The sequence below is a fragment of the Liolophura sinensis genome, chromosome 1 (genome assembly GCF_032854445.1).
Source record: "Liolophura sinensis isolate JHLJ2023 chromosome 1, CUHK_Ljap_v2, whole genome shotgun sequence".
Lineage (NCBI taxonomy): Eukaryota > Metazoa > Mollusca > Polyplacophora > Chitonida > Chitonidae > Liolophura > Liolophura sinensis.
The window spans coordinates 41,888,856-42,033,034 of record NC_088295.1 but is presented as its reverse complement, the minus strand read 5'-3'; the positions used below and the strand labels follow the sequence as shown (position 1 = coordinate 42,033,034).

At 37.8% G+C, this 144,179-nt stretch overlaps 5 protein-coding genes across 11 annotated transcripts in view; 2 read left to right on the top strand and 3 right to left on the bottom strand.

Annotated features, from left to right (window-relative positions):
- Nucleotides 1–8,287, top strand: part of LOC135481886 (transducin beta-like protein 3) — a 21,574-nt gene extending 13,287 nt beyond the window's left edge. The window contains 13 exon segments of the mRNA XM_064761649.1: nucleotides 1–70; nucleotides 601–690; nucleotides 1,138–1,206; nucleotides 1,788–1,818; nucleotides 1,821–1,857; nucleotides 2,173–2,329; nucleotides 2,527–2,585; nucleotides 3,214–3,317; nucleotides 3,803–3,874; nucleotides 5,402–5,560; nucleotides 5,778–5,868; nucleotides 6,490–6,661; nucleotides 7,871–8,287. The exon segment at nucleotides 1–70 is cut by the window's left edge and continues 132 nt beyond it. Coding sequence (XP_064617719.1) covers nucleotides 1–70; nucleotides 601–690; nucleotides 1,138–1,206; nucleotides 1,788–1,818; nucleotides 1,821–1,857; nucleotides 2,173–2,329; nucleotides 2,527–2,585; nucleotides 3,214–3,317; nucleotides 3,803–3,874; nucleotides 5,402–5,560; nucleotides 5,778–5,868; nucleotides 6,490–6,661; nucleotides 7,871–8,227 — 1,468 coding nt within the window. The 3' untranslated portion in view covers nucleotides 8,228–8,287.
- An 11,008-nt stretch (nucleotides 8,288–19,295) lies between these two features.
- On the bottom strand, nucleotides 19,296–23,528 carry LOC135482038 (uncharacterized). Of its 4 annotated transcripts, XM_064761862.1 has the most exons (3): nucleotides 23,341–23,522; nucleotides 22,104–22,199; nucleotides 19,296–21,293 (listed from the first exon to the last, which is right to left on the bottom strand). In XM_064761862.1, exon 3 carries the CDS (start codon nucleotides 21,238–21,240, stop codon nucleotides 20,206–20,208), a length of 1,035 nt encoding a protein of 344 aa, XP_064617932.1. In that variant the 5' UTR covers nucleotides 21,241–21,293; nucleotides 22,104–22,199; nucleotides 23,341–23,522; the 3' UTR covers nucleotides 19,296–20,205. The 4 variants fall into 4 exon arrangements, with proteins under 4 accessions (XP_064617932.1, XP_064617933.1, XP_064617931.1 ...); XM_064761863.1 differs by lacking the exon at nucleotides 22,104–22,199 and having other exon boundaries at nucleotides 23,456–23,528; XM_064761861.1 differs by lacking the exon at nucleotides 22,104–22,199.
- A 3,688-nt stretch (nucleotides 23,529–27,216) lies between these two features.
- On the bottom strand, nucleotides 27,217–54,892 carry LOC135470135 (serine/threonine-protein kinase/endoribonuclease IRE1-like). The gene is made up of 22 exons (XM_064748904.1): nucleotides 54,640–54,892; nucleotides 45,373–45,481; nucleotides 43,613–43,649; nucleotides 42,803–42,945; nucleotides 42,138–42,266; nucleotides 41,256–41,298; nucleotides 40,969–41,027; nucleotides 40,510–40,569; nucleotides 40,089–40,275; nucleotides 38,255–38,336; nucleotides 37,043–37,181; nucleotides 36,195–36,466; nucleotides 35,327–35,450; nucleotides 34,383–34,473; nucleotides 33,882–34,011; nucleotides 33,283–33,442; nucleotides 32,759–32,952; nucleotides 31,875–32,016; nucleotides 30,825–30,952; nucleotides 29,981–30,104; nucleotides 29,411–29,478; nucleotides 27,217–28,296 (listed from the first exon to the last, which is right to left on the bottom strand). The coding sequence occupies exons 1-22, from the start codon at nucleotides 54,742–54,744 to the stop codon at nucleotides 28,129–28,131; spliced, it is 2,694 nt and encodes an 897-aa protein (XP_064604974.1). The 5' UTR covers nucleotides 54,745–54,892; the 3' UTR covers nucleotides 27,217–28,128.
- Nucleotides 54,893–61,234: 6,342 nt separating this feature from the next.
- On the top strand, nucleotides 61,235–74,029 carry LOC135476062 (testis-expressed protein 2-like). The gene is given in 9 exon segments (XM_064755972.1): nucleotides 61,235–61,340; nucleotides 64,891–66,226; nucleotides 66,885–67,704; nucleotides 67,707–67,816; nucleotides 68,792–69,021; nucleotides 70,307–70,396; nucleotides 71,427–71,630; nucleotides 72,041–72,161; nucleotides 72,726–74,029. Coding segments are annotated over 8 exon segments (2,961 nt in total). The 5' UTR covers nucleotides 61,235–61,340; nucleotides 64,891–64,954; the 3' UTR covers nucleotides 72,840–74,029.
- An 8,997-nt stretch (nucleotides 74,030–83,026) lies between these two features.
- Nucleotides 83,027–137,242, bottom strand: LOC135462040 (trinucleotide repeat-containing gene 6C protein-like). Of its 4 annotated transcripts, none has more exons than XM_064739375.1 (24): nucleotides 137,128–137,242; nucleotides 135,625–135,719; nucleotides 105,709–105,770; nucleotides 105,321–105,381; nucleotides 103,295–103,325; nucleotides 102,500–102,542; nucleotides 101,058–101,096; nucleotides 100,349–100,449; nucleotides 100,068–100,099; nucleotides 99,783–99,852; nucleotides 99,414–99,452; nucleotides 99,092–99,166; nucleotides 98,479–98,534; nucleotides 98,176–98,231; nucleotides 97,758–97,883; nucleotides 95,614–95,733; nucleotides 90,950–92,994; nucleotides 90,360–90,479; nucleotides 89,744–89,884; nucleotides 89,488–89,571; nucleotides 89,007–89,064; nucleotides 86,981–88,612; nucleotides 86,564–86,640; nucleotides 83,027–86,059 (listed from the first exon to the last, which is right to left on the bottom strand). In XM_064739375.1, exons 15-24 carry the CDS (start codon nucleotides 97,765–97,767, stop codon nucleotides 85,571–85,573), a joined length of 4,776 nt encoding a protein of 1,591 aa, XP_064595445.1. In that variant the 5' UTR covers nucleotides 97,768–97,883; nucleotides 98,176–98,231; nucleotides 98,479–98,534; nucleotides 99,092–99,166; nucleotides 99,414–99,452; nucleotides 99,783–99,852; nucleotides 100,068–100,099; nucleotides 100,349–100,449; nucleotides 101,058–101,096; nucleotides 102,500–102,542; nucleotides 103,295–103,325; nucleotides 105,321–105,381; nucleotides 105,709–105,770; nucleotides 135,625–135,719; nucleotides 137,128–137,242; the 3' UTR covers nucleotides 83,027–85,570. The 4 variants fall into 4 exon arrangements, with proteins under 4 accessions (XP_064595445.1, XP_064595446.1, XP_064595447.1 ...); XM_064739376.1 differs by having other exon boundaries at nucleotides 137,047–137,179; XM_064739377.1 differs by lacking the exons at nucleotides 135,625–135,719; nucleotides 137,128–137,242 and adding an exon at nucleotides 108,798–109,001.
- Nucleotides 137,243–144,179: the final 6,937 nt, after the last annotated feature.

Here is a 144,179-nt window from a genome sequence, read left to right as displayed (position 1 = left end):
CATTAACTCTGTTGTTGTCGCTCCTAACGGTAAACTGATAGCATCTGGATCTCAAGACCGCACAGTCAAGGTATTTTGGTATTTGTGCTTTGCCTCATATTCTTACACTCCTCACTACTGAGTGGCCCGGCCAAAAAGATGCTGTGTGATGTGTCATGAAATCAACGCAGGAACTGAATCTGAAGTTTTATTTTAATAATTTTATATTTCACTGTTGTTGGTATATTAAGCCAACAAGTATTGGTATGAATTATTAGACTGGGTATAAAGAAGTTCGATTAAAGTTACAACTGGGAAGAACAATCACGGAAGAAATATTTATTAATTTCATGTAAATTTGACGAAAGTGCGATCAGAAATATCTGTGGACTGGGAATTGTGATTTGGAACCAATACCCTATTCATACAGTTGTGCATGTATGTTGTATGCTGTGACAGAACAGAAACCTGGCTAAACATTATGGGTCAAAATTCTAGGTGTCTGTTAGGTGTCTCACTGTATTGCTGTCAGAATGTAACGTCAGAACTATTAGGTGTTGCTTCTGTTACTCTAGCTGTGGTCAGCACTCACATTGTGGTTTTCTTTTCTGTATTCCATAGTTGTGGGAGGCCGACACTCTAAGCCTGCTGGGTGTCATGAGGGGTCACAAGCGCGGGGTGTGGTGTGTTCAGTTCTCACCCGTTGACCAGGTAAGTTATACTGCGTGCAAGTCATCTTAATGGTAAAGAACTGCAGACTATTAGTCAGTGAAATCCGTTGCATGGCATTCCAAATGAAATAAAAGCAGACAGCACAGTAAATAGCAGAAAAAATTTGTATTATCTCATGAACAGCACAAAATAAGTAAACCTTTGCACACATCAAATGTAAATTATATTTAATCTTCACTACATTGTTTTTTAGATAAACTAATATACTGTGATACTCAAGAAGATTAACATGTGTGCAACATTTGTTACAATAACATTTTGCAAGGACATCAGACAGAACTCTCTCATTCAGTGTAGTGTTTGGGAATAATTTTATCTGTATAAAATTGCCAATATCTGTTAATGTTTAAGAGGATGTAAGTGTCATCTTCAGCCAGACTTCAGATTTCCGAGCTATTACAATTTTTGTTTCTTTGTTTGCTTCAGTGCTTGGCATCCACATCTGGTGATGGAACCATCAAAATTTGGGCACTGTCTGACTTTTCCTGTGTAAAGGTACAGTCAACATAAGATCTGTTATTGAAACCTGAAATGTCTGCCATTTTTATCGTAAATGTATATTCCTAGGTATCCCCTAAGCATTGATCTGTTTCACAAAATTACCTAAATGCAGATGTCATAGTATTAAATGCAGTTCCCACTTTATTAAAGCCCCTTGGGTAGTTAATTGTAGGCATTGATGGATGTGCTCCTCAGGTGTTGTAGAATTTATTTTGATGAAAAATCTTTGTGCAATATATTTAAAAAAAAAGGTAAAGACTTGTAAGATATACGGTGAGATTCCATTGACTGGTAACACAGACAGTCACACAATCTACTTTCACCTCAGTGACTTTGTGATAAAAAAAACTTTTCTCCCAAATATATATATATATATATATATATATATATATATATATATATATATATATATATATATATGATATATATATATAGATTTGAAGAGGAATAAGCGTCATGTATTGGCAGTTGCTGTATGATATCATACATGTATAATGCGCTATGATTGTATTAAAATACATCAACATATGTAGATCTACACATTTTATAACAGTTCATCATCTTCCATTCCTCAGACTTTCGAAGGCCATGACAGCTCAGTACTGAAGGTTACTTTTTGTCTCGTGGAATGCAGCTATTGTCAAGGTAATAATGATATTAGCTTTTTCTTGTCATGGTTTACTTAGAACTTTAAATAAAAACACCAAGAAATCTTTACATAAAAATCCTTTGTTAAATACAGTATTGTATTATAAAAAAGGATTAGATGTATTCAGTTTGTCTAACAGTGTGTTGTACGGCTGTAATTTTTATAACCATTTATATCTACAGTCTTCCCTCACCCTGTTTAACTTTAAAATCTATTTCTACATTATATTGAAGTGCAATGTCAGGAGAGAGTGTTGTGTAGATTATTCGTCGTATTCTCACTGTGTTGTGTGTGTGTTTTATTTGTCACAGTGGTTCAGATGGACTGGTGAAACTATGGACGATAAAAAATAATGAGTGTGTGAAAACATTTGATGAACATGAAGATAAGGTGTGGGCTCTGGCATTGTCAAAAACTGAGACTGTGGCGGTGACCGGAGGAGCAGACTCCACCATTATTGTTTGGAAGGTGGGATTTCCTGGTTAAAAACCTCAAATAGTTTCTTGGATTAGATTGTATTGAATGGCCTTATATTCTATATTCTAACTTCATATGATAATGTTGTGTTTTAAAGCTCTGAAGGCATGATCCTCCTCTTTACCCACCACCTTCATGTTTTAGTCATGGTTTTTTGTTTTATCACTTTTTGTTTTTATAACTCATAGGATGTTACGCAGTCAGAATTGGAAGATAGGAAGAAATCCCAAGAAGAATTCATGAAGAAGTAAGTACTAGTTTTGGTGCATTATTTTATTCAGTTGGGGTCTGAGGTTTTAGGATGAATAGAGAGATGCAAACTATCTTAAATGTGAACCCAACTTCTTCTCAGAAATATTCCATTTTTCTTTTTAAGTTTTGAGAATTATATAGTGAAAGTTATGTCTTTATATTCAGAAGATTTATACAAGAGGACTGACCCTAATAGCTCAGTTAGTAGAGCGTCTGTTTCGGGGGTGGTAGATCCAGGGTCAATCAGGTCACACCTAAGATTTTAAGAGAGGAAGTTGTAGTTTCCTCACATGAAGTTCAGCATGAAGAGGATAGTGCAACCACTGGTTAACCGTATCAATATAATAGTTTGGGTGGGGCGGCTTACTTGCCTTTGGTATCTTGTTTCAGAGAGGTAGCACTAGATAAAAGAGCGGTGGAAATTCTTCCTGCAACAAAGAGGCACACTACATGCACTGTAAGGACTCTTTCATATGACTGAAAAATTGTTAAGTAGGACGTTTGACCCCAATCACTCACACACTCTCTCTTAGGAGGTCTTCAATGATAATAATACACATGTGCTGCAGTGTCTGCCCTTATGTCATTATGATAATTATTCTGTACATGTGCTTGGTTTTCAGAGAGCAAAAGTTGTGTAATCTTGTCCATAACAAGAAGTTTGTGAAGGCTGTCAGACTAGCTATAGTACTTGATCAACCATTCAGACTTCTCAATGTCCTCAAGGGTAAGTCTAGCTTAGCCGTATTCTACTATCTCCCAATCTCAGACTTGGGTGGGGGCACTAAAAACAAGAAGAGAAAATATAATTTCATTATGTAATATTGTTTCAAAAATTTTTCAAAATGAACTTGTTAACAGTGAATTTCATAGAAGGCCTTGCTGTTAAGTCTTACTAGCACTTTCTTGAAATTCATATTTTTTCTAAATTCTACTATCATTCTGCTAAATGACTGTCTCGTAATGACAGTTTTTACCGGAATGTCAGTTTCTAATTTGTTAGATATGAAGGGAATTTAGATAATTAGCATTAGCATAGCATTAGCATAACATTAGCATAGCATTAGCATGCTTGCTTCTACATTGTACTATTGTATTAAGTACTCAGTCATGTGCTTGAGCAGGGTAACGCTTGAATGATCAGATGACATGATGGTAATAAGGTCTGTGAATCTTACTTATTGCTTTTTCCCCATTGTTTTGTAATTGTAGCCATTTTGGAAACTGCCGATGGACAGCAGGAGTTAGAATCAACTTTGTCGAAGTTGAGAGCTGATCAAGTGGGTATGTTTGAAAAAAAGGTTTTACCTTGTGAAGTATTAGTAATATTTGAAGAATATATAGAAGATATTTTACAGTGAAGGTTGAATACCATAAATGATGTTATCATTTCTACTTTTCACGAGAACAATATTTATGGTATTCATCGTTCACTGTGTAACATTCTATTTATTATTTATATCTTGACATTTTCCCTACATGTATAGAAATGCATATCAGTTTGTCTGTTGCATCCGTAAGAAAATGAGCAATATGCCATCTTTGTCGTATTTCTGATTCTATTCATATGTGCTGCAATTTCGTTTGCGTCCGCGCTCACAAAACCTGTTTACAGTTTTAAACACTGTCTATGTAATTATGCATTCTACAGATGTGCTTAATGCTAATGCAGTATAGGTACTTAAGTAAGCACATGAAGAATTTCTGCCTCTTTTTTTGGCAACTATATATTGCGCTGAAGTACACGGTCATGTGATACGGTCCACAAAGATTTCACATCCCTGGGACGACACCTGCATGAAGTGACACTTTGAATGTAGCAGACGGCATGTACAAAAATAGTTCCGGCAAGGTCAGGTGTGGGTCATGTGTCAAGGCCTCCAGCAGTGTAATAGCAAAATGTAATAACAAAAGTGATATCTAACTATTGAAGATATCATTATTACCAGTGAAGGAAATACTGGGATTTCACTGATGTATAAATAATGAAGTTGTATAAATTTTGTCAGTTGTGTAAGAATTTTACAGTACAGGGTCACTACTGTCTTACACGTTATACCAGCTTTTTGCGTGGGAATAAGGCCTGGTATGTCTTCTAGAAGATGAATATTTTTCAAGACAAAACATCAGGATGTATACCTATGCAATGAGCTGGTGTAACAAATTTATCCCAATGAGGAGCATTATGGACAACTTCTCTTGAATTGATCCGGGTACGTAGGCAATGTACGTGGTTTTTTTGGTGAATGCTTTTCTGCTGTACTGAAGTAATCAGGACCTACATGTAAGGTTGTGGGACCTTTCTGCCTTGGTGATGACACTAAGTGAAAAATCTGGTAACATATTACACCATTTATTACAAGAGAACAGTATTACATTATTATTACATTTACAACATTTCAACTTAGACCAGAGTCACAACTGCACTGGAAAGGTTACCTCGTTTGTAATAGCATTGCTTTTGTGTTCATAGGTTGTTTCAGCATTGAACAGGGATTTCACCAAAAGTTTTGTACTAGATATACTATGCATAACCAGAAAGCGTGATGTTCTACAGGAAAGAACAAAAGAATGCACAGCTTCATACTGCTTTGTTAAACATGGGAAGGAGTTACATACAGTAATGTGTAATGTGAACCCAAGGACCAAACCAGTTACATCGTGTTTGATTCTAGTTTTTAAGTCAAGAGGTCTATCAGGGCATTCTGCTTTCAACCGCCTATTTAAATTCTTGAGTTTCAGTCAAAGAAATAAGTAGTGTTTCAATTCGACTTCACTTGCGTCTATTTAGTATTATTTCTGCTTTCACAGACACAGTGCTGCGGTTTCTCTCCAAGTGGAACACAAACAGTCGTCATTGTCACATAGCCCAGCTGGTGTTGTCCTTCATACTGAAGTCCGTCCCACTGGAAGAGTTATCTGCCCTTCCTAGTATGAAGTCTGTGGTAGAAGGCCTAATTCCTTACACAGGTCAGTCAAGAGTTGATTAATGTAGACAAAATCTCTGCACTGGTAAGATTTAAATGTAAGTCATTTTGTTGGTGATTTTGTCTGCCTTGAAATCAGAGAATTTTTTTTCTGTATTAGTGATTCAATAGGAAACTTTATTAGTCATTTTTAAATTTCCTTACTCAGAAGGCATGAATGTCTCATTAATATCCATGTGTGCATTTGTTTGTTTGTGTAGAGCGTCATTTTGAGCGGATAAAGAGGGTGACACAGCAGTCCACATTTGTGGAGTATACTTGGCAGAACATGAGAGTAGTGGCTGGCAGTAGGTGAGTTTGACTGTGCCGTATGTCAGTGTGCTTGTATTGAGCTTCTCCGCCGGGTTTCCTCCCACTGTAATGCTAGTCGCCGTCATATAAGTAAAATATTCTTGAGTATGGCATAAAACACCAATCAAAGAAGTATATAAATATATTGAGCTTGTCTGCCCAAGTATCTTCTAGGTTTGATAATATTCTATGCTGGTCAGGCAGATCAAAATGCTATCTCTTAGTAAGATTTTGATAGAGCTACATTGAAAATCAGAAGTTATTAATATATTTTTGGCCACGCGACCCCCATAGTCTCCAACAAAGAAGGTCATGTGCAAAAAAGGAAAGAAAAAATTTTCACCTAGTTTTACAAGTTTTATGAAACTTTGTTGAAATTAATATTTAGAAATGTAGAAATTTAAATACATGTACCTTGAAAACATGCACATTTCATGAAATCAGTGGTTTAAATTTCAACTTTCCTTGGCCATTGTGCAAGCTATGTTTTCTGAAAACACAAATGATACAAATACTGACTTTCATGAATAATTATGGTGGCTGCCGTCATACAAGTGAAATATTCTTGAGTAAGGCTTAAAACACCAATCAAGTAAAGCATGACTGCTTATCGTGTTTCAGCAGCCAGGAAGCAGAGGTGAGATCAGGGATGGCAGGGACAGGGGCAGTGTACATCCCTAACATCTCCCAGTCTAAGACCAGCAGCACTTTCACCCAGGCTGAGAAGAAACCAGAGCGCCCTGTGGACCTGGCCAGACTTATCAGAGATAGGGTGGAGGAGCTGGGCAATAAGGTAGGGGATTGTTCACTGATGGAGGCATGTCAGCAGTACCAGTATATCATATAGCATGTACTGTGTTTCACCGTCATTTGTCATGTGACGCATTTGATGGATTCTGATCGATTCATCCACATTATAATATCTCGTAAGAAAATTCTGATTTATTTTGTATCAAAAAACTTTAGCGCTGGCATCAAATGTATCATTTTAAGACCTGTATGTGCATTTTTACATTTAGTTGAGAATACGGTAAGTTGAAATACGGTAATCTGGGGATGGCATGTTGTATTCCTATATTTAAGATCTGATTTTTTTACAGGATTTATGTAATGTGTAGAAACAGGGTTAGATGACGACAGATAGCATAAATGCTGAGGCTGCTGTTGCACAAAATTAACTGCAAAATATTTCTGCATAATACGACCGGTGCCCTTCATTATGTGGGATGTCTGGTCCTTAAACTCAGTAAAATAAAGAAAAAAAGTGTAATGTACAATGTTTCACAATTTATTTTCATCTACATGTATTGCATCTAGCAGAAGTCATATTTATAGGCGATTGTTTGTTTATACATCACAGGTCATGCAAACAGTGCTTGTTAAAATCCACTGGTCAAAATTTGAATTTGTTTAATACCTTGAACACAGATTCCTGATCTTATTCTTGGGCTGCCATGGTGATTCAAGTATGAGAAGGTTTTATCCACCACTGCGGTAGACTGATCAGCCACTTGGCCTGGTCTTTTCTGCCTCATCTGTATTGTTTGTTGTGAGAATCCAGTTATCTGTTTATTTATATGATTGGTGTTTTACGCCGTAAAGAATATTTCACATATTTATGGTGGGAGGAAACCGGGCAGAGCTTGGAGGAAACTCATGAGCATCCGCAGGTTACTGGCAGACCTTCCCATTTAGGGCTAGAGAGGAAGCCAGCATGAGCTGGACTTGAACTCACAGCGACCGCACTGGTGAGAGACTCTGGATAATATGTAAGTTGGTGTTATAAAGCCAATTGTAAAGTGAATTCTCAAACTGTTCAGAGATTTGCATTTTAAGGGTATATTTATGTTTATATATATATATATATGTGTTTATTTTCTAAAGACAAAGACTTCTCAAAGAACGAAATGCTTCTAATGAAACTTCAAGTGAAACAAATTTCAATTTTGCTGGGAAATGGGTTATACAACTTATTCTTGTAATTCTCATTTCTTTATTTAAGTACCCAAAGCCAAACCAGAACGGTGAAATGATCCAAGACAGTGTGGATGAAAGCAGTGGAATGACAGGAACTGATAGTGCCAGTGATGAAGTTGACAAAGAGCAAGATAAGAGAACCATGGAAACAGAATCTGAAGATAACTCTTCTGATCATACACAGATATCATCTCCAAAGAAAGTTCAAGAAAAAAAACCAACAAAGAGATTCATTCAAAAAAGGAAGACAGAAATATCTGGTCAGAAAATGCTACAACTTGGAAGCGTGCCAAAATCAAAATTAAGACGTCTCACAAAAGGACGACATTTAAACTTGCTAGAAAGCCGACAGAAATTCAAATTACGAAAGAAAAATGGATAATAATTGCAGTCTTTCAGATGTTGATCTAAGTAACAAATCAGTAAAAGATATATTTACATATTTATTTTGTTGTTTCTTTAAATCTGTGAGGTGAAATCTGTTCCGGTTGTTAGGAGTGATTTCAGAAAATTGGTACAGCAAAACACTAAAGCTCCCCTCCTTGGTTAACATCGTGCCCCAGTCTAGACTGTCTTAGTTCTGTCCAGCCCTGGGGTCACGTGGTCAGATTCTGATTTAATTGACTAGTGGCCAAAGCTCTGTCCAGATACGTTGTAAGATGTGATGGTTTCATTCTGTCTCTGCCCAATTTCCTCCACAAACACGAAGAAAAACCTCATTTCCATCATGGGAAAGCGAGACTGTCACAAATTTAAATATCATATAAAATTGAGCTGTGTATGGTGATGTTTCAAAAGTTTCATACAAAGGTGAATACGCGAAAACATTCGTGTTACATGCAGTTGGTTAGAACGCAGTATCCAGTATTTTTGGCTTGTTACATGATAAATACCAGGCGTCATTATCAAAGACGACTTCCTTAGTTGAGATGACTCGTCAATGGTTTAAACAACCGAACACCAAAGAAAAGAATGTTGAACCAGCATGACGGTGGTGCTAGAGTTTACCATATTAGTGTAAATGTAGGAATACGTAGGTGCTGTAGATGTTTACAGGACGTTGCAAGAAGAGAAAAGGCAAAGTTAAACACGAGTGCTGGAAAGTTTCCTTGAACAGTATATCTTCAAAAAGCACAACGCTGGTTCGGAAGGCTAGTGAACAAAGTGTGTCTGTGTTCATGAACGATATGCATATTGTATAATGAACTGATCTAGCACGAGATTGTTCAGTTTCTCATGGTTGTTGACAGCCAACGGGCGTGGAAGACAAGTCCATGGTTAGAGACGCTTCTCGGCCAAGAATGTCCTCCAGAACAAGTGTAACTTTGGAGGTACGAGACAGGTCCACGTGGTACGTTCTGGTCTCAGAGTCGATTTCTGAGGCTAGAATCTTGTCGCCGTCTTTAATGGTGTACTTGAACTGTGGTGTTTCGTGTTCAGGCACGCGCCAAGTCAAGTGAGATCTGGACATGGACTCGATGATGAAGCGGATGGCGGGTTTTCCGGGCTCATTCTGGGAGTCGTCATCCGGGCCTCTGCAGGCCAAGTTCTCAGAGGACCCGAGATTACAGTCCGGGCACGTGGTATGGCCGACCTGCATGAAGTAATGGCCATCTCGGACGTGTGCATTGTAATTCTGGTCAAACTTACGAGTCTTCGCCGATTTATTCACAAAAAATCTGGCTTCGCGCAGACATTTCCAGATTCCGTTCTCAGTGCGCTTCCAGGTGTCTTTGAACCTCACATTGCGCATCATATGACCCGTTCCTCTCCAGTCTTCTATGAAGCTGGATGTCCTTCTGAAGTAGACGCCTGGCACTGGGTAATCCATCGTCACCAGATGCCTCCATTTTCTCGAGGTTTGGTCGTGGACCCAGAACCCAAACCGTGTGTGACGTTCATGGTCCCAGCGTCTGGTAACCACGGTATACCATTGATCCGGTTTCCAGCCAAAACCAAAGTTAACTGACTTTAAACCAGTTCCTTCTCCCGCAAATCGGCTGATAAGGGTGCCTTGACCGGTGAAAACCGGAACGATGGCGTCCTTTGTGCTGATTGGATCCCACAAGGAGAAGATGAAGACCTTCTCATTTGGACGGTCCTGTATACCGCAGTACCCGCCGCCTTCTTGCGCTACATTCCAACAGATGCAGCAGTAATAGGTGAATTTAGCGCAACCGTGACTCGGGACAAGCACATCCTGGGTGGCAATGTCGGCTTTATTATTGTCTTTGTGGTAGAGTATCAGAGAAGGTGCTCGATGTCCCTGGTGCTGAGCCATGTTCCTCCCTGACTTCCGGTCACAGGTCCTGTAAATTTAGACAAAAACTTTACTTCTAATTTGGCACTTTGCATGTGTTAAATCAGAAGCCTGTCAAATACTGTCTGACTGAAAAACTGAGGTAAACTTGTTTTCCTAACAAGAATTCTGGTTTAATGTTGCAAGCGTTAACGATTGCTAATAGTTGCATGACCATTATTTGGCATACTTTCATGCAACTATTAGAAGGGTTGGAAATAAAATGTTCGCATCTAGTACAGGAAGCTTGTTTCAAGAAAATAACGTAAATATGGATGCAATGAAGATGAACTCGTATGTACTGAAAAACCCACAGTAAGTCTAGATGCCCTTGGTAAGGTCAATGTTTGACGAAATGCGTTATTCATTCTTCATAGTTTCTGCTTGAGCCTATTTTTTAAAGAAGCAATGGGACCATTCATCGTACATGTACATATGCCACACCCACATATGGTTCCGGAGATTTTTCCAGAAATTAAGTACAGAAACAGCGAAAGTTTAACCTTACCTAAACTCTGAATTTGCAGTCGAGAAATGTTCTACTGTGTCAGACGTATAGACAAATGCTATGTATATGGTATAAAATTTAAAGCGGTATGGCATAAATTTCATTTTGCATCTTAAGTCCCGCGTTATCGACGTCTGAATAAATTGGCAACAGAAGTCTTCATTTTGCCAATTGTGCATGTGAAGGTACATTTCCCATATCGATCTACCATGTAAATGAAGTAGTATGTGTCCTTTACTGTTCACATGTATATACCGTGTAGATGGTACCCATAACACACATTAACACTGCCAAGTATAATGAGTGACGGTGACACCTGGTGGCATAGAGTTCATAAAAGTTAGCATAGGGTGCATCGCGATTGATGCTCTCGGCACCTCTACTAAACAAGTTTGGGAAATGCATGTTAAAATGTGCAAGGAAGCAAAACTTGGAAAATGACCAACAAAAAAAAAAATTACCAAAAATATTCCAGAGGTAATAAATATTAGCATCTAAATTAAATTAAACTGTACGTTTATTCTATGTATTTGATCATCTGATCGGTGTTTTACGCTGTAATAAACATTATAGGATTGATTACTTCAACGACCCCTCTCGCGTATGGGTTACAGAAAATCAATCGCGAACCACCGCGCATCATCACCTGTTAACTGGTATTCTTGTCACACGGTGGACGGACGCTGTGACAACTGTACGTGTATCGGTGTTGTGACTCTTTCAACAGCGTTTTCATACATCTCAGTAGCCCAGATGTTCAGGAAGTTTGGTGACACTATGAAGAAAGTCGTTATGCTGCTGATCATGAGCCATACATTATATGAGTTTAACAAGATAACCACGAAGTCTAACAACAATCCGTCATTTTTCCATGTCTATTAGAGAAACAAATTGCTACCAGTGTAAGTGCCTCATTATCGTCCAGTCTAAAGCATGGATTTTTGGTTTCTTAATGGGGCAATAAAACACTGTCTTCTTCTGTCAAGGCTAAAGTTTCATATTGAAGTCCTTTTGATCGACTAAGTAAGGGTGATCCACATCTCTCCCCTCCACGCTTTACTCATATTGGGCGAGGCGATATATTTACGTATCCTATCACTGAGCCACCGTATAAGCAATGCATCCTGCAAGGACCCATCAATTCAGTGCAGAAGATCGATGCATAGGTGAATCGCTTCAGTGCTGTGACTATTGTTGGGCCAATGCAAAGGGAGATAACCCACTCAGCAGACATTTACAAGATTCGGGGGAATATATCTGTACCCCCACGTGACCGCTGTTCAGTGAAAAGCGGAGTATTTTGTCTGATGCGGGAGAAATGTATACATAGATTTGTATTATTGGCAAACACATCTGGTCTATACACAAGTAGAAACGGGCTGTAGCAACAATAGAGTAAAGTCAAATGTTTTTTTTTTGTAATTATTTAGCCTACTGATGAGAGCAATTGAAACGATTAAGGCCCATTTTAGTAATGTGGCAATAAAAAATCTTTACTACTGATGACGTATGTTGAATTTTGTTGATGAAACATGTAGGGTAATTACTCACTGAGTACACCCTTATGAACACGGGGATATCACATAGCATGCAGGAAGCAGCAAAATAATTGTGGACCTTTTTCTTCCGGCCTCTCGCCAGATTTTTTTTGACTGCTGAGTGCAGCTTTGGCGAGAAATTCATGTAAGACATTGTTGGCGATGTCAGTGTTGTCTTCTTGATAAACAAGACAGTGTGACAGTTTCGATGTACCAAAAATATACTGAACAAGGGAATTTTTAGATGAAAATACTGTGGCGAATGGATCGATGTTTCGTGATCTATAATTGTACGTATATAATCATAGGTGAACTACTTAGTCGTGCTATTCACAAGTTATTTGTCATTTGTACATGTGTATTGTTTACGATACAATATACGTGAATATATCATTATCCATATTGTATAACTAGGTAGTCACACACGATGACGTCAATCACGCCTAACCGATGAATTTACAATGATATTCACTGCTAGTTACCGGCATCACTTTCTTCCTGAAAAGACGAAATGTGCTTATATCCTATACATGGCCATCTTCGTCACAACATAGTGTTGGAATCCTAACTGGCTTAGACTAAACTGAACCGATATGTCAATACAGGAAGTTTTATACATATATTTATGACGGTTTTAACGAGGTATGGCCTCGAATGTTTATACCTGCCTACGTGCCAAATGATGTTTCCTGGACGGATGACCTTACAACATATGGCGGATATCACAAGCTTAACCTGTGAGTCAAACGAAACGTTATAATCTTCTGTCCGTGCGAATCTGATGATAACATATTCAATTATTTTTATGTACACAATATGACAATCTTCATAGGCAACAAGTCTGGCAGCATCCTGCGGATGGTCATGGGTATTCTCCGGGCTATGCCTCGGTTTCTCCCACCATAACATTGCATGCCCGCTGTAGTATAAGTGAAATATTCTTGAGGAGGGCGTGAAACACCAATCAAGTAAGTAAGTAAGTGAATAAATAAATAAATCATAGGCAACATCAGCCAGGTTTGTTGGTTTACGAATAACACCTTTATCAAGTATGACACCGCGGTAACCTAGAGGTTATATATTGTCTGGATGAGAAAAATTATTAAAGAAAAGTTTACGTGGATGTTCAACCTACATGTTGTTCCGCATGACAGTCTATGTAGCCTTATCTATCGCTTTACATGTCTAACCAATTTCTAATGTATGCCTTTCAAAGAAATTATACTAATTTTCATCATAGTTAGTAATATATTCACTTGTTGAGAGAGACTACAGGAATTGCATGGCTGAGCATCTATATCCTATATTCATGTGCGTGGATCAAACCCTTGTCAGGTCGTACCAAAGACTTTAAAAATGGTACTTGTTGCTACTTCGTTAGGCGCTCAGCACTGAGAGATGAAAGGAAGGAATCAACACTGGTTGCCCCGGTGTCAGTATAATGTGACTGGTTGGGGTGTCATGCATGGCTGGTGTCTACGGCATAATACTTTAGTGTTGGCAGCACTTTGGCGACATGGACATGGACTCGCCCTGCCACAAGAAGACACAGTGTATGTACACACACCTAATGACTCATCGTCGTCATATGACTGAACATTGTTCAGTACGATGTAAAACTCAAAGTATACATACATAGGCCTACATATACCATTATGTTTAAACTGTGTTACAAAGTTTGTGTAGGCCTATATAATAGGATAATCAAGATGAATAGAAAAGAAAAGCAAGCTGATAATATATACATGTAATGAACTTAATATTGTAAATGCTATATTATTACTCTTACGTTTTACTTGTTCACATTTTACTTAATTCTACGAAAGTCAAGTATATGTCTTTATATAACTTTCACAGAGCTCAGCTGCATTCAGGTTTTTCGCCATGGGTGATATATCGGAGTCGGAAACGAGGGTGTACAGTCTGACGTCAGTCGCAGCGCCATCTATGTACCTGCGTTATCACGATGATTCTTCGTGTGACGTCATCATACAAGACGTATATGTGCCGGAGTTCAGTCTGGCTATGTGTACATACTACTGTTCCATGGCGTGGAGAGGCGATCATAATGGACACGGTTTCTGTGGTATTCAAAACCACGTTGACGGAAAATCCTACATCTTTTCCATTTGGAATTCCCAATCTAACTCTTGTGACTCCGTCACTCCCGTATATATGGGCTCGGTGACTCGAACGAAGCATGGTAATGGAGAAAGCAAGACTGGACTGAAGTCGATTCTCTTCGATCTTGGTTGGAAACCTGACCATTGGTACACAGTTGCTGTTCGACTATGGGACCACCATCAGGGCCATACACGACTGGGATTCTGGATCAAGGAGGAGGAGTCAAAATCATGGGCTCATGCAATAACGTTGGATTTTGCTGAGCATTGGGCCGACTACGACCTCATCGACAGCTTCTTCGAAGACTGGAATCTCAACGGTGACGCAACTCATCACGTTGAACACAGGAAAGGCATGAAGAGAAATCTGAACGGTTACTGGTGCAAATTTAAATCGGCTACTTTCCATGTGAATGAACAATATTCGGTGAAAAATTACAGCGAAGACTTCAAAACGGGTATTCGGACAGCATGCCTTTTCTTCCTGAAAGACAGTTGCAAAAATGACCACGAGCTTCAGTCTTTCTCAGACGAAATGCTGGGAACTCCGGAGGAACTAAACTCATCACGAATAGAGGTAACGGGATCGTTCGAAGAGCGCAACTCCTCACTGTCATTTGCGAAGTCGCTTAACTGCCCAACAAAGAAATTGACACCCTCAGGAGCGGAAGGTTTTGGATCGTGTGAAGTGGTCAGTGTTTCTCCAGAGAAAAGGACGGGTAGCTTGTTGAGAGCTTCATCAAAACAAGGAATGAGTCTACCTCAAAATTTGTCCTTGAATAAAAGCTCGAGATTTTCTGAAGAAGTAAACATTTTACCAAATTATAGATTAGGTAGTTCATTACCGAATGAGAGATTAACAACATCAAAGAGTTTTTCTGATTCACCCAAAGAAGACACGGGATCTTTTGAAGAATTACCCTATATTTCAGATAAAAGATTTTGGATGCATGATGAACCAGGAAGTTTACCAAAACAACGAACAAGATCTTATATAAACTTTCCCGCTAAGAGAAACGGGTCTTTTGAGGAACTGGACTCTTTTCCACCTAAAGAGGTAACATTGTCAAGGGAAGTATTTAAACAAGATTCGCGACATGAATGCTCAACACGACAGTTGGTTAAATCTCAGAAACGGTTCGCTGGTTTTCATGATCACTTCTCTCTTATCTTGCCTCCTCACCCAGCCATACGATTCACCATCGAGTCCCTGACCAGATCCCAGGTAGCTTGGCATGTCGCTGAACACGAAACTCCTCAGTTCAAGTTTACCATTAAAGATTGTGACACAGTCCTGGCTTCAGAGGTGGACCCAGAGGCAAGGGCGTGTGACGTGGACCTGTCCCATGCCTCCAAGGTTACAGTAATTCTAGAGGACATTTTTGGTCGAGAGTCTTCTTTGGCCATCAGCATGACACACAATCACTGCTGATTCTTCAAATTTGGGTAATTAAATGGTTTTATTCTATACTAGTATTTAGATTTGCCAGGAGTGGATTGGTCATAATAGGACAAAATGTTGGGGCTTACTTCCAAAATGGTATTGTTCAAAATAATAATCTGTTAAATTTAACGGAAAGTCTGTTGTCGGAGTGATGCTAGAACACGTTCTGTTATTGCAGCAGATTATTCTGATAAATCACAGCACATGTATTACGATATAATAACAAAATACATTCTAGAATTTTTATTAAAATTATTAATATTATTTTATTAAAATTAAGAAAGTGTTTTAGTGCGTGTTTCATGTATATGTGACAGTATTGCATCAAGGTTATTCACACTGTTCACATATTCAGGGGGATTTTGCTTTAAAGGTTGTGATCTTTGTGTGATTCGAATCTTAAGAAACCTAGCATTATATTTAATGACGTGTCATCTAGAGATCTCACAGCCATAACGCTGCTTACAATCCTCGCCCAATCAGACGAAGACGTCAGTGATCTTCCGATTTCCCAAGTACGAGATTTCTCACAGGAATGAAAATAGCCTAGAGATTTTACAATATCGTGAAATTAACATTTATACGATGTTACCACATACAGATGAATATATAGGCATAGCAATATCATTCCGGGAGTTTTTAAGAACTTGCAATGAACTGTTGCCATTATAAGTCATAGGACAGCGAGAAGGTTGGAGAAAATTTTTCGCGGCTTTTTCTTATCTTTTTTCGATAGTGTATTTTCTAGAAACATGAGCTCAGGTTGTATTTTGTTGTACAAAATTAAGTAGCCTCAAAATCTGATCTGTGGGATAAGGATGTATATGGCATATCGGTTCCACGGGCCTCTATGTTTCATGTGATTTTCATTTTCAAAATACAAAATTGCAGCTGTTGTCAGTCGAACTGTCCAATATGGTGGATGGTAGCGTCCATTTTTGATCACGGAACACCCGGAGTTTGCGCTTGAGGCCTCTGTCAGGTAGCGGTTTTATTACAGATTTCAGCTTGTTTAACCTAAAACTTTGGTTGTGAATTTTATGTTTTGAAAAGGAGTTTTACTCAAGACAAAATGTGGTAATGTGGAATTCAGTCAGGAAGTATGTTAAACATATTAACTATATAATAAACGCCTGTGTCCTGTGGGTTAAACAGTCTATTATTAGCTTGAATAACGTAATAGGACGTATAATAATAGCTTTGTTATTTGATAGGTGCAACCAATGGAAGCAATTTTAGAATGAATAAAATTGTGATAGATTTAAATACACTGGTCAGTTTACAATAAGCGTTTTCAACCCCAAAGTTAGCCAGGCATGGACGACACATGGTTTGGCATTCCTGAGAGAGCGTTTTGAACAAGATGTCCAAATTATATCATGTATTAATCATGGATTTGGAGTAAACTTTCTTTCCTCCATTTTCATGATCTGATTGGATACAGTGCTTTAAAGAACATTGCTCTATTAATTTGTATCACTTTTGTTACAGTTTGCACATATAATTGGAGTTGGCTTGTGTTTGTTGGATTGAATAACATATTGTGACTACGATATTAAAAAAAAAATTACAACCGTGCCATCTGGAACACACTTTTGTAACACGGTGTTGATAACCTGATTAGGTTATCACAAACATTGCTTTATTTGTTTTATGTACATTAGATTTTATAAAGTTTGGCAAATTATCCTCAGGATTGAGTGCATGTCACACTTGTGAGCATGTCAGAATACCCAGTGTGTTTCTAAATATTCCCCATAATTAAAACAATTGGAGAGGGACGGTGGGCACATAAAATGTATGTGTTTAATAAATCACACAGCAGCTTCAACAGATTGACGAGAAGAGAGGCCTGTTTACATGACGGTGATGTAAATTTTGTTCTTTATTCGCCAAGCAGTTGCATGTGTTATCTCATGTTATAGACATTAATTGTCTTTATTTATGGCAGAGATGATAGATTCAGAGAATTTGCATATCTGTAAAGTAATGTTGTTACGAAATTTATTGAATTTAACCACAACACTTCGTTTGCATAAATGTCACAGTAAGTACGTGATTGTATGACATCCGCATCATTTCATTATGCATACCGGTAAAGCTGTGCGCTGGTATAATGAAAAGTATACACGTAAAATGACCGAGGCATCTCTGAAGTGATGTGGACATTTTTTGTTGACATTTTGCGCCCAAATCTCCGGGATATAGTATCTCTAATGTAGAATATGGTGTCATCACATGCTTATATGCATGTGATAATGATGCATGCGTATCACCAACATATATCTTTCCACTCTAAAAATTAAAAAAAAAAATCGTGTTTCTGAAATGAATAAATCTCACCAATACTTATAGCGGTATATCTGAGTGACAACTGATACAACTGCTGTGTGTTGAAATAATTCGAGCTTATGTATCTGCCAGTTCCACACTGGCCTATGAATGGGCCCTAAACAGTATAGTTATGCAGGGAAATGCTTTCACTTCCGTGATTTTGGTCACGGTTATTATGGGATAATGGGGAAAAATCAACAGGGAAATAAATACTATAAGTGCTCGTTAAGTTGAACATTTATGGTATACTGTATTATATGAGGTAATTTTACGTTTTTGGCATGGCAGTCCCTATCGCCTAGGCCTGCATGGATAGGCTTAGACCTAACACACAAATCAAACTGAGGGGCTCACCGTGACCGAGGCAGTTAGCACGCTTGCACCCAGGAACCTCTCACCAATGCTGTGAGTTCAAGTCCAGCTCATGCTGGCCTCCCCTCCGGCCATAAGCGGAAAGGTCTGTTCAGCAACTTACGGATGGTGGTGGATTTCCCCCGGGCTCTGTCCGGTTTCTTCCCACAATAATGCTGACCGCCGTCGTGTATAGGTGAAATATTCTTGTATGCGGCGTAAAACACCAGTCAATCAATCAGTCAAATCAAACTGCTAATAAAGGAAGATCAAGTACGGCTGACTTTACTTTGACTTGTTGTTATGAGACATAGCTCCCATGTTCACACGGTCATGTTGATCATTAAGTGTATGTATGTGTGTTTGGTTTGTTTTTGGCAATTATTCTGTCATATGACAATTGATTGATTGGTTCTTTACGCCGTACTCAAGAACATTTCACTTATACGGCGGTGGCCAACTTTATGGTGGGAGGAAACCGGGGGAATCCAAGACCATCCACAGGTTGCTGGCAGACTTTCCCACGGTCATATGACGACCAGGAGACATTGGTTGCCTGTACATACATGTAAATTGTGTCCTCATGTGGCAGGGCCAATCCATGACGCAAAAGTACTGCCGGCACTGAAGTGTCAGGGCGAATACACCAGACAAGACATCATATACCCGGTCACATTATACTGACACCGGGTCTACCAGTCCTGTTTCCTTGCTTTAACCTCTCCGTGCTCAGCGCCAAGCGAGGCAGCAACAACTACAACTACGGACTTCGAGGTGAACACTCTAACAATGAGGTCGCCGAAGCTCAAATAAGGGAACGTCAAATAATTCTATATAATAAATGAACGCCTTCAAAGTTTATTCATACGAAAGGGTATATAAGTATAAGTGAAGAATCTGTTTTTTGGTTTGTTTGAAAACTCAGTAAATTGTATGATGAACTAATTTCACACATACATTCTGAACTGTATTACCACTAAACAGAAGTTACCGGTGGTCTCGTGTTAAACATACACAAAAGCATTTGAATTGGGATGGTAGGCCTACAACACATGCGTTATGTTCAGCAAAATCCAACTCAACCACGCGTTCCACGAGCGTGGACCAATCATGAAATGACCATCTTTGGTGACCACTAAAATGCTATGGAGAAATAAGAAGCTATAAAGAAATAAGAACAAGAACATATGGCCGGAAATGCATATTAACATGAACTGTGCTTCGTGTGAGCAGAACAGATTACGGTACAAGGCTATCTGTCCAAAACATTATTAATCCAAAACATTGTCTAACATTTTGTCAAAACTTATACAGATTTGGTATGTCCAACGTAGTATAGCCAAGGTGCACGATATACTCTGGATCAAATCATGTGACCCATTATATTTACATCTTTTTAACGAGTATACATGGTTTCTTCACAGGCCGTATGCGGGAATGTATGCCAGAATATTCACTATGTAGGAAAAAGTAGTGGGCGGAAGGTAGGGGAGGGGCAGATGAACTACACCGGTGGAGCGTTATAACCTTCAAAAACACCATTTAGTAGCACGTCAACCCACGTTGTGTAAATTATAAACGTGATCTTGGGATTAACCGTTGTTCAGGATGGCACATGCAGCCAGAGTTCAGACTATGTGGCCTAATGGTATAAAGATTCATTGGTGTGAATATATACGCAAATTCATTCAATGTGCAAATCCATATACCTGGCTCAAATTAATCAATTTCTGCTTTTATATCCTCATCAAGGACCTAAATTCTCACGACGTACATCCCTTGGGCTTGGAGGTCAAACCCATCGTTAAAGAGGTTTCTCGACCAAGAATGTCCTCCAGGGCAAGTGTAACGTTGGAGACATGCGATAAATCCACGTGGCACGTTCTTGCCTCCGAGTCCACGTCTGAAGCCAATATTTTGTCGCCGTCTTTAACGGTATATTTGAACTGCGGGGTTTCGCGTTGACGAACGTGCCAAGTTATCTGGGATCTAGTTAGTAATTCGATGGTGAACTGTGTAGTGGCTTGGGAAGGTGAAACGGTACAGGGTCCATCCTGACAGTCACAGAAAAGGTCTTTGGACGGGCCCAACCCTTCCTCTGGACAAGTCATGTAACCACTCTGTAAAAAGTAACACTCGGAGTTTACAGACGCGTTAAAATTATCATTGTAGTTTTTGCAGGCGTCCTCTTGATTTGCATAGAAGGATGCTGAACGAAGTCGACACCATGAGAAATCGCATTTTCTTTTTAACCCGTTCTTGTACTTCACGCATCGAATGGAATGGCCATTTCCATGCCAATCTTCAAGGAAACTACTGACATGGTTAAAAAAATAGCCAGCTTCGGGAAAGTCCATTGTAATTAGATGAGTCCATTTTTCTGAAGTTTGATCGTGAATCCAGAATCCAAACCTAGTGTGACCTTCGTGATCCCAACGTCGGATGACAGCAGTGTACCATTGATCAGTTTCCCATCCCAGGTCAAAGTTCATCGACTTCAGACCTGTGCCTTCTCCATCAAATCGCTGTGCCCACGTTCCAGGGCCTTTGTATACAGCTTTAATCGGCTCGCTGGAATTATGTGGATCCCAGATGGAGAAAATATAACATTTCCCATCGGGATGGTCCTGTATTCCACAGTAGCCGGATCCATTCTTACCGGCGTTCCAGCATATGCAGCAGTAATAAGTACATTTGACTGATCCACTTTGGGGTACACAGACTTCCTGGACGACTATGTCAGATGAGGACTTCTCATGATAATGCAAAATGAGAGATGGCGCTCTGTTTCCGGCCATAGCTAAAGAGAAACTTGGTCTTTCAAAAGATTCTTTGGGGAATCTTCACAAGTCTGAAAGATACAAAATAGAACACAGTGGCTATACTGTTAGACACACGCAAGCATGCACACGTATACAATATAAAATGTTCAGTATGTATTGGGAACATTTTTTTATATATATAAAACTAGGCAAATAAGGTTACCGGCGGTCACATACGCATTTCAGAAAGACTCTTGATCATTTGTCGAAGTTATTTATTGTGTTGCTGTCGTGCAGTCGGTGAATGTGTAGAAGAAGCCGAAAGGAGTCCATACATTAAGAAACTACCACACCGCCAACTCAGCGAGACCAGGATTCGAACTCGTGACAGCTAGTATTGGCATCATTCGACCAGCGCGCGCACAAAGAAATCCCTCTGGAATAAGAATTTCTGTAATAGTTTGTCGTTCACACCTCTCTCAGGTGTTCTTTCTAAAATGAAGATTCTCATCAGTAAAATGACGTCGTAGCAGCAACTAAAAACAACAAGAGCAACAACATAATCTTTACAGCTCTGCTTTCTTTTAATCGCTAGGTAGCAGGAGTCGTTGGTTCAGTCGTTGGGCAGAAAATTTTCGTTGGCACATTATTGTGTGGTCTTGCATGAAGATTGTCGGAGATTTTGTGCCTTTCACCACAGGTTTATGGTAACCTCTGGGCACTCAGGTTTCCTCCACATTTATACATAGATGCTATAGTACGAATTAAAAAGTATGACCTTGAATAAAAGTCAAACATATCAGTAAAGTACATCTGTTTGAATAATTGCTCTTCTTTTTCTTTGGTCTCTTGTAAACATGATCAAGAATATTTTATATATCCAAATAAGCATGACACACTTTAGGTCCCCGGAAACGCCCAGGAAAGTTTTCGGAGTCGCAAGAGCAGGAGGTATGACCTTGACTCGAGTACACGATCGATTACTTCCTGTGACACTGTAATGGATAAGTAGACTGAGTTTAACTTAGCACTGGGTGGGCTTGTGTCTTAGGACGTTTTCCTCGGCATATATGCTCATAAATATATGTGTAGTGCAAGCCAACGGCAATACACATACTTTCCACATACATATTTACATGTATTCATTTATTTGATTGATGTTTTACGCCGTAAATCAAGAATATTTCACTTCTCCGATGGCGGCCAGTATTATGTTAGGAGGATCTCTCACTCAGCATACAGAAGCATCAGATTTATTTATTTTGATTGGTGTTTTATGCGGTACTCAGGAATATTTCACTTCTACGACATCGACCAGTTTTGTGATGGGAGAAAACCTGGCTGAGCACGAGGGAAATCCACAACCATCCGCAGGTTGCTATCAGACTTTCCCACGCACGACCGGAGAGGAAGACAGCATCCCCTTCGGCCACGGATGCTCTGTGTTTACATGCAACATGCATATACTGATTGAAGACGGGAATTAAGGGTTTCCTGATGTCAGATTTGTTTGTGTCATAATCTGCGTCATTAGATTTAAAATTTAGAAAGTTCTGCTCATTCTTGTCCATGATGATTTATTTATTTGATTGGTGTTTTACGCCGTACTCAAGCATATTTCACTTATACGACGGCGGCCAGCATTATGGTGGGAGGAAACGGGGCAGAACCCGGGAAAAACCCACGATCATCTGCAGGTTGCTGGAAGCCCTTCCCACTTACGGCCGGAATGGAAGCCAGCATGAGCTGTTTGTCCATGATGCCTTTGCCTTGCAAGATAATGCCGTATAATTAGAGAGGATTTAATCAGTGTATAGTCTTGATATGATCTGTACTCTCTATTTTTTGATGGGGAGTATTTTGATGGGTTGTTTGTTGTGCTGTGTGAAATAGAGACAAAGATATAGTCAAATACAGATACATGTACGCACATTTTCTGACAAATGCCACATCAGAACACTCTTAACACGCAGGCTTATTGGCTTGCGTATAAGGATGTATCAGCTGCGTGGTATCTCACAAACTGGAATATCAGGAACATAAGCTGACATTTTTACTGAACAGACTGACGTACACAAGAGCCTATTCATACCCACTACCATACAACTGACCCAAATACACGTAGGCCACACTCACGTGTACGGGCTTGTGTTCGGCCGGACACTGACAACACGGATTTCTATACCGTCCATCGGTTTCATTTTCACGGACATTGTTCAGAATTTCTCCCAATGTGACTTACAACACACACCTACAGTGTAATTGATGTCTTGCGCTAGTGTAGGCTTTGGGACGATAGTCCTCAGCTCACCGCCATGTTTAACAAACCTCGAGACGTCATAACAAGATCGAAGGACGTGGCGACCTTAAAAAGTCTAACCGTATCGGTCTCAGCGGCTGGAGGCACTTTCACCGAAATATGTTATCTAACATGTGGTCTGCAGTAGAGTTTCACTTGATACGCATTACAACGAAATTTGACAACAAAGTTTAAAACATATCTGAACATGGTTAATAAGACACGCGCTCTTCCATCCCTATACTGAGACCTACAGATACACTTTCCGAACCTGGCTGATGAACTGCCATATGCAATTTACATAAGCCTATTTTGTTACATATAAAAAACGACAGGGTTGGGCTCCGCTTATATTGGGTCAGCAGAAGGCAGACAGCTCCAATATGAAACAACTGCACCTACCTGTAGGTCTATACGTACACATTTACTCGTCTATCGTACGTAATTTCTCAAAACCTTTTACGAGAGTGGAGCGACCACTGTTCAGCAGCAGGAATCGAACGCGTCATCTCACTGGTCCAAATACTGTTGTTTTTTTTTTTCTTTCTGTTTTTCTTAACACAGCTCTAACCATTTAGAATACCCTAACAGCAAAAATCTTTGCTACACGTCAAATTGATGCAGCTTAAGCAAGTTATAAAGCAGGGTCTTTAACGCAGCTTTGAATAGACAGACGGGACAACAGCTCCGATTGGCTTGTCAGTGGTTCCTAACACAATTATGCACTTTATATTTAGTCAAAGATAACAGCAAATGTCTTCCTTCAGTTAAAGTTAATAGACCTAATTAATTGGCTAATAACAATAATTCTTCATCAAGGGCATTTAGAAAATAAGTGCTGATATTATGTGGAAATTTCATTTTTTTTTTCGACTTCAAACTGAGGAAAAAATATTAAAAATACCCATGCACCTATAGATTGTATGTCATACAATATGCCCAATGAAAGGTTCACAGAGATAAGGTTCTCTCTCAAGGTTCTCTCAGAGATAAATGTAAAATCTAGACCAGGGAAACAACACTGTTTCCAGTTTCAGGGAAACAGTGGCTGACAGTTTATGGTGATGGATCTGACTCAGGGTCTTGCTATCATATCTGGAAATGCATGCTCAGCCGTTCTGCTCAGGTGATTATAAGATAACACATGTTGTTTTTCAGACAATGAGTTTTATTGTTTAAACAATATACTGAGATAAACTGTAATTTCCTGGGTTAATCATGGTTACAATGACAATGGATGAAAAAATGGGCCCACGACAAATTTGTTGGTAGTAGTTGTATTTTATATATAATATAAACATTTTAACAATATTCACATATGACTTCAGTTCACATGCATGCATGATACACATTATGATGTATTAAACAGTTTGCAACATTGTGCCTTTGTAAAGTGATCAAAAGCAACATTTTCCATCTTTCCACCCTTAATTCTTCTTAAATGCATTTCAAAAAAGTGCAGTTAAAATAAATGTACATGCATGGGGTGTGAAACAGGACTTACCTATATTTATATGTACCTAAATATACAGGTATTTGTCTGCAAGTCCAACTGTTTGAATCCTTGATCCTTGAAGTATTCATAGTATGTACACTGTATAATATTTAAGATAAGTCATATGTTGTGTAAATTTACAGTGTACAAAAAAAAAAACAAAACAAAAAAAAAAACATAAAATCAGAAACAGCTTTCACATTTATAATTTTTTTTTTTTTAGACAACTGGAGATCAAATTGAGCTTCAACAACTATAAAACATCTTTGATAAAACACCAAGGACTAAAGTTTTCAAATTTTTCATAGTTTCTGACGTGAGTAAAATGAAAACTACATTCATGACACATACATTAGAAACAACACAGTCAGAACGCTTCATAAAAGACAGGAGTGGTGGTAAAAGTAATGAACAGACTAAAAACATCAAATCCTTAATTACAAAACAAAAACTATATTTCTGTGAGAATCAGGGTCGATTCCACAATGCCATTTCTGTCAAAATGTAAAACCTTCAGGTTTGTATTACAAAAGGTCAAAAATGTCCAAAAATAAGAGCTGAAATCACATATCAAAGTTTCATTTAAAAAAAATTCCACAACTGGGTTTGTGGAACTGGCCCATGCAGTTCTCCTGTACTTATTTTTAGCATTGCTTGAAGTCACTCTCTTTACAAGAATTCATAACAGCATTTGACATGGACAGAAAACTGTGCTTGATTAATAAATAAAGAGAGCACCACCAGAATGAGATTGCCATATAATTTTGCTCCTTGCACTGTTGAGTTGCAAATGTATGAGTGGCAGATCTGCTCAGCAGTCTGAAATAATGACAAGTAAACAGGCATGATGAAACATTACAAATTATGTACCTATATAGTGCATGAACACTGCATGAGCAGGACCAAAAATGACTTGTTTTGTATATATGTATTGCAAGAAATTGCAGTCTAAAAAACTTTCACAAAGTTCTGTTCATGATCTGCTCAAGAGATTTTTAAGTTGTGATAGAAAAGACAATCAAGGTACATGTAAGTACGAGTTATATGAAAGTCAAGCAAAAGAAACTATTGAGACAGTGGTTTATGAAATCTTATTTTAGTGGCCCCAGTTCTATTTCTTTGTGTATTTTGCACAAGTAATTAGGTAAGGCACATAATCCATAGACTCTTGCATAACAGCTTTGTTAATCAACAAATACTATATGAGTCTACATCTTCGTACATACATAAACATACAAATTATCTTCTTATAATTTACAGAAAGATGGTTCATTATTCATAACATTCATACTAACATTTCCAACATATAATAATAAAATCTTATCTCACATTGTTAAATTTCCATCTGGGAATAAATAATTACATTATTTATATAGGATAACATATTAAATCTGTACACTGTCATGTTTTAACATATCAATCACCATACTTTACATATACTTTCACGTGACACCAAAAACATAACACATACTACAGGAATGGCAAAATGTAAACAAAATAATAATGAAAAAAAAAAATGCACCAAACTGTGTCGAACATTTAAACTTGGTTCTTGCTTTGATGGGAAAATCAGCTATTACAGAGCAGCTTGATACATGTCAAATATATGACATGATATCATAATTTTTCATGATTCAATGCAAATGAATTGAAATGAAATCACTAACACGTCATTTTACCCCTCAAAGATATGTCTAAAAAAACTAGGATGTTCATGGCCATAGTGACAAACAGAGCCCTTTCACTCAGGTAAATCTTAGAACTACTGAACTCATGGCTGTGATGTTATTAATGTACTATGACAAAATACCTGTATGCATTAATCAGACACAGTTTCATCTTTTTCCAGTTCCTGCTCCACAAGGTTAATAAATGCATGTACTAGATGTCCACACTAAAATTTCTGACTAAGCTTTACTAAAAGGGATCAAAAAAAATTGTACTTATTGTGCATTGTTGACACACGCAAAAAAATAAAATTCCGGGCAATATTTATCAAAACTCACAGATTTCTTGCCCAAAAGTTTAAAGAGAAATTAAAAAAGATAACCCTTACATAAATCTGTAACATGTACTTATTCAATGTTGTAAATATCCTAAAGATTTGTTGGCTATTTCATTTTTAACTCCGCTGGAAACCAGCTGGAGATAGCTATGTGACAAACCTGGGTATTCAGCATGTCATGCATTGAAACCCCCATCCCACCCCCACCCCCAAGCCATTGGAACCTATATTATAAAAGAGGTACAAAATCATGTTTAATGTTAACACCAGCGGCAACACCAATGTAGCAGTGTATAACTGCTTCACTGCAAAAAGTTCCACAAACCAATTCCCTTTTTTTTTCAGATCAAACATGAAGTAGACATGTTTTGGAGCACTTCTCCGAGCTACATACTAAAAGTGTGCATAGCTGAAGTTATAAGTCGGTGAGTTATAGTCGTGAAATGGTTTGTTCAGTTCAGTGAATTAAAAACAAAAAGCACTTCTCACCAGGGGCACCAGCATACAGACGTTGCAGGTAGGTTAGAGTACTTTCCAAAATTAACCTTTTAACAGACCTCTTAGTATATTGAGCTGGTCTTTTCTTCACGTTGTTTCAAAAGTATCCCAGCATACAGAGCTGTATGCCACATCTTGGAGAAAATCAGCGACCACAATTTGTTTCACAACAGAAGTAATTTGATAACAAATGAGAAAAAAGACCTACTGCACATCTTCATTATTAGAGTGTTAATCATATAAACACCTTGCCATACATCACTGCTGAGTCTGTAAGATTCAGCAAATGTCCATGAAGTAATATTTACACAACTTGTCACATATTTCACTTTCTTGTGTGCAAAATCTGTGAAATAAAGTTCAGCCATCTTGAAACACAACTTGAGAAAATCCATGGAACAATATTTACACATCCTGTGGCAGTTTAACTGAAGCATCTAAAAGATCCTATGATGTCATGTTCACTCATTCTGTCACACATCTCTGCAAATATCCATGAAGAAATATTAAAACCTTGCTTTCCAATCCACTTCTGTGTCTGCACGACTGTGAAGATTCCCACTGAGTGGTATTAAGTTATGGTTTAGTATACACCAGTACATCTGATGTTGCAGTCTTCTCTGCCCGTTAAGTGTAGTATTGATGAAATGTGCGCTCACTGCTGCAGCAGCGTAAAGCCTCATACACGTGTGTGAGCAGTGCGGGAAAACGCGACGTGAAATATTCCACAAACTGATCTGGAACTGAACCCAGTGACCTCTTCACATCTTCAGGCAACTCCCTATAGTGATGTTTCTGAAACAGCAAGTAGCAGCTATAAGACATACAAACATTGCCATGGATACAGACAAAAAGAAAGCCTATCGTAGTATTTCTGAAGCAGAAGGTAGACAATTTTAAGACATAAGAGTATTGCCATAGAAACAGGGAAAGAAGTTCTGAGTTCATAACCACATGGCCCAAACCAGCAACTACTATTTGACTGACGTGGTCGCAATAAGGTTTATGAGTGTAGAAAAATAGGTGATAAGAAGATGAAGGACACAGAAGTTTGATTTGAACTACCAACCTTCATAGTCCAGAACTAAAGGCTTGAGTGATTGAGTGAGTGATTGAGTGCATAGGGTTTAACACTGTACTTTTTTTTTAGTCATTTTTTTAGTCACGTGACCACGAGGGAATCCATAGGGTGCATGTACGTGTAATGTGCCTCCTTGTTGCAGGATGGATTTCCACCGCTCTTTTATCTAGTGCTGCTTCACTGAGACAATTTACTCTTAACTTTTACACAGTTAACTTCCTCTTAAGGTCTTAGGTATGAACCCACCCAGGATTGACCCTGGATCTATCACCTCAGGACACTCTACCAACTGAGTCATCAGGGCCGGTCTAAAGGCTTGAAGTGTGGTACTCTATACCTTTGGACTAGTGAGGGATTTTAAAGTGAACATGCCTCAAAAACACAACTGATCAACAACAATAAAATGTTTTATCATTCATGTTTCATAATGAACAAGTAAATGTAATTTGCTATTACAAATTAACCACTTCAAATATATGGATTTCTTCTGGTTTTACTTGGAATTTGACACAGAACCGTTTCATACAATTTTAAGCTTCACACACAATAAACTAAAAACTTCTCTGCTGCAGTCAAACTATGATAGCAATGTTATAAATGACAAATAATCATGCCAATTCTGATTCCAGTGGCCTTAGAAAGTACATGTATTATGAGGTTTGATTGAAAGGTGGGATGACATCCTACAGGAAAAATTATTGCACCAAAAGTAACATTTTACAAAAAATTATGTTTTGGGGCAAAGTTTGGTGATTCATTATATTGTGCCTTTGAAATGTTATTAAGGCTAAACATGATCAGCACTGCCAATCGGCTGTGTGGCTTTACCTTATTTCTCATCGCACGCAATAAATCACGGACTGAGTGCCCTCTGTATGTGCGAAACTTCCTCAGGTCTGAAGCATAGAAAAAAAGACATTTGACATGAGGGTACATACACGTGCATGGAAATTATTTTTTGTGCTTGAATTGAAGTTTCATCATGTTTTGTACACTCGTTAATTTCAACATGTTTGTATGTTTACAGAAATTCATGGAAACAAATATGCTGTTAGTAAGTTACCACCCATTGGCCAGAAATCTCTACTCATTAAACCAATCAAACTGCTTCAGTCCAAGCACCTATAACTGCAAACAGCTGATTTGGTTTGGAGTTAGGGTGATAGCAAAAACGTGCTGAACTGTGTTGAATTCTTTTGAAGTGGTCAGGTAATCCTTCACAAAAAGCCCTCACTCGTCTGTGCGATTGGTTGAATTTTATACATCCACAAATTCGTTTCGTACATCAAGCTTGGCTGGTTGATATTTACATATTATTGTTTTCAGAACCATCCAGAGCACTCATATAACAAAGTATGAAATGACCACAGGTTGAAAAGTAACAGCAATCTACTTTACCATTTTGTAGCTCTATTGATATGTGATCTTTCCAGTCATATTTCACAGCATTGGCTCCACCCCTATCCAATCTTTTTACGACTTCACAATCTTCTGGTTCTTTCTCTATTCTGTCACTCACATCCTGCAAATAATATTGTTTTCTGTTGGTAATTGCGTGTCAATCAGAAGTCCAGAAAACAATGATAAGCAATGCATTTATAAGCCACACATCACCACAATGTATGAATAAGGCTGACATATCACTTCAACCAAGATTTAAAATACTCCAGCATTTGACGACAGGGAATCCTTAGAATGCATTTAATGTGCCTCCTTGTTGCAGGATGGATTTCCACCGCTCTTTTATCTAGTGCTGCTTCACTGAGACGATTTACTGTAGACAAGTAAGCCGCCCCACCCGAGCCATTATACTGATATGGGTCAACCAGTTGTTGCACTATCCCCTTCATGCTGAACGCCAAGCGAGGAAGTTACAACTTCCTCTGTTAAGGTCTTAGGTGTGACTCGATTCAGGATTGACCCTGGATCTACCACTCCCATAGTGGGTGCTCTACCAACTGTGCTATCGGGGCCGGTGGAATAAATGTGAGAAGGTGTTGGGCTAACATAGACCAAAATGTAATAGCCTATTTTAGTTGTTCCACCATAATCCCACAGAGCAAAAAAAATTATATATATGTCAAGACAGATATAACACATAAACAGGGAACATCACAACTTTAGCTTCAGTTTTATGTTATGTTTCACAATTACATGTACATTCATCACAATTCACTTAAGCTCTGTGAACATTCAAAACACTATCAAACTAAATCCAGAGAAATCTCTCATGCCAACACACCTGAAAGAACATGAGCTGTTTCTCTTTACTCCAAAAAAATGGATGTTTGAGAATGACCTTGGCTGAAGGTCGTTTCAAAGGGTCAAATGACACCATCTGTTCAATGAGGGAGCGACTGACATATTCATCTGAAGAGAAAAGAAAAGAAAAGGTGATTATTTATAAATGCAACACATGTACAGGTCTACACATTCACTTCTTTTGTAAGTATTATGCACAACATGACTGCTGTCCACTGAACATTTGATGGAAACCTTAAACATTATCATTCGCCTCTCATCTAATTATTTACTTCTTGTTGTTTAATGCAAATTTTTACTTACATTATGACAGTCGGTTTATGGGTGGAGTTAACTGGAGTGCCCTGAGAAAACCACTGACATTTGGCAAGATACTAGGAAACTTTCCAATGTGTGATATACAGACATGCACACCATACTGGAGGAAAACAAGCCATCCTTAATGGATGACCAAGTTTTTTCAACTGCTTATTGTTAGCCACAAGCCCCACAAATACTGAAAGCTGGGAAATCCACAAATTCCATGCCAAGAGTCAGAATTTAAACCATACCTTGTATATCCTTCCATGCCTATTTTGGCCAAGGGCCATAACTGCTTTACTGTCTACTACCGAAAGACAAAATCTTGATAACTTGGCCAGAAGCTGTTCCATATTCACATTCTTCACCTTTTCAACACAATATGAACTAGTCAGCAAAACACTGTGATCAACTACAAACTCTCCACAACAATGCTACCAAGGGCAGTGACGTTGAGGTGACTGGTGTGAGGATTGCTCTAACGTTGAGGTGACTGGTGTGAGGATTGCTCTAATGCTGAGGTGACTGGTGTGAGGATTGCTCTAACGTTAAGGTGACTGGTGTGAGGATTGCTCTAACGCTGAGGTGACTTGTGTGAGGATTGCTCTAACGCTGAGGTGACTGGTGTGATGACTGCTCAAGACCTAACATAAGTACAATAATGTGAAGGCATAAAAAAGCTCAAAAGTGTGTTCAAATCTGACAACCAATCCAACATATGATCCCTTACCTGTTTTGGACAAGTGGTCCAAGTTGTATTCTCCACTAAGTATATTTGCTTGTCTCCTCAGTGAATCCCCAAAAGGATGTTTTCCTTTGGACAGCACGTAGTAAAACACACAACCCATGGAGAAAATATCAACGGCGCAAGTCTACAAAGAAAATGATACATAAAGCTTTAACATATTTACTACATTACTCCCTTTCTTAAAGCAGTTGTCAGTGTTCTGGACTTGCTAAGGGGTAGTGATGTTATGATAGAGAAAAAATGGCTGATTTCACACACACTATACACTATTGTGTGTAACTACAAGGTACTCTCTAGTCATTCATAGTAGTTCAGTCTAAGTCCAAAACTGTTCTTTGCAAACTGCCTAATTATGAGGAGTGACTGTATTCATGAAATGAAAATGTTAACTTCAAAAATTTATCACACTTTTGGAAATAAGCCTTTGGAAATAATTTTCCTCTGAAAAGCAAACAAACTGTAGAGTTGGAAAGTCTGGTAAAACTGAAAGGTTTTGATTATCTTATGTCTTCTGTTCTCCTACATACATGAATTTTAAGAAACTACTATTTGATCTCATGGCACAAACTGTCGCTAAATTTAATACCAATTAAGTCGACTTTATCCATCAACTGATCACACTTCATGTCACAAAATTGACTATTAGCAACAGTACAGGAGAAAGCGAGACAACAGGATTGATACAAATACTTTTGCATCCACATTTTCTGGTTGATATGCATACCATAGTGATGAAAGACACGAAGTCTTCAATCAACATCACACAACACAATCAGCATCATAAGCTTCACTTCATGTTGCCATTGCGCTCAATGACTTCAATAGACAGAGCTTAAAATCAATCAGAATTTCCCTCATACACCCACCGTCCTCTGCTCCTCATCTAGCATCTCTGGAGCGATCCATCCTTCTGTTCCAGCAGCCCCAGAGCGACGCGAGAAGGAACGTCGCCCAGCCACCAGCTTCTTACACAACCCGAAGTCTGATATCATCGCAGTTACCTCCCCTTTAGCATTGGGGTATGATATCAGGACATTATGAGGTTTGATATCTCTGTGTACTGCAAAGATAAGAGAATGATAAGAAAGGTGACAAGCATTGCAAAACCACTAAAGAATACAACCTCAATCTTCACAACTCAGCTTAATCCAGTTAATAAACAGAAAATCCTTTGTTCTTCTTTTCTACTTATTTTCAACCATATTTCAGTCGGATTAAAATTGGCTGAGTGGCAAGGAGCACATCTGGTTTAAGCATCATTCGGAAGCCACCACAGAAGAAACTCCTACGCCTACAATGTTCACAATAAAATATGTAAATCAAAAACTACTGGTGTTGACATGTCACCTGGGTCAAACTACATAAATATCCAAGTATGGCTTTTAAGTACCTATATCGAGTGAGTGGAGGTGGTTCAGCCCTGACATGGCCTGGTAGAGGAGCTTGAAGGGATCGAGGCCTGGAGGACAGATGGGTTTCTGCTCCACATAGTCCTGTATGGTCGCTGCACACAACTCCAGGGCTATGTAGCGGAACTGAGAGTCTGCCTCCTGAAATACACAACACACAGATGGGATGAGGATACAGAGGGCTGACAGCAGAAGAATATGGGCATCAGGGACACTTCAAACATGGAGCACCCTTGACCTGCCTCGGGATGGATGAATCAATGAACAAACGATTATGGCTAAAAGCCACATTAGCAATTTTTCAGCCATATCCTGACGAGAACAGGTTTTAAAGACGAGGCAATGAAGCTCGGGATGGAAGTAGGTCTGCTACGATGGTGGGGAGCACAATTGTAATTCATGTGGGACTACTTTCAACTGATGTCAAAAACTGAACTTCTGAAAGTTTTCATGTAGTTACTAGTTAGCTGAGCAGTTTAAATTATTGTGTGTGTGTACAGAAACTGACGTCATCTGTTATACATGACAACTGACAGCTGTTATACATGCTTAATACGGCTAACAGTAGTTTCTCACTCACCATACAGAAGTATCTGATAACATTAGCATGTTGATCAGATTCTCTCAACAACTCCACCTCTCTGTCAGCAAATCCAAAACATTCAGGCAGCAGTCTCTTCACAGCCACATCCCGATTGTCAAACTTTCCCCTGTAATGTGAGCCAATGTGTTCATGAAATTCATTTTATTTACTAAATTCTTCACTTACAAGATGGTGCCATTTATTGTGCAAAGCATTTATCACAATCCATTGCTTACATAACACAGGAGCTCACAAGCTCCTTATTGCAAACTAAAATGTTAAAGCTTGTCTAATAAGCAATTAAAACATCAGTCAATTACTCATTTACCGGTATGATATATGATTGATTTATGATCAATGATGTTTCTTCAACTTTTGAGTATTTAAATTTACAGAAGTTTGCTTTAAAAGGTTAACCTCACCCCCAACTTATCCTGTTTTAATATTTTGGGCTGAAAAAGTTAAAGGAAGAAGTTTTCTTCTCTTTTTTTTTTTTACCTGTAGACGAAGGTTCCTTCACAGCCATGGCCCAGAACATCTTTGGGGTCATACATGATTTTCCCCACCTGACAGAACCCAGGTGGTACTTCTAAAACACAAGAAATATGCAGCTCTAGTATGGCCCCTAGAAGGCAGTGGTAGATTCTGATCAAGCAATCTCCTCATGAAACAAACAAGACTACAGTACACGTACTTGGTATGCAAAACATCTTGAAAGGTACGTGAACTCCACATACATAAGATTCAAGTCGTAGCTAAATCTAGCCAAAAATATGCACCACGTTGATATAGGCCTTCTCAATCCAGGCACAAAGGCTGCACCCTCTACTAATACTCAGTTAATTAGGAGAGAGAGAGCGTTTGGAATATCATCATCTTTTATAGCGCCACAGGATACTGCACTGGCACAACAAACTGCTCAGCCACCTTGTTCAAAGTGTAATAAGATTCAAAACTGATACTAACTTCAGTTTTAAATGCTATGGATTAGCAGGATACTTGAGCCGTGCTGTGATAAGTCTAGCAGATTTTTGCTTTTTACACTCCTAAAGTCCTAGGAGCTATATCAATGGTTAGGAATATACTCTGATCACAGGAGAGGCAAATATATACTATTGTACATGTGCAACATGATGCCTGTCTTAAGAGTTTTACAACTGTTTTAATGTCTCCTTATTCCGTAAATGTAAGTTTAAATTATTTCCCTTTACCATGACCAAATTTAGCTTCTTCATGACAACCAAACTAGACTTACATGTACTTACCCAAGAAAAGTCTCCTGATACAGCCTTGCGACTGTTTTGTAAACAGACCCTGTCCCATAATAAACCTAAACCTGACTTTTACAGATCTGCTATGGGGTGTTTCCCCCCCAAGGCATTCTGTGTATCATCCCCTACACCCCAGAGACCGTAAAATTGAGCCATGCTCAGTGTTCTTACCGTCCATGCCAGAAGAAGCGCCTGTAATATAGCCATTAGCTGAGGTCTGCATGGACCTCTGCTGTTGCCTCTTGTTTTCTTCCAGCTGTTTCTCTAACAAGATCTTGATTGAGTGCTCTGTTCTCTTTGGATTTCAATACACAACATATATTATCAAACAGTGCCTGGCCAAACGACACCCATATATTCATGTGCTTGGTGTTCAATTCTGTACTCAGGAATATTTTCACCTACATGTAGAGGGCTGTAGTCAAGTTTATGGGTGAGAGACAGGAGTGGTTGGAGTACACCACCACACTTCACCAGGTACCTAACAAATCTCCTGACTTAAAGCTGTAGCTGAAGCAGTAAAATCTGGTTTCCAACCAGATGACATCTTTACACAGATAAATACAAAATTAAGGTTTATTGTCCAACAACACCAGTCCATAATAATAGTGCAATGATCTGCTGAAAGGAAGAAACATCGTATTCAAATTTATGTTAATAAATGAACAGCACATCTTGGGTTTTACACATCTTTCATACATTTACCTGTCGTTTGTTCAACATTACATTTAGATGACAAACTGTATCAAAAGATGATTTACTTAAGTCAAAGACACCAGAGAATATTATCTTTCAAGCCATAATGATATTACTCTGTGTTGAAACTGGGTCAATAAGACAAACAGTATATACATTTACTAACATCTACCTGCTGACAGTTTAAACTTTTTCTGAGTTCTCAGAATTGCCACGCCAAAACACTGCACAGGTACCACATAAGTATGAATATACCGAGCATACTACTGGCATGAGCTTTAAAGGGGACACTAGCATGAAGACTCACACTAGCATTCAACCTCACACTAGCGTTAAGACTCACCCTTGAGAACATGAACATGAAGGAGATGATAGTGATGATGAGAATGACGATGGTGATCGTGAATTTGGGGTCGGTCCCTAGGTCATGCATCAGTGTGCCAAGATAGTGACCATGTGGTTTGGCCAGGTTTCTTCGCACTACAGTCACATTCTCCGAGTCCTTCACAGATGAGGGCAGCTGGTTAGGTAGGATGACTTTCTCCGTCTTCTGAGAGTTGTCGGCCAGTCGCCGAGAGATCAATGCCTTAGATAACTCTGGAACTTCATGGTAACCTACAAAAAAATATTCAAATAGTTAAAAAAAAACCCCAAAAAACAAGAAAACAATCTAACTACAAATAAGATTTTCTGAAAACCGCTACAAAAACAGCTATTTAACCTACTAATGATGATAAAAGTGTGGCGGCCAGCTTTATGGTGGGAGGAAACCAGGATGATGGTAAGACATGAATTATTTAGTGACCTCTTAACACAAGCAATGATACAAAACTTCTCTCGGATTTCATCCAAAAGTCCCTCAGTTAAATTATTTGAAGACACTACATGTACATTAAACTTTTTGTCTTTCATTGTAACTTAAATTATGTCAAATACCCAAATGCACAACAACAAAGCTGTCAACATTTGTATGACTTCATCCTTGCTACATGTAAATACCCACTCACACAAAACGCAAGTTCATAGTTTACATCCAGGACAATCTTGTAATTTATTTCTACTGGTACTTTTGCACATTTGGAAATGTAACTTTGTTGCTGAACTACCTCAATACATACACCTATGTCCCAGTTGATCACACAATAATAGTGATACAGGGCTTTTCTGCACAGATGTTTAGGGGTGGGTTACCTAAGAGGAGTAGGTTGTTCTCCTGAGAGACTGTGGGTGTTGTGATGATGGTGCTTTGTCGAGGTTTTGTCTCTTCCTGAACTGTTTTATCACCAGTGGTTTTGGGGCCATCAATGAGCAGGGGGCCTGTCTGCCGGGGCTGACAACACAAATGAAATATGCAATGGAAGAATTAATTTCACTGATGTTTTATAACAACCTTAAGAATATTCAACTAATATGTACATTGCATAACACAAAAATCAAAACCTAATGATACACTTAAGCAGGGTTTAATCTAGCTGAATAATTTGGCTGTCAGTTTCAACACTTTTCTATATAGATGCAAAGAACACAAAAATATGATAATGTTATCCCTAACTTCTCAACCCCGAATCCTATAGACTGGTGCAAACACGCCCCTAGGTCAGGCCCTGGAAGGCAGTAAATTCAATTAGATGAATAGGTGGTCAGAAAAGTCAGCCAGAAATGACCACACACAGCGACATGTGCATGCACATTCTGAAACTGGTTTATCTTGTCCACATTTAGTTTTGCACCAATATCTCTTAGATACTCATTGTGACATCGGTAAGCATTAGTTAAACAATCAGCAGAATTCATTTCATCTTTTTGCAAAATTAAATCCAATCTGTCAGTTTAATGTGTGACAAGGGATTTCAGATTTAACATGTAAAAGAGAACTGGATAAATTCTACCGCTTCTAACAGCAATTTGGCTACCTGTCTGGCTATTGTACATATACTGTATTTCCCCTTAAGTTTAGCCTGCAAAAATGCACTTTGAAAAACACATAAAGGCTTTAAAAAGGAAACTTTTGATCTCAACACTTAAGTTTTCTGATAAGAAATTAATCAAACTTCATAAACAACTCTTAAATAATTATATGAGGTGGATGAATCAATTAGAATCAAGCAAAATGTGTCACTAGAAAACTGCTAAATTTTACGTGAAATACAGTACTGTAATTCTTCAAGCTTTTCCCATGTTTGCAAGTTGTTTATTCAAGCATATTTTGAAGGCACCATTCTGTTTTGACTGATAAAATTCTACTTTTTGTGAAGCCCTGAAACCAGCCACTCCAATCCCTGTAGTTTTGTCTCAAAAATCAAATTAAAAAAAAATGAATAAATTGCACTGAAAGTTGCTCTTTCATATGTGAAAAGGTTGAGGGATTAGGGTAGTCTGAGAGAGATAACCATGTAAACGTACAGCTACAGTGACTGTCTCTTCATCCACCAATGAGGCCAAGGCGTAGAAACCATACTTGTACTCTCCAACATATAGAGTGGGGCTGAAATAAATATCACAAAATTTTATTTTAATTCATTCTTCATCTGGTATACTAGTTGGTATACTAGTACCCTACATGAAACGGTGTATTCAGTTCTGTTTTAAAACTACTCCAAACTCTCTATCTGTCCAGGCTAAAATTTCTAATCACATGTTGACTTTAATATTTTTAACTGACAGATAAACAACCATAATTACGGTTTCTGGACACATCACATCTAGTGTGTATGTATGTATGTTTTTTTTACGTTCTCTTGTGGCAGTCCATGCCTCTACTGAAGTATCAATCATGCTGAAGACACCAGACATATATTTTGTATAATTTTGTTCTTTGCATTTTGGAAGGTCTGCCTGAGTACATACATGTACATATAATGGCATTATAGTTTCTGCCTGTGCATTAATAGAATTTCCATTTTCGTACTCAGAAAATGTTCTATCTCTGTACGCACTAGAATCTGTGTTCTTGTATAATTCTGTTCTTTGCATTTTGGAAGGTCTGTCTGAGTACATACATGTACATATAATGGAATTATAGTTTCTGCCTGTGCATTAATAGAATTTCCATTTTCGTACTCAGAAAATGTTCTATCTCTGTACTCACTAGAATCTGTGTTCTCGTATAATTCTGTTCTTTGCATTTTGGAAGGTCTGTCTGAGTACATATAATGGCATTATAGTTTCTGCCTGTGCATTAATAGAATTTCCATTTTCGTACTCAGAAAATGTTCTATCTCTGTACGCACTAGAATCTGTGTTCTCGTATAATTCTGTTCTTTGCATTATGGAAGGTCTGCCTGAGTACATACATGTACATATAATGGAATTATAGTTTCTGCCTGTGCATTAATAGAATTTCCATTTTCGTACTCAGAAAATGTTCTATCTCTGTACGCACTAGAATCTGTGTTCTCGTATAATTCTGTTCTTTGCATTTTGGAAGGTCTGCCTGAGTACATACATGTACATATAATGGCATTATAGTTTCTGCCTGTGCATTAATAGAATTTCAATTTTCGTACTCAGAAAATGTTCTATCTCTGTACTCACTAGAATTTGCGTTCTTGTATAATTCTGTTCTAGCATTTTGGAAGGTCTGCCTGAGTACATACATGTACATATAATGGAATTATAGTTTCTGCCTGTGCATTAATAGAATTTCCATTTTCGTACTCAGAAAATGTTCTATCTCTGTACTCACTAGAATTTGCGTTCTTGTATAATTCTGTTCTAGCATTTTGGAAGGTCTGCCTGAGTACATACATGTACATATAATGGAATTATAGTTTCTGCCTGTGCATTAATAGAATTTCCATTTTCGTACTCAGAAAATGTTCTATCTCTGTACTCACTAGAATTTGCGTTCTTGTATAATTCTGTTCTAGCATTTTGGAAGGTCTGCCTGAGTACATACATGTACATATAATGGCATTATAGTTTGTGCCTGTGCATTAATAGAATTTCCATTTTCGTACTCAGAAAATGTTCTATCTCTGTACTCACTAGAATTTGCGTTCTTGTATAATTCTGTTCTTTGCATTTTGGAAGGTCTGCCTGAGTACATACATGTACATATAATGGCACTATAGTTTGTGCCTGTGCATTAATAGAATTTCCGTTTTCGTACTCAGAAAATGTTCTATCTCTGTACGCACGAGAGTTTGTGTTTGCATTCTATAAAATCTGCCTAAGTAAATGCACTGCAGTTTCTCTGTGTGTATTAATAATCTCCATTTTCCATTGCTGTACTTACTAGAATTTCTGCTCTTTACCATGCTCCAGGAATCGCTGCCTCCAGGCCGTGGAGCAGAGTTGACCGGTCAGGTGCTCCAGAGTCTCAGGGGCAAAGCTGGTGAACGGCACCTTCTGTAGTCCGTCTGCCCCTAGAGAGTACATCGCTACCACAGGGGAGCCATAGGTCTGGTGCCACATAACCTCACCTACAATGAGACAAGATCTGTGTCTGAATCTGTGGAGCTTATGGTGCTGTCAAGAAACAGTGAACAGTTAAAAAGTATTTTCACATGTTCAAATATTCATGTCTAAGTAACATAGTCTTTAAAATATTCAAAGTTAACATTTAACAGAATTCATATACATGGAAGTACTGGTAGCAATATAAAAATTACTATATCTGAAAAGTAAAATAGTTCTGACTATGTAGAATGACTTACTAGTTTTTGTATCAAGAGTAACCGCTAATCCTGTAGAACTGGCTGTAAAATGTTTCAACCCTAGAAAACAAATTGGTTCATGAAGTAAGAATGATCAGCACAATTACAAACTATGCCAGTATTCCATTACTATTTGTGGAGACATTCTGTCTGTTCATATTAGTTTCTCTTTTATTTACAATTAAACTGTTCAGGAATCAGAAGCTGACAATTTTGTGCAACACATCAAAAAATAAATAAATTAAAATAAATAAATAAAAATTTCAAAAAAATGATGATAACAAAATTACCACTTTTGTTAAATGTCAAAATTATACCATTCATAAGTTAGCAGGTTTTAGGATGAAGTGTTCTTTATAAAATGGGAAATAAATTAAATTCCAGATGAATAACAATAAAAATTCTATTTATAATTACTGAAACAGTTAACTAAAATGTGTGTTGGTGTTTGATACATACTGTAATCAGCCACATCTGTTGCAACATGAGATGAGTAATCCATGAAAGTGGCATTCCACCTGCAACAAAAAAAAAAAAATATATTTCAATAAGCAACTATTATTATATATTACATCATATATATAAATGATATATGTGATTATATAAACCATCATAACACAAGCATATTTATACGGATACTTCCAATATATACAAGAAATTTATCTGACACAATCATCCCTGATGATTCTAATGACAAAACAACAATGTTATGACAAAAAAAAACCAAAAAAAAAAAAAAACTGTACCTTCTTTCCCTTGTCTTGCTGTCAAACATGACAATGGTATACTCTGGAAATAATACAATCACTTTTCAATGATGTTATATTACAGGAATATATGCACTGCAATACTACTAACATTAAAAAAATACATTCAGAAATGCTTCCCAGCACCCTCAGTGATTAGTTACTATATTTAAGCTTGTTGTCTTTATCATAAATAAACAGTTTTCATAACTCTAGCTCATCCAATTTCCTCAAAAAAAAATAACAAGGGAGTACCAGTAGCACGCCTTATTCAGCACTTTGTAAAACTGCATAATATTTAAGTCATGTGACCATAAAAAAGTAGAATGACTGCTAATGTCATTAAATCAACACGAAAGACCAAAGTTATTATATTGTCACAACTATGACTGTTTATCATATGCGTAAGGGCTTGCAAAGCAGTGCCTTCGTGTGTTATGGAGTTGAACATCATTGTGGTGGTAACAGATACTGTGTTCGTGCATGACTTAACTACAAAGGTCTTTGATACGCAAAATGAAAGTGCATTTGGCAATCCATGTACTATGGGAGGCAATTGCAACTCTGTGAATAGCCAAGCAAAATGTTGTGCTATGAGGTAAAGGACTTGATTGGTTTTTGATAAATTGCTACCGATGATTGATCATCTATGTACTATGGGTGGCCACTGCAATGCTACGACTGGCCAAAAATTTTAACTAAACTGGACACCAATACCAACATCGCCGCCAACAACATCTGACAACATCTCACAATACCTCTCCTTACTTCCTAAGGTGAGCTAAAAATTTAAACTGATTATGTTGGCAAAACTTTTGATTTGGATTGCAGAAGTCCCGTATACCATTATACCCATATGTTAATCATCAGTAACAGAGTTACCTGTCCTGCCAATATAGATGGCGTTGTCACTGGATGATGGGCAGACCTTCTGTGAGCCATCCCAGGTTAGTGTCTCCAGCTTGTCTCCTGTTACTGGGTCAACAGCAATCCACAAATCTTTCTTGTGGCCTGAGAGAAAAGGAAGAAAATGAATAACATGAAAATGTTATTCCACAGAAAATGAAGTACGGAATTTAGGGTTTCTCTAGAGATCACATATTATAATATTTTGGTTGAGCTTTCCACACTTCAGTTTAACCATTCCTATCATTACTTGCAAAAAATATATTTCACTTTACTCAAATCTTTGGAATATGTTTGTTCTGATGCTGTCTTGGATTACCTGTACATATCATTACCCAAGCTTATGAAACAAGGGTAATATGTAGACAATCTTCCCAGCTGCCTGCAACTTACAGGAAGTAAAAATAAGATAATTTTAGCTTAGGACAGTATGATTTCACAAAGGCATTTCTGATTTAAGTCAAAGTTTAAAAGCTCGTCACAATGTTTCCTTTTTGGTCCAGGAAGATGACAGTTTGATAACATCAATGAGGTGGTCAAAATCTTAATAACCCCAAATAATAAAGTCACATTTCAAATGTTGTATTGAGTCAGAAATCGCTTTGTTTAATCTGACCAAGTGTTGACCAACACAAACTTACCAGTGTAAAGAATGCCATCTGTGCTTTTACAAGGGGAGGCCGTCACCAGCTCTGGTATAGTGAACGGTAGTTTCTTTAGTCCTTCTACCCCAGTTCCCATAGCGTACAGACTTCCATCTTTGGGGTCAGGCAAAAATGTCAATCTGTAACAGATTAATATACAGTCAATGAAGGCTTTCTTTGGGAAAAACGTCTTAATATTATACATCACTGTGTAGTTACATGCATGTTTGCTTTATAATATTTTATAACAGCTGCAACTACATGTACATAAACAAAATCCTCAAAGGGACAACACACAGGATCTCACAAATAGAAAAAAAAAAACCCAAAAAAAACACATGTAAAAATTATATAGAGCAAGCAATTCAGAGAATTATCTTGTGTCCAACCCTAAATATGCAGAACTTGTGAAAGGATAAAGCTGGTTTTCAAGCTCTGTCTTCTGTTCCCTGAGATTCAAAAACAAGCTTTCCGTGCAAAATTTTACCAGTTCTGGATGATATTAGAAGCATTTATTGTGTTGACAGGAAAAACCTGTCAGAATTCATGAAAACATTACATATGCAAACCTTACATACAGATTGGGTTGGATTTCAAACCTATCTGAGAATTCACAAAGTGAATTCACGTGAAATTTGATCAGAATCAGACAACATTTGAGGCAGTTCCTGTCTGAAAACCAAAGCCGAACAGATGGACAGACCCAAATTAATATTTCTCTCTATTAGCTTAAGTGTGGGGTAACTAAAAAAAAGCTAGTAAAATGTCAGAATGGGTACAATAATCAGTCTTACACCAGACACTTACTTTGATGTGTGATCAATAGGGATCCGAATCACTGGTTCTGAAAATAGAAAATCACAATCGTTTCATCTGAAATAGAGTATTGATCACAGCATGATTGCAATTGTGCCACCAAATCTACCCAACATAAAACAGCAGTAGTAGCTTTCAAATGCAGCAAAGTCTTTGGTAAACACCTGAGGCCTTAAATGCATCTCTTAAAATACACCAGATCAAATGCATGTACACAATGATATCATATCCCACATAACGTTTAAAAGGCAAAACTTTTCATTCCTGTGGTTTTGCATAACCAAGATATCGTGCCTCAAAGTAAGCTCAAATGCACTCATTGATAAAATCAAAAGCGCCGCCATCTTATCAGATTTAGCCAACCAGGAGCAGCTTATTTCTATAACCCAGGAGCACAGTTATTTCCTATGACATTGCATGATCTCTGTTTAGTCTTTCAGCCATTTGTGCATAGAGTGCGAGTGCCGTGACATAGTGTTTCTGGTTTCTGTAATATTCCGGATTCAATGGCTTCACAACAATTTCAGGCTAAAAGTTTATTTATAGAGTAACAAAGCATGGCTGGTGTTGGTTAGGTCTATTTCCACCATCTTCCAAAACATCTAAGGTTGTATTATTTGTTGTTGTTGTTTTTTTATCATCAAAGCAACACCAGACATAAAATATACAAACATTATACACATACAAATAATTTATCAAAAATGATGGCTACAATGTACTTATGAACACTTGAGTCATGACTTCAATCACCTCTAACCCATAATATGAACAGAATTGAAAAAAAAAAAAAAAATTAGGAAGTTCTCCAAGGGGGTAACTGAATGTTGCTGGACACAATATTCAATAAGTTTGTCACGGACATGTACGCCATATCAGTGGAAGAGAAGCGGTCTTTAAAAAATGTCACACACCAGACACAGACAGCCCTAGGGGCACTTTATATCACTTGTTGTCACCTAGGCCCAAGGGTCCCATTCTACAAAAGCACATTTAACATACCCTAATTCTTCACCTTTTCAACCACCTCTGCAACCAATATTCTGAAACATTCTGAGAGAACAATGAGGTGAAGGGAAACAACTGACACAGTTTTATGAAGCTCACATCATTAATGAAACAAACAAATCATCTTTAGCATCATTTTCAAATAACTTGTTTGCATAAATTCAACAGAAAAAAGTGCTTCAGTGGTTGAAAAGGTTGAAGATTTACAGTAATGACATATCTCTTTATTATGCGTTGTCATGGAAGTTACGCCTGGCGTAATTTACGACTGCTTCAAAGAACAAATGCGTGAAGAGTGAGGGTAGTGGATTGTTCTCTATGAATGGATTAAAAATTCTACAGTTGTGCTTGGACTTTAATGACACAAATAAACTGAACTGAAACCTGGCAGCCTTATTCCCTCGAGGATCATCACATAAACAGTGAATGTCAACAAAACTATCCACACCTAACCCACAGTCTATATCTGACCAGAAATGACAACGCAAATAATGGATAAACTTGCTGGAGTTACACGTACATGTGTGAGCCACCAACTGACACTTTGTCATATTACGTATCAATAATCCTTCCAAGTTAGGTCTACATAAGGAACATACATCAGGTACATGTTTTTTAATTTATTCATTTTTTATTTTATTTATTTGACTCGAGAATATTTCACTAGGTACATGTTTAAAACTAACAGCAGGCAAACGAGTGATGAGTACATGTATTTTAACATTTAGTTTGATATGCCATCTCACCTTCGTCTAGTGACCAGACTATCTTGCCCGTGTTTTTGCTGACAGCATGGAATGATCCCCCCAGAGTGGATACAAACAGCAGGGAGTCATAGACTGTCAGGGGGTTGATCTGAAATGACAAGGATATAATATAATATAGATGTAATTTATTCAACTGTGTATGTGTCTGCCAATTGTATCCCCCTGCAATTATGCTTCTCACAATTTCTGGCAAAGAGTAACTTCAGATGAAACATACAGAACATCCAACTGAAAATAAATCCCAATATTTGTCCTAGGTTTAGCAAGAGAGATGTGTTTCAGACACCCTTTATGAATCTACATTCTCGACAATGCAATTTGTCGTATCGACTCGTGAATATGACTTGTGGAATAAAAATTGGAAAAAAAATGTCTTTATCACAAGCCGTCTTTCAGACAATGTGATCTGTCAAATGCTACCATCGCACGAAATGGCGCATGCCCTGAAGTCATTCGATCTGTCAAATTTGATGGGTTGACTCGACGTTAAAACATGTAAACACAGCTTAAAAAGCAGGACATACACGTAAATTGTCCATAAGACTCGAAAAGAAAAGCTGTAAGATTTCCATATAAAATGTACAGAGGTACGTGATGATCACTTCATAGCACATGGAAACTCAGGAGTTGTTCAAAACCAAGCTGTGGAAGGTAATAGGTCAGGTATCCTTATCAGATGAACGTATCACGTGAATGTCCTCGTTCACACTTAAAAAGGCCAGAGAGCAACCAAAGGCCCATTTAAAATGTCTGAGATCATAAATATGGATATTTCCACACCGTCCAACAAATCACCATAATGTTTGTAAAGCTCATTTACAAATTTAAACACATGCATTATCACATGCAACTTTTGCACGTATGGGTAGAGCCCATGTAGAGATCAGCTGGAGTCTCAGTGTTCTTTCATCCATAAAAAGTCGTATCAGCCTCCTCGATCAGCAGGGAGTAAAACATCAATGCAAACTCTATGTCTCGGAAAACTTGCATGTGCATGTACCATGACAATTCTGTAGAACATAAACACCTCAATACCAGTGTTAAAATTGCAAGGTTTAAGACAGCTGTCGGAAATTTTAAAATATATTTTATTCTGTTGGTAAATTAGCATAAAAAGGTAATAACAGAAATAAAATGTTGAGGTCCATGTTTCCTGCCTAACAATAGCAAAACATGTCAATGTTCAATTTGTATATACATGTACATGTTCAGTTCTTAAGCATGTAGTCATAGTTACCAGAGTACAGAAAGAAAGTCATCAGTCACATACACAGGCAGATGTCCGATTATCTGACAATGTGTCATTGCGATCAAAATGTTAGCGAGCAACGGGCCAGCTAATGGACATACATGTATTGTTTTTTCTACACACATATATATGCAGCTTAAAACAAACCGCCAGCTTCCCTCTCATTGATGACATACATGTATGTACCAATGACCAATATTGAGGGCAACTGGTCACAATGATCTGGAATCACTGTCTGGACATCATGAATGTCTGGAACACAAAGATGGCTGAGTAGTTCATATTGTTTTACGAATATTGCTGAAAACCAGTTCCAGACATCCATTCATTAATGTCACTTCATTAATAACACGTTCCAAGACTGAAGGCAACTGGTCAGAGTGTTCGCACAACTGAATGACTGACTGCCAGAATGACGGAATGAGGGATAGCGTGACCTTCTAAGTGCCCCACCCTAGCTCTCAGTTACTGGTGGAGGACAAAAAGCGAAACACTGCTTACCACTGAAGTTTCCACAGTTGCATATGCAGTAGAAAATATGATGACCTCAGCACATAATTATGCAAATACTAGAAATAAAAAATGAACCACAGAACATGTAAAACATACACACCTTTGGAGCTGAAACAATGGTAAATCCAAAAGACACCAACGATGCCTGAAAAAACTGTATTTGATAGTGCATGCTCCTGCAACCTGCAGCAGTGGTTAAAAAACCAACTGCATTTGCCTGGCAGAGGGCAGTGCAATGTTGCTATGAAAACATAAATGGATACACTATGTACCTAGTACCTGTTTTTGTTCTGGTGGGTCTGTTGAACTTCCAAAAATAATATCCATACATGTACATCTGCATAGATCACATTAAAGTGCATGTGCAGAGCTGCAAGTCCATGCCCTGGAGGGACAGCAATTCAAAGCATTCTGCACTTGACTAGAACTGACCATGTACTTGTATGCATATCTGCCACGTTATTTATGTGAACGCATAACCTGAAGTTATGAATACACAATCAAACAACACCCAAAAAGTTACAGCCTAAAGGATTACATGTATCAAAAGTATGCACATGTACTAGTACTAATTTGGATCTTGTATATTTGTTTTCCAGGGACACGTTCCAAATTCTTCAACCTTGTCAATCACCTCTGCAATCAGAATTTTGAAACATTCTGAGAGAACTATGGGGTGTAGAGAATTAATCTGATAAGAACTATATACATAAATTTAACTTTTAAACAAGTGCTTTAGTGGTTGAAAAGGTGGAAGATTTACAGCAGTACTTATAGCTTAATGTTTACATCTCTTCTCACTGCTTGTTACGCACACAGCCATGCTATGGATGAATAATCATGTAAGACACCTTGAAGCCTGTGTAAATGTAAATCAGATATTAAAATGGGAGAGAATTTTCAGCTGCGTAACATGATTTAAATCAAAAAACCGTTTTCAAAGGTTTCGCACACCTATCAATGTACATGTACCTTATACATGCCCTATATTTTTCGAAACAAATCATGCATAACAAAGAATTATATGTACATGCTCAGTCAATCTGTCATTTAACCGGTAATGCTTTAATTAACAAATAATACAGATTGAAAGATGATCCTTTAATATGTGTAAAATTGGCTACAAATTTTTTCTGATAATTTCAACTGAGTGAAAATGGGAGCTAAACATGTGTAGTATGAAAACAGGGTAGACCTGAGTGGTCAATGGGAAGAGGGCTGGGTTTGAGGGGAGACTGTACTTAAACTATGAGCCTCTCATCAACAGAATCTAGGTGTGGATCTCTGTCACCTGTATTCAGTTAAGAATATTACTTTGCCTGTAACACTTTTTAAACATAGCAAGACAACAAGTGTTTTCAATTTTATGCCAACTCTGGGTTTGAATTTAACTCAATCTTCACTAGTTCAGAATCCTCTGATGGTTTTCATTTTTATCCATCTTTCCAGTTCCCATCACAATCTACTATATGCATAATGAAAGGAATTCAACATTTTTCACGATTTCAACCACTAACATACACACCCCTACATTCACACAGAACTGAATGTTACAGCTAATATTTTACAGGACAGTACGTGTGACGTATACTTGTGTGTACATGTGACATTTTACATGTAGATGTATTACAGCATGCATATTCCTGGTTACAGTCATGGCTTCTATTTTAAATTAAGTATTACCCAAAACTTGAAGGTACATCTCTTTCGTGAGGCTAAGGCAGACCATCTAGGGCACTTAAGACACACATGTATACACACGTATGATCAGTATCTATATCCCTACACGTTGTGTATGAAGTTTTCCCATTATGGAATACATGTATATGACAGCAATAAGGAAAGGTACATACAGCTGAGAAACCTACGGATCCAAACCCATTGATTATATAACACAATCACAGGTACAGGTAGTTGGATTTGAACAGGTAACTGAATTGATGACGTACTAAGGAAATTGTGACAGATGCAGTTAGCCTGGTGGGGCCCTATGTACATTGCAGACTTATGACTTAAATCATATTCAGCATACATGTCAATGTACAAGTGTAAGCTACAGCTAAGACTGGGTGAGTATACATAGCACAAAGCATGAAAAGTGTAATCTATGCAATAGAAAAACCGATGTATGATAATTTCAATAGCGACTGGTTTCGACAAAGAAGGTGATACATGGAATGGATGCATACGATAGCGGGTGAATATCACAACACACTCAGTCTGGAGGTTGAACCTTATCTAATGTGTATGTCAAAAGTACTCATGCAACAAGAGGTAAGATGGTCTTTTCATGGAAGAAAAAAGCCTTACACATGAATACAATACTGTTAAATATTGCGATTTGACTTTCAATAAGACCCACGTACACACACAAATTAAGCCCATTCAGAGAACAAAGTTAGGAGGCTTAAAATGTTGCCGTAATACAGTAGGTAGTCCGGAAAAAAAATCATAATTCGCGCCTAAGAATATATTTTATTACCTAAAATATTTCCTTGATCACCAGTTTAAAATGGGTACTGTCAACTGAATTGACTTGGTAAATTCCGGTTTTCCTACAAAATACATGTATAATATCAAGCAGAATTCCCCACTGGCCACTAACCCAATAAATCTAAAAAAAAAACCCACAATGTTCATGCTCTTGGTTGATCATTATTTTAATCACGTACCATTTAAACTCTATAGGAGTCATGCTAAGATGACAATTATAAATAAAATTGGCTAAATGTCCGATATAAGGGCCTGCAACAGATGGTTTAGTCTTGTATATCTTTTGAAGGGTTTGTTTACTTCAGTCATATGGCACAGTCTCACAACATCCTATGTGGAAGTTTTACTACATGGGGCATGACGAGAGCATCAAAATGTTAAACCATAATCACATGCTCTAACATCTACCTTATCACTTCATTGCTTTTGGCATTTTTATACTATTTAAAGACCTTGATCACATGCAAATATATGTACATGTACCATCAGAAAATCTGTAGCTTACCACATACATTGTAACTACATGTATACATGTCGAATATGACTTTCTTACAAATGAAATCAGGATATTACAGTGTACATGTACAAAAGATACTGTACATAGATATTTACATCAATTGTATACCAATGTTTACACAGGTTATAGAACATTACTACATATATTAAAGACAATTAAATGTTTAATGCATAATATCTCAAGCCCACATCATTTCAAATTCAGTACACTGAATAAGCAAATCTACTGTTTAAACCTTTGACCAAATGAACTCCTATTCATCATTAATTAAGCACATCTCTTTTTGGGTCACGAGAAATATGAACACTGTGCAATCAAAAATAAGCCCAGTGTATCTGTGCATAGAGTGTGCACAACATTTTGTATAGTGTTAAACGTTGTATTATAGTACATGTATGCTCTAGTGGGGCATCCAGGGTATGTACATGTACATCTATCTTGAGCTCTGACAAAGTTAAAAGACGAGGATGTCCATGAGAGATTCTCTCCCCTGAGGGGAGAGTTTCAACATAGGCAGCCCAGGGTAGTTTTTAGGCTTGATGATATATCTGATAAAAACCTAACTTCCTATTATTCTGGCTCACACTGAAATTTGAAAGTGAAAAGCTCTGAAGCGGAAAAAAATTCACAGCAAACAAACAAACACTATTTTATGACTATGTGGAGCATCTGAACAGGGACACACGGATGTGTCACTTGAGCATATGGTTCAAAGATGCTTCTGCATGTATGATACATTAAATATAACCATTCGACATTTCTTTAAAATCAGGAAATAAATCTTTATTTGTCGGCCTGGTTTTGAAAAAGTATCAAACTGTTAGAAATTGTTAACTGTTTTGAAACTTTTAGAAACAACTATAGAAGTTGAGTGAGTGAGTGAGTGCTTGGGGTTTAACCTCGTACTCAACAATTTTTCAGTCACATGACGACGAAGGAATCATTAGGGTGAATGTACGTGTAATGTGCCTCCTTGTTGCAGGACGGATTTCCACCGCTCTTTTATTTAGTGCTGCTTCACTGAGACGACTTACCGAAGGCAAGTAAGCCGCACCGCCCAAGCCATTACGGGTCAACCAGTCGTTGCACTATCCCCTTCATGCTGAACACCAAGCGAGGAAGTTACAACTTCCTCTTTTAAAGTCTTAGGTGTGACTCGATCAAGGATTGATCCTGGATCTACTGGTCCCAAAGCGGACGCTCTACCAACTGTGCTATCCGGGCCGGTCTATAGAAGTTGAAGTACTTTCAACAGATTATCCTCATGCATACATCTGATATACCCTAATTCCTCAACCTTTTCACATAAAAAAACAGCAACTTCTAGTGCAATTTATGCACATTTTTCCTTTGCTTTTAGAGACAAAACTACATTCGAAAAAGTGTAATTTTATCATTATACACAGAAAAACACTTTTAGAGTATGTATGAATAAATATTTTTAAAACACGTGAAAAAAGATTGAACAATTACATGTACAAGTAGCCCATATCTGTGACTGAATGTACATGGATCTTGGTCAAAACTCATCTATGGCTGAAGACATATTATAGATACATGTATGTACTCCTGTAACCCCAGTAGAAAATTGTCTGATTATGCCTCATTACCAGACTAGTTAGAGTTTAACAACAAAAATTTAGCTAACAATGTATACAATACATTGTACTTGTACATTATCAAGGAGAAGCACAGCAAATCTTTTTTTCTTGTAGAACAATGGCATTGGGTAGAAAATACAGAACTTTTTAAAACTGTCCACCTATCAACACAAATTAAGACACAATACAGACCTTTTGTATCCCTAGAAGAACATTTTGGACTTTTCTGGAAAAATTGGTATCCTTTTACTTTTGATGTCAACAAAATGTTCCAAGCTCAGTGATATTTTCGAGAAATGTCAAATGTATTGCCCTAGATGCACAAAAGATTGTTCTGTGTGATAATTCATACATGTGTACATGTCGGAAATAGAAAGAAATTTGCACACTTGCCCTTGCTATTTCTTAGCACATTTCGCCACTATGTGCCTGAAATATTGCCGACGTGGCCTTAAACCACAGTCATTCATTCATTTATAGCACATAATTAGGTCATGTGTATTGTGTATATTTACTTTTTATAAGGATTATTGGGAACGTTTCACAGAGATATGGTAGAATACAAATTTTTAGATATGTGACATTAAGAAACGCTTAAATAAACTGATTCTATGTCCTGTAGGCGGTACGGTGATATGTAAATTTCCAGAGCCTATGAGGGAAAAGGCCTTGTCTGTTCTGTATAAAAGGAGAAGGAATAGATCTTTCTTGTTGTGTGGTAGATGCCAATAATTTAAGCTCTCTCCCTACTGCTATTTCCTTTGGCATTACATAGCAGAAAAAACGAAATTCAAGTCTTAAAGGTATGATGTGAACTTATTTAAAACCAAGAGTGATATGAGGCATATAACTCCTGTATACACTCATGCATAGCTCCATTATACACCACTTATCATGTCTCCTGTCGGAGAAACTGGGCAATACGCAAAATAAAACACTCGCAGGCAATAATAGCATCAATGTGTAAATGTTGTTAAATACCCTTTTTTATTGATATACTGCAGAACTGAAAAAGCCCCTGACTGAATTTATACAACCTCGCACAACAGCCTTTAACTCAAGAACATTCATACAAGTTAGAGTAATGGCTAGGAAATTTTTGCTACAGCTATAGCACCGCATCATAGCTCCAATATGTGTTATATCAGTCTTATCGTTATTTCTGATTAAGCTTTCTGGTTACAAGTATTTAACAATGATTTTAGCACTGAAAATAAGTTAACGTTCGATCTCTCATCTCTAATCAAAAGTACCACTGTACCATGTTACCTCAAAAATGTTTGGCAACTATTTTTGATCACATTTTATACAGTAACATGGACATCTCAAAAACGTAGATAAAAATTAAAAATTGTGGAGCCAAGTGTCAGTTAACTGACGCTGCAAAAAAATATTGGAGGTGCACATTTAACTGCTAAAATGAACAGATATGTTACTTATTTCACATACCAAGTGTCCTTAAGCAATGAGTGTTTTGGTTTTGGTCAGCATGTAATAGAGAAATACTAGTAGTGCACCACCGATTCTTACTACTATGAAGGGAAGTTATTCCATCTCAACCCATTGCTTCCTCCATTCACCTGCTTGCTATTGTCTATGCTCAAAGCTCAAATGTTTACGTGGGTAGAGCATAAGCTGTTTGCATGGTAGTAAGTTTGATTCTTTATATGGAAATATAATGGTCACAACTCTTCCAAGGCCGACTCCGATAGGCCAGTTGTTTCTGAGTAAGCTAAAAAGAAATCTGACAGCCACTATGGCTCATACTGAGCTTACTTTATGAAAAGTTCCAAGAAAAGCTAAACCTGTTGAGATAAGTAACATATTTAAATTTGGATCACAGATGCGAGTGATTGAGCCTTTCCTTCGAATCAAGCACTGATACAGACTCTATCATCACACACTTAGTGATCTGAGCTATAAATGACATGGTGGGCGAATGTTGTCAATAAACAAACAGCAAGGTTGTCCTGGCTATTGTAACATGTATATGCTTAACTACAACTAATCCCACTGGTCCAGGTCAAGGACAAATAGATGGCTACAGCAAAGTTTAGTGGTCCGACAGAAAGCCTAGTTTAGTCAGACTAAAGTAGTTGAGGTAAAACTAATAAATGGAGATGCTGAGAGCCTATTCGATCACAGCGACTGCCACTTGATGTGTAAAATTTCCTGTGCAATGCGATACATTATTTTTACCCAACAGACTACAATGCTTCTGATTATTCAGCAAACATCACTCAACATATGTATGAATACTTGGGTTTTTATGCCAAACTTTACAATACATCAGTCATATGATGTCAAAGGAGTCTTTCGGTTTGTGTAACTATATTGTGTCTTCTCATGGCATGGCAAGTCTATGCTGCCAACATGCTATCACCACTGAAGTATCATGCAGAAGACACCAGGCATGTCATCCCACCGTGTCACACTATCCTGACACCAGGCCAACCAGTCCTGTTTCCTAACTCTAACATATTAGTGCTGAGCATCACGCGAGGCAGCTACAAGTATCATTTTTGAAGTCTTTGGTATGAACCGACTCGGGTTTGATCACAAATCTCCTGACTTTGAGGCAGATGGTCCAGCCATTAGGCCACCGAAGTGGTCACACCACTTATCAGTTTTACAACATGCCAGGCTGACCTGTAAAGACAAGACAGCTTTTGCCAGGATGTGCTTACTTGGCCTTGTTGCTTCCCTTTCAGTGAAATTTGTGACCACGTAAAATGGTCTGTCGGTGTCACGTGCCATGTGACACCGTCAGATTTGACTTTCATGACAACAACAGACAGATCTCATGACCAGCTAACCTGTTAGATATAAGTGTATAGATGCTGTGCGAAGCAGTTCTACACAACTGTATTTACCTGTCCTCCCTTCACGTGCTGGACAGTCAGCACGAGAACTCCGCCAGTCAACAGTCCTACCAACCACCACGACCACAAAACACAAGGTACACTCCGATAAACCATTGTCTTGGTTCACAGGTAATTAAGCAATAAATCCATCCATATGTCGTACATCAACGAGTAACTTCTCAGCTGAACAAAAGGTGTGTGGAACAAATAAACTTATCAACAAGTTCCGCCATTCTGTAACATTGTTTTTTTTCTCTAGAACAGAAACATGACGGGAACTACAGATCAGCACTTCCGGTTGATCACTTACAAACTGCTTTCAGCGAAAACTCCTTCCCATAAAAACTCTGCTTTCAAAGGTATTCACTGGTCTTAATCAACCAGCCTTTATTACCTTAAATCATTTCATTTAATCGATATAAACCTTATGAAATTTATTTTAATGGGTGATATATTCTTAGAAATAGGTACCTGTGGAAGTTAATGAATGAAAAAAGAATTTGGCTGTTAACAGAGGTAGGGCGTGTAAGCCCTTATTGGAGAATGTGTTTTTGCATCATGTTTTGCACCGAATGAATATAAAAGGTGTGATTTGACAAAAACATTCATAAATAAATGTTTATTTTACCTGGATATGGTTCAGAAAAAACCTATAAATAAAATTCATATTTTTTAAAATGTCCTTTGTGTTCAATAACCGCTGAGTAGAAGAACAAATCTTGATTGGTCACATTCATTATTTTCTGACAACCTAAACAGGAACGAGGAGGAGTTAGGAAATTTCTGTCACATCCAATGACACCTGTTCTAAGATATTCATGGACGTTAGGCAAGTCTTCTTTTTGTCATTTACTTATGTAATCGTTCCTGGTATCCGAATCACCCTGCAGTCGCCATTTGTGGCTGGTTTATAGCCGTACTTTTTGTTTGCTGCAAATTATGGTTACAACAACAACATTAAATTGATAAAAATACATTTGCATTAGGCATTAGGCCTATATAGCGCTTCATGGTTTCAGGTTTGTCATGTTGATCGCAAAAGTACTATTGGTAATTTTTACATGTACGGGTCTGTGTGTTGACAACAGTTCGTACGACAGTAATGAAGATAACACCTTTCTTGGCTCTGGATGACAACGCTCGTAGAGCTTTGCGCAGTCATGGATCAGTTCTCTTTAGCCGGGTAGGATGAATTGTAAAATTTCGGAAAACAGTGGATAACTGACCTACCACGCCCATTCAGCCACTCCTTTACAATACTTAGGGCCCTAACTGTTAAAATCCCCAGATGTTGTTCATGTCACTTCGTACCCAAGTAACTTCGTCCAATATTACCTCATACCATAGTCACCTCGTACCATACTTAATATATAATCACATCCAGCTGCCTGACAACACATGCACACTGTGTAGATGGAGGCCATTTCGTAAATGAGCAGTCAGCGGACAAGGAATTTAATAAATATGGATGGATATTTACCTTTGGGATGATGGACATCTCAGGATTTTAACAGTCAGGTGCCCTAGGACCCAAAGTATTGTAAAGGATTGGCTGGATGGGCATGCTAGGTTAGTAATCGGCTATTTTGCGAAATTTTACAGTTCATCCTACTGGGCTGAAGGGGGCTGATCCATGATTACATGAAGCTCTACGAGCATTATCATCCAGGGCTAACACCTTGTCACATTTGACAATTCCTCGGCTATCCTACTCTGTCAGTGTTTATTTACACAGCCTGTCAACAATCACTGTTTCTGGTTAAAGTGCTGACTTGTTGAAAATTTATATTCATGTCCTTGCTCATCTGGAAAGGGCAGTTTTGTCATAGCATGGTCTTCAGAGTTGTTTTGAATTTTAGTTACTGCTAATAGTGGTTGTGATGGGATTTATTTTGGCCTTTCTTCCTGGTATTTCAGTAAACAATTTAATTGATATTAAATCTTTATCTTACGTGGTTGAATGAGCTTAATAATGGAAAAACTTTTGCATTGACTTATGAACACAGTTTTCTTAGCACCCCACCACCTGTGACTGGGTAGGGTGTCATGTCTTGTGTCATCGGCATGATTCTTCAGTGGTGGGAGCACTTTCGTTTCACGGACTCACTCTTCCACAAGAAGACACAGTATATTTACACACATCAAATGACTTATCGTCGTCACATGACTGAAAAAATTGAGATTCCATTTTAATTTCTAAAATGACTGATAAATCTCACCATTATGGTAACCTGCCATGTCTCTTTATATTCTGCATGTGTTTTTCAGATATCAGGCCAGAACATGTCCCGGTACTTTTGTGATTTGCAGATTGTTATAAAGATGCTTTTGTTCAGACCTTGTATTTCATGAATCTCCACCCTAGCAATCCTTCCATGGGCCTAACTCCATTCCTTTGTTATTTCAAGATAATAATACTCTTCAACTGAAAAGAAGAAATCTCTGAGAGACAGCTCTCAGAAGAACATTTGGCTTAGCTGGTACTTTGGCAACTCACTCTGAAGACCATTTTCGTGAACGAAGAGCTGCACATTCAATCTTAGACTTGTTTCAAAGTTGAATTCCCAATTTTTTTTTTTTCAAAATCATTTTTTGTCAATTGTTTCTGTTGTATTTGTTTGATTGTTGAACTGCAAATTTGAATCATAATGTGAGTCAGTGGATCTATTATGCCTTGTATCTCCACTGTAGAGAACTGGAACATTGGAATAAAACACTCAAGATCAATTTTAGTGTCTAAATGTTTATGTGTATCCCTTGTATTACTGTATATATGGTACCAGGACATGATGTACATGTAGACAGAGACTCTAATACACTGTATACAGCATTCTTCAGATAGGAAGTACATGTACTAGTTAATGAAACCCCTTGAATGTGGGGTCTAGATTTAAAGGTTTAACGGCGGTGTTTGTTGTGTAACCCGATGCCACTGAACTTTCTTTCATACCAAGTCAAATCCCTTGAATGGTGCATATTCTCGGGATTTGACGAAGTACGAAACAAGGTTCAGGCGTAGAAATGTAAAAGTTTACTGTGCGTGTATTATGACATCATACCGCTGAGCTCAGTTTGGAACATATTGAAACAAATGTTTCTTTTTCAATGCCTTGGCATCTGGTTGTAAAACACAAAAAATGTAAAAACAAAAGAGATATCTATAAACTGTGCTAAATAACACTTCTATCGCTGAAGGAAATTCTGATAGTTCACCTTTATATAAATCATAGGAGCAAATCCAACAACACAAAAAATCAAATTTTTTTTATTTATAGCAGTGAAGAGCATGAACTGATATTATTTAGGGAGGTAAACCTACTGTGTGACATACTTGATGTTTGTAAATTTGCACGTTGCCCGCAAGTGACAGTGCGGTAGAATTGTTCACAGTAGTATTGTACAATCTCTGAATGTGTACATGTATTCTTGTTATAAAAATCATCTGTTTTTATTTGATTGGTGTTTTACACCATACTCAAGAATATTTCACTTATATGATGGCGGCCAGCATTATGGTAGGAGAATACCGAGCAGAGCCCGGGGGCAACCCACAACCATCAGTAGGTTGCTGAGAGATCTTTTCATGTATGGCTAACTCACAGCTATCGTATTGGTGAGAGGCTCCTGGGTCACTTTTATTTTTAGGAGTAGTATCTGAATCATAGTTTGTAAAATCTGTAGCTTTGCATTTTCTACCCTTGTAACACCTGTTGCAAGAAGCAGAAGTGATTTAGATCATATTGTTCAGATAGCACATGTATGTAATAGTCGTGGTTTGTGAAAATGCATCTTGAAGCTTGCGCTTCCTAATTTCATTGTTGTATTATGAACACACATTGGCAGATAGCAGCTGTTACTAATTACAAACTGGCACCATCATGGCCAGGCTTCCCCACATATGAACGTCTGCTACAGATGAAATATTGACATGACACAGGGACCTAAATTGGGTGTCACAAGGATAGACCAGTCCAAAACTGCTGTGGAAATGTGGGACACACTGATAGAGCTTTTCCAATGATAAACAGCTGTTGAAATTCTCACTGAGAAAGTGTTGCAGCTAGAGTTAGCCTGTCAATACTCTCATCATCATGTGCTTGTGAATTTAACACTGCGCTCAGTATTTGTAGTGTCAGTCCAGGTGTATATTATTATATACATTCAACTGAAAGGAGTTATCTAGGGCTAAAGTCCAAGTCTTGAGGGCATTGACATGTACAAAATGTACCTTAATGTATATGTACCTGTATGTTCATGTATTCAGACTTGATGAGAAATATATGTTATGAACTGTTCCGTGAGGCAAGTTAATGAATATATTATATTCTAAATCTAATTATGTTTTATTTGATATATGCACTTAAGTTTTTGAAGTGTGATTATTGTGAAGACAGTTGTAACACATATAAGAGTTTAGACCAAAGTCTCCTGCTGTGGGTTGTCTTGGAAGACATCCAACATCTTATTTCTGGTTCAACCACGGCTTTCAAGTCCACATGTTTATAAGGTAATTGGGGGCCTCCGTGGCTCAGTTGGTTATCACGCTAGCGCAGCGTAATGACCCAGGAGCATCGCACTAATGTTGTTGCTGTGAGATCAAGTCCAGCTGATGCTGGCTTCCTCTTCGGCCGTACATGGGAAGGTCTGGCAGCAACCTGCAGATGGTCGTGGGTTTCCCGCGGGCTCTGCCCGGTTTCCTCCCACCATAATGCTGGCCGCCGTCGTATAAGTGAAATATTGTTGAGTGCATCGTAAAACACCAATCAAATAAATAAATATAAGGTTATGTTATTTATCACAGAGTGATCGTTCGGTCGAGTTTCATTCACCCATAAATCTTTCTGTCATCAGTAAACATTTAGGTGAAATAATCTTGACGAATTAATTAGCCTTAGGTATATTACTAATTAGTGAGGAGTAATGCAGTCTGTCTTTGCTATTGTATTGACAAAGTTTTTAAGGGTTGGTGGCTTCTCCTTGACTCTAACCACTTTCCTTGAGCATATTTTTGAGCATACCTTCTAAACCAGAAGTGAGTAAAAACACCAGTCAAATAAATAAATAATGCCAGATCTCCTGTTTCTTCTGTCATCCCACTAGCATTGACTTTTTTAGTTCACCTTATACATATTAGTGATCGATAAGTCGCCATATCTGCACAAGGATTGACAAAGTTTTAAAGGTGTGGTGACTTTCCGTGGCTCAGTCGGTTTCTGTCACTAGTCACAGCCTTTTTTCACCTTCATAGAAGTGAAATATTCTTGCATGAATCTTGGGTACGAGAGCAGAAGAAAGTATCTCGGTAAGATAAATAATATATAATATAAGATCTCCTCATTTCTGTCACACCATTAACATTGACCTTAATTATAGCAGTGAAGAATATGGGCTGGTTTATACATGTACTTATACATGTAATTTAAAGTGAATTAAGCCAGGTTTAAATCTTTGTTACACAAAGTAAATGGCATGTACATCAGGACTAAAGTTAACACCCTATAAAATAACTTGTTTTTGAGTATGTGTATTTCCTCCTGTTCTCTTGATTAGTGTTGATCCAACTGTGTGCCATGTTAGCTAGCTGCAAGGAAACAGGTGTTAAATGCTTTAACCAGGAAATATGCTCTCAGATCAACATACTGGGTAGGCTACGCTCTGTTGACACAGGTAGTTGCAGGTAACTTGTGTTTGCAAAGTGAACGTTTCAGTGTTAATTCTGACTGTACAAAGGAGATGGGATGTTTTATAAGCTTAGAAATCACGTGTAGGTAATACAGAGTGTAATCGTTCTTCTGAGTTGTTGTATTTCACATTATATTCACTTCGTATGAAGTTCCCGAGTGCTGAGCAGGGTAGTGAATATAAAAGTATATGTAACACATTGGCAGTTGTTTTATATTGCTGTAGGATGATGTGGGATCCTTCAGCTACACATGTCACTTGTGGATACATTTGCTGTACATTATGTACGATAACACTATGCCTGAATCACCAAGAAGAAATTTGTCGTGCAATTTATTTGTTTGTTGCATTCACGGATAAATTTTCGCATGCAACATCTGGGTTTAATATTGAACACATAGCTTTACATTGTGTATGTATGATAAACCTTTCAAAACTGTCATTTATAGGATTATTGACCGGAAGTAATATACATGCGGCATGTGTTCATTTGATTTTGTCAGATATTTTTGTTGTGTAAAATGCAATAAAAATTCATAGGAAATTATTGAAATGTCATCTTGTAAGGAAAATCCCATTTAAAATTGTGCAGTGTCTTTGTATTGACATGGTTGAAGATGGTCATTGTGTTGATCCTGGTTGTGTTCCTGGTCATAGCCATGTCATCCAAACATGGCCAGTAACTGTTGACCTGGAAGCTTAACCACTGACATAGTTTTAGTTATTGCAGGTCACATGTCTCAGTCACACATGGCTGTCCTCTCCATGGCATTCTGTTTATGTATTGTATGTGTCTGTGTACAGGATATCTGCTGGTGTTAATACAGTTTTCATAACCTGATCAATCCAGCTGATATGTAATGAGTCAGAGCATGTATGTAGTGAAGATATATGTACAATGTACATCTGTTTTTACTTATAATAGAGACTAGAGTTAGCATCAAATTGTGTCTGTCCTTTGGAGAAGCAGGCATAGCTTGGGTTCTATGGTACATAATCTCTAAGGTATTTGGCCTGGCAAAGACAATGTAGGTATATTGTATTTTTCACATTTCATCTGATTTCATATTATAATCTGATGAAAACTTGCATTAGCAATTACTAAACACTATCAAGCACTATGTTGTAGAATTGTTATGGTAATGAATAACAAATTTGATCCATATGTGAATGCATTCATTTTCCTCAATATTCACCATTAAGTACTGTGGGTTAAACAGTTAACTAGTGTGGGCATTTAAAGCACAGTGGGATGTTGGCAATGTGCTGATATACATACTGTAGGTTGGGGGTTGTAATTGGGTGATGTCAGCGTGTCTTATCAATACATGTATACTGAGGGCAATATTCCTTGATTTCCTGTCTGGTGCATGAAGGTTTCCATGTACATACATGTATATATCCAGTCCTGGTGTACATGTACAACTGTAATTGATCCACCTCCTGTGGATAATAAGTGTATAATGTCAAGGTAATGGTAGTGCCTATGATGGCAGGATAACTCCCTGATTTCCAAACGTTGGTATTGATTTGTGGCATGGACTTTTGATGAACGGTGGCCTGTCATTGACCATTGAGAGTGCTAAGCCAAAGGCCAAGTTAAGGCCACTGAAAATTGTATGATTGTTTCTATTCCAGAAATTTCTCATATCTGTATACATGTATGTGTGTACTGATTTATTAAGTTAGGTAATATAACATTACACACAGTTGGTCCCACTGTATCATATTTATAGCGCTGTTCTCTAGAATGAACATTATGATCGAAAATTTGTTCTGTTTTTTGAGTGCATGTATATTGTTAGTATTATGACTTTAAACTTACACTATCTGAACTTGTATCTGAAGCACACTCACTGCTGGTGGGGCTGACATGACAATAAGCGATCTACAACACTTTTGTTTTGCAGTGAAACATTTATTGAAGACCACTTGTCTTTCACCCATATGTTAAGCATATGTGTACATTATACATATGTTGAAAAGTTTGTCAATAACTTGCCAAAGTCAGTGGCTTACCTCAGGCACTCTAGTTTTCTCCAGCCATAAGACATAGTGAACAATTCTTGAGAATGATATTCAAACAAAATAAATAAATAAATATTGAAATAAGCTCAATTTCTGATTTATGTGTAACTATTTGTATACATGTATATTATTATATTTCCAAGTATCTATAAATATTAAGCACTTGTCGTAGGCATTTATTATCAGTTAGGAAACAGAACATGTGTTCTCTGTGGCCTACCATAATCAGGTTTGTATAGATCGACTGTCTTTATCACCTATAATGTCAGCCCTCTCATTAATAGAGGGTTTTTGCAAGTGTTGTAACCATCCTAATAAAATAGCCGTACGCATTAGGCAGACACTGTAAACCTTTCACAACATACCTAATTCTACAAGATGTTTTATGCTGATTACCACAAATGAAAGTTTGCTTTATTCTGATTAAGAATTTCAGATCATCCGATGTTACTATTTTTTATTTAGTGGGTTACAAAATACGAATCCAAAAACATGTAAATAAGAGTTTCTTCCTCAGAAAAGCCTGAGTGTAAAGGTTGACTTTGCGATTCAGGATTTGTGTAATGAAAATACGAGGCTAGAATCCTGCGAAACCATGACTTCTTTTTGCTTCAACATCTTCACAATAAAACTGCCACAAATTTCTGATTGAAAAAAAAAGTTATTCTGCATGTTGGCATGCAACTGCCATACATTTATTAACCCATGGAATCCTATCTCCACTGACAGCCTATCAGCGTTGATTCTGTATCCCTGTCTATCACAACTTTTAGAGGGTTCATCACCTTGTATCATTGTGTATGTATAAATGGAGGTCTGTTTCTGTGATCAAGCAATTCTCTGTGATAACAAGTTTTACAGTACTGGCTCTTGAACATTGGATGTGTACATAAACACACAGATGTATGGACTCTGTGGTAGTGTACACTGAGATTTGAACTGATTATGTCTGTCACTTTGGATCCTTGAAATCAGAGATACAAGTAAACGCCTTTGATTAATGCATACTGCTTCTTCAGATACATGTACAGGGAATGTGTACATTTACCGGTATGTATATTGTGCAATCCATCTACACATGATAAGCATTGCTTTACAACATATATGGACATGTATCTTCTGTGTATTTACATAGTCATATGCAGGCACTAGAGTATGCAATGTACACATGATTTTCCCATGTTAGTAAGCTACATGCATGATAGCATTACATGTACATGTAAATGTAGTGTAATATGTGTGCATGTAGTAAACATAACAGGAGTCTGAGAATCTATCTATTAACTGCTTATTGTTCGATAATGAACATTATGATTGATGTTAATGTTCTTCCTTGCAAGATTACATGTATGAAGTCAATTATATACTTTTATATTGCTGTCAATTTATACTTATTTAGACTGCACTGTCATAAGTTCGTTTGCATTTTACCTTCTTGAGTACATTTACATTTTACCTGTGTGATGGGTTCATTTACTTGCACCAGTATATGTATACTGTACACTGGACTCTTTTGAGTTACATTGATAGCATACTTTAAGGAGTTTTTCACATTTAGTTTAATGTTAATTCATAGTTTTACAAGTTTGTGAGTCAGTCTGTCTAGTTGTTTTACATGTGGAGGTTTATGTTTAAGTGGGTACTGTATATAGATGCAGTGGGTTTTGTACCTTTATGCAGCCATGGTAACCAGATTGCCTATGGATTGAGTTCACCTGAATTGTTATTTTGATATAAATTGGCACTAGATAGTGTTTTTTACCCCAGTACACTATCCAGTAACACTGATTCTTAAATCTACATTTATTAGTTAAAAATGGCACTTGTGGCTGCCTTGCTAGGCACTCAGAGGTTAGAGCAGGGAAACAGAACTGGTTGGCTTAGTGTCAGTATAATGTCGCTGGGTGTGGTGTCATATCTAGTGTCTTTGGCATGATGTGGCAGCACAGCAAGAAGACACAGTATCTGTAATCCCTGTCATGTGACTAAAAATGGTTAAGTATTGCACAATGTAAAACCCTAAGCATACATAGTAAATCTGTCAGTATATAAAAATACAATTTCATCTGAAATTTGCTCATCTGTAGCCTATCGGAATTGACACCAGCCTGTGCAAACTGGAAGTATGGCTGAAAAATAATGTGATGTGCATGTGTCTATTCTCCCTTTCCTTCTTAATTCATTCAGACTGTTCTTGCATGAGTTTTGAACACAGGATTTGTTGATACTCTTGCTCTCACTTTGGTAACAATAAGCTGTCAGCAGTATTTGTGCAGTCTGATATTCATTGAAGACAACTTGTCTTCCACCAATATGGTGTGTATAATATCTGTAGGTCACATGTGGAATAGTTTGTTATCAACTTGCTGAAGGTGAGTGGTTTATTTCTGGCTCTCCAGTTTTCCTCTGCCTAGAATATGACTGCAATCATGTAAGTGATTAATTGTTGTAACCTGACCAGCCCTCACTTTAAGTTTTTTGAAAATTCAAAATTGTTTTATGAGGATGGCTCAGTAAAATAAATAAATGTATCCATTGGGATATTCACAGGTACCCTTCTTGTCCAGTCTGCCCTGTGGGGATGTGAGTCTATAGACCTAGGCTAAAGTAGAGAATGAGTGGGAAGAAAGTTGCTGCCCCACCCCGGCCCCCTGCCCCTAAGGTCACCCTAGAGAAGTTTCGTAGCAAGCCCATTTCCACCGGTACCTCTCTGTCTATCCGCTTCAAGTCACTGGAGGAAGATGATGACGAGGAACTGTTAAGTCTTGATTCCAACAAGAATGAAAATGTTAAGAGTGGTTCCAGTCCAAGTACCAGAACAGATGCTAGCACCTTAGCACGTTTCCATACAGCCAGCAGATCGCTGGATGAGGACAAGCTCTACAGCCCCAGCCACCGTTTTGTGAACAACAAGGAAGAAAAAAGAACTCTGTTTGCAGGCATCAAGGGTAAGCTATCAGACAAGTTCCCTGCCATTTCTAAGAAGTGGGAGGAGCTGTCCGGCGACTCGTCCAGTCCGAGTCCAGAAAATGAAAGCATGCATGTAGATACCCTGAATCATACCATCCCAGGGGAGGTAACTCATGTAAAACAGGAAAGGTCAACATTGCCATCTAGTTTTAGTAGTCCAAATATAAGACAATTACCTCAGAGTAATGTAAAGGTCAAAGGGGTAGATACTATTATTGTAAAGGAGGACACAATGAATGGGGCCACAAGCTCACCAGCTAGGGGAAGGGTACCATCTATTGCAGAGGATGACAAGGAGAGCATCCAGGATGCTATTGAAATTGTAGACGACTTCTACGGCCAAGAGGCTTTCGAGGATTTCAGCGGTAGTGCAAATGTGCCCACTCCAGAGAGCACTGTACGACAACGGTCATCAATTCAACGACTAATCAAAAACAAGAGCTCAAGCGAGTCACCCTCAACACCAATGTCAATGTCTAGTTTACTGAAGAAGAATGTCTCAGAAGAATCGCCAGAATCGGTCGAGTATGACGGAAATGTCTTCTTCGACCCGAACGATGATAGCAGCAAGTCCAAATCCTCAGTTCAGGACAGTTCAGAGCCTTCCACGGATTCCAGTGCCAGCAGTACTACTACTTTTGAAGAGTCCTCAAAGGATTCTGGGTCTGCCATTCCCATCCAGAAGCTGGGAGTGTACACGCTGGTATTGTTTGTGTATCTCATCCTTCCTCTACCATCATTCGTGTCCGGATTGATGGTGGGAATAGCATTATCCTGTATGGGATGGACGGTCTATCTGTGGATTACCAAACCACCACAACCACGAGAACCAATCAAAATAGAGCCATTAGAAGACTTACCCCCTATGATGGTTCCTGAAATGAAGGATTTGAGGCCTGATGATGGGAAATATAAGGTGAGGTGTTATGTCATTAACAGTGGTGGAACTCATATGTGATTGTCATGTTGAAATGTTCAAAGTTTCTTTTTGTTTTGTCATTGTAGGGTTCCAACTTTTAATCTGTGTTTTATCTGCCACAGAAAATGTCTATATCCTGCTTTCCTTTCTTTAACTATTCACCCTTTTACATATTAAGGTACATGTACTTAAGAACATACTTACAAGGGAATATACTTGCTCAGATATATTACAGGTACATGTATGTTGTTTAGTTACTTTTTTTTATTTGATTTGTGTTTTATGCCACATTCAAGAATATTTCACTTATACGACAGTGGCCAGCATTATAGTGGGAAGAAACCAAGCAGAGTCCGCGGGAAACCCATGACGATCTGCAGGTTGCTGCCAGACTTTCCCATGTAGTACCGGATAGAAAGCCAGCATGAGCTAGACTTGAACTCACAGTGACCGCATTGTGGGGAGGCTCCTGGGTCAATCCTTCGTGCTGGCGTGATAACCCCTCGACCGCGAAGGTCCCCTGTATATTATTTGTTTGATTGTTATTTCATGCTGTATTCCAGGATTGTTCACTCGTACGATGGCAGAGATATATTTATAACCTATTTGAGACCTTAAAAGTCTGTAATACTACTTGTCTTTTTTTTTTCTCCAGGGCTGGATGAATGAACTTCAGCATTATGATCCCGACAATTACCATATCAGTCAAACTCAGTCTGTGTTTGTGAGACTGGAAGGGACCTTACTCCGTCTGTCTCGCCCCAAAGTTGGGATTCCCAAAAGGGCAATGTGGGACGAGGCCCATCCAACACCACAGTTTATCCATCAGAGGTATATGGACTTAGAAGGTAGTCGTTTGTATTTATTACCACCTGGGCTTGTGGACAAAAGGTTATGGAGTAAAAAATACCCGTTGTGTATCGCATTGTCTAAACTTGGGAACAAGAGCCAATCAAAATCGGGTCCACAGGGCAGTAATCCACTTCAGGAGGAAGAGATAGGTAGCCCTCCAAAGGAGGTGTGTGGATTAGAGATGATCACCGAGCAGTCGTGTGAAAGTAATGTTCTCTATCTGTTTGCGCGGACTACTCGCGAAAAAGAGGAGTGGTATTACAGGTTTTTAGGGGCGACGCGTGGAAAACCACTCCCCAACCACTTGCTGGAGATACGTAAAGCTCTGGAGTTCAAACCCAAGCATCGCCGCAGTAATTCTGACCAGCCCACGAAACACAAGAGGAGCCCATCAACGGACTCTGCTGGTTCTGTGGCATCTGAAGATTCCAGTACAAAGGAGGATGTTACGGAGAGGAAGGCTGATATAGGGACGTTCGCTCAGTACATGGCTCGCTTGATGCCTGCTGAGCGCTCCCCTAAGGCTGCCAGCCCCACCCACACTAAGAGGGACAGTATAAAGGAGGGTAAAGAGCCTACCAAGGAGTGGAGGAACTATGCTGGCAGTATTAGCTGCGACCCTCAGTAATGTGGCTGAATGCCCTGTTAGGAAGGTGCTTCTGGGACTTCTTATTGAAGAATTATTGGAAGGACAAAATACAAGAGAAGCTGGAGAAAAAACTCAGCAAAATACACGTGAGTTAAAAGTGACTCTAGTTATTCCACTGAACAGCTTAGCATGATAACGTCTGAATGTTTACAGATGTAAAATCAGTTGATTTACAAGCAGTGTAGCATATCGTCTCGGGCCAATCGCTTAAACTTAATTATATCACATACAAAAAATTTTTTTTCTGTTTTCTTATGTGAAATACAGTAAAATTATTAAAACGCCGTGTTCAAGTAGAGGTGTTTTTTGTGACGCTCGTGATAACTAGGTCAGCACTGCTTTCATCTGAAGCATAAAATCCAGCGACAGTTGAATGCCTAGATCAACCTCATAGGTGCTTGGGTTTATTTACATTTGTTTCAGAATTAAGCACGAATCTAGTTGTACAACTGTCCTATTCAGTATTGTACTTTTGTAAACATTCAGTAGGGGTCAAAATCACCAGTACAACTCCTTTGGAGGCTATGACCTGAACCAGGAATACCCCACCTGTGCATCTGCAGCTAGGCTATTTAGACAGGGTCGCTGGAGTTAATTGTAAATAGTGATATAGTAGACCAACTGTATCAACAGTTCAAGCAGTGGAAGAAATATTCTTTTAGTATCTATGTACAGTTTGCGAAAAAACTATATTTATCACTTGGGCCTTCATCGCTGAAGTCCACAACTTTTATCTGCCATCGACTACTGCTTAGACTATTTTACAGAAAATACCTGCGACGCTAGAGGGCTAGAGTAAACGTGATGTCACATTGCTGTCGATAATGGGGACGTGCTGAAGCTGTGTCAGGATAAAGTTTCACTAAACTTTTATTGCGTTGAAGAAAATCTAAAAAAATATTTAATGCCGGTTTAAGGTACTTAATGGTAGTCTTTCAGTGGATATAAACATTAGTCAGGTGCTGTCTTTCACTGTAAGCATCTTAAGCACTGTATAATTGTTTGTTCTCGGTTTGCTAAGAGATGTGAAAACAAGTTGATTGTTCATATTTGCACTGCAGGTACCTTATTTTATGGATGAGTTAAAAGTAACAGATATTGACATGGGGACAGAAATTCCTGTGATACGACGTCCATCAAAACCCTATCTGGATGAGAGAGGATTCTGGGTGGATTTAGATGTGGCTTATGGTGGAGGATTCCGTATGACCATAGAAACCAAAATGAACCTTATGAGGCTGAAAGAGAAGAAACCAAAATCTAATCTGGATGTAAAAAACGAAGGAAAAAGGTTTGTAAATGTTTTAACATGTCATAAAGAGTCAGGAGTGGGTCATGTTTGAGTTGTCAATTGCTGGGAGACACAGAGTGTGAGTTCAAACCTTACCTTGGACAGGGAAGTTGCAGATTCTCCCGCTGTCACAGACATGGGTCTAGTTGACAACAAGCAGTCAATGAAAGCTCATGTGGGTGTTTGTGCAGTCTACCGCTTGTTGAAAACCATATCTAACACCAATGTGACATGCATGTCAGTAAACCACCTATGGGAGAGTTCATCAGTAATTTACCAATGGTTAGTGGTTTACCCTAGGTACTCCTCCAGTCACAAAACTGTTGGTTATCGTATAAGTGAAAACTTCTTGCGTGTGGCCTTAAAACATGAAGCAATTAAATTAGTACCTTGTATAGTATATTGTTACACTTTCAGAACAGTAAATGTACTTAACTTCTCATCATAATATATTTTTCAAAATGTCGCCCTTCTGAAATTCATAAAAGATGCTGATATTGAAAAGATTGATGAGGTAATGTCACGGGAAATCCAGTCTACATGTATGAACTGAAAGTAAAGAACATCTGCTATGTGAAGTATTCTGGAGTTTAGTGTAAAAATGTCTGTCAAAATAATTCAATGGATCAGTCCTCACTTATTGCGCGGGGGGCCTCCGTGGCTCATTCAGTTAGCGCGCTAGCGCAGCGTAATGACCCAGGAGCCTCTCACCAATGCGGTCGCTGTGAGTTCAAGTCCAGCTGATGCTGGCTTCCTCTACGGCTGTAAGTGGGAAGGTCTGGCAGCAACCTGCGGATGGTTGTGGGTTTCCCGCGGGCTGTGCCCAGTCTCCACCCACCATAATGCTGGCCACCATCGCATAAGTGAAATATTCTTGAGTACGACATAAAACACCAATCAAATAAATAAATAAATAAATCACTTATTGCGTACTAGGAAGCCTGGGTAAGGATGCAAGCATGAAATGTCCTATTCTGATAGAGCCTACTTCACGATATACAAGTGTGTGGATATTCATGTTAGAAAATATACATTTCCTCAGAAGGAACAGCTTAAGCACATCGGCCTATATTCAACTAAACTTGCAGATGGTCAAGGGTTTCTCCCAGGTTCTGCCCTGTTTCCTCCCATCAAATGCTGGCCACAGTGTCAGATAAGTGAAATATGCCTGAGTATGGAGTGAAACACCAGTCAAATAAGTAAATAAATAAATAAATAAATAAATAAATATACTGAACTAATAGTTTAGGCTCATGCTGACATTGTACTGTTGTTTTTGTTACAGGTCAGCCATCACTGACTCAGAAGAGGAAGATAGTGCTGAATCCTCTACTGATGATGAAGGGGAGGAAACTCCGGCAACTGGAGATGAAAGGTATGGGGTTGCCCCGGTATACCTTGTATGTTTTGGCAACACGGAGGGTTCTTTTTTAAAAGTCACCCCCTGAGATAACAATGATTATGTTTGTGTTTGAGAATTGAACACCTATATTTAATATATATATATATAAGTCTCAGTCCATAAATTTAAGGTATTTTACTACTTCAACATGACAGTCTTTCGCTCACCGAGTGGTGAAAGTGCCATTTCATGACTAAAATAAACTCATTAAGAGAATCCCATTTGTTGTAAAAATAATATAAATGGACTCTACTCTAATTCTTCGACCTTTTCGCATGTTTGCAAGGTGCTTATTCAAGCATGTTATGGAGGTATAATTCTCTGTAGACCGATAAAATTATGCTTTCTGTCAAGCCCTAAAAATGTGCATAAATTGCACTGAATGTTGTTCTTTCATATGCTAAAATGTTGAGGAATTTAAGTACCAGGTTAAAGTTTCATGAAATAATATTCTTGTGGTGAGAGTGTTCTAAGAATCATCTCAGTGACACTTTAAAACTACTGTCAGTGCAGGTTGGCTGGTAGTTGTCTGAGCTCCAGTCCTCTTGAGAATGGAGCTAGCAGTATGACATCTTGGCGACCAATGTAGATGTATCATCAAACCAGATTACTACAATTTGAGTGCACTACATTAAAGGTTGTAACTTTTGTGTAAAGCTGATCTATTGTTGGAGACAAAATCACGCAAAATTCAAGGTGGGAATCCAAAGCCAGCTGTGGGAAGGGAATGTAAAGATTCCCACGTGTTGTTTGTTGCGCCTTATGATCAGTAAGCGATCAATAACATATACCTGACTGCTATTATGTAAGAGAAAATTCTTGAGTAAGGCATTAAGCAACAATAAAATAAATTAGTAGTATTGGAGGTATTTGGATAATGCTGAAATGTCAACAAATACATGTACAACTTTTATCAGAAATCAGGGTTATAATTGGTAAATCTAGGTGATCAAGTACAGCTTGATGAGTTTGTTATTTTTTTTGCTCTCTGTTTTGTGTGCAGTTCTGGTGGAGCCGGCAAGAAGTTACTGAAGTACCTAGACAAGATCACCCAATCCAAGTACTTCCAGAGTGCCACAGAGATGAAGTACATCAAAAAGGCTATGGTGGGTGTGTCTAACACGCCACTCATCCTCACTGTGGAGGTCCACTCCCTGGTGGGCACCCTAGCCATCAACATCCCCCCACCCCCTTCAGATAGGCTCTGGTGAGTGGCTGATAACTGTAGTATCATCAGAGGATAACTTTTGGGGAGTTACCTGTATGATTTATTTATTTATTTATTTATTTGTTTATTTGATTGGCATTTTTACACTGTGCTCAAGAATATTTCACTTATACGACGACGGCCAGCATTATGGTGGGAGGAAACTGGGGTTACCTGTATGAAGGTAAACTGGTTGAGCTCTCATGACTTCGAAATGATGAAAAAGTGTGACATAGATTATGTCCAAATCCAAACAACTCATTCTTAGCGTACATTGTATCATTGTTGACAGACGAGGTGTAAAATAGATTCTCAGCATGATGCGCTTCTTGAATTTTATATAATTTTATAATTTAAAATATGTTATTTAATTAGAAGTGTTTGTGATGAGCAAGTTGTCATTCCTTCAGGTATGGTTTCCGTGGTAACCCTCGTCTATGGCTGGTTGCTAAGCCTAAGGTTGGAGAAAGAGAGGTCAATGTGTCGCATGTTACAGAGTGGATTGAGAAAAAACTTGCTGTTGAATTCCAGGTAAGTGGTGTATTGGTGTGTGAATCTGGTATGTATGTTTTGATGTCTCGATTACAGGTAAATATGATTTCCCTTCAATCACCTGCGACAATCTACTATACAAGCCATTCTGTCTGTCTGTCAAATTTTTGACATCCTCTCAGGTACAGGCCATTAACTTAATGAGGTAGAAGTGCAAAACAGCTTACATGTTTTTGTGAGATTCACAGCTATTGTGAAATTGTGCATATTACCTTTGGCTTTTTGGCTTTTTGGACTCCTTTTCATAAAGTTGTAAAAGAGGATTACCTATCTGACTTGAAAACATGTATCATAAAAGCCAACATAGAACACTGGTGTTAAAAATCTTTACTGTGTGTATTAAGAACATGGCTGATAAAAGTCAGTGTGAAAAACAAATTTTGAAGACAAGCTTTACCATGTGTATTGAAAACATAGCTGATAGAAGCCAAAGTAAAACACAATTGTTAAAGACAAGCTTTACCATTTGTATTGAAAACATAACTGAGAAAATTCAATGTAAAACACAGTTGTTAAAGACAAGCTTTACCATGTGTATTTCAGCGTGTTTTTGTGATGCCCAACATGGACGATTTGACAATTCCTTTGATGATGTCTGGCTTGCCAGCCGAGTCAATACCACCTGTGCCCGCCGGTACCAACAGCTCAGAGGTCTGAGTCTTCCCCACCCCCACAGGCAGGACCACCGCCCACGAGTCAAATAGTGCTCTTTTATTCTGCATCTACTCATGTAATGTTGCTGTAATGTTCATATACATGTAGATTCTTCTGTGACCATAAAACTCGCTGTCTGTCTGTCCTCATCATTTTGTATTTAGCATTTCACATATGTTTATAACATTAGCAATCTGTTCAGAAAATACAGCCTGTTAGACATGAAACTTCTTAATTTTGCCTGAAGAGAAAACTGTGATGTTTAATTTATCTACTTCTGGTCCCGTGGACATGCAATTATTGTATTTCACCTAAAGGTTCGTTTTTTTTTTTTCGGAAGACTGAATTTGCTTAATTTTGATTGATTCGTCCACCTTTATAGGGCAACAGGAGTTTTTCAAGGAGATTGATTTTAATTTATTATCAGAAAAACTTAAGTGTTGGCATCAAGTATCATTTTAAGGCCTGTATGTCCTTCTGAAAGTGTATTATTACAAATCAAACTCTAGGTGAAATGCAGTATGTTTAACCTGGTAGTTAACATGGAGGAAATAGATTTGTGGGAAAGATGTGACCCTGAGTGAGTAAGCCGCCGGACTCGTGGCCATGATATACACAAGATTCAGGCTCAATCCTAGCCTTGGACAGCAGCAAATGTGTAAATTCCTTGCTCCCATGGCTTGGAGGACTTGTGCACTTCACAGCATTTGTACATTCTTAATTTTTGTTGAAGACCACTTGTCTTTCATCAATATGGCTTGCAAGTTTGTAAATCACATTTGAGAAAGTTTGTCAGTAACTTGCCAAAAATCTGTGGTATGCCTTGGGCACTGCTATTGTCTCCACCTATAACACTGACTGCCGTTGTAAAAGTGAATGATTGTCAAGTGTGGCGTTAACAACAGTCAAATTCATAAATTAATTGATGAAGACCGATCATTGTTTTATGTGAGAATCCAGGAGAGTAAATCCTATAAGTTAAAAGTTAGAAATAATGACAGAGTCACATTTTGAGCATACATGTGCACGGTCTATGTTACCTTGTATGGCTTGTTGTTATTGACTGCTCGTTTTGAAATATAAGGTGCCTCTATCATATGTCGGTTTGACGTTTAGTTTAAACAGAGGCATGTAATTGTATAAGAATTCAACAGTGAAATAGCCATTCTGTGTGGAGAGCAGCAGCTAACTATAAAAAAAAATAGTACACTGTATATATATTTGTATGAAAATGCCTAGTACTATATATATATATATATATATATATATATATATATATATATATATATATAATTTTGTAGGTCTACATGTGTATCTTTTCCTTGTGTTGAGCATTCATAAATGTGTCTGAAAGATTGCCTCTATACATGTACACTGCTGTTTCTGTATATTTGTACTTGTTGTAAAGTAGTTTTCTACACCAATAAATATGTAAACTATTGTTAAAACAAGATGTACATATGCATGTTATGTATAACGTAGATGGTTTATTTGTTTAAAATAAAACATTGGTTTAGTCTTGATGATGGGGAATATGAATATTCTGGGGGGGGGGGGGGGCATATTCTTTTTGTGTTGAAACCTAATTCAGTAGTAGAGATTCAGTTTTAATTTAAGAGAAATTTAATTTTACTTTTAAATAAGTGAATAATGACCTGCCATTATGGTTGCTACAGATTTACTTTGATTTTCAAAGGTCATAGTTAAAAAATGACTCTGTATATATTTGTATTTGTAGATATATAAAGTCTATGTTTTTGTGTATGATTTAGGGAAGAGGCAAATCCATTTTCCATCCAAACTTTGGAAGGCTGTAAAGTTAAAATTAAACATTTTCTATTGGTTGAAATGTTGGCCAGTCACAGGTGTATTATTCAAAGCTGATGTATTGCAGCTTTCTTGTAGTGTGTAAGCTATACCTTGGTGCTTTCATGTCTTATTAATGTAGATATATAGTTATTGAAATGAAAGTACATGTTTATGTATTTTACAAATCGTTATATACCTGTATATATATGTAGTTTTGTTAGGTTTGTTGTATTTATGCCTTATCCCTTTCACCTGTTGCTCTTCTAAGGCCTTGAGCCCTATTGTAATTGTCTTGTTGACTGTACTTGAATGTTTCATGAAATCATTTGACTCTTAACAGATGGTACATGTTGGATTAAAAACAGAAATTTTTTGTGCGTTAAAAGGTTGGCAACATTTCAATTTTATATCTGATTTGTTTGTTTTTTTTTTGGCACTGCAACAAGGCATAAGTATATTAGTTGTGTCAACAAAAATTTACAAGATTTTCTGTCTGTGTTCAGGCATGTGCTTGAAACTGAACAAGTTTGCAGATTTTGTGGCAAAAACATTCTTGTTCAGTTTAAAAATTAAGCTCTTAAATCTGGTGCCGATTCCACAAAGCCATTTCTGACTTAAGTCAAAATTTAAAACCTCTTCAAAATGCTTCATTTTTTATTCTGAAACATGGACACTTTTGTCTTAAAATAACATTGATCAGGATGATACTAGATTAATTTCTAAAGCTCAATAATAAGCTTTAAGATTGTATTTAAAATTTTGACTTAAGTCTGAAATGGCTTTGTGGAATTGTCCCCTAATCCTTGATATGTCACCTCTACTCCTTACAAATGAATGTATCTTTCATGCTGGTAGTGGTGATGTTAATTATGCATAAGTTTTGGTTGCATTGTCAATTTATTGTCTGAATTGTCCATTTAGACCCAGAAATTGTTGAATTTGTCAGATTCAAAAGTGAAATGTATATTTTTTTTATTGAACTTTAGTGATTAGTTTTGTAAGTTGCTGTAGATGAAGATGTGTCTATATTTTGTTCAGATTTTAGTTGCACTTTTCAGATATTCTTTGAGACTTTGTGTTTATGTATATCTCAATAAAACCAATCATCATGTGTGCCTAACTGCTGGTAACTGCTGGCAGATACTATTTTTTATGCCATGTGTAGACATGTATTTTGTCTATGTTTGTGCTATGTACCTTGTGAGACTTTCCTCACAAACAGTTTTCATCCCATTGTATTTACGCCAGTATTCATTTTCGCAAATGTTAAGCCATCGCTTGCCTATATAACCAACAATCCAGCATAATAAATTTACAATTTCGGTAGACTGCAAATATTTCATTTCAGTAGAAAGTAGATATTCTTATATTTTATTACTGTGAGTGCATGTGTGATTTTGTTGAGTGAAATTTTGTACCTTTGATAAGTACCGGTAATTTTGATTATTAGTGTGAAAATCTAACCCAGCATATGTTAGAAATGATGTGTTTTGTGATCATAAGAAAGAATGGTAAGGACTTAACCTTGATGATACATTTAATAAATAGATCTAAGCAAAACTGTAATTTCACAATTCTCTTTTATACATGGATGTATGTTTGTAACTGTTAATGTAGGTAACAGTTTATGAGTATGTTAGAGGCTGTGGTGCGAGTGATACATGTAGATTTACAGCAAATATATCGTACTATAAGCTGCATGGAATGATGTACCTGATAGCTTTTGATATTGAGAAAGTATCATAAAAGTGATACATATATGTCATCCCTGTTTTTGTCAATTTAACTGTTTGATGTCACAATACTGTTATACTAGTGTATTATATATATGCCATACATGTTGTCCCCACCCATCGTTGGGTGACCTGGGAAATAGAGTCCAACTGGTAGCACATGCATGTATATAGTACTTTGCTATTTTTTTTTTTTTTTGGACGCAATAAACATACAAAATGACTTTAAATGACCACTTAAAGAAGTGTTTAAGTTTCCGCAATGATATGCTCCTGTGTTGTATCTGTGAATGTTTTCTGCTGGTTGATGTAGTACCCCAGTTGATTGTTCTGCTGATATATATGTATAGATATACGGATGGATGGATCCCACATGCCTGATATCCCACATGCCAGATATCCCACCCGTTCCTTTTCATTCAATTTTTGGTGAAAGAAATAGGGATCATTTGCCCGGCTTAAAACAAGTCGCTTTAAGAGGTGTGCGCTTTTACTATTGGTATTTTCTGTAATATGTGACTGCTTCTGCATAGTTGAGCTTGTAAAGCAAAGAAATAGTTCACAAGCACAAAGATGTAGTACACAATCACAAAGAGGTAGTACACAAGCACAAAGATGTAGTACACAAGCACAAAAAGGTAGTTCACAAGCACAAAGAGGTAGTTTACAGGCATAGCAGCAGAGAATGATGAGCTTGTACACATCCGACTTGTTGCGGTGGAAAATTTTCTCTATTGTGATGCCATGATGATACAGAAGGATTGTACGTTTGTAGCTGTTGTGTAGGACATCCGGTTGAACTGTTCACAACAATATGATCATGATTGGTCATGCAAATGCATGCTCTTCATTCACAGTGCAGAAAGGTCTATTAGCACAGCAAGGAATGAAGATTGATGGGATCAGGTACGTCAGATCCCAGCCATGTTAAATGTTAGAACTACTGTCTCAAAGAGTGCAGTACTGTCTCGACGAAGACAGAATAGTCTTTTGTATTTTCAAATGTGTATGTAGTGCTTGATTAATTTCAAATAAATTAAAATTTTTAAGGAACTTTTCTGTAATCCATGAATATAGTGCTGCTTCCCACCCATCTGAATTCAAATGCTGCATTAAAAATTCACAATGCTCTATAAGTATAACAACTTTCCTTGACGTAGCCTACACCCACCTATCTGAATACCCAATGCAGGGTATGGTATGAGGCAGAGGCTGTTTGTGTGCAAGGCATTAAAAAGCCATGCACGCTTATGCAGAACAACTTCCGCTTCAAGCATGTTATAGGCATGATAATCTGAGATGAGGTATATCCGTCAGCAAATTGTCTAACTTAGTGTGCATGTACAGCAAAAGTGTGATCTAGTCTTAAAAATATGTCTATTATAGACATAAAATATTACCATTTCCATCCTCTGAAAATCCACAAAAAATGGCTAATTTCATTATGATTATTTTATAACTATATGTAGATAATGTAGTGTTAATTATAACAGTGAACATACATGTATAGTTCTTCTAAAATTAAGATGTGTATATTATGTATATATTACATATATATATTGGCTAAAATGAGCAGACTAGGTGTCTCAAAATTTAGAAGAAATTACTCCTACTTAAAAGCTGAGTTTCCAGGGACTGTCCTGACTACAGAATACCTGGATGGCCTAATGGAGCAAATACACTCCCACCTCCTGCCACCCCTCTTACCACTTTTATTATAGGGTATGCTGCTATCTCTGTTGTGTTAAGAATTTTCTGCTTCATAATCTTGGTTAGATCCTAAACATATACCATAATGCTGTGACAATTAATGTTAATAAGAAAATAGCTTAGTGATAATATGTAACCTCCTGACCTCAATCTGGCTGACTTCATTCAGCTGAATTGTCCATCTCACCCTTGACCAGTAAGCTTGCGTGCTTGAAGGATTCAGATAGGGTTGGTCCAGCAGAGATTGTAATGCAGGGGTTACCAAGGGAGTATACCGGTACTCATAATAATAAATTTGTGGGTGGGTTTTATACAAAACTGCTATCACTGGTCATGTCCAACAGAAAACAACAATGCCTGTATCTATGTATGTATGTATGTAAGCTGGGGGCTTAACATCGTTCTTAACAATTTTTCAGTTGTATGTCAATGAGTCATTAGGAGTATGGCATATACTGTGCCTTCTTGTGGCAGGGTGAGTCCATGCGGCCAAAGTACTGCAGCCACTGAAGTATCATGCCGAAGACACCAAACATGACACTCCACCCAGTGACGTTATACTGACACTGGGCCAACCAGTCTTGTTTCCTTGCTCTAACCTCTCAGTGCTGAACGCCAAGCAAGGCAGGAGCAAGTACCATTTATAAAGTCTTTGGTGTGACCTGACCTGGGTTTGATCCCGGATGTCCCGCCTTTGAGGCAGATGCCCAAACCTTTAGGCCACCAAAATAATCGTACAACAATGCTTGTGTAAACTGATCAAAGATATATACTTATTATGTATGAAGAATTTGTGTGAAGTCTGCCTGGTGAGCACTTTGCACTGTTTTCTGGCCATATTGTGAGATGGAAAATGTGACTTTCAGGAAAAAGACTTGGGATGAAGCTTCAGTCTTGACATGTAGTAATACTTTTGTGAGTTGATTTCATAGGAAAACTGCTTATCATGTCATTTGGTAATGTTATATCAAGTATATAATTTATTAAATGTGTTTTATCAATGTATATTTCTTGGTGCTGCATGATGCGATCTCTAAACACAATTGCCCCCAGATTGTTAGACAAATCAAAGCTGAAAGGAAAAAATCTGGAAAAGTAATGTATAAAAAAGAAAAGGAAAAAAAAATGAATACTTGTGTGAGATTTTCTTATGTGGATTTGGTTTGAGCTTCATTTTTGTTTGAAAATTTGGGGTCAGGATTTTGATTTAATGAATAAAAGCTACAAGTACATGTGTTTTGGATGAAATATTTGTAATTTTAATCGGTTACTTACATGTATTGATGAGGATCAAATGAATGTAGAATAGAACCTACATTACAATACATTGTAAATGGTTATTACTACATGTATGATATATATATGATGTGCTGTAATGGAATGTGGTACCGGTAATTGAAAAGCTGTCTTGTCTTTTGGCTAAATCAGATCCACAAGCATTCCATTGTTGATCTTGCTATGATTAATATGTACATGTACATCCATGTATTTTTGCAACATGAACTGTTCATTTTGAAGGTTTTTACTGTATGCATGTCCTAGTTGAATTTCATTGCTGTGTTGTATGTTTAATAAAACTGGCTCCCATTATTGTATGTTTGGCTTATTTCTTTATGCATTGTTTTCATAGACTTTCTGGTCTCCTCTGTGCCAGTTTAATTTAATTTGTATATTATAATGTAGGGTGGGTGGATTGAAAGCCGCTAGCCCACCTTCTGCAAGATATCTGACATATCACCTCACAGTTGGTCTTAAACCAGTGGAAGCTGGATTAAACCCGATACTTCCATGGAAACTTCTGGCAGAGGCCAATAATTCCGTTGGCTAAAGAAAGCCGTAGGGTTAAGGTGGGTTGATGCCGCGCATGTAAATGTTGACAGTGGATTAATGCTGCCCATAATTTATTGTAGGAATAACCAACTTAATTTTGAATGCAGACTTCTTGGGACCATATATCCAGTCCTATAGGCCAGTACTGATGCCCCCACCCCCCATTTCTGTAGGCCAGTACTGATGCCCCCAACCTCCATTCCTGTAGGATAGTACTGATGCCCCCCCCCCCCCCGCCACACCCCCACCCCCAATTCCTGTAGGATGGTATTCTGAGGAAGTCGCCATTCCTGTAGGATGGTGTTCTGATACAGTCCCCATTCCTGTAGGATACCCCATGGGATGGTGTACAGATTCAGCCATAATTTCTGTAGGACAATACCCTGTAGCATGGTGTACAGATTCAGCCATCACTTCTATAGGACAATACCCTGTAGGATGGTGTACAGATTCAGCCATCACTTCTATAGGACAATACCCTGTAGGATGGTGTACAGGTTCAGCTATCACTTCTATAGGACAATACCCTGTAGGATGGTGTACAGGTTCAACCATCGCTTCTATAGGACAATACCCTGTAGGATGGTGTACAGGTTCAGCCATCACTTCTATAGGACAATACCCTGTAGGATGGTGTACAGATTCAGCCATCACTTCTGTAGGACAATACCCTGTTGGATGGTGTAAAGATTCAGATTTCACTTCTGTAGGACAATACCCTGTAGGATGGTGTACAGGTTCAGCCATCACTTCTGTAGGACAATACCCTGTAGGATGGTGTACAGGTTCAGCCATCACTTCTATAGGACAATACCCTGTAGGATGGTGTACAGGTTCAACCATTGCTTCTATAGGACAATACCCTATAGGATGGTGTACAGGTTCAGCCATCACTTCTATAGGACAATACCCTGTAGGATGGTGTACAGATTCAGCCATCAATTCTATAGGACAATACCCTGTAGGATGGTGTACAGATTCAGCCATCACTTCTATAGGACAATACCCTGTAGGATGGTGTACAGGTTCAGTCATCACTTCTATAGAACAATACCCTGTAGGATGGTGTACAGATTCAGCCATCACTTCTGTAGGACAATACCCTGTAGGATGGTGTACAGATTCAGCCATCAATTCTATAGGACAATACCCTGTAGGATGGTGTACAGATTCAGCCATCACTTCTATAGGACAATACCCTATAGGATGGTGTACAGATTCAGCCATCACTTCTATAGGACAATACCCTGTAGGATGGTGTACAGATTCAGCCATCACTTCTGTAGGACAATACCCTGTTGGATGGTGTACAGATTCAGCCATCATTTCTATAGGACAATACCCTGTAGGATGGTGTACAGGTTCAGCCATCACTTCTATAGGACAATACCCTGTAGGATGGTGTACAGATTCAGCCATCACTTCTGTAGGACAATACCCTGTTGGATGGTGTAAGATTCAGCCATCACTTCTGTTGGACAATATCCTCTGGGATGGCGTACCAATGCTCTCCATTCCCATAGGAATGCTACCTATTCCTGTAGAATACTGTTCTGATGCAGTACCTATTCCAATGAGATGGTGTTCTGATAGTCTCTATTCCTATAGGATGGTGTACAGTTTCAGCCCCTACTCCCATAGGACGGTGTTTTGATGCTGCCCCCATTCCTGTAGGATGGTGAGCTGATGAAACACACGTATTTGAGAAGTTCACAAAAACTGCTGACTTACAGTAGACGGTCGACGGAAAAAATTGAGGAGACAAACGTTTGTGAACTTGAGAAGCTCCTTAAGAAAACAGGTGTCATTTATGCCTCTTGGAACACAGTGAGACAGATGATCATTAAATTGATGTCAAAAAAGGATGCCTAATATTTTTTCACATAAGAGGACTATTTTCACCTTTAAGAACAAAAGACATTGAACTCGAAAATCCCCGTCATGAACTTGCCTGAAGTCAGTAGTCTACACCAGGCTACCCATAAAACTGTCATGTGCAAATTTCTTGAGTATGGTGTTTAACAACAATGAAATAAATCGTATCATGATTTTACCTTGCTATAAATGCACAGGATGGGAAGTGGTCGTATTGGACAGACTCTCAATTTCGTTACATAAGATTGGTTCTTCCATCCTGAGCTTTTCAAGTATCTTTGTCGAATCCAAACTGGCAACATGGCTATACTTACATGTAGTTGTCACAAATTCATGAAAATAAATGTAGATTTGTAATTCTTATTCTCCTGGTCATTTACAATCCCTTAAATTACATTTACATTGCCCCTGTAACCACTCAAATGCGTTGCTGTTAAAATTCTGCACTCCAGGATTTTTCACACACATGTATACGACAGCAATCAGTTTTATCTGTGGAGGAAACCAGAGTGCCAGGGTCGATTAGCAAACATTAACAAGTTACTGATAAACTTTCATTTTTGATGTGGACTGACGCCAACTGCACTGGTGAAGACAGAATGTCACCAAAGAAGCCACAAAAGCAGAGGAATTTACCAATTCCCTGTCCAAGGCAAAGATTAAACCCGTAACTTAACTTAAACATGTTATTCAGAGAGCCAAATCCAGCTCCCTTACTTAAGTGGAAGAATGACAATTGTTCAACATAGGTTTCAAGTCATGGTTTCCTGGAACTGTGGAGGAGACCTGGAACAATCCACCCTTATCAACACTTGGTACAAGAGCTATCTTGGCTAAAACTTGTTTACTGCGGGAAACCAAACTGATCATTTCCAGCCATAAGCTGGTGTATCAGTCATGTAAGCTGATACTGCTTTAGAGCAAGATTTGCAAGTTATTGGATAGCCTTGTGTTCATGTGTTAGTCCTGTCATTTTGAATTAAATTCACATCGAGAAGATTTCATCAAGATTTCGCATTACATGAACTATATCCCCATTAGCCACAAATAAAGCCTAGTTCCATAACAGATGACAACTTACAGATCAAGTGAGGAATGGATAATATAACTTGGTTGGTTAGCCTCGTTTCAGTTTCACACTTCAGAAACTTTTGAAAATGGCAAACTAGTTTTTCAGTTTATTATGTACTTGTATCACATGAAATATTCAGCTGATTGACAAGACAGTTGAGGTATGATATCATCACTTTATTGAAAGATCTAATTTACACAGTTATATCCTCTCGACAGGAAATTCAAGATTGAAAAACAAAATACAGACAAAAGCATACAAAATACTGTATCACTACACATTGGAAATGCTGTCTGGAGAGGTAAACTTTTGATCTACATTTTCTGCACTTTCAAAGCTGGTTACTTAGCTGGAAGTTAAGTAAATGGTCATCAATAAAAATTACAAAATAAAATATCACTCTCAATAGCAATACCTGAATTGATTGCTGCTTACTGCTGCACTTAAAACCATCCGAGATAAACACAACTCTCAATCTCGCCAGGTAAGAGGCCACAAAGATAAGATGCAATAGTTCAAGATTTGACAATTTAAGATCAGTTCACTCCCCTGGTTCATGCCCTAGACTATAGATACTTGTTGTCATGCCACAAAAAGCCTTCAATAAACTTCAAAACAGAGAAAAAAAAAAGACACATGGAAAAAAAAAATTGACATAGGAAATGAAAAAAAAATCAAAAATCAATAAATAGCACGTAGCCTGATTTCATACTGGAATTTGAAACTGATCAAAATTAAGTACGAATTGGATATGATCAATACATTCAAGAGAACAAATACGGAGACGAGTTAAAGCAATAGTGGTAGGACGAATGTATGTATGCTGTCACCAACACCACTTAGACCAGCAGTAACCAAGCACAAGTATGATTGTCATTATGATGGACAGGCTACAACGTTGAACGACTTTGGCAATGAACGAGCCTGAATAACACTTAACACATACACCCGCGGCAGTCCGACTGACCCCTCCCCTTTGCCCCAACCCCCCACAGCACTAACCCCCATGGGGCTGGCATGTCAGTCAAGTAAGTTAAGAACTCTTGTGCTTTTAATATGATTGGAGTCACTCGGAGACAATGCATAGACTGCCAGAGGAATGCTTCCATTCCAACAATACATTTATAATAACAGAGATGCACAGGTATCAATAAAAACAATTTGTAAACTACATATCGAATAGTAGTTGTGGTAGTATGCCAATTAGACGCAACAATGAGTCATCTACGATTTGTTTTATCAGCAATGGGAATCTCAATATAATATATATTATCATTATCAAAGTGGGGGAGAACAAAATGCATTGCAAATCTCGTCTTTGTCAGCTGAGCACAGTTTCACAGGTGGTTGGTTCCTGATAAAGCTTAGATCCTTAATATAACCTGGCACCATCAGAATACAGTTCAAGTCTGGATTCCTACAGATCACGAAGAGGGTAGCTGCTCTTTGGATTAAAATTAATGATCACAAGGGACATGTCTGAGCCCATACAGACACTTCGCTGTTTTCTCTTTTTTTTCTGTTTTTTTAGAAGGCTTTGTGATTTTTTTTTTTTGCATTTTTTAAACAAGTTTTTATATTTTTTTTTTTTTCTGTTTTATGAATTTTTTTCCTTTTGAGTTTTATTTTCTTCATAGATCTTGTGAATATACAACCTTACACAGTAATACAATAAGAGCTCCCAGAATGGCCAAGTGCTGTCACAGTCCCTTTGTCATGGCAAGCTGATATAGGCACTGGGAATATAATATGGTCCACCTAAACTACATGGACAGAATAGTACTATTGCTGAGTTGTGGGAAGATGGCAAAACACTGGCAGGCCAGCTTTATACAACTGGACTGCACACCAAAAAAGTTTTGTTAACTTGTGATATATTTGTAACACCTTTGTGGTTGTGATAAACTCTGGTATAGCACTACCATTAAATAATTCCATATCATTATCATCCGTTTCTTACCAAAGAGGACCACAAGTACATACAATGGCGGGATATCACAGGAGAAGGGTCCAGGCTATATAGCCTACACTGGAACAAGTGTAACAAAACGTAAATTACACACCCTATCTTTGTCACAGAACGAGATTTCCCTCTTTTTGCACTATTATTTTATAGCAAATACAATATATATATAGATATATTATACTTTAGCAGTAATCAAATTCTTTGAGAATGTGCAAGTCATGACTGGCATAATAATGACAAAAAAATTGACTTCTATTTAAATCCTTCCATACAATTTTTTTTTTTTTAAATTTTTCCCTTTTCATAGTTTTTGTACATGTGTACTTGTGCAACTTTGGTGACTCAAATACAAGAGCCAGCACGGTAGGTAATAAAGACTTGGGTCAATGCCCACTCACCAGAGCCCTGACAAGATCATGAAGGAAATATTCTGAAAGACTTGAATACTTCAGAAGAAGTATGAAAAATAAAACTTTGTGCTGTACTTCTTTGAAGCAGTGAGCACCACATTTTGCATGCATCTTTTGGGCCCTGGTGAAGCGGAAGTCCTGACTATGGCTGCCCAAACTCTCAACAACACATTTAAGCATAATCATGTATCATTATAATCAATCATAGAAACATTTAAACAGTCTAATTCTAGAATAATTCTACAATACTGAGCCCCCATCACTATTTCAGCTAAACCCGCGTGCATTAGTTTTAACGAGATCACACCAAGGCAGGCCTTGGTTCATAGTTATATAGATTCCCCCCCAAGAAGATTGCCCAGTAAAGGGTTAGAGCTATGCTCTTCCAGGGCCAGGCTCCCTCCCCACAGGTTCCCACCCCCCCACATTGTGCTGTTTCCAGGGAAACCGGACGAGAAGGCGGCAGGCGGCGGTGGTGGACCAGAAGCAGCAGCAGCGTGGTTCCAGACGGTGGTCTCACTGCGGTTAGAATAGTGGCCAGCGGACCGGTAGTTGGGTTGAGAGGACTGTGACCATTGACTAGGGGTGGAGGAAGCATTGACTGCGCTGCTCTCCTGCATGAACCGTGTCACCTCTGCATCAGAGACAAACTCTGCCAGAATCGTCGTGTTCCCCAGAATGCATGTGTTCAGAGACTTCTGGGCCTTGCTCGCTTCCTCGCCCTTTGAGTACCGGACAAGAGCTTGTCCATGATTCAGGTAGAAGAACTGGAGGGGCCCATGCTGTTGACACAACGTCTTAAGAGTCGATCCATCGATCTGCAAGAATAACAAAGCACAGCACCACATGAGTCATTGAGCAATGGAACATTACACCACAACCAAACAAATGCCTGTTACCCTTCTAAACAAGCAATCCCTCCTAACTGGTTAAATGTTATAAGCTTATTTCAGTACGTTAATAGGAAATAAAGCTGTTAACATGCATAGAAAAGTGCATACCCAGAAAGAGATACAACCACCAGAAAGCTGTTTAACTGTACTGAGCTACATCAACCAGACAGAAAAAGAGAGGGAAAAAGAGAAACTGCATATAAACATAGAACTATTGATTTGGAGGTCTGTGGTGGACACTTTATTAGGGAGGGGGTTGAATACTGGGAAGAGACAGGGGAAGCAGTACAAAGGGGCTCTATGGGCAGTGTTATCACCAAGCCTCAAGTAGAGCAATGATTGTGGACAGCAAATCCCCTTGACTGAGAACTGCTGAGGGTGGTGATTGCGGTCTCACCCCCTCATGGGGCACTACACCGGTCTGGTTACCTGAGGAGTCAAGTTGCGCAGCATCAACCAAACGGACACACTGGGCGATCGGGAATCCCAGCTTGACGAGCTTCCAACTGCAAAGAACAATCGAAGAAATCCCTAGTTAAGGGCAAACACCTACACATTAGAGACCCCATCTCAAAGCGCCCATGATTAGTTGTAGACATCGGTTAGGACAGGCTTCCCCAAGTTACATACATCAGATCCCCTTTCCCCCACACATTTTACCCTGGGCCACAACACTCTACTCTCCACAAAATTGCTCTACTTGTCATTGTAAGAGGATTTATGTATAATGTGTTTTGTGTGTCAATGCCTGGTTAGTGCACAAGCAAGCCTCTAATGAAACCTTACAGCACCAAACTAAAAGATATAAGGACTAACATGCAGAATACCCTAGAAAACTCCTCCTACCTGGGGTGAAGGCCGAGCCTCCAGTGCTTCCGGCCCACGACTGCTGTCGCTGTACCCCTGAGCCCCAGCCTGACTTGGCCTGGTGACTGAGCCCGGGTGGGGGGCGTGAGGGGGCAGCGCTGCTCTTGGGTAATGGGACACCCCACAGCTCCGAGGTGAGGCTAGTGGGTGTGACCGCGTCGTTCCACAGCTTGCTAGAGGAGAGGTTCTGATTGGCCCCTGTGGCAGATCTTGGGTAGTCTTTGGACCATGTGGACGAAGGCTGAGAGGTAAGCTGAGAGGACATCTGCTGATCAGTGGCTGCATTTGGACTGGTCTTTGTCAGTGCAGCCAGGTTGCTCAAATACTCATCCTTAATTGTGTTCACGCTAAGAGATCGGGAAAAGCTGCCAGGTGTGATATGTGGATCATCTTCTACATTTTTGGTCATCCCCTGCCAAGGCTTTCCTGGAACAAATTCATGGATGATATTGTCGAGATTGAGCATGGAGGAGTTGGAGGTGGTTGTGGCTGGGTCAACAGCCTGAGATTCCTTGTCTAAGATCCCCTTTCCCTCAGGTTGGCCGGGCACCGAAGGCATAACACTCATCGTCGGCCAGTTGGGAGTGGTGGAGTTTGTTGATACGCTTGACCATGTGGAATCACCGCCTATGTTTAGGGACTCAAATTTACCCAAGTTGGGAGTGGAATGTGATTGATGCAGAGGTTTGGATCCCACTGCCTTGTTTAGGTTGAGGTCATCACCCACGCCGTCCACCTCTTTATCCGGGGTTTGTCGCTTCCACTGAGTCAGTCGAGACTGAGGCTGGGTGGGGACCCCTGTGGTGAGACCTATCTCCTGTTGGATAGGGATCATGGGGTCGGGTGTCTCGGAAACGCTAGGATGTTTGCTGAGAAGCTGCTGCTGGGCCTGGGCGATTTGTTGCTGTAGCTGCAGCATCTGCTGGCGTATCTTGGCTATGGCAAGTCCGACTTGTTCCAGTTGCTGTCTCTGTATGGCGGGGTTCATGCCGGCTTTGTTCTGCTGGATAACCTGTTGCTTGGTGACAAGCTGCTGCAGGAAGGTCTGCAGCTGGAGCAGCTGTTGCAGCATGAGGAGAATGGTTGGTGGTAAGTGTTGGTTGAGGAGCTGCTGACTGATGAGCCCAGCCTGGACGGCCATGCGCAATTGCTGGAGGATTTGTTGCTGGGCCATCTGTTGCTGGACTGTTTGGGCCTGGGGAGGGATCTGTCCCCGGATGGCTGGACCCTGAGTGGAATTCATTGTGTTCATAGGCTGAGGGGGAGGAGGGGTGGGTGTCAGCTGGCTGAGGATCTTCTGCTGTATGATTTTCTGTTGTAGCGAGTTAATACTGGGATTGCTGGCGTTGAGACTAGACGGGTTCAGACTAGGTCCCTGCTTCATAGGACTGGCAAACATCTGTTGATTTGGTATTTGAGCATTTGGAAATGGAGTATTTTGCATGGAAATTGTAGGCACATATGGATTGGCATCCAACTGAGTATCTGATATGTCATCATTAATAGGGTGGCCCATATCGGGCCGCAGTTTCCTGGGTTTGGCACCATCAACTGAGAACACGTCAATATCCTGATCCTTACGGTCAAACGTAGCACCACCTTTCAGATCAGCTGCAATCAGATCATAAGAAGTCATCAGTTATAAAGCATTCACTGAACGGCTTCAAATAAACTCTAACACTATTATAGACAGTGCAAAACGAAGAAACCGTGGCTAGAAGTTTCCTACACACTTTTCTAAGAGGACTGGGTTTAAATCATTGCCTATAACAGAGCCAACTAAGAAAATCTGTGCTAGTCACTTTATGAACTAGTGGTACATATGAGTGCAGAACGTGCCCTATTCTTTCTTGATTAAAGATCTATACATATGCACTAAACTAGTGAGATTGTGTTGTTTTTAAATATTTTAAAATAATGCAGCACTTAATATCTTGGTGAAAGCCAATTTGTTTTACAGATGAAATATTTTTGTGCTGAATTGGTGATGTCAAAGTTCACTTACCTAGAGCATTCTCAAAACTCATGTTATTGTTGATCAAGGCATGTTGAGCTTCATCTTTCTGTAAATAAAACAATTTTATTTCATATGTTTGACAAATCTTTACAGAACTATAATCATACTTTAACTTGTGGCTATGGAGTATGTCTTCACATGGACTAATTAGATTACTGAACTGTTTAAAATGAAATGGATTCAGATGGTTCAACAAATTTAAATTTCTGTGGACATGCAGACCTAAAGATCAATTACAACATTCAACAGATGATTTCAGCAATATCATTTAGTTACAGTAGATCTAATTTCTGTCAAGACAAAAGGCACAAAACGACCGCAGATAACTTGGTTTTAACTATAGCTCCAGTAAGTAACCACTTTCATCAACTGAATACTTCGTAGCTGCATTCAAACAGAAACTGAGCACTCTTATGATGTCAGTCATCATTTGTTTCAGTTTGCACACTCCAACTAAAACTTGACTAACCTTATAGCCCATGTCCATCAGCTGTTGCAGAAGTTTGATTCTCATTTGTGGGGGTTGGCCAGGGCCACGGGAAAAGTTGGCACCCTGAAAGTGCGAGAACATTTGATATTTAAAATCACATTACCGCATCACTGTTTTATCGAAAACATGCCCCTTGCCTAGTTAGTTATGAGCCGTGTCCTTTGGGTGGGCAAATGCAGATAGAACTTTTGAACAACCTTAGAACAGACATCCAAATTAGCAATGAAACACTGACCTTAATACTGGGTCTTTTCTTGAAGCCAGAGACAATATTCCAGGAATGATTCGTCTCTTGTGAGCCCTCCCAGTTTCCCATGTCTGTGTCCCCCCAGGGGCTGTCCCCACCATTGTCATCTGGGGTCCAGCTCTCACCAGGCTGTAAGAATGTAGCAATAGCATACGGTTAAAGTCATCACAATACATCTCTTACTAATTACATGATGCCTAAAAGTAGGTCAATTTGAATGAAACTGAAGCACTCAAATAATTCATAAACAGAGAATTTATGAAACCTACAACGACTATGTTAAAATTCAACGGAATGATATACAGTAACACCTTTAAATAACATGCAGAAACAGTGAAGACACACTGACACCAACGTGTTCAAATGTCTGTAAAAAAAACTGAGATAAAAAATTCTAAAGCCTTGTTTACTAAGTTTTAAGGTTTAATATTTTAAGTGTGCCTACCTTCCAGGGCATCTTTAAATAATAAATACAGCAGAAACCAAACACGTATGTGTGTGAAACAGCATGATCTCATACATGTACGTATGGTCATATGCGAAAACATGCCTTAAATCAGCTATCTCTTCCACAACAGGATACAGAATAAGAGAAGTTACTCACCTTCCTTCCACCATTGGGGTTCCAGGTCATGTTATCGCCTTCCCAGCTGGAAGAAGACATCTTTGGCTTAGCACCACTTGAGCTGCCCCATCCTGTATCACCCCAACCACCAGCACGGGCCTGCAGATGTAAAATGCATAAATCACAACCAAATAACTAACTCATATCCGTCCACATGTTCATGTCTGGCACATACTGCTACTGAATTTAAAGTCAGTAACTCTTACTACCCTCTTAAAATCTCTACACGATATTTTTTTCACACAATACAATTATCATCAGCCATTTAACCGGACATATATCAAGTTTGTACTGTCTAGCACAACACAGATATAGCCCCCTTCCTTATCACAACAGAATTTTCCTGTCTATGGGACAAGCTGAGTGGTTTGTGGGAAATTTTTCACATCAAACAATTATTACACTGAATACGCTCTAGTCGTCTCTATTCATTTAACTCCTTCCTCCTCTGAATTACAACTGACCTGCTGCTGAGCTGCTGAAATTGACTAAATTCCTTGGCTAGTAACTACTAATGAACGGAAAATAAAGCAGATCTACAGGTAAGTAGCCTGATAAAAGGATATTACCTGATGCTGATTATTGGCAGCCCAGATGCTTGTTCCATCATCAACTTTGGTACTTGGGGGACTCGGATCGCCCCAACCGGATGGGGCTGAGGGCGGAGGTGGCCCCTTGGTGGAAGGTTTACTCCAGACTTCTTCCTCAGGTTTGGGACGTGGGGTTAATGGGGTTGCCGGGGTAGGAGGGGTGTTCCAGTTTGTCGGTGGGGGTCTGTTCTGGTGGGTCATTTGTGGTTCACCCCAATAAGTCGTGCCCATGTCCTCCACGGATCGGCGGTTCGGCGGCTGACTGTCCCATCCCACAGTACTATCCCCGGCAGCGGTATCACCCCAACTTGAAGTGGAGTTTCTACTGCGTGGGTCACTGCTCCCTGCCCAGGAGCCTGTCTCTGTTTTTGGTCTACCCCAGTCTGTGGGTTGGCTAGTGTTGCCACCCCAAGTGCCAATAGGTTTCTCACTGTTGGTTGCCCAAGGCCCTGGCGAAGAGTCGCTGGGTGTTCTGCTGCTGGGGGCACCACCCCAGGCACTGGGGTCATGTCTTTCACCGCCTTCCCACGGAGGCCCACCTGTGTGATTAGCAGCACCGGCCTGCCAAGAGCTGGGCTTGTTTTCTTTTGTGGGTTCCCAAATAGCAGTTCCGTTGTTGTTGTTCCACACATTACTGGGCTGAGTCATTTCACTGGCCCCATATTTGTGCTTGGACATTGGGGAGGGTGTTGAATCTACATCCCAGTTCGTGTCCTGTCTGACAGGTGTTTGACCCCAGCCTGTATTGCTCTCTATGGCACGTCGTATCTCCTGCTCTTGAGGGTCCAGCAGTGTTTGAGATGCAGAGCTACCAGCAGTTATTTGGCTTTTGTTGGAGCTTTGAACACTAGGCGTGGTGGAGGTTGTGGTCATTGTATTGAGGTTGAGTCCCTTGCCAGCAGCTTGTGCCCATGTGTTGGGAAGTTTAGGGGGTGGGTTAGGATTGCTGGCCCCTGGGGTTGTAATGCTGCCCCCACTAGTAATGCCTCCTGTCCCAACACTGCTGCTTGTCGTGCCCCAGGGACTACTGGCACTGCTCCACTGAGAGTTGGGTTTGTCACTACTACCCCACTCCCCAGCAGCAGGGTTAGGGGAAGTGCCGGAGTTTGGATTGCTCCAGCCTGATGCATTGGGTTTGCCATTGCCACTGCTTACATTAGCACTAGGAGATGCCCAACCAATAGGGTTGGTTTGGGCTCCCCACTGACTTCCATTATTGCCACTGCCGCTTTTGCCTGCACTGTTGAAAGTTTGCCCTCCGTTACCAGAACTGAGGCTGACAGAGGGCCTGCTGTTCGACAGACCAGAGTCTTGACCAGTTGAGATTTTTGAAAATCCGGAACTCAAACTAATACCCTGCAAAACTGACCCGATCTGATCGCCACCAAACACGGAGCCATTTGATTTGTCCATTTGAGCACCACCATTTGGTAAGAACCCGTGGAGTTTCTCTTTGTTCCCACTACCAGGCATTTGCATGGAATATTGTGGCATTGGGGAGCTGCCTTGAGCAGCACTGACACCCCAGCCAGAAAATGGACTGGAATTTGTAAATTCTTGTGCACTATCACTTCCAGCAGAACTGGCACTTGGTTGCATATTATGTCCTTGGTTGTTCACAGATACACTGGCAGGCAAGTTTCCCCACCCTATGGAGTTCATGTTAGCAGAGGGGCTTGGGGTACTCCCAATGCCCCATACATTAGAGTCAGAACCTTGCCCGCTGGAATTAGAGGCGCCCCAAATACTGGAAGCACTTTGACCATGAATGGCACTTGAACCTTGGCCAGCCTCCTGACTTTGGCCCTGGTTACTTGAGCTAGATATCACAGACCCCGATTTCACAGAACAGTTATCTGCCTCTCCACTCTCCGATGTTTCCTCGGAATTATCCCCTATGGAGGGCCAGGCTTCCTTATCTCTAGAATCCACAATTATTTCATTATTGTTCGCTGACCAGCTGGACTCTGGCGGGTTATGCCATGTACCTATTTCATCCCCGTTTTCACTAGATGCCGCACACTCTGCAAAATACAAAAATTTATTCAAAAACTGTTGTGTTGCAGACAATGTTTCTAATGTTGTTGGGGGGGGGGGGGGGGGGGGGTGATTGGAGGGGAAAAATAAGAACAAAATCTAAAAAAAAATGTGGACTGTTCAAGCCAATTTTTCCATTTGAAGACATATTTACAGAATTGGGAAGCTTGGAAAAACAGAAAAAAAATCATCAAGACAGGACAAAACAAAAAACTTGATTTTAAGTTGTACTTTTATTCCATTTTGGAGACTTAAGCGTGGGCTTGCCTGTAAAACACATACTGGCGTCAAAGAAAAAAAAAACAAAACTGTAGGACATCCAGGGCTTTATAGAAGTCTACCAGAGGAGCAAGTATTCGGTCCGTTGATTGAATAAAAAACTCCATAACTGGTTGTATTTATTCAATCTGAGGTTGTTTTTGGTAAGAAATATTCACAATTTGACATACACTCAATTTGAACATATCCACAGTTCCGAGAGGCAACTCGTTTGCCTTATGAGTTATCTCCCTTTTACGCACATCTTCACGACACGAAGTGCAGGGGCGTATGAAAACAAACATGACACATAGTATGCCTCTTCGGTATCTGCCAAATCAGTTCTCACAAATAATCTGATCTGCTTTGGCTTCTGATTGTTTTGTTTTTGATATTAGCCTAACGCGAGCGTCTGCATCTGAGTGCACGCAGTCTGACTGGTTTCACCCCCTCATGTCAAGTGGCGCTTATATCTTCAGCCCCTTTCAAGCAGGCGCAGAGTTTGCATCCAGGTTTAGGTTTCGGGAGTCTGAAGTTTGATGAACTGCTTATAGAACCTAAATTAAAACCTTATTTGCCAGATATGAACATTTACAAGCAACACTGATTCGCTATAAAAGTATGATATCTGTCCAAAGACAGGCTGTTGAGATCCAGCCATATTCGGTGTGGAAAAAGTGACAACTCATTGACACATAAAGTAGCAGTGTATTTTTTCGCACTAAATATATCTATTTAAACATCATTATAGTTAATTCTCCAATGGGTAATTCACTATTTGTGGGTCTCTTAATTTTCTCATTATCGGCAGCTGATTTTTGAGGTAAATTTCATGTGATAAGTACACTGTCAAGAAGTCAGATCAGACTTTGCTTTTAAATGCTTTTGTTGATTGAAATCTTTATTTTGACATGTAAGGGGAATATTTCAAGAGAATTTAGATAATGCATAGAACATTTATCTGGATGCAGTATTAAGATTATTTTCAAATATACATGTAAGTTGTTGCATGAATTTTGATTATCTTAACTGTATTTTTTTTCTTTAGATCATTTTTGACATATCAAAAATGTCACTTTTAGACAGACAGAGTGACAACCACATATTCAATATGCCATCAATGCATGACCAATCTGTCTTGATTCATGACTGTTGTATATTGTTTAAGTGATGTTAAGACGAATTGCTCATGTTGTGAGTTTCAGTCAATTTAGACTGTAGCCCTAGGTTGTAAACTTTCTCTGCATGTGTGTGTTCACTGGACTTACAATAACTGCTATGTGCACTGATTATCAGTTTGCAGTATCAACTAGGAGGCCAGCTTGAGTACATATATAGGCAGTGATAATTACTTTAATCAATGAAGGATAGTAAAGTACAAAAGTATTCAATTTTAGTCACGATCCGTCGAAACATAAACAGAATGTCACAGCAATTGCGAATTTACGACTGTTTTGGAATAAACTTAAACGAAAATTGCTAGTTGACTGAGGAGTGCTGATGCAGGGCCTAATCCAGCCCTTCTCAGCGTCCCATTACCGGACGCTGCTAATGTGCCCTTTAGCACATTAAAAAACAAACAAACAAACAAAAAAAACCCGAAACATCCAGAATTCATTATAAGACTCAGACTATCTACTTAGTCACTAGGCTTGGGCTAGCCATTTGCCACATTAGTTTTGGCGAATATAATTTCTGTGTGGCAAAACCAAATTGGCATCCGTCTGCCACAGTGGCGAAAGCAATGAATGCCTTTCAACTTCAGTTGTTTAGGTTTAAAGTTTGTAAATTTACTCAAATTTAATGTTGGATCAAGAATCAGGAAGGAATATTTGACTTTAGTGTGAAAGAACTTAGTTATGAAAACAACAAAGTTTTCAAAGAGCATTTAAAATTGGAAATGTATGCCTTGAAGCAGGTGACAAAAATTGGACCCGCGATAATTCAATTAGCATTAAGATTATGCGTGCTAGGAATTACTTTTTTCTTTCAAAAAAAAAAAAAATGCCAATTGACCGGACTAGACTTCAACAAAACAGGGTTTGTTACCCACAACAAACAAGCTTTTGATGATGGGGTAGCTATGATACAATGTTCTGATCAGATGCATGTGTCATCCGGGACGGCAGAGTTCTCCGCATATCAGTAAATACAAGCCATCCTAAAACTGAATTTTCGGGCTAGGTACGTGTTGTGGTGTGCACGTGGGATGGAGGTCAACCGTAGGAACCGAGGTCCTTAAAATGTACGAATCGAAATATTCAACAATGAGGTGCCCTTGACCGGTGGTTCCACCCCCTGCCCTTTTGAGGCCAGATAAGGCCCTGTGATGCCAGTCTGTAACTCACCAAGCTCTGTCCAACCACTTCCTGTAGCTGGGGGTCCCTGACTCCACCCCCCGTCGTCGTCGCCTTCCCCCCAACCTGATCTGGAACCTGACTGATTACTAGGCTTTTTCCCAGCAGCAGCTATAAACAGACCACAAAAGGCAACGTCAATTTCAGCGAGTTTGGTACATAGATACACATTATTATTATTAGTAAGCAAAATAATCTTGATTGTTCCCACAATACATGCATATTTAACACACCAATTGTCCCTCTACATGGAAAAAAAAATAAAAAAAATATACAACTTAAAATATTAAACCTTAGGTCCACAGGTTAGTTTCAAAATGAGAAAAGTTTTTGAAGCACTGTTGATCAGCCAAATTTCCAACAAGATCACAACTTTCAAAGAATCATATCAAGGAACTCTTTCTAATACAAGCAGGGCTGATTATCACTGTCCCTATAGAACAAGTGCCTAGCGACTTGCAAGACCCAAGAATAGATACAAAAGAGGGAATAATCAAAAAAAATTTGACCATGTTATGTGAAGCCCTCTGTTTACCAATCCAGCATACTCCCTTCGTTTTAACACACTACAAGAAAGCCTTCACTCTTACTCCAGGCATTCTGGTATAAACTGACTTCTCGACAAACAGTACTGTACACAAGAAATTGTCTACACATTGGTCTACCGAACCAGACACAGGTGATCAAAGTCTCATCATTCAGGCCAGTCTAGGTTAAACTAGGTCATATCAGCCAGATCTGTACTTAACACCATGCACACCAGCTGTTCTTACCACAGCAGAGAAGCTTGGTTATTATCAAGGTGTATACAATACCTGCTGACTGACCCCACTCACCAAGAATTCAACTCTAACACGGCATTTTAAGGGACAAGATAAATCAAGGTATAAAAACTTTACTATATAACTATTATTTGCTAAGTACAGTTCTTTAAAGAAAAATCCATGAGAGGAAGAACATGGCTAAGAATTGCACAATTTCACTAATAAACTTTCAGTAAATTTTGCCCTAAATCACATCTCTTTACTAGTGTTCTGAACAAAATGGCAATATTTCATAAAGTCTGACCAAGAAAAGAAACTCTGTACCTGCTCTGCAAACTTGTAGCAAACTGAAGATCAACAAGTACATAACTGGATTATTTCTTATATGGAGATAAATTATAGAATTTACCAGCGATTTGTTCCATCATCTTCCTCCACGAACAATATCAGACCACCTTTTTTCTAATTAAAAGTAAGCTACAGCAACTGTTGGGTCTTTTGTCCACAACCAGCTATAAACGCCTGGACTCTAGTAAAGAGCTGGATGACATACGAGACACCTCACTGAAATACCAAATCCGTAAGTATGCAAAATCTTCTGCCCAGTGAGTTTCAGCAGGAAAAGATCGCCTGCCCTTTATCTTGGGTTAGAAAGATAAAACCTTACTTAAAAACATGTACGGGCCTATCAACAAAGCAAACAATCCAAAATCTGTATCCAACCATAAAGTTTGAATCCATCTGTCCTGGTTTTCACACGGTTAATCAAGTAATAGAAAAATTTCGTCTTATCTATGACACAGTATGTGTCCCAGTATAATGAACTATAATACAACTATTGCTAATACAACTATTGCTAACCAAGCACCAAAATTTTCCCGATATACTGGTTTCTCATGCGGACACAATATGTGATAATGGATGTGATTGCGTTTTCATTTATTTGTTTTATTGTTGAAGTTATATTCCATATCATTTTCACTATTATGGCGGCAGATTTATGGGTGGAGAAACAGGAGTGCATGAGATAAACAACCGATCATGATGGGGTGGCGTAGCTCAAGCCAATCATTGCTGATAATCATACATAGAATGCTCTTTAGCTTCAGCCCAACAATAAAGACTAAATGCAAACAATGTACGTCATTTCTTGCTAATACAGCCCTTTATCCTGGATGGCTATGTACGAACTGAAATATGTCAGTGAGGATTTTCCTCCAGCTCACTTTCTGCAAGTAGGTAAACGTCACAAAATTCAACCAGTAAAATTTGTTGCTGATAAACTTTCCTATGTTTGACTTACATATATGAACACCATTTCTCCAAGGCTTGAACCTGTACCTTGTGTAAAAAATTAGCTGGTCTGCTTACCTTGTTGCATCTTTTCTTGGTGTATTGTGCAATTGTGTCGCTGAGTCAAGCGAGGCAGATGTGCGGTGTGACACGTGACTTCCCTGATGCCCACCTATCTGTAACGGCAGTTTGGTCAGCAGATACCTACGTAACACAAGCACATTTCAGTCAGGGCAAGATAAAATTGCAAATCAACCTCTTTTTGAGACAATTAATACTTGAAGTGATACTAATAGCATTAATAACCAGGTTTTCTTGGGCAAGTTCCTGTCAATATTCCAGTTAAAAAAAAAAAATGCGTATTTGTTCAAGTTAATTTGTAACCTTGATCATCTCAACAATGAGGAAGTGCTGTGAAAATTAGAAAACGGACACATATATAAATTCCTTAGATGCTGTTTATGTATGGTGCAAGATGTCAAGTAGAAATATTTACCTTCTTTGATCCACTAATACTGAGCTTCTGTTTCCTTACTGATGCCCTTTTAACTTCTGAGGAGCAAAAACAAAAAAAAAAGTGAAGAACCATGACGTCACGTTATTCAAATAAATAAATGACTTGGGTTTAATATTGTCAGTACTTCAGCTACACGTTGGCAAGAACGTGGACACTTAAGTACAGTATATAAACTGAACTTTGATACAGTTGTTAGTCAATGAGTGAAATACCAATTCTTTATTGTGCCATTTAAACCTAATATGTCAATTTGAAAGATTTTAGAAAAAGTAATTCCCAAACCTCTTATGTGGATCTGCGTCTATCTTAACAGGAAATCTTTCCTTCAAGATTTTAACCTGAAAGTATATATTAACATGATAAAGAATACATAATGGATTCATCGCTGCTTTTCTCTTTTGAATTATATTTTCATCGGCACTTCATAGCTTTAGAGTGTAAGAAATAGGGTAGAGCCTATTATAACCCAATGCCTCACAAATTACCTATCAAATGTCCTTGTAAATCTCTAGACTTAACAATGAGGCAGGGCCAGATGGAAATGAATTTATACATTTATTTGAATGATGTTTTACACTGTACTTGACAACATTTCACTTATAAAACTGAAGCCAGAATTATGGTGGAAGGAAAACTGGCAGGGCCTGAGAGAAACCCACAACCAACCACAGGCTGCTGGCAGATCTTCCCATGTATGACCAGAAAGGAAGCCAGCATGAGCTGGACTTGAAGTCACAGTGATCCAATTGGTGACAGGCTTCCAAGTTATTGTAGCTCACGAACAAATCGGCAGCAAAGGCTCCCATAACCCATTTCCCTACAGTCTAACCACAACTGTCACAACATGTGACATGCACTCTGATCCCAATACAACATGAATTTAGAGTTAACTTACTTTGTTTCTTTTGATGACTGGCTCTTTGTACATGTAAATAATTGCCTTCAAGTGACTTTTGATCATTTCCATTTCCTGTTACAAAAAAATTGACATGATTAGGATTACATGCAGTAGAATGGAATTTTTTCTTGAATGAATTGTTATCTGTCATACATATTTAGCACATTTTGTTTTGTAATAGTATGGGCTGAGCTTTTGCAGACTGGTTGTAGTACCCTATGCAAAAATATATGTTATTTGATAAATGAAATGGCACATATTTGATGAATGCCCATAGACAGACAAAGAAACATTAACATGTATTTGAATGTCAACGCACCTGGCAAGTCTTTGTTCCTTCTTAACACCGTGATGGTGACTGTTAAAAAAAAAAAAGAAAATCTGTTAGTTCAAACAGTAGGCTGGTAGAAGAAAATCTGTTAGTTCAAACAGTAGGGAATCAAGACCTGAAAACTACAAAAGCAGAAATCAATACCGCTATCAGACAGTGATTTAAATTTACCGCAAAAATTATCTACTGATTTATTTGATTGGTGTTTTAAGCAATACTAAAGAATATTTCACTTATATTACTGCAGCCAGCATTAGTGGTGGTTGAAATCCCTGACCGTCCACAGGTCGGCAGGAAAATTCAAATTACTCTACTTTGACCTCAAATGGATGACCTCAAACTCGTAGCTTAGCTTACCTTAGAGAGGGGCTTGTGGTAAATGGACCTTTGTCCAGTACCCCTTGCCTTATTGTAGTGTTGGCACACCCTGATGAAGATGTAAAACATTACATTAGTCTTCCAAATTGATATGAATCACATTTCATAGAATAAGCAAAACAGGAGACAGAAAACATGCAAGTGTTATGAAACTTTCTATAGATTAAAATGGAAAACAAACCGAAGCCATAAAATTATTTGCAACAATAAAAAAAAAAAATCCTTTTCACTTTACAAATACAGATGTTTTATGAGAATGCTTACCTAAACAGCCAAATACTGTTTCCTTGTATTTCCTGGAATGGAACAAAATGCCTTGATTACAAGACAAAAATGACCAAACAGACTATATATAGAAAATACTGAGAGGACCAAAAGTTTTTAGATCGTTACAATAAAGCCACATGGTTACCAAAACCATTATGAACCATTTTAATCTATTTAAATGAATGTATTTTTATTCCATACTCAAGAATACTTCATTTGTAGGACAGTGGCCAGTATCGTGGAGAACTATTTTAAAACAAGTCATCTGAATCTCTTACCTTTAATATCAAGTCTTGTGTAGATATGCAATGCCTCAACTAGGTGTAAATTTCTTCTTCATCCTTGCCTGACTAAGGACAGGTTACATAGCTGAGTATACCTGAAATGAATTGCACAACTTACTTAGGCCCCAGCAATTGGAATGTTTTTTTTATCAAATATCCAAGGTTAAGAAAATAACACTAGCTTAAAAATCATCAAATTTGTGGAAAATGTGGTCTGTCAGGGATGTTCACAATTGTAGACAAATGTATGTGATAAGAAAGCCTAAAAAAACAACAACAGAAAACTGAAAGATCATAAAAACATGAAGACTGGGCATAGCAAGGTAGACTTCCATTTTTTTTTGTGTGTTAGTTAACAGGTAAAACAAAATTTAAATGTTGTGGCCCTATTATATATGTATGTAGATATATCATACTACAATAATGAAATATGGTGAGGTACAGGGTAGCTTGGACATAAACATGCAATAACCACAGTAACCAGACGTGAAGTTGTAACTTCACTTTGATTGTTCAGTGAAATTTTTTTGTTTATGTAGTCATAATATCTTATGTAGAAAGCTACTGCTTACTCAAAATCGTAGACATGTACAACAAAACCCCTGAATTTCATAATTTACATGTAACCAACTATCAAATGTAAGAATGGGTTAGCTTTATCCTTAATGGTTTTTACGGGGAGGAAAAAAAGAAACATACTCACTAATGAAGAGAGCACTACACTTGCCATGGCAACAGCAGTCTGAAGTATCAAATGGCATTAACTGAATCAATATATACATCCACAAAGAGCTACATGAACATTATACACGGACACACAATCATTGTTGTACAAGACAGCCGTACAGACTACAGTTTGGTTGATGTCTGACTGGATAAGAAAGGCTTAGTCCTGTTCAACTCATGGGTTAGTTCGTTTAAATTAACATTAATCCACCTGAAGTAAACACATGCACAAAGAAACAGAAATGATTTAAGAGATACATGTACAATCAGTCAATGATATAAGAGTATGAAAATACAGGCCTAACATTTACAACCACATTAGCCTTTAGAACTTTACCGAGTTAAAGAACACAAATAATGTACTGCTCTTATATCGTCAATGCCACACTTGTAAAAAAAAAAAACTCCTATTTCACAGGTCTACAAAGGTAAAAACTCACTTCCAGTGTAGCAAACATGAATCCACAAAACATTGACAGATGTAAACTTTTTGAATTGATTTCCACCTTACTAGGTGAACACTTGTGGGTATGGATACATCATTGACATTGAGTTAATTACAAGTTAACCGTAAGTAATTAATAAATGTGTTCATGTTTACTAATACAATAATAACTAATATAAAAAACATTATTTATATAAAGGTGAAATGTCAGGATTTCCTTCACTGATAAAAGTGATATTTCACTCAGATATCTCCACATCTTGATATCTCACACCCAAATGCCATGATGTGAAAAAAGAAACATTTTGTTTTATGACCATCCAATCTGAGCTAAATGGGGTAACATCACAATACAGGTTTACTCAACTTTAACATTCCTGTATCAAGCAACAAAAAAAGTCACAGAAGATGTCATATATGGTGTCACACTACATACACAAGTCTGTCCGAGCCCTACAGCTAAATGGGTCTCATGGGTTATCATTTCCACCTTTCATGAGAAAAATACTTGAGTGAGTCGTTCTTTCGGGTTTAACGTCGTACTTAACAATTTTTCAGCGATGTGATGACGAAGGAATCCTTAGAGTGCATGTAATGTGCCTCCTTGTTGCAGGACCGATTTCTACTGCTCTTTTATATAGTGCTGCTTCACAGAGGCGCGTTACCGAAGGCAAGTAAGCCGCCCCGCCCGAGCCATTATACTGATATGGGTCAACCAGTTGTTGCACTATCCCTTTCATGCTGAACACTAAGAGGAAGTTACAACTTCCTCTTTCAAAGTCTTAGGTGTAACTCAACCCAGGACTGACCCTGAATCTACCTCTCCCAAAGCGGATGTTCTACTAACTGTGCTATCGGGGCAGGAAAAAATACTTATGGTATTCATCTTTAACCGTGCAGTATTCTTTATGTATTTTCTTGAATATTTTTTTCAATTTACTGTATTTAAAAAGATAAGGCGAGTTTGTACTAACCTTTGTTCTTTGAAAGCACATCAAGAGGCAGTAACAAATAAATCTGCAAAGAACAAAAAAGTTTGATCGTCACTTTTTCAGTTAAAATGTGATTAAAACATAACAATATTTTTTCGGTGAAGAGTACTGTTATGAGATTCTTTGAACAAAATGTTGAGCATAGCTGATAAAATAAAGCATGTTAATGGGTTTTTTTTATCTGTGACAAACAATGTGGATAAATCTGAAACAATAGTGTGGTATAAAATCCTGTCAAAGAGTTCAAAGGACTCCTAACTACTCAGGAAATTGTCACCATGTTGATCAGGTCAGCTAGTAACCCACCAGCAGTGACAAGTCTTCTGCAGAAATATGCAAGGGCATTTCCTGGTATGCAGTTCAAGATGTTTATGCATAACATGCAAATTCAATAGGCCAGCTAAAAAAAAAATATTCCTTACTAATCATGGGACTACTGTGTTTTTTAAAAATGCATGGGCTAGTTCGTGTATCTCTTCATGGGCCTTTATGCCATCAAGAAAGTGAGATGATACAGGTAAATGTCTTTCTTCCACTGTAATTTTACGATATGCTGACATCAACAAGTGGCATGTCTAATCAGAGGTATGAATTGCAACAATTTAATTTTTCACATACACCTTGTACAGTAGTGGTATTTCAGATTCAAGTAAGTTTTTTCCTGATTTTCCCCATGAAAAAACAAATTACACCTCACTACTGCACTAATGTTAGATGACTTCACAATGGGTTGCAAATTGGTCTTTTTTGTACTGTTTATTACCAGAAATGACTTACCTCTTAACTATCTAATTCACAATATCAGGAGCTGAAAATTAAACACACAAACATTTAATTATCATTTCTCTCAACTATGAAACTAATTACTTTTAATTTTAAAACGGTGTGTCAGAACAATGTAACAGCAGGAAAACACATTGAGCCACTATGTTCACGGCTTTACATGGTTTTAGTGTCAACATCCTCTAACACAGTCAATTATGAAGTTAACAATGAAACAAATGTATACTAACAGATCTGCATCAATTAAGCACCGATACATCATGTGGCATGAGGCTATCATATGCATCCAATCTCATATGTATTTATAGTCTTATGAATTTCTTCAACTCCACAGTCTGTCTTACAAAACAACAACAAAGTGGTCCAACAAGTCTTTTCTTTAATTCCATTTCCAGAATATTTAGATGGGTTGTTTACATCATACTGAAGGACATTCCAACTATTGAATATTCGAAAAAAGTATGAGATATATTATGTAAATGAGCCACAACATTCAGTATATTTAATTAGGCATCTGATGCAGAAAACAATATATGGATATAGACTTAATCAAGTATATGGAAAACTGACAAGTTCAAGTACAAATTTTGATACGCACCATCCACATTCACATACATGTATGAGAAACATCAACTTGAACATACCAATATTTTGCAACAGTACATCAAGGTGGTTAGAGGAAACTGAACTAAACTGAGATAAACATGGCCAGCATGTCTCACTTTTTGTACTTTCCATCCCACTTTGATGTCTTACTGGATGAATTTCTTATGAGTTAAATTATTTGTGGTGATAAAACTAAATGCAAGTCAAACATGCTAAAGAGTATTCTTACAAGTGGGTTAGTTGGTATAAATTACAGCCATGACTTACAGTTGGCATGAGGCCAGACAGAGAATTATGTATGTAAGTGGTAAAGGGTGCGAGATCCTCACAAAAAATTTAAGTGCACAAGTAAGTGAATCCTCCAATCCTGAGGAGAGATGCTAATAGTTAAATATCAAGTAAGAGGAGGAGAGGGGGGGGAGATTAGCGGTGAATAATGTAAAATGTTGACATGTGTAACGGAGTCTGAAGTTTTTATACAGGTAATGACATAGGAGCTAAAGCCAGGCTTGAGTGACCTACTTTACAGGGCCGGGCTAAACAGGAGAAAACAGAAGCTGTGAGATTTGTGAGGCCACACTAGAGTGGGAGGTGACCTACATAGACTGCTTCTTATCAGAGCCAGGCGGTCTGCAAGGGGACACAGCATCCACAGGCAAGCTGCCAGGGATGACAAAGGTGGATAAGTAGGTAGTCCATAGCAACGACATGTGTTAATGGTGGCAGGCTAGACAATTCTCTGCAGCCGGTAAAACAACAAGAGGATATAAAGTCCGTGCTGAATCTGCACCATGGTAACTGAACACAGGGCATAAGGCAGCCATATGAACCAGCCCTGCTGAGCCCACTAAAGCTTCCATCTATACTTAGATCTACACCTACATGTCATTATGGAATACTGCTGTCTCAACTGTAACATCAGATCATCCCCATTAGCTCTGTAAGCCAGGATGGACTGCACCATTAACATAGATTTTGTCCCTCTCCCCAGCTTGTATGGCCCAAGCCAAAAGGTCACCTGGTGTAAGTTTTTGAATCATGGAGAACATGTACATGTCATACTCCTGTACTTATATGATGCCAATACCATTCACAACAGGTCATTTCATGTACATGTGGTACAAACCCTTATAATACATATATTATTGTACACAGAATCATTTGTAAAGCCAATTTTATTTTACTTTTTTTCTTCCTATTTTAAGCTACTAATTACTGATGGGCAACACAAAACAGCCTAGACTGCAGTAAAAACAGATCATTTTTTTGTCGTTGCCCGGCAGGGCATGTGTACTAGTAAGTGTTTTCCGAGCAAAAGACAAAAGAGTGCACAGCCTTGAGCTTATTTATTTAATGTGAGAATGACTTTCAGGTTTCTTTCTGAAAAACATTCAAAGAAACATCTTTGTCTTACCAGAGATAATGATATAACAGGCAGTGCTCAGTTTGTGAAATTTGGCATCGGATTGGAGATCCTGTAAAAGAAAGTCTGCTATGAGCAAGTAAAATAACACGAAAATATCATGAACTTTAAGCATAAAATCAATATATCAACATCAAGGTTTATGAAATAAATTGACACCATTTTCACAAGAATGGAGATAATATAAAATTTGATGTACATGAAATCACACAAAATAAGGATTTCATCAGATATGCCTATATTACACCAGTCATTAAAAACAAATACATATTAAATTGTCAGATGACAAACTGTAGCGTCGAAACTCTGTTTGCTACACATATCTGGATACAGACTATCTGGAAATTGGGGAACAAGAAAGTTTAAATTGGTGACTTACCTTGTCAGGATTGTCAGGGTGGTTCGGCAAGGCAAGATTAATATAAGATCTTTGGATATTAGCTGAAATTAAAAAAACAGGGGACATTTTATACCCACGACAGGTTGAGTGAACACAAAGTGGACAGTGTTAAACTGAAAGTTATGTGTACATATATAAAGGTAATAAATTGGCACCCAACCAGATCTGAGCTATTTTAATGGAAATGTAAGGGTTAATATATATGGTTGACTGTCCCGGGCAGTAATAAGCTTGCAAGGGCTGTGCAGAGAAATCAATTCCACTAAGGCTGAAGGACATCCGCAAGGAATACATGCATGACCCAGCCAGCCAGTCTGTCTGACATTGCCTATAATGTGTACCATAAATACAGGTACAACAATCCCAGTTCAACAGCATGTACACATCCATGCTATAATGTGGACAAAATTACTACCGATAACATTGACAGCAATGGCTTTGATCAAGGTCACTGCCTGCATTCATAAAACTTCTAACTTCTTCTTTACCTAAAATTAAAGCCATAAAAAAAATTTCATGTGAAAACAATACATACAGCTACACTATACTGACACTATTAAAATGGGTTTAACCAAATGGTATTTCTACTTACAGAATTTGTTTTGTATGTAAATATGCCAAACTAGAATGATACACAGTTCTAATAGCAATAAATCTGTGAATAATAAAAAAAAAGAAAGCCAAACATTAATCTTTAATTATTTGTAACTACGGGACCAAATATATAAAAACCAAAGCACATTATTATCATATGATATAGTTTCAATGTATTAACCATCAGGAATGGGAAAATCATTTGGTTGTTATCTCCACCACAACAACTCTACTGTTCTTGACATGAAAAATCATAATAAAGAAGTTACATAGCAAAATGTATAAGAAAATCTCCTCGGGAGAGCCACTGCTTGAAGAAAAACACTGTGCATTATTTTTCCTTAGCAAAGTCAGATTTATTACGAAAATATGTTACCAAAGTCTGAATGAAACAGTGTTATAAATCAGAAGGCCCTGTTATGGTCAATAAATTCCTGATGTCAGTTGTAGGCTTAATGCTTACACTCATGCATGATGAGGACGAGCATGACAGCTAAAACACGACGCTTTTGTCCACGAGTATTGCCCTGATCGAATGCCAAACTAAAAAAAACACAGACCCTTGAACGTGGAACAGAGCTGATACTCTCTGACTGGGTGCCGGGCGTTATTGTTTGTATTTTCTCATTGTCACTTTGTTTAATACAGATGGTAGGGGAGAGCTAGGTTTTGTGACATCGCTCTAGATCGCTATAACATAGCAAAATGGAGTCTCCAAATGAGTGGTGAGGTACTGTCAATTGTTTCCTATTTATTTTGTTGATAAGTGGTGTAGAATGTTTCAAAATATTAATAGCACATTTCTGGAATACATCTATATTTATTAATTTAGATTTAGAGGCTGACTTTCTGTTCACTTGAAGCAATAATGTAGTGTATGCCACGAAGGGCTGATTACTAACATATTGGAACACAAAACTGCTTGTGATATTTTGCAGACACAGTAGAGTGATGGATGATTTAAGAAATACGCACCTTTTGCTCTATGACATTTCTGCCAACTCTGCTGTTAAACAATCAAGCAGCCTGTCACAATTACATTGGAAAAAAATTCTTATGGAATATATTGCTTTTGTATTGTATGTTAGTGACAGGTTATCTGTTTGACATATACATTATACTCAGAACAGTTCAGCCAGTAATACGAACAACCTCACTTTCTGCATGTGATACCACACATCAAAGGCTGGCATTTTATTTTCTGGTACCGATAATAGTAAAATGTCTTCAAGTGATAGTTGTATTCAAATATACTGACATATGCATATGCAAATGGTGGTGGCAAGCAGATGACAAGATGAAAGATAGCACAGGAAGTTATAGGGAAACATCAGATGATACTCTGTGAATAGCCGGAAATTACAGTATGTCACACAATATAACAATCTGCACAGCATCTGTAAATTGTAAATGTCAACAAAGCCTAGGTTTGGACTCATGAGGGTGTGAAGCAGAGTTTTGCATTAGTTCCATGTTAGACAAAATTTTCTGAGCGTACATAAGTAAATGTAAAAATGGCAAATACATTCATGTCTGAGGTCTTTCATAAATTATATTAATCCCTGGGTTCAGATTTACCTTTAACAACAAAACATGACTTGAGTAACACAACCCTCCTAGCACCTTCTGTCCTGGTCATACAAGATTCTGGCACTAAAATTCACCTGTGATTATGTACACCAGCATTTCAAGAACACTGAATTGTTGACAAGAAGATATTTTGTTTGGATTTATTATCCTTTGGGCATGTTAAAAATGATATCTGAAAAATGACCGGAGTTCGAGAGGAGGGGAGGGGGTAAGCCCATCACATTACACAATGTCAGTAACATGTTTATTGCCTTTCGGGGATATCACTACAATATATAATTTACGTGACCAATAATCCGTTGTCCAGTACATTTACGTTTGTCTTAAGATAAGTCATGCGGAAAAATGGTTTGTAAATCTGCGTCAGCGGCATCATTAGGAGAATGCGCCCTATCGCATTCGGGCTCGACGTCTGTCCACCATGTTGAATATTTAATCGGCTTCCACCAGCCGCCATGTTATGTGGGACTTCAACGCAAACTACCAGTCAAAACACCACCATAATCTTTCTTTTACGTACATGTACTAAATCACAAAGGGACAGGTTTCGTATCTGAATTGACAGAGGCATACGCTTAGCGTCCAGTAAGTAACAAGTTTCAATTCTGCAGGGCTCAGTGCCCTTGTAAACGTGTGCTTGCGGACAACGGAAAACTGCTGCCCTGGTTTTCCGACCGGAATCCATACCGCGACTCCCATACTTAAAAACCACAGGTAGCAGAACACAGCACAGAGCTTGCATGCTTCATGGGGAATGGGATTTGCTTTAGGCCTCAACGACAATGTCTAATGGGTAAGCTACCTTTCAAGCATAAACACACATAATCGGTTGCATTTGCATAAAATCTATCACGAGTACATCAGATGCGAAAGCAACCACCTACCTTGGAAAAGGAATTCAAATGGCTGGATTCCTACCCTGGTAAAATTGCACTTATATCACAGAGAACGCTTGGGAATAACACACATACTAGTCTAAAATATAGTATCTACATAGCACCGGTTCTGAGACATGATTATTGCCGATAAATAGATATTGTTGAGCTCTCCGGCCTACCGTAAGGCCTCAACTTCGGGCTCATTTCTTCACAAATATTACCCGATATAGCCAGTGCGCATGATCACCACTAGTCACGTGACGCGTCAGTCAAGCGCCCGATAGGCGTGGCTTGATGTAACATTACGTCGCGGTCGGCAAAGTGAAAGCAACTCCGCTGCCGAGGCCTCTGCTCGGGGGAGATCACGATCAATGATGTAAAATTTAACATCAGCGCTAACCAAAATCATTGAAATTACGGCAAATTCAAGGCTCAAATTATGCATAAGGTCATACCCTACGATTAGACAGTGTTCTGTCCATGCAGACAAACTCGGCTGCACATCTACATAACAAGGCTGCATGCGCACGCACGATCGATAAAATCCATTCCATTCCAAATACCGCCACACAAGTAGAAGCTCACATTCTGGCGTGCATTTGTATCGCTTACACAACTGCTGATACTTCTTTCTTCTTTATGCTGCAATATATGTACCCCCCTCTCAAGGGTAAAATCTAAGGTTATACTTGGTTAATGACCTGTGTGGCAAAGTTGATTTGCTTCACAATCTAATCAAAAATATGTAGGCCTAAAGGTTTGATTGAAGAAATTAAAATACCATGAACACAAGCAATACTGACAACACTTTAATTTTGTACTTTGTACGTCAAAACAGTTATACGGGTGATGCGGACTCCTTATTCACATAGTGTAGGTGGATAAGGTTGGGGGGGGGGGGGGGTACTGGATGATACTTTCATTAACTGAGTTTGTGTTTATTGAGGAGGCAAGTGGTTGCAGTGAATTTTCAGCACTATAATTTTAAAGTATTTCACTCCACCCTACTGTCATTTATTTCAAAGAAACAAATTTAGATAAGCATGGTAGCTGGCAATCTTTTCACAGTAAGAATTAACAAGCTTTACCCCTAATTAATCTCAATATTACAATAATGGAAAGTTAACTGTACAGGAACAGATTTGTATCTGTGTCAGCTCCAGCTCCTGCAGGGACAGGTGTGCATTGTACATGCTCTATTGTGGGGACAGATTGGTATTTGTACATCATCTCCAATAGGAACAGATGTGTATTTCTACTTGCTCTCATGCAGGAACAGATTTGCACTTGTGCTTGCTCTCTTGCTGACACAGACTTGTATTTCTACTTGCGACGGCTCCTTAAGGAACAGATTTGTATTTGTACTTGCTCTCCTACAGGGAAAGCCTTGCATTTGTACATCATCTCATGTGGTCGAAGATTTGTTTTTGTGCTTGCTTTTCTGCAAGAAGAGATTTCTATTTTTACAAGACCGTACATGATCTCCTGCAGGAACAAATTTACATTTTTACATGATCTCCTGCTGGCGAAGATTTGTATTTTTACTTGCTCTCCTGCAGGCACATATTTTTATTTATTTCACTGATGGATTTCATTATTTCTTGGTGGAGCTAATTGTGGTGAAGTAGTTTCACTGCTTGCCTTTCAATAACTAGGTCACATGAGATGGGGTTTTAACACCATTCTGAGACAGTTACACTTACAAGATTTCCCTGCTTCCTTTGTTTCTGGAAACTTGGTCACAATAACACAATCTTTCACATGGTCTTATAGGAATTTCACAAAAGACCACTTGCCATCCAGCAACATAACATGTACATATATGGGACAAGTGAAAAGCTATTCCAGAATAACTCTCGTAATGTTGCTCATTTAGTTTATGGTTAATTTCCTGTTTCCTTCACTCATAATATACTAGCCCCAATCATATATATGAAAAATTCTTGAGTAAGGTGTTCAAACAACAATCAAAGAAAAAAATGTAATTATTATTTCACAACAAACCAACTACCCAAGCCAACAACCAAGAAACACACTACAGGTGGTTGATTAAGGCAGATGGAATAAGACAAAATCTACACGTCCTCATCGGTTTTCACTCTCCACTAAAAGGGTGGACAAATATTGTAAGAAAACTACAACTATACTACCACCTAGTTTACAGGTTTATGACAAACATTTATTTAATTACAGCTGTTATGAGTTCCATAAACACCTACACTGTATACTAACACAAATAAATCACAACATGGCACAGGCCAAGAAAGTTTATGTTATGAAAGTGCACATATTGCTGTCTACTAAGTCTGGTGTCAGAGTATGGCAAAATATTATTAATTTTCAAGAAATGAAGAGTTCTTCTTTGATGTACTTAAATATAACTTTATTATTCATATTCCTGCTGGATCACAGACCCCTACGTTTATTTGACAGGCACTGACACTAAATTTCAAGACAAACAAGTAAATGAACACTGTAGTCTAGAACACATAAGAGACTAACTATCACCAGGATTGTGCTTCCTTTATACATGCATTTACTGCACTTACCGTTACATCCACCTGAACTATCAAAACAAGCTATTTGAATACACCATCTGTGTTAATCATAGCACGGCTTACGATGTTAAATACAAGTGTGATAAATCTGTGAGTCAAACAGACAAATTATGTATCGCAGCATATATATGTTTATCCAGGTATGGTGTTTTAACCTGTTTTTATGAAGTCCTCACAGGTGCTGAGTGTGACATGGCTGATTAACCACAAGACATGTACCTGTAGTATACTCATTCCTAGGCTTGACTCAACCATGTATATTTACTCAATCATATGTCAGTAAATAATGGATTCATTCTGGACACAACTGGTATGGCTGGGACCAATATATAAGCACATGTACATGTAAGTTAAATAGTACATGTATTTAGGCTGAGGTGTGGTGAAGCTGCCCACATCTGCCCGACATATCCATCATACCATCTGAGTACAGGGGAAAAGGGTAATGGTTCTGTATTTCCATAGTCAGGTGTTACAGTAAAGTGTCAGAGATGTGATAAGGTTCTTATCTAGTCAATCCCATCTCATTTCACTGAATATATGGTATTATTTTATATTCAAGATCATGTAGAGGTCTTATATTCCAGATGACAGGGTAACATGTGCGCGTCACATAAATGTATACGTACATATTGCAACTATATTTGTGAGCCATATGGATAATAAATGGATTGAAGAATCATGATTTTATGAATGCAAGATAACATCTGTAGTTGGATGTAAGTTTACACATCTTTCTACTTGGGGATCAAGGGCAAGACTTTTAACGGATAAAGAATGAACAAAATTTATTTATTTCACTAACATTTTATGCTGTACTCAGAAATATTTCATTTATATGACTGCATGAGAGAGGGTGGGCAGTTTAATGAAAATGAGACCTAAAGTTCACAAAGAAAACCTACAGACCTACACAAAGGAACCTAGGCCTCCATACCTTGCCAAGTATCTAGAGAGAAACCTTCTTACATAAATCAGCAGTAGATTTGCGTGCCTAGTGTGTAAGCTCTCTTACATATATTATCTGATCTAAACTCAGGCTATTTCACATTTCAACCATTTCAACAGCTAAGACCCTACTGTATGGCTGAGATTTAACGATGTTGCAATGTCAGCTCTGTAAATGAAAGTGACACATGGTAAATGATCGAACAACTTTGCACCAAATAGTACATTTCTTGAAGCAAATAAATATCATAAAACATTAATTTTTGTGCTGAAATTTTCATTTTTCCATCAGGATATCATCTTGACTTGCAAACAAACCTCAAAACACTTTTCACAGATCAATTATAGAAATCTCAGAATCAGAGAAAATTAGCAACTTTATCATGGACGAAATTTTAGTTCATGTAGTTTTTGAGGAGAACTGATCAAATGGATGTTGGGAGAACAAAACAGTTTCCAGATGGTATGCATGTGTGTATCTTACAATATTACTGCTAGTAATTCGTGTATGCGTAAAGCAGTCAGTCCAGAGGAATTCAGATTACAATATAACAGTTGCTAACAGGTTCAGGTACCAGACAAAGTCACCTGACAAGAATGGTTGTGTATGAATTAAGGCAGAAAGGCAGGCTGGGGACTAGTCTAAGGTCAAGCAGCCCTGTAGTGTGTGTACACAAGCCCGCCTGCCCTCCTGCTTGAGAACATATACAGCACAATCAATAGAGGCAGCCAGTGGCTATGGAGGCATTTATACCTTCACCAGTTATCACTGTCTGAGGCACCACAGCTATGTTTGGAGGGCACAGTTTTAAACAATCATGACATATTGAAATTTAATACCATTCCAAGCCTACTTGAAGCCAACAGCCACTGTAGGCTTTTCTCATGGCAACCTACACTTTTCAATCAGCTGGCTGAATATGAAGAATTCAAGTCACACTGTAATGCTTTCTGTTAATAACACAACACAGTTATGTGGCAACATTTATGCCATGTGCCCCAGAAAGTGTCTGGTGACAAAAGAAGGCACAACACTGATGAAAAATGTAGTCTTTCAACAGAATGCAGTTTGCACCATGGAAAAACTTGCCACATAGATGTACATAGCTACACTGTATATATAAACTTTACTGGCTGTACTTATGTACATGTACCATGCAGACACATGTAGTTAAGCACCTGTTTAAAGTTCAAAATCAAGCATATCCCTTAGTTGGGCAGTAAATAATTGCAGTTCTTGAACAATGTACATGTACCCAAGACGAGTTTCAAATGGCCACATGCACTGGCATGATCTTAAAAAATAAAATAGGACAGGCATTGATGTGCATGTGCTAGACAAGCTGTTTTTAAATTATGAGACACTGTTTATATTCATGACCTGGATGGATAGAAAAATGTTTTAACCAGCAGTCCAGCATATTAGAATATAGTACTGTAGAATCTGAACAATTATGACATGTGTTTAACTTTATGAAAGAGCAACTCTGAGTGCAATTTTTGCATATTATTAATTTGATTCTGGAATTCAATTTCAGGGCTTCACAAAAGTATAATTTTATCAGTCTACACAGAATAATGCCTTCACAACGTGCTTGAATAAACACATTGTAAACATGTGAAGTGGTTGAAGAATTACAGCATGTATATTCTGTAAAGTAACACAGGGATATTAAATATGAAAAATGGATGTGATGTGGGCTTACTTCAAGATGCACTATGTAGAGCTACATGTACATGTGCAATTGTATACATTCATGTATTAGCTTTAGGTGGGACTTGATTTACTTTAGGTTGGATATCTTATAATGAATCTTAAGGTCAGGATGAAGACTGACTTTACACACACATCATTATACACACTTCTACACTGTAACTCTATTGGTATTAAGAGGCTAGTATTGTCATAAATTAAATCAACATGTAAATTATTACTCTAACTTAAAGATAATGTGTTAAACTTGTGAAATGAGATAACATAAATCAAAGGTGGACAAACACATCAGTAATTTGGGTGGTCAGGGGGTTGATTATGATGTTGGGCTGGAAATTTCGTGTGCACTAGCTTGCTAGTATTTCATTTGCACTCCCTGTCAACCAAATCCTGTTTAACATAATCAGTAAAATGACCCAAGAAACCAGCATCTGACACGGAATGTAATCTTACATGCACCCATTTTTATATATTGTACTGAAGAAATATAAATAAGCACTCAAACTCAGGCATTTGAAAGACAGCCAGTGCTTCCCTGCAGTTCATATAACCTTGACATATGCCCTACTAGAATATACAGAGGGAGAAAAACACTGTGTTCAGCATGTCACTAATATTTAACACCTACATCAATACAGTGGCTGGAGATTTTGTAGGAGACAGACTTGTTTGAATGACTGGGGCTAAAATCAATCAGACCTGACAGACAGCACAGACCTCAATGTCCAGTAAGCTAAAATGTTTAAATCAAATGTGAGTCACATAAACGCCCAGACTGGTTATACACTTTACAACCTACCATGATATTTAACCCCTAAATACATCGTAATTATACATGTGTTTACCTGTTTAAAATGAGAAAGTATGTGTATTGATTTATGTATATTTAAGTACAAAGATTAATATACATGTACGTGTCACAGATCATGAAAATGTTATTTTCTATACATGCATCCATACACTAGGTAGCATTGCAGTATAAATAAAAAGATTCAAGCCTGAAAAAGAATCATGAAGATTTGTTGATATTCAACCATGCCATTAAACAGGTCTTGGTCAAAATTGTCAAATTTTGTCTTATTGATTTCAGAATGTTATGACATCATAGTCATCATTTTTTGTCCAAGTAAAAGTTTCTTAGGCATTTCGAAATATCGGTACTGAATGCGTGAGCCAAGGACATAATGACTTCAAGTTACTTTTCAAGAGGAAGTGAGCAATTGAGTTTGAATGCTGATTTTACTATGCACATTTACTCGGTTACAAATTTGGCTTTTGAACACTTTCTTTTGAAGTTCTTTACAAAGGTAAATATATAATATAGTATCTGTACATATTTTCATCAAATCATGCACGCTTCTGGAATAAGAAGGGCAATCTAATATAAACAGTTGTACATTTAACTCACAACATTAAACTCCCATAAAATAAATAAATGTTATTTTTTATGCAACACAGCTTATCACTATGTGAATGCACTCATACAGAGATAAAAATGCAGCTTTAGAAAACATATTTGTATAACATTAGGACTTGGAAGTGAATATATTGCGCAATATATAGAAATATAAAAAGTGGGGAAAAAGAAAGGAGTCTGTGCCCACACATAATATCTAATTCATGAGAACAGAATCCAAGAAAGTACAATCAATACACACTCAGCACTTAGCCCTACATTATTAAAAGCAGTAGATCTACCCTCCATGTATATAATATTGTAGGATAAATTGGTCTCAAACTAAGTGTTTAGGCAAGCATACGTTTAAATGAAGTAAATATACAGGTCATTATGTTGAGAAGAATAAAAATTAAGTTGCTATTAAATTTGCGTGTATATAAGCAGATGCATTGGCTTCTGTTTGATTTCAAACAACCCGGCAGCCTTCATACATGAACATGCCTGACAGACAGCAGATGTGTCAGTGTGTAAAAGCTGACAGCTTCTTACAGCTAGTGTACAAGGATAATGTTATACAGATTCTCATATTTCTTCCTTATGAAGAGGAGCTTCCTGCATATTCCCCCAACGACAACGTAATGTTAATCTGCTTGGCAAACAGAGACATTGTAAAGCCACAAATACCTTCACAGGCAGTACAGTAAATGTTCTCTATCTGTTCTCGCATAGCTCTACATAGCTGTTTACAAGCTATAAATACATGTATAAAATGGTGCAAACGTCAACACAGACGACCCTAATATAAATGCTACACATATCTAAATTACTATGTGACGGCTTTGAATGCATAATTCAGCTAAACAGAACAACGAAGATGCTGTGACAGTCTGGTCACACTATGGGAGCCAGCAGGAGGTGGCGAGTGTCCCCCCATTGCTGCGTGTCTGTTAAGAGGAGCTCATGCAGAGCTAGGACCCACATTCCAGATCCTGAACTGATATTCGGTCAATGTTCGTGCCAACTGAACCATTGCCAGGTCACACTGATCTTGCACAACCACTAAATATCCAACTTGATCAGGCCATATGACACAGAGGGCCTACTGTGTAACATACTTTAAGGGGCTGTACTGTCGGCTCATTTGTGTTTGGGCTGCAGCTTGTGATGAAACAGTATGTGACAAGGATATTCGTGTAAAGTACAAAAGGATGTATTTTGTTCTTTACCCAGATGAGAGGCATGAATTGAGAAAATGACTCACTTCATGATAGTGTCCTATTTCTTTTATTTCCTCTACAATTAATGTTTCACCGCTACAGGTGAGATTTCAACAATGAAATATAGAGGCGATAACATAAAACACCCTAAAAAAAACATGTGGCGTGTTTTATGAGGTGTTCTGAAGTCTATTGTCTAACACTTCTCATCATCTACACATTCAAATTCTAATTAGGACAACTTAATGCCAGAACTACTATATACTATGTACTTTATAAAGACATTAATTATGTTTACTTTATTGCGACTTGAAGTCCCTTACATCTGACCTGACCTGGGGCTGGTTTCATGAAGCTCACTTAGCTAAGTAAGCCCTTAACTACCACGACAAAGTATGTTGTAGAGATATAAAGTGCACTTAGCTCAGGGTAACTTAACACTAAGTAAGCATCATGAAAGCGGCCCCATGTGGTATTCCATTATGTGTCATCTTAAGTATTTAACTTACATGTACTTGCATATATCAGATGAATCACGGCTGGATTTAGCACCCTGTTAATGTCTAAAAACAGTCGAAAAATTGCATGCAGCAGACCAATCCTGATATGACCTGCTAAAAAAAGTGAAAAAGAAAAAATAGCAGGCCAAACTTTGTGTTAAATGTCTTATATGTTGGTTCACAAAAAGACTATTTTCAACAGAACAGCTTTGAGAATATGTATGTATGTATGCTAGCATGGGGATTAACGTTGTATTCAATCAGTCAGAAGGCATTTGTATATATATTGTGTCTTCTTGTGGCAAGTCGAGTCCATGTCACCAAAGTGCTGTCGCTACTGAAGTATCATGCCCAAGACACCAGACATAACACCCTACCCAGTCACAATATGCTCACACCAGGCCAACCAGTCTTGTTTCCTTGCTCTAACCTCTGAGTACCGAGTGCCAAGCGAGGCAGCAGCAACTACCATTTTTAACGTCTTTAATATGACCTGACCTGTGTTTGGGGAATAAGAGTGATACTAAAAAAATTTCAAAACAACATTTAAAATAAACACAAAATGATCTCTGGTGCATACTCCTTACAGCACTTGTGCTGTTCTCTACGCTTGCTTTGTAAGAAGTATGTCTCCTGGGTTCTTGAATAGTGCCTTAATTGTTGCCTTTACCGTATAACACTATTCACTGCTTCACATGCAACAAGGTACTAATCAGAAGTGATTGTTCAAAAACAACAACAACAGGAATCATTGTGAAACTTCTGTCAAATCGAGAAGGTACAATATACACAAAGGATTCCAAGGATATTGTTAAGAGTTCATTTTTTTTTAAACCTTTACATTTTTATTAAAAAATAAAAAAAACAGAAACAAGAAAAAAGAACATGCATTTGCAAGTAATCAGTTTCTTTGTTTAACCACAATATCCTAATACATGTAGTTAAAAGCAACACATCCTATGTAGCCTATAAAACAACATTTTACATGTTTTAAACATGATTTATGCAGTTAGGTAATGTCATGGTGACCAAAAACCTTGTGGTATTCCACAAGTACATGTATCTTGAAACGAGGGTTTAGGCCAAATACATGCAAGCATACCACTATGTCATAAGGGTGTTTCCATAAGCAGCAGGTCATAAGAAAAAATTGGTAGATCATTTCAGATTTGGCTGGCAACTTACTGAATAAGGTAAAATATATCAGGCCATGGGACATTTTCTAGAACAAGCCTTAAACATACAGTGTATGAATTGGCTGATTAGTCCAATGTCTAACTAAAAATCCACATGCATATACGGCACATTTATTTATATCACTGTCATCTCAATATAATACGTCAAAAATGGAAGGGAAAAAGTGGGTATGTTACCGTACTCTATTTACCTATGAAAATATGACACAAGCATGTCTGTCTTTTTAAATTTCCTTCTGGAAATTGTTTTGGTGCATCTTGCAGAAGTTCAGAAAAAAATAGATGTCACCATTTCTTCTGAACTTCTGCTACAGCAGTTTATACCGTACAGAAGAATGATGTCTGGTTTGGGAAAGAAAAACTACTTCCCTACACATTTCATACTGGTGAAACATACACTTGAGCGACATTCCCAAAACACAGACATACAATGTTCACTGTCAGACAAATGGCCTGTTTTGTGTTTTTCAGATATGTTAGACAGTTAGCAACGAGGATCAACAACATGTATTTATATAATCGCAAGATTTATCTCCATGCTTTTCCTTGAGATCACACATATTTTCATACCATACGTTACTATTCATACTATGTAGGGTCTCTCAATTTTGGAGACAATTACAAATTAAAACACAACTATTCAGTATTGATAAAAGCTTTCATAACAGTTTTCAAAATTTATAAATTAAACACACATATCTATTTATATTTATTTACTTGATTGTTTTTCAGCATCGTACTGAAAAAATTTTTGTGCCTGGAGTAAACCACCAATGTTTAGCAAGATAGCGACAAACTTCCCAAATGTGAATGTTCAAATATATTCACACCACATTCATCAATCACTTAATGTCAACAAGGACCCCGAAAGATTGACAGTAGGGGAATCTACAAATTATTCATTTATATATATTAATATGACAATTTAATCAAGGCTTCACATTGCTCTCAAGAATATGTCTCATGTAAACATCAGTGTTAATTTCAGGGTATAAGACAAACACCTAAAACAGGAATTGCGCATTAAACAATTAGGAATGTAAAAACTTAGACTCTCTCATACAAGTCCACAATATAATGATTGTGTAACCGATATTCACTGGGAGTCTTCCAATATACTGTTCCAGTTTGTACAGTATGTACATATGTTATGACAACTCTGTCCAGGTGTTCATTTCCTTTCATCAGCACTTAAGTTAGCCACAATGTTTAAGACCTGTTCTTCTCAGGTTCTTGACTAAGTCCAATTACTGGTTTGTTCCAAATGTAGAGAAATTCAGTAGGAGGGTAGTGATATCTGTTCATACATGTACATGTAGTTTGGCCCCTGTCCAGGGCACGCTGTTGAGCATGGGTCTTCAGTTACAGATGAATAACCCACTCCCAGACAGGTGATCTCTAATGGTGATAAATCCTTGGAACATGAGAATGATTCTCATACATATGATCTATAAAAGGCCATGGCACTGCCAATGCTGAAAAGGCTATAGTCAAGAAGAAGACATTTCTGGTATCTTGCAGTGTGGGTTTTTCACATACGTGTATATATATATATATATATATATATATATATATATATATATATATATATATATGCACACATACAGCCTATAGGTACATGTATATTTACATGCCTTCAGCTATATGGATTTAAATTTTTTTTCTTCAAAGACTTGCATGTTGAAACATGTGAACATGTCTATTATTACTGTTATTTAAAGTACCACATATATTTAAAGGCCTTTTTGTTGGGCAAATGTACTGTATGTACACTTGTTTGTTTACTTGTACATCTGCATGTATTCAGTTGGTCGTGCAAGGCTAAAAATAAATCGAGTCTCACCCCAACATATGTCACAGGTACTATACATGCATGTTGTTTCAGGTGGTCTATACCAGTTTATGAGTAAAGAATCTATAACTTCACATTTACAGCTGTTTTTGTTTATGTTTACACGTAACCATTCAATGGCACTGCTTAAGGTTAACAATATTTTTCATTTCATCATGACATGCCCCACAGGCAGGTGAAGATTCCCGTAGTCTGTGTAATTTTATGACATGGTAACTGTAATTTACACATACATTCTAAAAGCGTTATGTGGCTACAGTTTTCACTAATAGGCTTATGTACAGACTTAACCATGCAACAGCTAAGGATTAATCAAACAATTTAAGCACTATACTTTATCACAAAGGTATATGCCCAGCCACTTCGAGATTCTACATGTTGGTTAATATTCATGTATGCTAATGTTACTGGCTTTATCTCCCATAGGTAAAGTAAAAGACAGTAGCTAACTGTTGTACACAGGTGTACATTCAGACCAGCTCCTTGTTGACCACACAGTTAAATTAGATAGGCACATATATGTAAATTTACCTAGATACTTATACCCCCCATAAACAAGGCTGAAAATTCTTTTGTACTTTGTTAAGACTAAGCTGGAAATTAAAACTATACATTTAAAGGACAATACCATCCAAGAACCTTTGCACACTAGCCCAATCTAATTAGTTCAAAGAACTTTATCTGAACTAGCTATTTCTGTTTTCCTGAAGAATGATGGTGCTAGTGGCAGAGGCCAAGCTTTTACTGACTGCATCATGTGCATGCCCTACACATAACAGATGTGGAATTAGCAAGCAATAGGAAAAATCAGGATACACTTGGTAAACAATTATATACACAAGAGTTCAACTTTCATAACTCCGCCCCTTAACAATCGCTACCACCAGTCTACTTGGAGATTTGAAGCTGGGCAAGGGACAATTAGCCGGAAACATGAGTACATGTAGATATATGACAATCATTCCATTCTCCGCTGCAGAAAAGTCTTAGTAGCTGCCATCTCAATTCTCGCCAACACCTACACTATTTTAAATTGACTACACTGTACATGTGCTAACAGAAGATTCCCACACAACCTTACTTGTGGAAAACATTTTCTGATGTACATATTTCTTTCAAGCTTTTTATGCAGCATCCTGTACAATTAGTTCTCATTCATCTATCTATCTATCTATCTATCTATATATATGTATGTATGTACAAAAGATGTGTAGTTTGCAAAACACTGAACTGTATTTCCCCTTTCTTCATGTCTTGGCTACCCTACTTCCTCAGCCTTATATAAAGAGCAATGTTTAGTGCAATTTATGCACATTTAAATCTGATTTTGGAGACAATTCTACATTGGGTAGATTGGCCAATTTCAGGGCTTCACAAGAAGTATACTTTTACGAGTTCACACAGGATAATGCTCTCAGAATATGCTTAAATAAACATCTCACAAACATGCAAAAAGGTTGAACAATTAGAGATATAATTCACATATATAGTTATGCATGTGTTCTGCGCTCATGTAAACATGCATGTTAATGTCTAATGGTTTAACAATTGCAATAAAACTGCACGTTAAAGCATTTAACATTTTCTGTTCTCTTCATGCACAGGCCTAGGCACACCCATTATTCCTGCTGCACGTAGCAATACATACATGCATCGTTCGCTATACCTAGCAACTGCTGATGCCTACAGCAATCCTTAAGATACAGCTCAACCAAAAACCCAATGACATGGCATGTTGTAAATTATACCCAAGGCCTCATAAATACACAATATTGAAATGTCACTGTCTGCATGGAATAGCAGTGTCCTTCCTGTAGGGATATACATGCAGGCTTCCAGACCAGAGCTACATGTACACGTATGTAAACCTTAACCTTTGAGTCTAACCAGAACATGACATTCAATAAAACAAAGTCGCTAAGACGTCTTCACTTGGATTGTGAAGTCCATGCACACAAACATTGCTGCACTTATTGCCGTAGGTTCTCCATTTTGTTTAAATGTATGCATGGTGCTACAGGTCATAAAAAAATGAAAGCGTTGATATTATTGTTTTTCTTTTTCCAGACTGTATAAAGTAATTTCATCTGGAAGAAGAATCAATGCATACTATTTATAGTAAACAAAGGATACTGATAAGAAAATGTATTTATTTGATTTATTTGATATGGGGTTTTACACCGTATTCAAGAATATTTCATTTATGTGATGACGGCCAGCATTATGGTGGAAGGAAACCTACGACCGTCCGCAAGTTGCTGCAAGACCTAACAACCTCAACCACAGATAAGAAAATGTAACCATCACACTCTGAAACCACGTAAGTACATGTACATGAAGAATGTAAAATATAATGTTCATCAGATATGCTAAAAAATACCCATAATATGACTATGGAATAGTATTGTGAGTTCATCTCCCACAGATTCTGACATTCATACAGCCCACAGCGTAGAATTTATGGAATTGCACTCAGAGCATAGTGATAACAGATGATATACTGACTTTGCAGCTACTAATTCAGCAAAACTGGAACTGACGCATTCACACAATATCCTTCTTCTGAACCTAATTCTACATATTAGTGAATTCTGAATTATATTTGGAGAGATTCATTATACATGTATGTAGTTTAGTGCAGTGTTAAGAACCTTTGGCAATTTTATGTGCAGGTCCAATTTACGTACCTTAATAATCAACTTGGATTTTTTGTGGGGGAAACTAAATCGGTTACTGGACATGGAGTGCTCAATGTCAAACATGTAAATCATCATAATAAAATAAGCTGCACTAGGTGATAGAGACTGTAAAAATATTATACCTTGTCATATTGATCTTGTGTGTGGTGGATTTTATTTTCAAGAAAGTGCAAGAACTACAATCTTGTACATGTTTGAATGGTTAGAAAATTAAACATGATTGTCAGAAGATATTCGGAGGTATATATGTAATTACGACAAAATTCAAAATCCTGTTTGAATGTCAATAAATTGTTTTATCACGAAAGTAACCCTTATTGTTTAAAGAAAAACTGACTGACACCTGTACATACATGTACAGTGGTACTTCTGTATATCTAGATAAGAAATGTGTAATTAAGATACAGAGATGTCACATTTAGTACAGTAAGTTGATTTTTTCAAACCCATTAAGCAGATTTAGTCAGTGGAAAGTGGTAACTTCAGGTTTTGTTGTATGGGTAATAAATTTATGCATGGAAAACTATACGGGTGTTTTGTTGAACATGTATGCATGGAAAACTATACGGGTGTTTTGTTGAACATGTATGCATGGAAAACTATACGAGTGTTTGTTGAACGTGTATGCATGGAAAACCATACAGGTGTTTGTTGAACATGTATGCATACAGGTGTTTTGTTGAACGTGTATGCATGGAAAACCATACAGGTGTTTGTTGAACGTGTATGCATAGAAAACCATACAGGTGTTTTGTTGAACATGTATGTATGGAAAACCATACAGGTGTTTGTTGAACATGTATGCATGGAAAACCATACAGGTGTTTTGTTGAACGTGTATAAATGGAAAACCATACAGGTGTTTGCTGAACTTGTATGCATGGAAAACCTTACAGGTGTTTTGTTGAACGTGTATGTATGGAAAACCATACAGGTGTTTGTTGAACATGTATGCATGGAAAACCATACAGGTGTTTGTTGAACATGTATGCATGGAAAACCATACAGGTGTTTGTTGAACATGTATGCATACAGATGTTTATTGAACGTGTATGCATGGAAAACCATACAGGTGTTTTGTTGAACGTGTATGCATGGAAAACCATACAGGTGTTTGTTGAACTTTTATGCATGGAAAACCATACAGGTGTATTGCTGAACGTGTATGTATGGAAAACCATACAGGTGTTTGCTGAATGTGTATGCATGGAAAACCATACAGGTGTTTTGTTGAACGTGTATGTATGGAAAACCATACAGGTGTTTGTTGAACGTGTATGCATGGAAAACCATACACGTGTTCATCGAGCGCTTATGTATGGGAAACCATACAGGTGTTACGGAAAACCACACACATGTTTGCTGATTGTGTATGCAAGGAAAACCATACAGGTGTCCACTGTCTTTTGTAAGTATATGCCTTGAAACCAAATTAACAATCATAAGTCTTGCAAATCAACATTAATCAAAATGCTGTTGGTTTAAAGTTAATCATATATGTGTGCATAAGTTAATAAACAGTTTTTGGTCTCACAGCTAATTGCACCCATGTGCAAAAATGTAAGATGACTACAGATTGAGATATCAATGACAGGGGAAGTGAGAGGATAAACAAGTAATATTACTTCCCTTAGGTATGCATTGACACTTCATGGTTCTATAAATATACTATAATAGACTTATTCGTGTAAGCCTGATCTACATGGTTTGTAATGATAACATCACCACATTATTTGACATTGGTTGTATAAAGTACAGATATGTCGGTTGTCTGATAACTTCATTCAACACAGCTTTTATAATTTATGGAAGTAATTCTTCCAAATTTTTGTACATAATGTTTTCATTAATTTGAACAATACAAAAGCAACATTTTCCCCACTGGATCCTGACAAGGCTAAAATTATTATACAGTGCAATACAAGTAAGTCAGTTTTATGGGTGGTCTTGCCAATGGTAAGTCAGCAGACCTTTGGCAAATTACTGCTGCACTTTCCTAAGTGTATGTATGTATGTTTGCTTGGGGTTTAATGCTGTACTTAACAATTTTTCAGTCATGTAATGTTGATTAGGTGCATGTACATATATTGTGTCTTCTTGTGGCAGCACGACTCAATGCCGCCACAGTGCTGCTGCCACTGAGGTATCATGCTGAAGACACCAGACATGACACCCCATTCTGTCACAACATACTGACAATAAGTCAACTAGTTCTGTTTCCTTGCTCTAACCTCTCAGTGTTGAGCACCAAGCGACGCAGCATCAAGTACCATTTTTAAAGCCTTTGGTACGATCCGGCCCGGAGATGATCCTGTGGTCTACCGACGTCGAGGCAGACACTCTAACCTTCAGGCCACCAAAGCAAACATATATTTTGTATACAAGCGTCCATCATGCACATGTATGTGATGCACCCACACAACTGAATAACTCAATGGAAACAAAAGGAAAAGTATTGAAAACAACCATTCTAACCATGGCATGTGAGCATAAATATGAACATGTAAACATTTACTAATAATATTGTGCTTACACTAAATATACAATACTGACTGGCCAAGTGATCCACGTTCACAGTACACCTGTTTATCATGTTATACATGTACATTCGTGTGTAATTAAATGGAAAGAATTTTTTTCCCATACATGTATGTGAACAGCCCACTGATTTATTAATTTACTTATATGACTGGTGTTCCAAGCTACACTGAAAAATATTTCACTCCTGCGATGGCCGCTTGCGTTATGTTACAAGGAAACCGAGCTGGGCACAGGTTGCTGTCAGACCTTCAAATGTATGACCAGAGAGGAAGCCAGCATGAGCTGGACTTGAACTCACACCGATTACATTGCTAAAAGGCCCCTGGGCCATTGTGCTGCACCAGCACACTAATCACTAGGCCACCGAGGCCCATACAACCCATTAACAATTGTTAACTGAAGAAGCAACAACTCGCATTATCATTTGCTATGAACAATGTGGCTAATTAGGCAATAAATTCCGATACATGTAATGAGTATACACCTACAATTACAGTAATATTGCAAAAGTTTTCTTCATCCAGATATACATGTGTTTCTGGTGAAGGCCTAAATAAAATGATGTTTTTCACAAGGCCAATTATAATAGTACATGCATGATCAAATCATCAGCAAATTTAAACAATTAGCATTTCATAATTAAAACCTATTCCACACTTCCATAATCATATATTCCTGTATGTCCATGAAGTGTATGATTATAAAAACATGAACCCACTTTTAAATCACTAGCTTTCCAGTTATATGATTATGATCAGTTATAATAAAAGAAGATCTATCACCTTGTGGTTAATGACTTCATTACTCCATAACACATGTATTAGAATTTGTAGTTTACAAAATAGGCAGGACAGCACCAGTATGTACCTGCAGTATATTACATTTGCATACTGTTTAAAATTGACAAGACTCCATAAATCTGATGAAATATTGGCATGTAAAATACTCCATTGTCATTGAATGTTACAAAACACAAATTAAAAATTTTGCCAGTTCTCGTTCCTGTCAGCCTAAAATTCTGAAACCATACACTGCCAGAATGGTGTAAAGCCTGAACCCACATGTACTGAACATGATCATGTGCAGTATATAAATGAAACCTTATTGTTTATGTACAGCGTAAAATGAAACCTTATTGTTTATGTACAGTGTAAAATGAAATCTTATTGTTTATGTACAGTGTAAAATGAAACCTTATTGTTCATCTGTTATAGTACAAGAGGAGGTGCATCACAATTTATACATTTCTTTTATACAAATATCTACATGTACTGTACAGCTGTAGATCTCAAATTCAGTATTGTCTGTACGCTGAATAGACCAGAATCCACTTGACAATATTTGTTAGAGGACAATGATGATACATGATGATTACTGTGGGGGGAGGGGGGGGGGGAGGGAACGCATTAAGGCAACAGTTTTCACATTATTCCCTCATATTCAACCTATCAATAAACAACGAACCAAGTGGCACATGCTCTCAACCACTGCTGAGAATACCAATTTATACTAGGAAAAAAAATTGACTTTGTGGAATCAATATAACCTTGACAAATTGGTCAGGTTGTCTAGACAGTCTACTCTAGACCACTGATATCATCACAAAAACAAGCCCGCCTTGTTTACTGATGTCGAATAAGAACTTGGTAACCCTGTGATAGTTTGATTTATTTTGGTACAATTCTAGTGGTGGTAGCCATATAAAGGGGGAACTCAACAATAGCAGTAATTAAGTTGGTGCAAGGAATCCTGAATCCAACCTGAACCCATTCTCTTTCACTGACTTGGGTTGACAGACTTCCAGGCAACTACATGTATGTGCATACTTGTCAATGTACGGACACTAAGCAACATCAGCATGTATTGCTGCTACGCTATTCAAAACACTTGTGCGCATGCATTGACATCAAATTTTCAATAGGATTTGACAGCAGACAACATGGGCTTCCAGGGAAGTATATCCCCTTTTTCAGACCAAAAAAAAAAAAAAATCCCAGTATTTCATACAAAGCCTAGGACAATGACATACCATAAAGCTTATCATTCTTGGATACATCACTATGCTGTACTGTATATAGCATTATAGAATTCCAGGGCCATATCTCTAGCCATTTCAGTTCTGGAAAACGTTTGGCTTCCCAAGCTACATTCAAACTGTGGTAAAACGAATCAACCTGTATTAAAATCAACAAGAAAACTGAACAAAAATATGATGGCTTACCAATCAAAAGTTAACTTTTCATACACATTTCTTTCATTTGCAGATTTCTAAGCTCTCAAAACCCCTCATATTGAGCTGTCTTTTGTGTAATTTTTATGCACAATGTCACCTATAAAGTCTGGGATAAGGTCCTACAATTTTTCCTACATATGGCCTTATGTCAAAGGCATTTGCTCTCATTATTCAACCCTTGACAGACAATCTGACAGACCTTCTGATCTGTCAGGTGCAGACTTGCACGCCATATTGATGGAAGACATGCCATCTCCATTGAACGCATGATTGCGCAAACTGCATTACAAACACTGTTGACACCGAGGGGATATATTAAATTATATGAACTAAATTCACATGTAGACACAGTGTATGTTCACTGAGATGCATATACTTCAAGGTGTATTCACGATTCCTGAAAAGACTTAAAACAACTTTCAGAAATATGTGCAAATTTTTCATTTTAAAACCCACAACAACACTTAAATCTCCATAAACAAATGAATATTCGAGGCAGGCTAATTTATTTTATACCTACATTTACATATGTGTATGTGTTATTTATTTGATAGATGTATAATTTATGTGTATGAAAACACAATTTAATCAGCCATATATGGAATAAGACTAATTTGCACAGTTCTTATCAAAACCTGTATTACTGTATTCTCAGTTTTTTTCTGTTCATGTTAAATAGAGAAATGTTATGAGTTTCGAACGAGAATACAAACTAAGCTCAGTCTCTGTCTGGTTTACACAGAAATGTCCATATAATTAATATAGATAAAAACCTGTTTTTGATTTAATCTTCCTCAATTTGCTTTAAATAGAGGAAAGTCAGGTTGACAACCGACGTATAAAATAAGGCAGAATATCACATTTGTAGTCAATATGATAAGTAACGGTATGTACACAGAAAATTTGGCTAGTGTTAAGTGTAGTCAAATGGTAAACCTAACATTTACAACTTGCAATACATGCTAAATGCAGCTGTCAGTTAATTACAGATGGCACGGAAATAGGTAGTTCCATCACTTGAGTGGTAAACATGCATGTAACAAGTAATCACTGGTCATTTTTCTGTTACTTCCATATGCACATTGTGCAATATCAAGTAATGCATAGACATGTCTGCTAAACAGCCTACAGCTATCAACAGATAAATGGACAAAGTTCATCAGGTAGCTGAGCAGTGGCCTGTAAGATATGTGGGCTTATTTAGCTACAACCTTTAACCCATGACCCTTTGACCTAAATAACTATACTTGTACATGTGCCTGTGTTGCTGGCACTCAGCCTCCCCCCCCCCCCCCCCCCCCCCCCCGCCAAATGCTTTGTGGGGAGTACATGATGTATGTTGTTTTCTGGTAATGTGATCACATATGGCTACTGACAGACCAGCATGCAATAGTCCCTGAACACCTATATGTACATGTAAACATCTGAATTCTGTACTCCTTTCTTACACTTTGTGGCATTATTAAGGTCATAAATATAGGGATACGTCTACTGAGCCAGAAAATGTGTTTGATAAATTATATAGGGTATGGATATCTTAATTTTTGCTACATTAAAGTGCTACTTCAGTGCCAAGAGAAACCAGGTGGAACTGTTGAAATGAAATGAAGGATATCCTATGGAGTATAGCTAGCACCAAGGATCATAAAAATTTACGACGAATAACACTATTTAATCCCTATATGTGAGGAATACTAAAAACAAAATTGTCGTCAGTTTCCGTAGAATTTTCTTGATGTGATGTGATGATAATTCTTACCTGACGATGAATCAGGCAAATATAACGTCGGCGTAAGGCAGTTCTCCTAGAATGACGTCGTACACATTTGAAAGTACGACGTCATTTGTGGCTATATGTTAGTAATGAGTGACGTCAGTGATGGGTGATGTCAAGTGTTCTCGCATGACAAAACACCAGACAAAATTACAAACAACAATTACCTTATTTACTGAAAAGATAAGAAACATAACCATAACGTTAAACAACAGGACCTTAGAGCTGAATGTACCAAGCCCTGCAAGTAAGTGATGACAGTGAAGTAATACATATTACGCTAGGTACATGTAATTTGACTCAAAGTTCAATAAAGAAACTGTTTGATTACATAAACATCTAGTTATGATGGGTATTTTTTTCTGTGTCAAGCAGCTCCATTATCATTATGAACTGCTTTGTTCGTCTGTCAGTGAGTTGGACCATTAACGAGTGGCAAGAGTAAAAGAATGCCACTGACTTTTACGGGATTGCAACTAATGAGAGTTAGTTTTTCGTTTTTGCCTGTTTTTTTTTTTGGGTGAAAACTAATTTGTACATCAGGAAACACAATGGTGATCATCATAATCTCATTACAATATCTTGGCTAAGCACTGTCTGACCCTGTAGATACATTTATTTTCACTGAAGATAAGCTACATGTGATCGTTTAACCTAAGAGCTTAGTAACGTACCAGAAAATGTCATATTTTATTCATAATAAGCTACTGAAATAAAACCTGCAACTTAATCTAAAACAGTGATGTGTCACAGTGTGCTATGTGCAGGTAACGCGGTGAACATTGCCATTATGTCAGCCCCAATGAAATACATCCTTTTAGACTCTTATTCACTACAGGAGAAGAAAACTTAAAAACATGATAATACAGGCTGAAAAGAGCACATTTTTTTCTATCTGGTGGTGCCTGCTGTATAATCTTGCCATTTTTCCTCACCATACACGTAAAGCCTAAAAACTGCAAAGCTGACTTTATTTATAATTTATCAACTTGAGGAACATATTAGAATTTTATTATGGCATGCACCTGCCAGGAAATACATACTCTTTTCAATGGTATTTGATTGATGGATATTTAATTTTTCTTTACCTTTAACCCTGAAACATTACCATTAGTGACTTAGCTGATTAATTTATTGTTCTTTCACTTGAAAACACTTCAAAAATTGTAATGATGCATACATGTGCCTTAAGACGAAAGGCTTAAATCACACTACTCGTTTCTCACAATACACCGTGTTCATATATATACCTAAATGACCTAAAACTCTGTCCATGACTTAACTGCTCATTTATCAAGATTCTGGGAGTTCTATTGAATTTAATGAGGTACTTTGAGACATGTTTGGAAGGTATAATGATAGCCTACTGGGAATATGTAAATTTTTGCATCAAAAGTAATGTCTCAATACATCTATTTGCCTCCAAATATGCTTGTGTGTGGTCAAATTTTTAGGTTATTTAGGGTGTTCTACATATATTCTATTTGTTCTCAGAGTTGAATAAATCTCAAATTACTATGCAGAAATGTCCAGTTTAAATCTGAAAATTTCACAAGAATGAAATATATTGCGTTCACGTAGTAACTAAGTTGCACATTTTACCTGACTCTGACAGTTCCATTCATCTTAAAAAGATTTCATTGAGGTTTGTCTGGAAGGTACATGTACTATTTACCTGTATTTATTTAATTGGTGTTTAACACCGTACTCAAAAAAAAATAATTTTTTTTTACTTGTACGACAGCCAGCATTATGGTGGGAGGAAGGTGGGGAGAGCCCGAGGCAAACCCACGACTATCTGCAGGTTGCTGTCAGATTCACGCTGTAAGATAGCTTTAAAAGGATCCCACATGTATGTACTTCATAACTATATGTTATTCACCATAAATTACATATGTATCTCACTATCAGCAGTTACATGTGGATGGATGTTACTTGTATGGCTATACACTCTAGCACTCTAATGTGTGAGATGAATGAAGTAATGGATAGAACTTGTAAAAATAAGCTTGTGTCAGATTTTAATGAGCAAGTCAGCTGGTTTTGACCTCGGTAGAGTATATTATTTACCTATTAAACTGGAATAATACGATCACTCAGCACAATGTGCATATACCCCCACAAAAATGCATATATTGTATAATGGTAGCTTGCATAATTTACCAGTATCAGCATTTGCCTTCGTAAACCTACATTAGCGGGATGTGAATATAGCTACAGATAAATCATAAAGGCGTACATTATTAAAACAGCAAATCTATGCTATATGTGACATGTGATGGGATGTGATGGTTATTTGAGATTGTGTCCAGCATAAGTATAAAACATACACCTGTGGAACTGACAGTACTATTTACAGATAAATTTCTAAATTACACATATAGATTATGTTGGTATAGGTGAATTTAGCCAAAAGCTGTACAAAAACATACAATCTGAACCGTTCTGAAGATTCATGGTAGGCATTATAGATTGAACAGGGCAACAGCATTCTGTGGCATGTCTGTACATATCAGTACACTTGTAACAATAGTCCACACATACATGTACATCTGTACTGTTGTAACTCAATTTCTCACCCTTTTTACACACCAAAGAGCAGCTATAATATTATTCACCTCTTTTTAAACATATTGCAAACATGCAAACAGGTTGATGAATTACAGTATAACTGATGTTATCCCTTCGACATACTGCAGTACTTGTATGTGTATACATGTATGTACTCAGTGTAGTACCTGTTGGACAAGAGATGAGCTAGAACACTTCCTGTCCTGATTTCTGTGAAGCAAAACAGGATGTGTGTGTCTTGTGTCTCTCGATGCCCATGAAATGTAGTCCTGTTTTATCCTGCATATACATGTACACAATGTACACTGGTTTTCTTTCCAAGCATACAGCATGGTGTTATGTTTCACTGCCCACATAAAGTATAGGTACATATTGGGTTAAAGGATACCTTGGCTGCAATAGTAAAGATAGGAATGCCTTAAAACTGTACAGGGTTTACGTGTAAAATGCATACACATTTCAGATGTTGGCCTACATGCGCATGTAGAATTTTCCCCAGAACTTCTTATGTTGGTGCCTTTAAGACTTATGAGCTGGGATGTAAATAAAGAAAGAAGAAAATGTCAGATGTAGCACCATTCTCAAATATAAATGTCTAAAATTTCATGGTATTTATGAAATGGTCATCAGCTAATTAAATGTTCTGAGAAGACTGAGAAAATCACACATTTCAATATACGAGTTTCAAGTGGTTACTTTAAAACGTCATGATGACATCCTTTTGTGACATCACTTTTAGTTACAGCATTCTGGGTAAATTAACGCATCTTTAACATGAGCAGGTATATACAACAGTAAAACATAAAAACAAAAGAGAACTATTATGTCTCGAATTACCTTGCAAATCCTTTAATAAAGAAATATTTCAGGAAGTAAAAGTCATTCTTCATGTATTGACTAACTACTGTATATACTAGCTCGCATGTGCCATGTCTTGCCCATACATGCCATGAAATGGCAATGTTATAGCACAAAAGGATGTCACACTAATGTTGCAACATCTCAGGTTGATAGCCCTGCATTACCTTATTATCTAGGTAATTTGAGAGAGTGTCAGGTACACCTTACATCTCCTCAACATGCAGAAATACCATTCAAATTCAAAGAGCATACATTTAGTTGACATCAGTCCTCAAATAAAATATGGAGGAGCATTAGAAACATTTATTGCTGACACATATATCTCAACTGCAGATAGCCACGAAGCATAATTACATGTTATAGGCTGTAAAGAAGCCCCATACAGGTAAAACAGTTATCTATTTATTGATTTAATTGGTTGGTGTTACCAATGTATGACAACCTCAAGAATATAAATTTACTTTCATCTGAAGTTTGACTTTCTTCATGTGACACATTTTGCTTGATTTTAGTTGATTCATCTACATTATATGACAACTAAACATTTTTTTGTGAATGTTAATTTTTTATCACAAAAACTGAAGTGATGGCAACAAAAGTATAATGTTAAGGCCTTCATGTGCATCTGAAAGTGCATTTTTACATGCCAGACAGGAAAATACAGTAATCTACATGCACACTTTACTGTCATTTATGTACATGTACACCTCACCAACCTTCTGACTTCAGGTCCCAGCTGAGCCAGCCATATCTGCAGGTAAATGGATCTCAAAAACAGAATGTATGTGGCAGGTGCATCAGACAGTTTTAATAACTGTTCAATGCATAGGTCACAGTACATAAAGGTACGTGCTAGTACAGAGGAAACAAAATCTAAACCTGACATCCACAAGATGTCCCTGACATTTTCAATCTTATCATACCAAGCATCATTGGTAACAAGTTTAGTTGGCAAGATCAAAAATCTACTGCTCATGTCTACAAATACAAGTTACATCTGTATGAAATTTACTTAAATCTCCAATTAACATCATTTTCACATGTTTGGTACAAGGCATTAGAAGAAAAAATTTGAACCCAGATGAAATTTTTTATTTAAATAGGACACATGAAACACTTTGTTTTAATTCCTAATGAGCAGATTATTATGTGTAATAACATACGACACTACCAACAAATTTTTCATATTTAACTTTGGTGGGTCAAAATGGCTTCAGGGTACAGTTTTCTCAACTACCTAGCAGCAGTGACGTCAACGATGATTATTGGCGTGGAGGGGGCGCTAAGCTAGCCCATGTCACCTTGTGAGCACTTTAGTGACACGGTTCATCGAGCTTGGGCACTTCGGGGGTATTCAATGACCTCCGAGTAAGATCAACGATGACACAATTTCTGAAAAAATCTTACCGTTGATGAAAAATATGTATAATATAGAGGGTTAATTAACAGGTATAAAAATATCCCCAAAATAAATTCCGAGGCATAAATTTCTTCATCTGGAATAGAAATATAACCTTTGTTTAATAGTTCCTTTTCATGTATCCTATCACAAATGCCATCCAAAATATCACAAGCCTTTGCCAGGGACATGACAAACCTGACTTAACGCTGCTTCAGACCAGACTGAGCTAGATCTGAACAATTAGTTCTCTGGTTGATTGTGGCAGAGCCCTGTCTTATGTAGTATAAACTGACCGTCACTGAATGTGGGTAGACACACATATGTAGGTCTTTAACTGCACATCGATATACGAAGTGTATATTGTGTACTATACGAAGTAGTGATCAAAATCATCAATACAAAATGTACACATGTATTTGCACATGTAGAACTTAAAACATTTGGAGAGTCCCAATGTAAGCTATGTAACCCATGTGTGGGAAATTAAGGAAATATCACTTTTATTGTTAAAAATATTGGGGCATATATATCTTCAGTGAATCCCCATACTGTATGCACTGTATATATTGATTTAGGTACATGTATAATCACAAGTATCAAATGCGAGATCATAAGTACTTTACATATGTACCAGCTATGTCAAGGTACTCTACTAATCTTACAAGCCCAGAGAAAAGTTCACAGAATTAACCCTTGTCACTGTTACAAAAGTTAGGTCTGACTGAGGGTTGAGGTACAAACTCTGAAGGGCCTTCGGCCTGGATTGCCTCCCCCTGAGAAGGTTTAAGATTGATACTGCCAAATGTCACCATGACTTCATGACATCAGTGTGCATACATTTATTTATACCTGGGGCCAGTTTCATGAAGCTTACTTAGTGTTAAGTTGCTCTTAGTCAAGTGCACTTTATATCTCTACAACATATGTTGTTAAGGTAGCTAGTGAGCTTCATGAAACTGGCCCCTGTACACTTATAGTCTTTCAGGGTTCACAGTATCCTGCATACATGTACATGTAAGTATGCATAATATGTACACATAGAGAATGTATCAATATCACCTTGAAATCATTCCCTGTAATAGATCACAATTAATACATATTTGTGCATTTTTTTTTCAAATACATGTACATATAAAATGGTGCTGTTTTCTCTTCTGAAACGGTTTGGATTGTCCTAAACACAAATCTATGGCTTTTAAATGCATGTGCAACATTTACCTAAAATGAAGTTTTTACTCTACCTTTTTCTCATATAAATATAGACATATTTTAACCATAGCCACTAACACCAAAAACCATCTCATCAGAAGAGAGTTCAGTCCATGAAATGAAATGTGTAAATTATTCATGTAAAATCTGTACACTCACCTTAAAACAGTTGACCATTAATCAGTAAAAAAGACAGCTCAGGTCCTTCAATGTCAGTTTGACAACTGTGGATTAACCTTAAAAAGGTACAGTATCTGAAAATAACAATAATACATTTGGATCTGTGGTGTAAGTATTATACCATACACTGAACATTGTACCAGTAAAGTATAGAACACGTCTTTAAAAATAACACAAAATCATCACAAAGATTACAATGCACTTATACATGTACATGTACATGTATGTATACAATGGAGACTATAGGTTCTAGCATACAAATTGCCTGCATATATGCCAGTGTACTAAATATTCAAGAAAAACTCCATATTCAGATAGTGGTCAGGGTTCTAAATTTATGGTTTCCTATACTTGTACATGAATATATGTACATCCACAGTTCAGCCTTTGTACCTTAAAATGCTACAGTACTTCCGTCCTAAGAGACGCCAGGTTGAAATATTAAACTGATATGGAATATAGCTGGCATCACATGATTATATACATATATATATATACATAGCAAAGGAAATATTTAATTTTAATAATACTTGGTCAAAAAAGCATATCTTTGAACTACTAATACTAATAAAACACAGGATAAAATATGTGTGCTTTAGAGTAGACTGGGTTTAGTTCCCACTACCTGCACGCGGGATTTGTAGATCTATGTATGTATTTTGTACTACATAACTAGCATCGCCTCATGGATTTTCGTGGTATTAACAATTTGAGCACAACACCAGAAGAAGCAATGCCTTTCAGAGCAAAAATTACTGCAGTCTACAGCATAAGCAGACTGCTTACTGAATTCGAATTTTGATTCACACGATCCAATCCATCTCGTGTTCAAAACGTGTATTTTTTCACATTGACATGAAACTGTGGGTATTGCGAAAACGTATGTCTGGATAATATAATAACTGTTGTCATTTCCACAAGTTATAGTAGTCTTTAATCTGCAGAACTTCATTACTCGGTCATCTTAACTGTAACTTAACTACAAATCCAGTGTATATCACCTCCAACAGCCTTGAACAAGCTACATGCACTTAATGGGTAACTATTCCAACATGGATTGCTTTTTTCGTCTATTGTATTTACAAAGAGATGCACTGATTCAGACATCCAGACATACACGTAGTGGCGTACATCATGTAGCAAGCTATATCTTGATGCACTGAACGAGCACTAATTTAAAGCGATGTCGTCTTTATGGTTCGTTTCAAGCACATCTCATGTTCCATGTTTGCATGACAATGGTTAATCACACAGAAAGTCATTAGTTGTCACAAAAATTGAGTTTTATGGAGAAAAAGAGCCCCGGAAGTTCCAACCCTCAACTGTCAAAATGCGAGTTGGTCGCCCAAAAAGTCAACAAAAAACAAACCGAGAAATCGGGTCACTGAAAAGAAAACTTACTCCATGGCAAAATTTTCGCAGCTATCGTTCTTCCTGCAGTTTGGGCATGCCTTACATTGGCCTTGTAGCTATTCAACTAACCTTCAGACGTTTATCTCCGTGTCACATCTTCGCCACAGCAAATCAACAGTACACATAATTTCCATCCGAGCAAGCGGCTTGGTTAAAATGGCGTCTGCTTCACCTCTTTCCCATGAACCTCACATGTACACATTCATAACCTTACCACATTTGTCTTAAAAACCACCTATGGAGCCATGTATCCAGTTGAAACTGGTAGTTTTTATTATTTATTAGAGTTACTCCCACATGACTCACCACACGTAAGAATGGAGGACACTAACACTGCACGGTAAATCGACTGCGATTACTGTTTTGTTGACAACAGTGTAGGGCTCATTGACTTGGGTTTTGAAGGGCACCTTGGCAAGGGGCAAAACTCTTGAATGACTACGGAGGAACCCTTGTAGGATTGAAAGACTTGCTTTTAAGATATTAGATTCATTTCTTTTTCCCGTGTTTAGATTTAGATTTAGATTTTTACTTATATTACTTGGTGTTTTGTATATCAAGTGTGAGTAGTACAGAAGGGCTGCAAATAAGATCACATGGTCAGCTATTTTCAGTTTTAAGGATTACAAATTCAGATTCAGATTCAGAACCAGAATATTCAGTACTGGTAGTGATGTGCAAGGTATTTACGTTCACAAACAAATGTTACACACTGCTAAGCTCTATATTAGTTCAGATATTTTGTTTTTAAATGTTCAGAAATGAACTGTACATCAGGGGGAAATTTATCACTTGCCACCAAAACCCTGAATAGAGTTTGAAACCGTGGATATAATTTTCTTCTTTAGGGTGGATGGGTAAGCTTCTGGGTTGTTGATGAATACTTATTTCGCAATGCTTATAATTTTCTTGTACAGCTTGGATAATTACCTTTCTAGTTATTACAGTAAGTGAATAAATGCCTTTGTGTAAATCATGGAACATATTTAGATGTACAATTTATAGCCAACAGTTTGACTTGTAATTACTGTACTGAGTATCAGTATACATTATTGAGAAGATTCTGCTAGTCTACTGTTTATTGATTTCAAAAGTGGTCAGGAAATACGGAAAAGAAGAGAGAAAGACCCTGGAATCTATGAGCAGTAGTCACGACCTCATTAATACAAGTAGTAGTTAGCAGGAATTGTTATATTTCCAGTATGTTTTGAACTGTATACTTTGTGTACATCAATAATGATAATCCATTTATTTTATTGATTTACCAGTCTCCCATTCTGACACCATTTTAAAGAATTTTTCACTTATACGAGAACGGTCAAGCTTACTGGTGGAAGAAACCACAGTACCCGGCATAAACCTTGAATCTTGGGCAGCTATTCGACATATGACTTACATGCTGAATATATTGGTGGGCAACAGTTAGTGGCCATCAATAAACATTAGACTGCTCACATTGCTGCACGAGTGTGGTTGACGGCTTATTGTCACGAACAGTGAGAGCAGGAAATCTGCTAATTTTTTGGCCTAAGGCCAGGTTTGAACCCGCACCTTGTGTGTCCTTAAGCGACTGAAAGCGTATTTGTACCTTGACTGCTAAACCCTGCTGGCTCGTTTAGGAAGCTGCTTAGCTTATTTCAAACACAACTAAGACAGTGGCCCAATGCATATGTGTGATCTCCACGATTTTTTGTAGATATCTACATGTATTTAGAGAACGACAACAAAGCTGTCTTAAGCAACAAATTTTATTCGCTTCTAGTACACCAGGAAAATGGTATAAGATGAGATTCATATGAAAAGCAGGAAATGGAATAATACAGTACGTGTACATATGGAGCACAACAATCTACAAATAGCTGAAACAGTATGGTGGTCTACAAGCCAAAAAAAAAAAAAACAAAAAAAAACAAAATAACTTAAAATACCCACCAGAATCTAGCTGTGCTGATTAAAAATCTTGAACAAACAACTACTTGTACAATAAAACCAAGAGACGAATGGATTGGTTTTAATAAATTAAAAATATTACGTTTAATGCCATAATATTGGCAATACATTGAAAACAAAAAGTAGCGTAACTGAGCTCAGCAGCAGTTAGTGTAACATGTTAGAGTCGTTTATTAACAGCCAAATAATTTTTGAAGACACTGATTGCAGTGGAACCATTTCCAAAGTCGTAGTTGTTAAGGTGGTGGAGTGTGTGTGTGTGTGTGTGTGTGTGTGTGTGTGTGTGTGTGTGGGGGGGGGGGGGGGGGGTTATCTCAAATTAGCGGAGGTTTCAGTGACATAATTAACAATAATGGCTGTTCTGTGCCCAGCTGGTAAACTGTACATGGTAAATGGTGAAACTATCAAGTACAGCAGATAAGGCTCTAAAGGTAACGCTCAAACTATAGACTGAAAACATTTGTATACTACAACAGTGACTTCAACAAAATAAATAGCATACATTATTAAATAAGTGTGAATGTTTCTAAATTTGTGCTTGTGGAGGTATTTCAAATTAGCCGAGGTTTTAGTGACATAATTAACAATAATGGCTGTTCTCCTGGGTCCAGATGTTCAAAACGGTATTAAAACTTAATACCAGATTTAACTTTAAGTCTTCAATTTTGTACTTGGCCTACAAAATTGTGTACCATTACATTAAATATGAACTAAAATTGTTGCTTTTATACTTTGACTCTGGAAAACAACATTGTGTGCTGAGTTGGGCTTAAACTTTCAATATAAAATATGACTTAATATCAGTATAAATCAATACACTTTCAAACAACTGGGCCCAGAAAAAATGTCTGCAAGCAACATCATATAAAGAAGCAGAATTTGCTACTTCTTACAGTACAGACTTAAGTATGAACACAAATCTGAAAGGCATTTTAACTATTGTGACAACATACCTGGTTTGGTAAGAGTCCTCAGTATGCTTTAAATAGAATAAGGTGTACTTGTTTGAACTTCGGTTAACCATAATCTGTTAAATATTAAATTTGTTTCAAATCAAATATCAGTGGTCTTTAGTTATTTGACTTTCAAGCCGGCATGCATGTGGAAAACAAAAACTTCTGAAAAGCCTGACAGAATTATTTGTATCTTTTTGTGCATTATTATACTGGTGGGTATTGTGAACAAAAACAAACTTAAATTGGAACATTTATATGCACGCACATATACAGTACACTGAGGTCGTACCGCAACTACTGCTAAACACTTGCTACTGAAGCACATTTTTTACAGTGTAGTGCCTAGTCATTTTAATGTTATATGTCATTGTACACTTCTTCCTGACTGACCCCATTACAATCAATTAATTTCAGTTAAAATGACATTCTCCACAATGACACTTGAAGACAGCATTAACATCGTGTAAGTCACAAGTTGATTTTCTAAGCACATAGCTTATATATGGCACCTTTATGCGCAGATCATTATAGATATTGTTGGCTAAAAAACACGGCATTGCATAGAAGAGATGACAACAAGGAAGCAGATAATATACATGGTAAATGGTGAATCTAGCAAGTACGGCAGATAATGCTCAAACTATAGACTGAAAACATTTGTATACTACAACAGTGACTTCAACAAAATAAATAGCATACATTAATAAATAAGTGTGAAAATATTATACACAAGGATCTAAACATTATGAAAGTGGTTTTTGAACATGTTTCTAAATTTTGATGTTCAATTAATTGCTTGGTTTTAACAATCACATTTTGACCACAAGAAAAAAGAAAGAAAAGAAAAAAAGTCCACTTTTATCAGAAACAGTCACACACACATTTATGTTCATACCTCATAATAATATGATACACATACAGATTCGACCAGATAAACAAATGTGAAAAACATGAATAAAGTGTTTAGCTCTGGGTCAACAGCACATACAAAAGAAAAAGCCAAGATGACTTTTGGTGTTCAGAATGTCAGTGTGGTGCATTAGACTTTGAGCACTCCTTGACAATACACGTAACAATGTAATGTTTAACTATGAAAAATAAATAATCTAAGAATTTTCATAAATATAGAAAGCCACACTTACACTGTAAAAAAAACTTCTCTTCATACAGTACCCTATACTTTTGGATACTAATTTATTCCGATGGTTCACTGTATTTGTTTGTGTGTTCAGTTAATGTCATGAGAATATTGCACTAGTTAAGAAACACTAATTTGCATAAGATATGTTTGCTTAAAACATGACAAAATTTGCTGCACTTGCCTTTGCAAAAAGTGTTTGATTTACGGTTTTCGCAGATATCAAATTACTACCATCACTACATATATTGTTTGTTGGGGAGAACACCAAAAATGTGTCACATCTATTACAGTTTCTATTATAGATATACAATAAGATATCATATCATGCATAGGAGGAATCAGGGATAAATGAAGTATGTAAAAGGCCGTGAGACCTGTACCGTACTATTTTCGCATATACATGTATATCAAATACAACAACCAAAAAGTCACAATCCGCCCATCATTTAAGAGGAACAATTCTAAAGTTTCAGTCAACCTCCAAAGCTATAATCCATGCAAAAAAAAAAACAAATGTATCATTGTAGCACTTAAAGATTTACATTAATTAACAATTAACTGAAGTATATTTGGGATATAAGTACACTGTATACAAAACCTCAGTCACTTTGCTCTTTCAGGGACAGGTGTCTGTTGACCCATACGGTGTTTTTCAACTATCACTGTTGATCAATACAGGGGTATATGATTAGGAGGAAAGCTCTACTTATATACAATGTATATGGCTGGTTTCTTTTGTTGGTCTGGATTTGCAAGTCTGATATAATAACAATGATAAATCTGTATCTATTTGAGATGGTCCACACTTGACAGCAAACTTATGTATGCATTATGTACCTCTATAGTAACAAACATCAAAATAGTATTCAACAGAGAACAAAAAAAAAAAAAATTTTTTTTTCCCCTTGTCATTGGTGGAATAAAGGAAATTTGTGATCACAACATGTTTTACGTTGATGTAGGACCTTTCTTTAGAGTTTGACAGTCACAAACAATTTAAAACCGAGTACTTGGCATTGCATGCATTAGGTACACAACCAAAGAAACCAACATATGACTTCTTGTCTAAATTAGCACACAATATTTCTCGCAGTGTATTATATTACTGAATACAGAGTGAGACAAGGTAGTGTCAAATATATGTACGACAGTACACTCAGGATTTTCACATATGATTCAAGAAAAAATTAACAGAAGAAGGCTAGAAGTGCTTCAAATACCTTTTAAGGCTTAAACATTGGTAGTTATTGCAAGAACAAAATTAGCGATTAAACCGATGTCCATTTAAGATCACTTACACAAATATTCTCACCATACCACTGTATAAGGTCATGTCACACTGGCAATTAGGAAATGTCTTAACTAAAATTCTCTTGTCATATTGGTATTTCATGAAATTGAAATCATCAACAAAGACTGGTCTTGCAGAAAAATATGACCCAATCAGAAGGCATGCAATAACAGGAAAAATAAGAGCACACCACAATAACTGTGTAAACTTATACTCAAATATCTCATAATAGTACACATGTACTTTTATGGACGCAGTATGCACTCTAAAGAACCATTCTGACATTAAAGCAAACACTAGTCATGTACATGGCATGTAAGCCCATTTGATCAGAATCTACAAATTTGCTTTACATTAAAAGAAGAAAACCCTTAAAATGAAGTCCAGTAGGCCTACCTATACAGGCTTTATACAGTTAGTTCTTGATTTCTTTAAGCCGACATGCCACATTACTGCACTCAAGCAAGCATGTGTACTGTGGTTTGAACTATACGCATATTTCAAAATATCGATTTACAAGAAGTCTGGTAACCTACAAAGTATACTCACTATGACCAAAAACTTCAAATACAAACTGCATCTTAATTAAATTTTACCATTTCATGAGCCCAAAAAGCATTACTTTTTAAAAAGATATTGAAAAACTACATTTATATTCAATGAAAGACATATATCGTCTTATAAACCATGGTGATTTTATTTTCTTCTGAACCACCTATATGAAAGTATATATTGAAAGACTACATGTAGCTATGTGATTTAACTGACCTCTGACATCTGACCTGGAAGTAAACAACACGTGTACATTACCATAAGACTTTTAAGTAACACCAAGCTGATTGACCTCATGTGCGTCATTCACAATCGGAAGAATTACTCATTTGCATACATTTCATTATCATTCAGTTTACATGTTCAAAGGAATCAAAGTGAAGATAAACCAGAAGTTAATATCAGATTTTTATATCCCAGAAACATGTGCACGATGGTGAAATGATGGAATACTTGCAATTGGCTAAAATGGAACCATGTCCCAGTGATCCTGGATAAACATGATATGTACATGTTATCAGGCAATTTCAAGGATCAAACTAACACACAATGCAATGAGTACATCATGTACCGCAACCCTGTATAGTAATGCATTAACTTGGTGAAATGGCAGGCATGATAATGTCTTGCTAAACATAACTGGACATCTCCTTGCTGTATCCATTAATTGAAACACATCAAAAGTATCTTTGGTCACAATGTGGTAACAAGAATACGTCTCTGAAATAAAAATTCTCTGGTTACTGTATCCTTGTCACGTACCCTGGGGTGATCCTAAATTCTTGATTTTTTTTCTTCTTTTTTTTTTGGCAAATACAGAGGGATGTTACAATGACGGGGCTAACAGTGACATAAGATTATCTGCTGCTAAGCATTTTGCACTAAGGGTGTTATAGGTACATTGGAGTTAAATCAAGCCTATAACTTTTGACATCTATTAGGCACCCTGATCAAAATAAACTCCTGTCTGCCTGCCTTGCACATAAACTACTGCATTATGGATAAATTTTTTCCACCAATTTTATTCATGGACAAGAGTAATACATCATAAAAATGTAGCATTCTGCAGCACCAACACTAAAAGAAACTTAATACAGTACATCGCAAATGTACTTTGATTAAAAAGGTTTGAAGAAAAAAATGTTTTTTTTTTTCTGTTATAGTTATTTATTTATTTTTTTGATCACAGGGCTTTTCATCTGGTTTCTTCCGGTCAAAGCAAAACAAATCT

Coding starts and splice junctions, on each gene's coding strand:
- LOC135482038 (XM_064761863.1), bottom strand. CDS start 21,240: ATGGCCGGAAACAGAGCGCCATCTCTCATTTTGCATTATCATGAGAAG.
- LOC135470135 (XM_064748904.1), bottom strand. CDS start 54,744: ATGGTTTATCGGAGTGTACCTTGTGTTTTGTGGTCGTGGTGGTTGGTA. Junction 45,482..54,639: donor AGCACGTGAAGGGAGGACAG/GTAAATACAGTT, acceptor TTGTCATTTCAG/ATCAACCCCCTGACAGTCTA. Junction 33,443..33,881: donor TTATCAGATACTTCTGTATG/GTGAGTGAGAAA, acceptor TGTGTATTTCAG/GAGGCAGACTCTCAGTTCCG.
- LOC135462040 (XM_064739375.1), bottom strand. Junction 88,613..89,006: donor GAGTTTTGAGAATGCTCTAG/GTAAGTGAACTT, acceptor ATCTGATTGCAG/CTGATCTGAAAGGTGGTGCT. Junction 86,641..86,980: donor AGGCTCGGCCTTCACCCCAG/GTAGGAGGAGTT, acceptor TGTTCTTTGCAG/TTGGAAGCTCGTCAAGCTGG.